Source organism: Trematomus bernacchii, unplaced genomic scaffold, assembly GCF_902827165.1.
Source record: "Trematomus bernacchii unplaced genomic scaffold, fTreBer1.1, whole genome shotgun sequence".
In the NCBI taxonomy this organism is placed as follows: domain Eukaryota; kingdom Metazoa; phylum Chordata; class Actinopteri; order Perciformes; family Nototheniidae; genus Trematomus; species Trematomus bernacchii.
In genome coordinates this window covers 433,618-577,796 of record NW_022987731.1, presented here as the reverse complement: position 1 = coordinate 577,796, position 144,179 = coordinate 433,618, and the positions used below count along the sequence as shown (strand labels likewise).

At 43.4% G+C, this 144,179-nt stretch overlaps 1 protein-coding gene across 1 annotated transcript; it reads right to left on the bottom strand.

Moving 5' to 3' along the window:
* Positions 1–52,704: 52,704 nt before the first annotated feature.
* On the bottom strand, positions 52,705–123,412 carry skia (v-ski avian sarcoma viral oncogene homolog a). Its single transcript, XM_034145641.1, has 7 exons — positions 122,053–123,412; positions 60,812–60,928; positions 60,027–60,142; positions 58,648–58,955; positions 57,833–58,161; positions 54,891–55,121; positions 52,705–52,926 (listed from the first exon to the last, which is right to left on the bottom strand). Exons 1-7 carry the CDS (start codon positions 122,956–122,958, stop codon positions 52,747–52,749), a joined length of 2,187 nt encoding a protein of 728 aa, XP_034001532.1. The 5' UTR covers positions 122,959–123,412; the 3' UTR covers positions 52,705–52,746.
* Positions 123,413–144,179: the final 20,767 nt, after the last annotated feature.

Below are 144,179 nucleotides of genomic sequence, written 5' to 3'. Positions count from 1 at the left end.
ATCATGCAAAATGCACTTTAGTACGTCTTTTATACATGAATATGTGTCCCCGGTGTTCCAGGGAACTCACCAAGTGTCAGAAAACACAACCCTCTCTATTTTCCTCCATACCCAAATCTCTAAAAAAGGGGCTGCAACGGATCTGATACAAACTGATCCAGACTATACAACCAGCACAGCCCTAGACCCCGCACAAAACAACACAGACTATAACACCTCTTGTTGATAAATACCAACTATGTGCAATATTTGCAATATGTGCAATATATATATGCCGTTAAAAACTGTGCAATATATACCTGGCTGCTAAATCCGCAGAACTGTTAGAGGGTGTGTATTATGTAAAATGTGTAACTTTAAAAAAATATATAATTTCTTTTTTTAATCTTTAATACTTTTTTTATGCATGCTTTAGGTAACATTAAGCTGTATTTGGCTCTTGTCTGCTGTAACAATGTAAATGTATCCCCTGTGGGACTAATAAAGGTATTCTGATTCTGATTCTGATCGCAAAAACCAAGCCAATACTATGCTGCGTTCATGGAGCTACGTGGAAGTGGGGAAGGACAACGCTTGATTGCGGATACGTAATTTCACATTCTCGCACAGTTTATTGCTCTTATACCTTGATTGTTGCCAACTACGATGCTCAACAGCTCGCTCAACGGAACTTTGACGCTGGTATCAGTTTTGTTTACCACCAATCACGGGAGTATTGTGTATAGAAAGTGTTGAGTTATATTTCTCACGCTACCTAACATCCATGAAGGCAACATGACAGAGGGAGGCCTGCCACTCAGGATGCCAAACTACTCTTTGGTAAGCCCCGCCCCCCAAGCAACATCAGGGCCAAAAGTTTGAAAGCGAAAAAAATAGATCTGAAAGCGAAAAAAAAAGATCTGAAGGTGAAAAACGATCTGAAGGTGAAAAGCAATGTGAAACCTGAAAAAAACAGATTTGAAACTGAAAAAATTATTGTTTTGAATCTGAAAAAGTAAAATCTGCAACTGAAAAAAATAAGGATTCAAATATCAAAATATGTATACAAGTGAAATCTGAAAATAAATATTTTATTTTAAAAGATTGCTGAACTGAATCAAAATAATATTCAACCTGAAAAATGATTTCAAATAGTTATTTTTGGTTTGAATACATCATTGTATTTTTCAAAGTTCAGGATAAAAACTTGAACTTTCAAATAAATTGTATTTTTTTGAATGATCAAAACTTATGACCCTGAAATAGCCCCATAGGTCTGCCCCCAAAAAAACGGTTTTAAGTCCTGAGAAAGTCAAATGTGTGTAAAATTGCAGCCAAAAAAAAGTAACCACTTTGATTTAACTAGGCCAGTAGGTAAGGGCATTCCACTGGATAGTAATACCCCTGCATTATAGCAATAACAACAATAATAATAATAATAATAATAATAGCAATAATAATTGGGAGGGGGGGCGCGGCTGTTCTTATGTTCTCTGAGTGGAGGCTCACCTTCCCACACTTTGAAAACCCCTGCTACTGGCGATTTTGTAATACATTTGATTGGAACAGGTTTTTTTAGTCCCAATAGAATTTGTATGAGAATAAATATTTGATTTTGAACTATCAAATCAAACTGACACATTTTCATGACATTTACTGAACACCGTTAAGTGGCCCGCTGGCCTTGTGAACGCAACGCTGGCATAATATGATGTGGCCTGCTGGCCTCTAATAAACACACAGGACTAAAATAATACGTGTTCAGCCCAGATGCAGTGACTGCAGGCCAAATCCATGAATGCGGCATATATTGACGGTGTCCAAAATAAAGTTGCACCGGTATGCAGGGGCGCCGCCAGGGATTTTGGGCCCCATGAAAAGATGTCACATTGGTTACTTAAATTTTTTTTTCTTAATGTTCTAAAATTGTTTGGGCCCCTGTCAGTCACGGGCCCTTAGACTCGTCCTAACTTTTCACCCCCTTACGGCGCCCCTGCCGGTATGAGGCGCAGTGAGAACCACGTACCTTTCAGAGTAGCGAATGGGCACATTTACATTTCAGGAGAATAATGAAGATGTGATTGGTTGTTCCACTCTCCGTTTCTCACGAGACCAGCGCGCTGCTGTTTACATTAGTGTGGACTGGACCGACTGAAACTGACGGCAACGTTAATTATTGTGGAAGGATGGACCCCCATCCTGCAAAAAAAAAGGAGGAAAGGTGGCGCAGAGAGGGAAAGGGAGAAAAATAAAAAGCACGCGAGGAGGAGGCAGCGAAATGTGCTAAAATCAATGATTTATTCAGAATCCCCCGTATGGTACAGAATGACGAAGCAGGAAGTAAGTTAGCGAACATTATGAGCCACATTTCTTTCTATATTGTAGCCTGATGTGCACATCGACTGTCAACAAAACAGTTGATCAGTCCAATGCTAAGTTAGTGGCAGGCCCTGTGTGGCTGGAGACTATAAGGCTACACAAAACCCAAACATGTCCTTAATGTTACTCAAGGCAAATATATGTAATATAACCGTTAGACTGCAGCTAACTGGGGCTACAAATCCCTCATACTGTGAGTGAATCACTTGAGATGTTGTCTGTGCAACAAAGGGGAGACAATAATACAGGGTCAACTAAGTGATAACATAAGTGTTGTATAATATATGTTCTTGAATAATGTTATTTCATAAATAGTTGTTAATATAATGATTACATTTTCTCCTTATTCAGTTCCACTATCAGATGATGCTGATGGTGATGACCCTGAGGGAGAGATGCAGGCAGAGCTCAGTGGACAGAACTGGCAGGTACAGAGGAATGTTTCAATAGGCTATGTCTATGAAACCACTGAACAAAACAAAAGAAATGTAATGACAACAGTATAAGCAAGCTAGCCTATGTTCATGTTCTCTCACTAAGTTGCTATATAGTTATTGATAAGAGTTTAATCCTTATGCTGGTTCTTATTCAGTACCAGCAGATGCTGAGGAGGTTGAAAAGACAAGTCAAGATTCAGGGTCCAGCACAAGGGAAATTGCAACTGAGGAGAAAGACAGCGAAAGAGACGCACAGGAAGTTGACACAGAGGCCTTTTCATTATTTTGCTCGCCCTCAGCCAACCACCCACAACAAACTTCCAAGAAAGCCATTCCCAAAGTATTCCACAGCAAGGTTGGGACAAATAGAAAATGGTTAACTTACTGTGAATCATCGCACTCTCTATATTGCTCGCTTTGTCTCATGTTTGCCTGGCCTGCCAGTGACAATGCTTTTGTTAAAGGAGGCATGCAGGCATGGAGCATGTTCACCAAAGAATTGAAGAGCATGGAAGAAGCGGGTTGCATCGAGATAGTGCAGATGCAGTAGCCTACTCAAAGTGCACCAGATTGATGCATTTAACTCCAAAATTTAAAAAAAAATCTTCCCGGGGGAGCATCCCCCCGGACCCCCCTATAGGATTTGAGGTCCACCCCCAAATAAAACATGTTCACATGGATAGGTTCCCAAATACATATGCACACTTTTTTTAACAATATCCTATGTCCATATGTTTCTATTTGGGTAGTAGATTCAAACTGTAGGGCTATCACTACGGGCAGCAACGTTGTAAATATTGACGATACATCCAGCAAAACGCCCCAAAAGAAACTGGTAGTGGCCAGGCTGGGTGTATAATTCCCGGCCTGACCTATGGTCCCAGTCCGGCCCTGCTGAACACCTTCATGCTCCTGAGAGGATTTCAACTTGATTTTCTTCTGTGAAGTGGAGGCAGATCTTTAATAACAGCTAATTCAACAACTAAAGGTACACCGGTCTGAATGGTTGCCCAATCCTTTATCTTAATGGTAATCTGTGATATTTCAGACATTCTCGTAGTGTGTATTTATTTTATTTTACATGAAAAATGTAATTGTCTCTATGCAGCACATAATTCTCTAATTAGCTTAGTGTTTTCTGGCCATGAGCTCTCATATCGCCTTCTTCTGCTCCATCTTTTCCCAATCCACCCTTTCTCAGGAGACCGTGGAGCTTCGACTGTGGCTCAACCCAGATCCACTGAGAGATGTCTTTGTTCACAAAAAGGATATCCTCTAAAATTAGACCCGGGAGTGATTACACCGCTGTGGTTTTTTGTGGTTAACATATTTTCTTTTGTCGTCCTTTTCATCAAAGGGGACAGCTATAGTTGTTTCAATGTGTCCACACTTCAACAAGCAATTTGTTTGCGTTTAGCAGCCAAATCCATAATGATGATGTGAATGTTTGACGAACAGGAAATCTTTTCTGGCTGTTGATGCAGTAACCTAACTGCACAATTGGCTTTATATCACAGCCTCTTTCATTGCCAAAGGCAGGTAAAGCAGCACAAACAATACATGTCTATGCTGCTGCCCGCTATCTGACAGCTGTGTAAACTCACGTGCATGAATACACATGCCTTACTACACACACACACACACAGACATGCGGGCAAATGCATACACAATGATAATTTGTTCCATCGCCCACACACACTAACACAATCTATTTTATATCACAAAAGCATTTCATCCATGAGAGCCTTCTATAAACAATCTCAGTGCGGCTTTTGTCAGGGCATGACTGCTGGTTTCAAAATATGCACAATGAGACGTGCATACTGTGCCGTTCTTTATCTACTGCAAACAATGATGGAGAGATGGTTTTCCATTTCAGATCGCAGGACCTTCGTTTTAGTCTATTTATGTCTCTGCTAAAGTGGGTCTATTGGTGAGATATAACATGGTATCTCAATAGATGAGATCTTTGAACGTTGAAAAAAATGATGAACAAAACTCAAGCAGCTCTGTCATATTTCAAGTGTACAAGTCTGAATTTGAAGTCTATCCAATTAAATCTGTAGGAGATTTCATTAAAATACAAAACCCAGAAATGGTCAAAAAACTGCATAAAATTAAAACTAGCCGACTTCCTCTTGGTTTTATGTCTCGCTCAAATGTACTTTTTTTGGTTATCTCATGTGTTACATATAACCACCGCATTTCATACCTGTAGAATATTGAAATATATAGGGGCTGCGTTCTAGGCGGTGCTGTTGAGCCATTTTGCCACACAAATATGCACAAACCCTATTTTACATACATTTAAACCAGGTTTGCATTTTTTTTAATTCAACGTTTTTGAACATATTCAGGCCCTCAAACCTGCAATTCTTTGGGGAATTTTTAATTTTTAATTATTTTGAGCTTCACAGTGGTACCAAGGTGAAAGGTCAGTGGTCAACATTAATCATCAGGCTTAGATATTGTTCAAACGACAGTAATGTTTCTAGGTATCATAGTCTGGGGACCACCATGAGGAATCATGGAACATTTCATGGAAGGTTTCTCAGCAATGTAAACAACTACAGATCATTTCATAGAAATCTCTGCAGACATTTTTGAGGTGTTGTAAAATGCTCTGCACCAACTGACATAACCATCTTTAGTAACAGAGCAGCAGTGACTAAAGGACTGCCACACTACAGTATGTGGGTGAAGGTGTGATGTTAAGTACCACTGGTGTAAAAGATCATTTGTATCACACATTAATCATAGCTATAAGTCCCTGCTGCACATGTGCTGAATGAATTACACATGAAACTGAGTTTTTTTTTTATACAAAATGAAATGATCCAATTGGTGTTTAAATATTATCATTTTGGTTAAATGGTCCTTGTGTTTACTTTCATGATCTCTTACCGCATATAAGCCCTCCCAAGACCCTTTACCTGTATGTTGGTGTGTGTGTGTGTGTGTGTGTGTGTGTGTGTGTGTGTGTGTGTGTGTGTGTGTGTGTGTGTGTGTGTGTGTGTGTGTGTGTGTGTGTGTGTGTGTGTGTTTATGAAGGAGGGGCTTAGGTCACACTGAGAGCTCAAGGTCTGTGTGAAGCCACAGGAGTTTTTTTTTCAAACGTCTCTATTTCCTGTTTACAGACAACTCACCTTGTGTGTGTTTAAATTCATACCAGACATAATCATGAATGTACGTTTTCATTTTTCTATTTTGTGATGATGAAACCCCTTTATTATTTTAGTTATAATGTTTTTGGGAGTAAACAATAATCAATTCAAAGACAGTATCACAGAGACAAAGGAGTAAATATAATACAAATATTCTGCAGCATTAACCACAGGCTGATAGATCACCTTGACAACAGGACAATAGAATTCATGTTCCAATCTGTTGTTTTTTTATACAAAATCTGCTCGGTTTATTCTTCTCTTAAAGGTGGGGTATGTAATTTATTTCAGAAACACTTTTTGTTATATTCCATGGAATGCTCTTAAAGGTGGGGTAGGTAAGTTTGAGAAACCGGCTGGAGATACACTTTTTGTTATATTCCATGGAATGCTCTTAACATCCCGATAGCAATGAATATCTGAAGTGCTTTGACAAAAAATCCATAAAAAAAAGTCATCTGTGGAAGCCGTAGTACTGTAAAAAGCACGACCAATCATCTGAGCCGGCCCGGCTAAAATAACTGGATGGCCTACCTGCCTGTCAGCCTTCCATCTGTGCACAAACTTATCTCGTGCCCTCATTGGTCATGTGCACGTTCGTGTGTGTTGGAGGAGGGGCTCTGTAAGGAAGTGGCAGATTTTTTCCAGTTGTGTATTTTCAAATTCTAGCGCACTCGAGCTGGTTTCTTCAAAATTACCTACCCCACCTTTAATTGATAAGAACCAATGTAATTTATTAACAATCTTTGCATAGAGCTACCGTTGTTAAAGGCAATTATATTTCCCAGGTACCTTATTTATTTCTGATGCGAAACAGCTCAAAGGTGACCGGTGACAGCTGAAAGTTATTGCTATTGATATGTGCACTGTTGCTATAACGCCCCAGAATGCACCGCAGTTCCCATCCTCTACATCCACAGAAAACATAACACAACTTCCCCATACAAGTTTCCCCAAGTGGCATATTCAATTCAATTCAAAATACTCCCTGAAGAAGCTATCGAATGTATATGGCAAATACATTATTTTAACAAAGAAATGTAACATGTACCTTCCATTGTTCTTACCTTCATATACCTACCCCCTCCTCTCTTCCTTCTTCCTCTCTCTATGTTTCCCTATCTCCTCCACCTCTGACACAGACTGACCCTGGTCCAGCCGGCCTTGTGGAGGCTCAGATAACACAGAGACGTCCTCTCAGTGTTTTCAGTGTTTATCTGCTTCAGCGCAGGCTAAGGACAAAGGGATGCTTATCTCCACCTCAGTGTTAACCTGAAGGACTCTGCTAGCCGGACACAAACTGTACAGTGTTAAACGCAGCTGAATCGTCTGTATTTTTTCACAGCCACAACACAAGTTAACAATAGACATGGTTTTATTTTATTTTCCTAACATAATCATTATGGGTCTTTCTTTTTCTTGACCCTGTGTGCATTTACAGTTATTTCAATCCAAATGTTCATATTAATAATGGGCCAAAAAGCCTTAAAGAATGTGAAAACTGTCATGCTATACCTCTTTAAACAACACTGCAGTTCCCCTCCAGAGCTTTTTATTCTGTTTTAGCTGATTGTTTTGGATTTGCTACCCACGTAATAACTATTTTGTTTATCTCTGCTCTCAACACTACTGTACCCAAAGGACACAGTCAGGGACTAGAGGGTGAATTTAGTGGAGCATTTAGCAGTTGAAGAGAATACAAAAATCACTCAAGAGTTGTTTGAGAACCTTCTATAAACAATTTCAGTGCGGCTTTTGTCAGGGCATAACTGCTGGTTTCTTTATATGCACAATGATACATGCATACTGTGTCATCTTTATCTTCTGCAAGCAGTGATGGAGGAATGGTTTTCCATTTCCGATCTCAGGATCTTCATTTTAGTCTCTGCAAAATGAGTTCTATTTTTGAAAAATAACTTGGCACAAAAATCATAGCTGAGATGTTGGAACATTTCTTTCATCGTTTGAACTAGGTGCAAGAAGCGTATTTGGGCGTCATGGTGAAACCAAGGGGAAAGTTCAGTGGGCACCAGTAATCAGTACCGGCCCATCGGGATTCGTCCCGAACGTCCCGATGGCCAGTCCGCCCCTGCAAACAACTGTGAATTATTATGTTTATTATCACCCAGAAATATAATATGTATTTCCACTATTTGCACAAAAAAAGGCTACTTAAAATGTCGCCTTGCCTTTTTGCCAGTTAGACAGCCTGTGAAGGCTGCAAGTGTCACACATGAATTTCCCCCGTGGAGTATCGAGAAAAAGTCACCCTGCAGGGGGGGGGCTCCATTCACAGGAGAGGAGGAGTGCAAGGCTCAACACAAGCTGAGATTCAGAGATCTAGACACACAGAAGTTACATGAGACGTATTTGAATCTGTATGTTGTATGTTGAACTAGACATGGAGAAGTTCAGTTATTATGCTCCAAATATCTGGAACACACTCCCAGAATCCTGCAGGTCTGCTGCAACTCTTACTACTTTTAAATCCAGGCTGAAGACTTTTCATTTTGCCGCTGCTTTTAATGGAACTATTCATATCTCACACTGCACTGTAACTTTCATTCATGTCATTTAAACCAGTATTATTCTACATTGCTTGTTTTATGTTTATTTGTATTGTCTTGCCTGTTTTTAGATGCCATTTTGTAATGTGCTGCACTATTTCTTAATGCTCTTAATGTCTTTCATTTTTGTAAAGCACTTTGAATTGCCTTGTGTTGAAAGGTGCTATATAAATAAACTTGCCTTGCCATGTGTTTCCATACTAAATAAAGGGGCCTCTCTTTCATGTGATTAAAAAAACATAGCTTTTGTGACTTCGTATCACTGGAATTCTTTGTATTCTCACCTTTTTTGTATAACAAAAAACTACGGTAACCATTTGAACAAAAAGCTAATAATGCAGTTGTTTCTCAGAGGACCGTGATTGTTCCACAACAATCGGTGATGGCGTTCTTCACGTTACTGTCAGCGTGCTCGGCTCTCATATCCTTCCCATGCTCCTTTGCCTGTTTACTGCCTTACTGACCTTTTACAGGTGAGTCCCTTTTCCTCTCTATCAGTGCTGCTCCGCCACACACTCAATAATCTCTCTCTCTTTACTAGCCCTCGTGAAGGTGGCCCTCTTTGAAGAGACTCGCTATTAACACATCTATTCCATCTACATGCAGCCTACAAGCACCACAGTGGCCTCTCTTTGAGACAGATGGGGAGGCCAGCTCCTATAAATCAGCATAGCTGAGATATTTGTGGCCAACTTGGGGGGAGATTTATGCCGACTGCCTATCAGAGAGCGTCTATCAGGCTCTCACAGAAGGGCTGGGGGGGCGGGGAGGCAGACAGGAGGAGGGTCATGGATGGAAGAAGGATCTTTTTCATCAAAGAAAGAAAAGGATTCTAAAGGAAGGAATACATACAATAAAAGAGAGAGGAAGACTTATAAAATGTAGTTTCTGATTTCTGATAGGGTCAGCTGAGATGTGAAGTGCCAGGGAGGAGAGATGGATGGGGGGAAGATGCAGAAGGGTAAAAAGGCGGTGCCAGGTTGTTACAGAGCCCTGAATTTACTGAGGCTGTCATATACAGATAACCTGAGAACGACCCCACACACATTATATTAGCTCATCCCAGAGATCTACAAGACATCACCAAACCTGGCTGCGCAGAAAAGAAGTGCTTGCAGGTGGTGTCAAGACCGTAAACAAAGGCGAGGGAAGATAATACAGCTAAGGGCTAGGCTAAAGCTAACTCCTAAAAGACAATCACTACACAGCATTTGTATCACCTTGACTCTTACCCCGACCCCGAAGTTAGCATTAAAATCCATGTGGTTTCAGTACAATGCAAAAAAAAAAATGTGTGGCCAACACACGTTTATGATACTTCACGTTTTGTTCAGCAGGATAATCTCCACATATTCACACCACTGTGATTTTTGAAGGGTAAATGCAATCTGTAGAAATATAATGTAATGCCATAAACAAACTACATCACGTCTGCTTGGCTGTGCTGTGCATCACCACTGATACGCTAAAGGTGGACTCCTGTCGGCGTGTTGAGGTTTAGTAGTTTATTAAGTCACTTATTAGCAACCACTGTTTTTATGACAGATGCTTTGGAGATTCACGAGTGGGGTAATAACGAGGGGTTACGTATGGTAACAATTGTTATATAAGCACAGGCGGAGCCCTCTACTGGACTCTATGGGTACTACCTTATCATGCAAGCATTCACCTACTGAGACTTCTATAGATGTAGCCGGTCCCGGGGCGGGCCTACCTGAATGCGCACGCATCTCACCGTATAAAAGGAGGCCTCGCCTCCTGACCGTCATCCTACACCTCTCTTCAGCGAGCGGTATAGGACAGACAGTGCCCCGAGTAGAGGGCTCCGCCTGTGCTTATATAACAAGGGTTACAATACGTAACCCCTCGTTATATCTCTCACAGGCCCCGATGTATACACACACTGTCGTCTAACGACACCGTTCCACCTCACTGTCCCTGACCGGCTTTAGCAGCCGCTGCGCCTCACTCACCTCTCCCTGGGTTGTAACCGTGGAGAAGTCCGGGCTGCGGCTGACTCCTGTTTTTCTCCTGAACTTCCCCACTCAATCTATTAAGACCCGAGCAGTTCTGTACAGAGATGGGGTCGTTACTAAAAAAAAGTAATATATTATATATTACATATTACTTTAAAAAAAAGTAATATATTACACTACTTCGTTACTCTCTACATAAAGTAACTCGTTACTTTACTCGTTACTTTACTCGCAGGGCCGGCCCGCCCCTCCCTACAGGCAGATCACGCAGACTGCTAAAGTTTCAAATGTTCTCTTTAGTTCAGTTTCCATTGTCGCATAAGACTGATCCAGATAGCTCTGACTATGGCTGTCCTCTGTCTCCTGCTATCTGTATTTTGCGCAGTATATCTCTGAACGATGCGATGGTGATTCCACTGTGCAAATGGGCAACATTTTCTCTACTATGAAGGATGCTACAAGCCTGTCCATCTCTGCTTTGGTTACCGGTCCTACAAATTCTAATTTGTGCTGCTTCGGAGTCGGCGGCGGCGACTCACAACATCCTCACTCTGGGTTCGGGGGTCCTTAGCTATTAGCTTCACCTTAGCATGTGTTCTTTGCAGGTGTTTGTTGAGGTTTGACGTGGTGTTTACAGCAGTGGATAACAGCTTCTGGCCTGGACACAGTTTGCACCTCACCGTTACATTCCTGTCTATTCTTCGGACGAACTCAAAATAATGGGCATACCTCCACCCCTCGAAAGTTATCGCTGACTCAGCCATGTTTATGCAGCATTGCACGTGGAGATGTGGACGCGCAAGTCGCGCAGATTACGTACATATAAACCTGCGGCGGAAACCCCTCTTGTCTGTCAGTGTGATTATGACTAATGTTATAAAAGTAACGAAGTAACGCGTGTTGGGGCAATGTTAGTAACTGTAGTGTGATTACTGAATTATAAAAGTAACGCGTTACACTACTCCGTTACCGACAAAAGTAATATTATTACGTCTACACAACTCTGGTTGTCCAAGGCTTAAGGCACGGGCCAGCGCATATCGCTCAAAGGAATCCCTGGCCATTTTAATCTTTGACCCTCGGAGATAGAGAGGCAGAACGTGTCTGCTCCCTTAGGATAGGTCTGAGAGACAGGGGTAGGAAGAGAGAAGTAAGAAACAGGAAGGGAGGCACAACGTGTCTACGTAAATGCACTCTCCTAAAATAGTTTGAGGGAAAGGGGTGAAGAAATACAAAGTGAGAACCTGAAATGAAAAGGCACCACATTGCGTACATGCTCCCCCTTAGAATAGGGATCCACCGTGGATCCAAAACCATTCGTCGGTCTGTCTCCGAGGACCGAGTCTAGCAAGTCAAAATGTGGACTTGTTTTCGGACGACCGCTGCCACTCCGTCCGAGGTCTTGCTTTTGGTCCCGATAATCCTTCTTGACTTTTTTCAATTTGTTGCCAATCTGTTCAACGGTACGGTCAAAACCAGCGGTTGCCATCTCTTGCTGCAATTGTTGTAGAATTGTTTTGGACCGCGTGCTCCCCTCCAGCTTCCTCTGTACCTCTTCGGAAGACCAGATTCCCAGGAGGTAGCTGGTCTCTTCAGTGGACCACTGCTGCTTGTTAAGTTTTAGGTTTTCCATCGTTGTGTACAAACTGGATAAAACGCGGGCTTTTTGTTGTTGTTAGAGGTTGATCCCGGCCCTGACCCTGCCTCCGCCTCCGACGTAAGCGTGATGTATGCGGTGCTTTCTAGACCGACAACTTTTTGGTGCTTGAAACGAACCGGATTCCGGAGCTTAGAAGCGGCTCCGCTGCGGTGTGAACAGGAAAAACTGGTGCTTTTCAAGCTCCAGCTCTGAACCGGACCTGGAACCGCGTTGGTGTGAAAGGGGCATTAGAGACCAGCGCCCACCTATAGCCCTCTTCAGGCAGGTCCCTCCCCATCCTGTTCTGGACGCGTCCGTGAACACTGTGATGTAGGAGGTTACCCGTCCCAGTGGAGACCCCCTCCGGAGGTGATCCGGGGACCCCCAGAAACGGAGGTTGCCCTCCACTGAGGGGGGGATGGTCACCAGACGTCGTTTGTGCCTCTTGGGATCCAAGCGCAGGCTGGAGAACCACCTCTGCAGGCGTCGCATATGCAGTAACCCGAGCGGAACCACAATGTGAGCAGCCGCCATGAGACCCAGAGTCTGCATGACAGTTAAAGCTGTCACTGTTCCCCCCTGTCGCAGCCTGCGAACCACCCGGAGAAGGGACGCACGTCTGCTCTCTGACAGGGTGGCGCGTAGCGCGCCTGCATCGAGCACCACTCCCAAATACAACGCCTGTTGGTGAGGTATGGGGGTGCTCTTTTTCCAATTGATCGCAAAGCCCAACTTGGTTAGGTGTGTGATCAATTGCGCTGTGCAAAGTATTGCCTGTTCCCTGGACCTGGCCATGACTATGAGATTGTCTAGGTAAAAGAAAACTCTCATGCCGTGGACGCGCAGCGGTTGGAGCGCAGGGGCCACACATTTGCTGAACGTGCGTGGGGATAGGGAGTAGCCGAACGGTAATCTGTTGTACTCATAGGCTATCCCCTGGAAGGCAAAACGCAGATACTTTCTGTGCTCTGGAGCAATTACCACATGAAAGTACGCGTCTTTCAGGTCGATGGTGGTGAACCAATCGCCTGAAGAGAAAGGGATGACGGTCAGGAGGCGAGGCCTCCTTTTATACGGTGAGATGCGCGCGCATTCAGGTAGGCCCGCCCCGTCTATAGAAGCCTCAGTAGGTGAATGCTTGCATGATAAGGTAGTACCCATAGAGTCCAGTAGAGGGCGGAGCCTGTGAGAGATATAACTGATGTATTTTATGTCGTAGAACCAAACGTGAAAATCTCCTAAGCTTGTGGGGGGCTGTGCTATTCTTTCAACAGAGCATTGTGCACGTACACTGCTACAACAGAAGAGATATTGCTCTGCTTGCCTGGAATATCTGAAGGTGAAGCTAGGAGACAGTTGTTCTCCTTGAGTGTGTCATTAGCAGTAGCCTGATACTGAAGATGTGAGGATCTTGTCATGCTGAATAATGTATTTTAAATAAGTAAATTTGACAGGCAGAGGTGCGCTTCAGCATTGATTGCATGAATACCAGGAAGTATTTTGTATTGGCAAGCAGCCACACAGCTGCAACACTCACAGGGAGTGTACTAAGTGGCACACATTAGGACAATTTACTTACACTCTGGTTCTGGGAAGATAGTCTGTGGATCAGGCTCTGAGGCATTGTTCCTGCAGTGCAGACATGGTACCTATCTTAGTTTTGCTAAATAAAATGCTACACCTGTCCTGTGGGCATTATGTCTGAGATAAGGTTTCAGGTGTCCAACAAAAATAAACACAATGCTGTGGAACAACTTTTATTCATCATGGTTTCAATCAAACAGCCAGAATAATATGTGTCACTTTCATCTAAGGGAAAGGGAGTGCAGCATTGAATACAAAATAATAAGAAGTGATTAATGGAGAACTCAAACTGCATGAGCAATAATATAGAAACTTTATTCCAATCCACAAACATTTAGCGTGGAGGAAGTGTGTGATACGTGTGACAGCTTGAGGAGGCAGCGAGGAACAGAAGAGGCCCCAAAATAATTATATTTTGGAATATCGAATTAAACTCCTTCTTTTAGCTGACCCCATATGTTTGACTTAATCTTTTTTGGAAGGAAATGAAAGTAAACAGCATTCACTGGAGAGCACACTCATCACTAGAGAACTAGTGTTTCCATATGCTGCTGCGCTTCATCTAATTACACTGCTGTGCCGAGGCGCGCTTAAATTCAATCCTATACGAGGCGTGAATAAATGCAATGAGGTCGTATGACAATGTGATGAATTTTGGAAAGAAGCACAAGGCAACAGTACACATTGTGCTGCCTAAAAAGACTGATACTGGTAGTTAGAAGCAAACAACGTCTGCACTGCTTGTCAGATTTAAAAAAGAATGTGACAAAAGTGCACATAGAAGTTGTCTGATCATATTCTTGCATCCGTAAAATTGTATGGAATTTGAAGCTCTTTAGGGCAGGAGAAAAGACTGCTGGTGTGTTTTGGTAAACAGTGACAAATGTATTAAATTATGTTTTTTATATTTTAAATGATTAACTGTATAGTTGTAGTATAACACATATATATTTGCTTTGTTTTACTATTATATGTGAGATCAGTAAGTGAAGCCCGACTCCATAAAATAACTGATTCACAACAGAACAACAACAAGGATGAACTCGTCTTTGCTCTACATTGATCTCAGCGTTAATAAAGTTATTGACAGTAAATGGCAACACCAATGTAGGACCTCAATAATCAATCAATCAATGAAAAATACTTTATCAGTCTCAAGGGGATTAATAAATGATAAGGTTAAATCAAATAAATCATATTTATATAAACCTAAGTTAAAATGTGCAATAAAAGTCAGATATTCTGTCTGACTCCTAGCTAACACCGTTAGCTTGTCCATTCCATTAGCCAGTGATCTTACGTTGCCCAGAATCTCTGTCTACAAGAAAACTTCGAGAGCACACAACTTAATGAGTTACTAATATAAGTTATTAACAGAAAAAGTAAGTAAAGTCAAATCAAATAAGAAAGCTCAAAGTCCTAACAGTACAAATCTAGCAGGAGCAACTACATCAGGCTCCACGGTTGGCCCATACACAACATTGCTTTCCTGTCAGGCAAAAGATCTTTTTTTTTTGCTCTTTTATAACATTCGTGTACTCAGAGCCTCAGAATTCTCTCTGTCAGACTGGTTGTATTTACACAGTAAACTCCTCCCCATATAGTTGCTGTATGAATAGCAAAGAGCCTACTATTTTTCAAACCTTTATTTATCCAGGTGTATCCCATTGAGATCATTGATCTCTTTTTCAAGGGAGACCTGCTCAAGTAGGTTCCACATGAAAAGTAGGTTCCACATGAAAAGTAGGTAACAGGGTTTGAGATTCTTAGCCTCCAGTGCTGTTGAGCAAGTTAACCTGGAACCGACCTGTAGTATAGAGCAAGACAGACAAAAGGAACAAGACAAATTGTCAGTGAGGGCTGTTGTGAAGGACGAGACAGGAAGAGAGGGCGCTTGGAGAAGGAATGGGGGAAATTGGGTGAAAGATAAGGGGAGGTTGACAGGCAGAGGAAGAAAAAGCAGATGGGGGTGGACAGAGAGCGAAACTCTCTCTTTGAACTTTTCAAGGTCAACTCCTTTCATCTCTGAATGGAGCCACGGCAGTAGGTTTGCACAGGTTCCAAACACTCACAACTCCTCCGGTCAAGCATGCAGTGAGGGGCCCAGTCCCAGTTTGGAAAGCGGGTCTGTTGATGCCTCCAGGCATAGAGTCTCCTTCACCAACGCCTCTAGCAGACAAGGGCCCTGCATTAATCATGTGCAATGTGATAGTCCCGCCCCTGCATGTTGGCCCCAAACAGACTGTGACAGCAGCTCAGCACACCTGTACTGCTGTGGGAGGAGAAGGGTTCAAACTGTGCATGTCCAACTGAAATACACACTAACATGCCAACACAGACTGAAAAAATGGAGAGCACAATGTGGTCTAGCCAATGGCTAGTCTTCTAGTTAGCTTAACTGACCTTCCAAGTTCAGACCAGCCATACTAGCCTGCAGCTATGCTAGCCTGATGACCTTCCAAGATCATGAATGAATAAGGGAAAAGCCTGTGGCCCTCACATGGTGCTCACACCCTATGGACCCTGTCTGCTGGAATCCTTTCTTAAAGGAATACTTCACTTACAAAAATCCTCATTTGTACCAATTACTCACACCCTTGAATTTGTAAAGACATTTTTATTTGCATGTCTCTACACTTAAAGAATCGAAAGCGGAGGAAGTTATTCATAAATTGTATTTAGATGTATGAGGTATATGTTTAAACACCATGCAGCAAAACTTTATTATAACATCTGTTAAAAAATGTTTAACTACTCTTGCAGTATAATCCTAGTTATCTCATTTATCCAGTTGCTCACTACATGTTACTTTTCATTCAAAACGCATTATTTAGTAGACTTTCACATAAACAGTCTCACCCTTGTGCAGGCCTGCTACTCAACCTCGGAGGCATCACAAATTCAGGATAACACAGAGTCAGTCATTGTTATACAAATGCTCATTATGGGGGGGAAAGATTGATTTAATCTTTAATGTACCTACTGACGAAGCAAATGTATGTTTAAAATAACTTGTGGTTTGTCATAATGAAGTTATTATTCCTTATTCTTTCCTTTTTTTACAATATGAGAAAAATAATTGACTTAGTGTCAAATGTCTCTAGCTACTGTATCTCTTAGAGAGGCTGTCTTCCCAGGGACATTAAGGACAAACATTGTAACAATGCTGTCTAGATGGAACAAAGACAGAAGTCAGGAGAAGTTCTTATAGAGCCACAAAGAGTGGGAGGAAGTTGGCAGAATGTGGGACTGTAACACCAGAGCATTAGTTTTAACCCGCCATTCACCGTTGGTTTAAACCATGACCGCGTCCCTCTCAAACATTAACAATATATCTATGAGAACAAAGTCCCCTAAACATGGTCGTTCCCTGACACAACTAAGTAGCTAACCCCAACCAAACCAAGTAAGATTGTGCATCTACATGAGTTTATCAAAACACATAGTGGTTATTGGAGCCATTAACAGCTTTTTGATTTCTGATTTAATTATTTAATAGATATATTTGAGTTAGAACGTTATTTATCAAGTATTATTTTAGAACTGTTGAGATATTTATGTCATCTAATATTTATATAATTCTGTTTTGATTACGGGCACCTTTTTTGTGAATGGACGAGGTCAGCCTCCACCTGTGATGGGACAGGCATTGCAATAGACGAGAAAATTGTGAGATGTTGGAAGGCCCACAGTTTTCCGACCACATTACTAAGTGCATTATTCTATAGTAGATCTAATTATTTGGCAAATTATGTTACGTATTTTTGGCACATTATTAACCTGTTAAGCCCGAGAGACCCCGGTACCGGGGTACTGCCGCAACATCTTGCAGGAAACAGTGTCTGAGGGCATATTTAATAAAACTATGAATGTTTTATATCCATGTAACGGGAAGAAACTCATCTAACTGATCATTTTTTTTTTTTTTTCAAAAGAAAACCCACAATGCTAACACTGAGCCTCTGAATTAGCAACGAGCGAAAAATGCTAACACCTTACTGCACCGAAAATCACTCACAAAACCTTATTATTTATCTTTTCACCACATCCAACACATCATTTCACATTGTGAGGTGACACAGAATCGATTGACACCGACATTACCACTGAATTATACGTATTTGCGACGTTATAAGCAAAAACGGACATCAAAACAGGTAACGCTAGGTAGCTAAAAAATGCTAACATTTTTACCTTGGCTCTGTAGTCCTCTCCAAAGTGGTCTTCAATGGCATTAAAAACGATAAAAAACGCTGCTGAAGTTAATCCATAGGTTAATCTAATGTGTCTGTGTCCCTAAGCATTAAAACTGCTTTTCCGTTTCCAGATGTCAAAGCTAGAGATAGGTTCACTCTGATGCTAAATTACATGCGTGAAGCCCCCACATTTTCTCTTCACAACATGTGTGTGTGGGGGACTCCCCCTTCGATTCTATTGGCTCTAACGGTCAGAAAGAGGGTGTCAACCATCAAAATCGAGCAAGGGGGGGCCAGAGATATGGAAAATCCACCCAAATGACCCCAGAAGTGGTTTCATTTGCTAAAGCTCCCTAAAAAGGTCAAATGTCACTTGTTTTGCATCAATCTTGATACAGGGTACTTATTATATGTTGTACTTTGGATTCCTAAAGCTTTTAGTCTACTAACCCATCATCCAAGGGTGGTTTTCACTATAAGTAAAAAATAATTTTTGGACGGACACTATAATTTACAGTTTTTTACTATGTAAAATCTGAATTTTCTTTAAAATAAAAAACATCTATATTGATTCTGACTTTTCTACATCCATCTCACAGGTTTATCATTACTTTGAGAAAAAAGATTATTAATTTAACCCTTTTAGAAGGGAAGATAATGGTCATTTGTTCTGGGAATGTCATTTTCGAGCCTGAGACCTGAAAAACAGGCTCAGGGCTTAACAGGTTAAGCAACATTATTTGACTCCAATATTTGCGACGATTGCCTGATCCCAATACTGACAGTTTTTATTTATTTATTTTTTCTGGAAAGTCAACCAGAGTTAATGTTTATTGTTTAATTAAATCATTGATTTCTCCAGTAGAATCTGCGTTTTGGGAAATGTTTGCACTTCAAAAAGTTAAGAACCAGGATTAGCCCTTCAGTGGTAGAAAGGCACTATCTGACCACTAATAGTGTGTCATATCTGAACAAATACATCAAGTTGAGTCATCACAGTGAAATGTATTTTGATAAGGTACTGCTCCTCCCCTGATGAACCTGTACGAGCTGTGATGTTCTCCCCACAGTGTGTGGATGAGCCTCAGTGTGGGAGTATGAGACTGTCCTCCTGCCCGTAACTTTAACTCATGACACACTCGGTGTGTGTTGAGCGGCTTCAGAGGAGGTGAGTGGGTGAGCCGACACGTGTCCACTGTTAGAGCCGCTCGACTCACCACTGACACTCTCCAACCCTCTTACTGCTCACTCTCCACCACCGATACTGCAGTGCCTACACACAGGTACCTACACACACACACACACACACACACCACACACACACACACACACACACACACACACACACACACACACACACACACACACACACCTACAACCTACACCTACACCTACACCTACACCTACACAGACTACACACACACACACCACACAACACACACACACACACACACACACACACACACATATGGATCAGATTTTGTGTCATTTGACTTCTTCAGTATCAAGCAAAAATAAGAGTTTGAGAGAAATAAAACTCAATGACGCAAAACAAGATCAGAATCACAGTCCGAGTTTATTACCAAGTACCTTTACACATACAAGAATTTGCTTTGGTGTCTGGTAGTGCAAAACAGTGTAACGATGATTAAAAGAAACTATTTTTGAGAAACTATTCAGCAATAAAAATATTTAAAAACCAGTATTTACACCACATTTTAATTTAAAAATACAATATAACCTAAGAAGCTTAAAAACTAAAAAACTTTGAATAGATTGACAAAATGTAATCTAAAAATAAAACATATGACTTGCCAATTTATCATTTATGTCCTCATGTAAGTCTAATCCAAAGTCTAATCAGTGAAAAAGAAGCAAAGGGAACTGCAAACTTAGAGATATGTTATACAAAATGAAAAGACTCATTGTTTAATTTTGAGATTACTCTTATTTTTGATTGATATTGAAGATGTTTTGACCGATCTTAATGGCACAAACCTGACACTCACACCATCCATGTGTGAGTGTCAGCACAGATTACAGCACATATTACTAATGAGTAGACAAGGAGACCATACAAGTTTGCACATTAATAATTCTCCACACAACAAAGCCAGAGGGCCCCCTATAACCCACCCCAAGGTCAGAGTCCAGTCTGAGTGTGTGTGTGTGTGTGTGTGTTTGCTACAGTATATATGTTCTCTGTACATCCATGCAGGATGTGTATCTGCAGCGGACACACACACACACACACACACACACACACACACACACACACACACACACACACACACACACACACACACACACACACACACACACACACACACACACACACACAACACACACCACTTTGTCCAAGACACGTGAGCTACTTATCAATGAGGTTGTCAGTGTAACCGGCCTTCTGAACCACATTATTGATCATAAAGTGAACAAAACAAGTCATATGTGTGGTGTAGTATTGCATGCAGTCATGTGTTTCACTGGGTGATACGGTGACCGAGCAATCTGAAGAACAAATGGCTCGTGTGTGCAACCTCCATCGAGGGTCAACAGTTTTTTCTGTCTTACCAATGATAATAATGACACTAATTATAATTGGCATTTGATTTTCAAATCGGAAACATTAATTTTGGAAGTTTGAGTCTCATTGCCCATCAGACCGTTAGCTGCTAGGTTCCATATTGACATTATATTTTAAAAAGGTAATTCTTTGCAGTTATCTGCTCTTCTGACTAAGTTAAAACAACCCTAATCAATAGTTTCTGTGTGAGAAAGAGTCACTTGTAATGACATCATCAGTCTCCGCACCATGGAGCTTTACTGCCTCTTATTGTTTTGGTTATTTATTTCCACAAACATAATTCATCAGATCAGAATCAGAAATCCTTTATTTGTCCCTCAATGGGGAAATATACGGCATTACAACAGTAAAGGAGGAGTGCAGATTAAAGTAAAAAGAGTAAACTTACATATTATATAAAAAGGCAGGCACCCTTTAATAATAATAAAAACACAGTAAGTAAAAACAGTTAACAACAATAGATTAAAAAAATAAGTAGCAGTAATATTTTTTTAGTAGCTGGAAATGTTTAGTAATTGTTAATACATTGAAAGAAAGAAAAATTGTTTAAAGGGGACCTATCATGCAAAATGCACTTTTGTACATCTTTTATACATGAATATGTAAAAAAACTCACCAAGTGTCAGAAAACACAACCCTCTCTATTTTCTCCATACCCAAATCTCTAAAAAAGGGGCTGCAACGGATCTGATACAGACTGATCCAGATTTGAACACTTCACTGACGTCACAGAAGTGGCGCTACGGCTATTGGGCCAACTCTCCACCTATCAGGGGAATGTGGGGTTGGGCCACGGCCGGCCATTGCCGCTCGAAAGCGCTGGAGACGCTGTAGTACATATGCCAGGCCTGTAAGTGGCGCTGTAGTCCTGCCACAAAAAGCAGCTAAGAAGACTTCCCCGCCCATAGTTACCATGGTTACCCTTCTGTTTATTCTCCACTGTGTCTTTTTTTCTCCCTCCCCGAGGCAAGCGTTTGCTCCTGCTGCTTTAATTCAATGCAATCCCTCCCGTCGAGGCAAGCACTGTAATTCTCTCCGGTTAGTCCCACCAGCAGATGACAAACACCCACCTCTCCGCCTCTTCCAAGGACGAGGGGACCGTGCGGCAGAGTTTTCAGTTTCAGTTACTTTCGCCGGTCCAAGATGTCCGTTAAAGTTTGAATCTTCCGGACAAAATTAGAAAAGTGCCGGTCAAAGGTCTTCTTGTTATTTATTGAGCTTTAAACAAATGAATAACGGACTCTATATAATAAAACACGGAGGACGGAGATCTCTTTTTCTACCCCTCTTCTGACAGCCCAGCAGCTGATCAGAGCACGTCTCCCCTCTCCTGCAGGGGGGCGTGGTCAGCAGAATCAGACCCGTAGACAGCAAACAACACATAGAGCGAAATGAGGCATGGCTAAAATGCATGATCTGTTTGGTATTTTGAAAACAGAAACGTATAAATATACCTTATATAGGTATGGCCCTACAATATATCATTTAAATATAGCATGATAGGTCCACTTTAAATTGCACATGAGTTTATTTTGCACATGAGCTGTGGTATTACACAAGGTTTTATAAATACAGTCATTGTTATTGCACATCAGAGATATTGCAGTCTTTGTGTGTGAGGGTCTACTGGAGGCCGTGGTGGTCCGACAGTCTGACCGCTGCATGAAGACCCTGCGGTATCTCTCTGTGAATTGTAATTTTTTTCACATTGCAACTTTGTCCGTCTAAATGAAGCAGTTCATCAGCATAGAGGATGATCCGTACAGTTTAAGGTAAGCTGAATCAAGGGACCATATTTAAAATCACTTAATAGAAGATAAATCATTTGTAAAATGTATAAATCCAGATGAAAAGCCCACAAGATATGTCTCACAGCATTATAGGTGTATATTTTTTAAATTGGAATACTGAATCTAAACTATGTTATTTGCAGAACCAAAGTAATTGTAATTGTTTTTGGTACACGCTGCATCAATCAGTCTCTCCATCTTAAATTATTTATATTTTATAGTGTGTGTGTGTGTGTGGTGTGTGTGTGTGTGTGTGTGTGTGTGTGTGTGTGTGTGTGTGTGTGTGTGTGTGTCTGTGTGTGTGTGTGTGTGTGTGTGTGTGTGTGTGTGTGTGTGTGTGTGTGTGTGTGTGTGTGCGCATGAGTGTGTGTGTGTGCTTGCAAGCGTGTGTGTGTCCTCATGATAATCACAGTATAAGGCTGCATGAAACTGGAAGGAATTGACGCAGATTGTGAAAAGCTGATAACCTGTAAACGCTGCAGTGTCACATGGAAGCTCCTTCGGCAGTTTGTAAGTAAATAAGCACTAAAATCAATGTCCCCACTGAGACATTACACAGGACAATGGCTGTCAGCTGTCCATTCACGCCACTTATTTACTGAGCTGTCAATATATTGTATCTGGAACTGATCACACAGTTGCAGAAAAACAGAAACAGAAGACAAAACCAATGCTATCATAAAGTGAGCTCCATCCTGTCTGCCTTACAGCAGTCATGGATATAATGAGAGTCCTCTGAGCGGAGCTAAAGTGGGAAGACGACGCAAATCTATGAATTGAATTTAATCCTATTTGTTTCAGTGTGAATCATCAGTGCAAACATACAGAAGGAATGTGAAAATATGAGCCATCCTTCTCATATTTAGGTCACTTTAGCTCTATGGACTGGGTCTGCCTATAGCTTTGCATGAAGTCCCATTATGAGAGAGGAGATTGCCTGACGGCCCATGTATCTCTCAATTATCAAATCAATTAGGCAGTGAGGTGTGTGACCTGTTAATGTTCCTGAGAGGACTTACTTAATGGCTCGGAACACACCGTGAGGAAATTAGTGTAACGATTGAAATGAAGCAGGTAATTATTCATGAAACGAGGGGTTACGTATTGTAACCCTAGTTATATAAGCACAGGCGGAGCCCTCTCTCATAATGGGACTTCATGTAAAGCTATAGGCAGACCCAGAGTGTGCATGAAAAATAGTGAGGAAGCCTTCCAGCCCTGCATGGGTCTCACTGCGCACCATGTTCCCCAGGTCCCTAAGGAGCATGGGAAAAACATAAGTGCATTATGTCCAGGGGGGGGGGGGGGGGGGGTCAGATACCTACTGACCCACAGCCCCTCCCCCCCTCACCAGTCCTGTGTTGCCCCAGCAAGCACAGACGATGAGAAGGAGCCAGACATATCCAAGAGATAAAACTCTATGAAGGGGCCTGGCGTGGACCAAGACGCCGCCGTGCATATGTCCTCCACACTCACGCCATTGAATAAGGCTGTTGGCACTTTCTGGGTGTATTTCTGGTGACCCAAGTGGTGCAGTTTGGACCTACGACATGTTTAATATTAGTAATAATTGAATAGAGAATAGTAAAGCAATTGTTGCTCCTGCTTTGCAGCAGCATAGTTACTGCACTAGTTGTCAAAAAGGTATTGTAAGCATATGTATGTACAGTATATACCGTATGTAAGTATTGTTTGCGGGGGAGCTTAATGCATTGGTTTTTGTCTGAAAAAAGTGACTCCGATGGTTGAAAGTATATTGTTATTATTATCTGTTATAACATAAAAAGCAGGAAAGCCCCCCCCCCACTCTGTGACAGGATCAGGCTGGACTCTGTCCCAGCAGCAGCTAATGTCCGGCTGACACAGACTCATTGATTTCTGCTGCAGGGCTCAGAGGGCCACTCAGGGGCCCCCGCTGCCACAGCCAACACTCAGGACCATCTGATCAAGTCTCCTGTCGCTTTAATTATGCAACCATTCACTCAGACACTCACTCAGTGTGTCCAGGGTTTACAGTTAGAGACCTGCACTGAGAGAACCTGAACACAACACCACAAAGGAAATGTAATCAGTCATGGTTATGCTTAGTTAAATATGTTGGCTCCTACGCACAACACTGATATTGGCACATATTGGTGTGTCCTCGGGCAAGATACTTAACACCAAGCTGCTAGCCAACGGTGTGTGAGTGTGAGTCTTCGGAGCAGGTGCACCTTGTATGGCAGCCTCTGTAGGAATGTGTGTGAATGTGTACCTGAATATGTAAAAGAGCTTTCAGGTGTCGCATAGATTCAAAAAAGTGATACATAAATGCAGTCCATTTACCATTTGTTTATTAGTATTGTTAGGGTGTTGCAGAGGTGGGAGCAGTACTCATATATTGTACTAAGTAGAAGTACCACAGTATAGTACGAATTTATGTACAGCAGTATAGACCCCTGAGTGGCCCCGGACTATCACTGTGCATCTGAAGGACAGGAGCCTCCTATGAGCCCTGCAGCAGAAATCAATGAGTCTGTGTCAGCCGGACATAAGCTGCTACTGGGACAGAGTCCAGCCTGATCCTGTCATTTCTGTCAAATTCTGATTCTGAGCATCCAACGTGTGGGACAGTAGGTGATAAAAGGTTGATTTAATCTTTCCTATTCGACAGGTGAAGACACATGTGGGGCAGACAGCCCAGATCCTCAGCACTAAATAGATCTGGGCTATCTGCCCCACATGTGTCTTACTTTCGTAAAATAGAATCAGAATTCAGCATTAGGATTTCTCCATTCGTCATACAGGGGAGAAATTAAATTGTTACAGCAAAGAGTGTACCGACAAAGATACAAATAAAACACTATTAAAGGTGGGGTAGGTAAGTTTGAGAAACCGGCTCGAGATACACTTTTTGTTATATTCCATGGAATGCTCTTAACATCCCGATAGCAATGAATATCTTAAGTGCTTTGACAAAAAATCCATACAAAAATGTCATCTGTGGAAGCCGTAGTACTGTAAAAAAGCACGACCAATCATTTTAGCCGGCCTCGGGCTAAAATACTGGATGGCCTCCCTGCCTGTCAGCCTTCCATCTGTGCACAAACTTATCTCGTGCCCTCATTGGTCATGTGCGCCTTCGTGTGTGTTGGAGGAGGGGCTCTGTAAGGAAGTGGCAGATTTTCTCCGGTTGTGTATTTTCAAATTCTAGCGATCTCGAGCTGGTTTCTCCAAAATTACCTACCCCACCTTTAAGTAAAGTGACAAGCGCAAATTCATAAATAAAGGAAAAAATCACATTAGTACACATTGAAAGAAACAAATAACGTAGCAGCATCATTCAAATTAAGGCGAACAAATGGAAACTAATGAAGTAGCTAGTAAATAGTAACATATACTATATTGCATGTTTTTTTTTTAAACAGTGCTGTTACAGTATTGGGTAGTGCAGAAAAAAAGAAAAAAGAAGAAGTAGCTGTCAGTAAAGAAGTAGCAACTGAACTTCCACAGACAACTATGACTATTAAATTAAACATGAATAATGTAATTTAAGAATTGGTAGTTTAGAATTCAAAATCAAGCAGTATGAATCTCCAACAATGAAAACAAATGTCACATTCACTGCAATGATGTGAACATAGTCCGTATTATCTTCATTTGCGCTGACCCCCACCACAAGTGCAAAAAACCAATAGAGTTTTAAAGATAAAAAAGTAAAATATTCTGCATAAAATAAAGCATTAGCATTCCTGGTGGAATCCTTTTTCTTTGATAGAAAGTGAAGGTACTACAGTATATACCTGTGTATATAAAAACACAAGGTGCACACAAACCATTACCATGATTCAAAGTGCATTTCACTTAAAAAGATCCAATTGAAGAACCGTTGTCTTTTCAGAGCAATGAATTTCTGATGTTTATACTCATGATGACTCACTGATGTCTGAATCATAGCTGAAGCACATTTTGGAATGCATCTCCCAAAAGTTTCATTGTGGTTTTGGAACAATTTGGCAGCCTTAAACACTACTAAGTGTTCAAAAAGCATTAATATTGAATAGAGGTTTTAATAATTATGGCAGTGTGCTGTCTTAACCAAAGATCATGCACCTCGAAAACACTGCAGTACACATACATACTTTGCTTATGTCATTGTCTCATACAAATGTAGTTTATTAAAACTAGAAATCTTCAGGAAAACCTGACCTTCCAGCTGTATTATGTGAATACAACCCACACTGTGTATTCCTCTGGACCTATAATGTATACTAAAGTACTTCACTTGTATGCCTGTCAGTAAAACTGGCTGGTGTTTCGCAGGGCAGAAGTTAAATTGTTGAGTTTTATTTTTCGTTGAGAAGAATGTACATTTTAACCAAATGTTCTGATACAATTTAATCTTCAGTGCCGTATTTCACATGTCACATTATTATGTATGATTCCATCGCTGTGTGTGATTGGTGTGTGTGTGTGTGTGTGTGTGTATGTGTGTGTGTGTGTTGTGTGTGTGTGTGTGTGTGTGTGTGTGTGTGTGTGTGTGTGTGTGTGTGTTGTGTGTGTGTGTGTGTGTGTGTGTGTGGGCTGATGGGAGCCTGATCCTGGATGTTGGCAGCGCTCCAGGTGGATGAGGCTGAGCGACGCCTCAGCAGCTGAAATATTGATTCAGAAAGCTGAAGCCACCGCGGGCCATCAGCCTGGACATGCAGGCAGAAAAACTACAATCTGTGTGCAGAGTCTTACACAGTGTTTACATCTGACTGAGGAAAAGAGTGGTCTTGTACTACTTTAAGACTGCTCTTACATAGCTGCTGCACATTGGCCTTTGACAAGAACGTTATGCTAGGCTAGGCTACGTCCTGATTCAAGCTTTTAACTACAGACATGAGAGTCCTACCAGTCCTCTCATCTTACTCTTAGGAAAACAAACACAAAAACTGAGATGTTGACTTTAATTAAATGTTTTATGTCAACAGATTTCACATAACTGTATTAGGTTAGTTGAAAGCAATAATATCAAGTTAAAATAAACATGTTTTATTTTAACTTGATATTATTGCTTTCAACTAACCTAACTAACAACTAAACATTTTCTTTTTTAAATCAACGGTTCAGTTTTTTTGGTGAATAAAGGATAATACTTATAATAATAATACCACAATGCTATTGCTTAAAGGGCCCGTTCCCCCACATGCAATGAGTCTAACATGGCATGTAGATAGAGTTATCGCTGACAATTTCCTCTCTTCGCTAATGGAGCTGTTTATTCCATGGCTCAAAAATGTGAAATATCTATCCTTGCTTAACTTTGATTTCGCCCTCTCTATTCAAATCTCTTAACTGTGTCCACAATAAAAAGAAAAGTGTGTGTGTGTGTGTGTGTGTGTGTGTGTGTGTGTGTGTGTGTGTGTGTGTGTGTGTGTGTGTGTGTGTGTGTGTGTGTGTGTGTGTGTGTGTGTGTGATGTACATGCATTTGAGTGGGGCCCAGTGATTGACACGCTATCACGAGGAGGGCTGTGAGCCGGGCTCTCTGTGTCTTTCAGCGGGTAAACCAGCGCGCCTTTGATTCATTTTTTAATACCCCCCCCTCTCAGCTCCAGCACCATGTTTCTCTGCCTGTTTTTTTTGTTGTGCCTCTCTCGTTCTCCATTGTGCCTGCCCCCTTCAAAGTCAATACATTACCACTCTCCTCCTCCTCCCCTTCCTTGTTTCTGCATGGTGTACTCTGTGGTCCTACAGGAGGTACTTTGCGCCCCATGTGAGATGTGTTTCAAACTGAATAGTGAGGTCCTCCAAGTGCTGCTCCTGAGCGCTGGTGCCTATTCCCCCCCCCCCGCAGGAGACACACTATGTAAATGACAAGAGCTCAGTGAAATATGGCAGCAGAGCACAACAGCTTCATCTGAAGGCAAGACTGAGACGGCGAGCCATGTTCCTCCATCTCCTCTGAGACCAGGAGGGAGGAGGAGGGGGGGGGGAGGAGGAGGGAGGGATGGCAGCCAATCGGGTCCCCACTCGGCCTACTTCTTCTTTCTGCATCAGAGGTCTGTGGACTCGGAGTGCCGTGGTGGTTCTTAGTTTTTTTTCAGTTTGTGGTACATATATGATGATTACATTATATTACATTTAGCTGACGCTTTTATTTCAAGGCGACTTACATTAAGTGCTTTCAAACCATGAAGAAACACACTCAAAAAGCAAGAATCCTTGCAGGTACAGTTCCTGTCTATAAACCCAACCATGATTAAGTGCTACTGCATTAGCTTCACTTAAAGGTAGGGTAGGTAATTCACTTCAGAAACACTTTTTGTTATAATTCCATGGAATGCTTCTTAAACATCCCGATAGCAATGAGTATCTTAAGTCTTTGACAAAAAAATCCATAACAAAATGTCATCTGTGGAAGCCGTAGTACTGTAAAAAAGCACGACCAATCATCTGAGCCGGCCGGCTAAAAATTAACTGGATGGCCTACCTGCCTTGTCAGCCTTCCATCTGTGCACAAACTTAATCTCGTGGTCCTCATTGGTCATGTGCGCGTTCGTGTGTGTTGGAGGAGGGGCTCTGTAAGGAAGTCTGAAGGAAGGGGCAGATTTTTTTCAGCTGCGTTCTTTCAGATTCTAGCGCACTCGAGCTGGTTCTCCATTCTTACCTACCCTACCTTTAAGCCAATCCTTTGTGGATGCTACGTACAGAAGATTACAAAAAAAGGTTTTTATCCAAGATGCAGTTGAAACAGGTGAGTTATCAGTCTGAATGTGTGTCGACTCTCTGATGTCCTGGTCTACGTACACTGGAGCTCATTCAACCATTTTGGAGCCAGGATAGCAAACAGGTGTGGTTTCTGAGGGGTACCAGTGGTCCCATTCGCGGTGAAGGGGTAGCATCAGAATGTCTCATTGGTCATACAGAGGGGGAAATTACATTGACAACTATGAAACTAAACATGAATGAAACATGTTATTTAAGTATGGTAATTTAGCATTCAAAATCAAGAAAGTATGTATCTCCAACAATTAACATATTCACATCTGCTGACTTGTAAATGACAAGAGCTCAAGTATGGCAGCAGAGCACAACAGCTTCATCTGAAGAAAAGACTCAGAAGCGAGCCATGTTCTTCCATCTCCTCTGAGACGAGAAGGAGGAGGAGGAGGAGGGAGGGGAGGAGGAGGAGGAGGCATCCAGCCCATCGCGTCCCGCTCGGCCTACTTCTTCTTGAGTCGTCCCTCCTCTCATCCAGGCCCGTGCACATATAGACCTCAAAGGGGGCTCCAGCTCCAGCCCTTTTGCCCTCCTATTAGAAAGGGCCATCTTACAATTTATTTTTTACAAATCATTACCATTATCTAACATATAACAAAACAAAAAAATAAACCTGTGCCTCATACACCTTATCTAAAGTGTATGTGTTTTTTTTTTATAGGTGTCTGCCTTAGTGTTATATGATATGTGAATTATATTAAACAAATTATTTGGCACATAGTAGTAGTATCTAGCCGTCTCTTGTTGCCACGGCATTGACTGAAGCTTTGTGCATTTATTGAGAAGGTGGTTAGAGAAATATGGAGGCGAGACAGGAAGTGCATCTCTGTAAGGAGCACAGAGCTCCTGTCAGTCAGAGGCTAACAGGGTAACATGTGAGGAGAATTGAGTGGAATATACCTACTATCTTTGCATCTCTGCTGTCTCTCTGTGCTGTCTCCTCTCTCTGGTGCTCTCTCCTTCTCTGCTGTCTCTCTCTCTCTGTGGCTCTCTCTCTCTGCTGTCCTCTCTCTCTCTGTGCTCTCCTCTCTCTCTGCTGCTGTCTCGTCTCTCTCTGTCGTGTCTCTCTCTGCTGTCCTCTCTCTGCTGTCTCTCTCTCTCTGTGCTGTCTCTCTCTCTCTGGTGCTCTCTCTCTCTGCTGTCCTCTCTCTCTCTGTGCTGTCCTCCTCTGCTGTCATCTCTCTGCTGTCTCTCTCTCTCTGTGCTGTCTCTCTCTCTGTGCTGTCTCTCTCTCTCTGTGGCCGTCTCTCTGTGCTGTCTCTCTCTGTGCTGTCCTCTCTCTGGCTGTCTCTCTCTGCTGTCTCTCTCTCTGCTTCTCTCTCTGCTGTCCTCTACGCTCTCTCTCTCTTCTCTGTCCTCTCTCTGCTGTCTCTCTCTCCTGTGCTGTCTCTCTCTGCTGTCTCTCTCTCTCTGTGCTGTCTCTCTCGCTGCTGTCTCTCTCTCTCTGTGCTCTCTCTCTTGCTGTCTCTCTCTCTCTCTGTGCTGTCTCTCTCTGTCGGTCTCTCTCTATGTGCTGTCTCTCTCTGCTGTCTCTCTCTCTCTGTGCTGTCTCTCTCTTGCTGTCTCTCTCTGCTGTCCTCTCCTGCTGTCTCTCCTCTGCTGTCTCTCTCTTCTGCTGTCCTTCTCTGCCTGTCTCTCTCTCTGCTGTCTCTCTCTGCTGTCCTCTCTCTCTCTGTGCTGTCTCTCTCTGCTGTCTCTCTCTCCTCTGCTGTCTCTCTGCTGTCTCTCTCTCTGCTGTCTCTCTCTGCTGTCTCTCTCTCTCTCTGCTGTCTCTCTCTGCTGTCTCTCTCTCTCTCTGCTGTCTCTCTCTCTGCTGTCTCTCTCTCTGCTGTCTCTCTCTCTGCTGTCTCTCTCTGCTGTCTCTCTCTCTCTCTCTGCTGTCTCTCTCTGCTGTCTCTTCTCTCTCTCTGCTGTCTCTCTCTCTGCTGTCTCTCTCTCTCTCTGCTGTCTCTCTCTGCTGTCTCTCTCTCTCTGTGCTGTCTCTCTCTCTGCGGTCTCTCTCTCTCTGTGCTCTCTCTCTCTGCTTCTCTCTCTCTCTCTGTGCTGTCTCTCTCTGTGCTGTCTCTCTCTATGTGCTGTCTCTCTCTGCTGTCTCTCTCTCTCTGTGCTCTCTCTCTCTGTGGTCTCTCTCTCTCTGTGCTGTCTCTCTCTGGCTGTCTCTCTCTCTCTGTGCTTCTCTCTCTCTGTCTCTCTCTGTCTTCTTTCTCTCTGCTGTCTCTCTCTCTCTGCTGTCTCTCTCTCTCTGTGCTCTCTCTCTCTCTGTGCTGTCTCTCTCTGTGCTCTTTCTCTCTGCTGTCTCTCTCTCTCTGTGCTGTCTCTCTCTGTGCTGTCTCTCTCTCTCTGTTGTCTCTCTCTCTCTGTGCTCTTTCTCTCTGCTGTCTCTCTCTCTCTGCTGTCTCTCTCTCTCTGTGCTCTCTCTCTCTCTGTGTGCTGTCTCTCTCTCTCTCTGCTGTCTCTCTCTCTCTGCTGTTCTCTCTCTCTCCGTGTCTCTCTCTCTCTGTGTGCTCTTTCTCTCTGCTTCTCTTCTCTCTCTCTCTGCTGTCTCTCTCTCTCCTGTGCTGTCTCTCTCTGTGCTCTCTCTCTCTCTGTGCTGTCTCTCTCTGCTGTCTCTCTCTCTCTGTGCTCTCTCTCTCTCTCTGTGCTCTTTCTCTCTGCTGTCTCTCTCTCTCTGCTGTCTCTCTCTCTCTGTGCTGTCTCTCTCTCTGCTGTCTCTCTCTCTCTGCTCTGCTCTCTCTGTGCTGTCTCTCTCTCTCTGTGCTCTCTCTCTCTGCTGTCTCTCTCTCTCTGCTGTCTCTCTGTGCTGTCTCTCTCTCTGGTGTCTCTCTCTCTCTGTGCTATCTCTCTCTGTGCTGTCTCTCTCTCTCTGTGCTGTCTCTCTCTGTGCTGTCTCTCTCTCTGTGCTGTCTCTCTCTCTCTATGTGCTGTCTCTCTCTGTGCTGTCTCTCTCTCTATGTGCTGTCTCTCTCTCTGCTGTCTCTCTCTCTGTGCTGTCTCTCTCTCTGCTGTCTCTCTCTCTGTGCTCTCTCTCTCTCTCTGTGCTGTCTCTCTCTCTCTGTGCTGTCTCTCTCTCTGTGCTGTCTCTCTCTCTCTGTGCTGTCTCTCTCTCTCTGTGCTGTCTCTCTCTCTATGTGCTGTCTCTCTCTGTGCTGTCTCTCTCTCTCTGTGCTGTCTCTCTCTGCTGTCTCTCTCTCTGTGCTGTCTCTCTCTCTGTGCTGTCTCTCTCTCTCTGTGCTGTCTCTCTCTCTCTGTGCTGTCTCTCTCTCTCTCTGCTGTCTCTCTCTGTGCTGTCTCTCTCTCTCTCTCTCTCTCTGCGCTGTCTCTCTCTCTCTCTGCTGTCTCTCAAATCAAATCAAATCAAATCAGGTTTTATTTATATAGCACATTTAAAAGCGATTTTTGGTCGAGCCAAAGTGCTGTACATGTAATAAAAAACACATTACTACAATCACAATAAACGACAATAAATTACAACAGATATATATAAAAAACAAAGTAAAAATAAACACACGGAAAAGTCAGGGAGTCGTGCTCCGCTCTAACTAGAAAGCCAGAGAGAAGAAGTGTGTTTTTAGTTTAGATTTAAAAACCCCTAGGGTCTGGGCCGACCTCACATGGAGGGGCAGAGTGTTCCAGAGCCTCGGGCCAGCTGCTGCGAAGGCTCGGTGCCCTCTGGTTTTAAGCCTGGTCTTGGGCACTACCAGCAACAGCTGGTCAGCAGACCTTAAAGCTCTGGCTGGGGTGTAGCGCTCGAGGAGTTCGGCTATATAGGCCGGAGCCAGCCCATTTAGGGCTTTAAAAACAAATAAAAGGATTTTAAAATCAATTCTGAACCGAACTGGAAGCCAGTGTAGTGAGGCCAGAATAGGGGTGATGTGGTTGCGCTTTTTTGTGGCCAGTCAGCAAACGTGCAGCAGCGTTTTGGACTAGCTGTAAGCGTTTGATTGAGGCCTGGTCCATACCCACATACAGAGCGTTGCAATAGTCAGTCTCGAGGTTACAAAGGCGTTAATAACCCTTTCTAAGTCTTTAAAAGATAAATACGACTTGGTTTTGGCCAATAGTCTTATTTTAAAAAAGCAGGATTTTACTACGGTGCTGACCTGCTTGTCGAATTTAAAAGTGCTGGTGAAGGTCACTCCAAGGTTCATGACCGAGGGGAGGATGTTTTTTTTGATAGAGCCCAGAATATCAACCGGAGAGGCTGGAGGTTGCGGTCCAAAAAAGATGACCTCGGTCTTGCTCTCGTTGAGGTGGAGGAAGTTTTTGCTCAGCCAGGATTTTATCTCTGCTAAGCAGTCCATCAGCTGCTGTAGTGAGTGTGTGACATCTGCTTTGAGAGGCAGATAGATCTGTACATCGTCGGCGTAGCAGTGGAAGGGAATGTTATGTTTTGTGAGTATTGAACCTAGGGGCAGTATGTATAGTAGAAAAAGGATGGGGCCCAGAATCGAGCCTTGGGGAACCCCACAGGTAAGAGGGGCTTTAGCAGAGGAGAAGGCACCTAGCTGTACCGAGAAGCTACGGTCTGTCAGGTAGGACCTGAACCATGCAAGGGCAGAGCCTGTGATGCCAGCGGACTGTTCAAGCCGTGACAACAGGATGCTATGGTCCACAGTGTCAAAGGCAGCTGTCAGGTCTAACAGCACCAAGACAGCTGGGCTACCTGAGTCGGCGGCTAGGAGCAGATCATTCAAAACTCTTAAAAGGGCTGTTTCAGTGCTGTGCATGGGTTTGAAGCCAGACTGGAACTTTTCATGGATTCCATGGATGGTTAAAAAAGACTGCAGCTGGGCGTAGACTACTCGCTCCAGGGCTTTTGATAAAAAAGGTAGCTGGGAGATGGGCCTAAAATTTGCGAGAATGGAGGGGTCGAGATTTTTCTTTTTAAGGAGTGGCTTAACCACGGCATGTTTGAAGGCAGCTGGGACACATCCTGAGGTAAGAGAGGTGTTTAAAAGTAATAAAATACTTGCTCCAACTGAATCAAAAAACATCTCTGAGAAGGCGAGAGGGAATGCTGTCTGAGGTGCAGTTGTCGGCCGCAGGTGCTTGACTACATCCGAGAGAGAAGAGAGGGATACAGGCTCAAAGTGGTCGAGGACAGCAGGGCACAGAAAAGGAGCAGGATCTGGGGTAGCACTAGTGTGGGCTAGCCTAAGAGCAGATACCTTTTCAATAAAAAATGTAAGAAACTTATCACAGAGAGTAGTCGATGGGACAATAGAAGAAACATCACAGGGATTAATGATAGAGTTGAGGACATTAAAAAGAACCTGAGGTTTATGGCTGTTTTGGAGATTAACAGAGAAATGTGCTCTGTTTTGGCTGCTTTGACTGCCGTCTGGTAGTCAGAAAGGCAAGCACGAAGGATTTCTAGGGAGACATGGAGTTTATCCTTTTTCCATTTTCTCTCTGCACGCCTGCAAGCGCGTCTGAGAGCACGAGTACAGTCATTGAGCCACGGCTCTGATAGAAACTTTGGTGCGTCTAAGCGTAAAAGGAGCAACAGAATCCAGTATTAGTGTGCATGTCGAGTCAAACATGGAGATAAGCTCATCAGCATTAAAAGCACAGTTCACATCTAATTTACAGATCGGAGAAGCATTAAAAACATCAGAGAACTGTCTCTCTCTGCTGTCTCTCTCTGTGCTGTCTCTCTCTCTGATGTCTCTCTCTCTGCTGTCTCTCTGTGCTGTCTCTCTGTGCTGTCTCTCTCTCTCTCTGTGCTGTCTCTCTCTCTCTGCTGTCTCTCTGTGCTGTCTCTCTCTCTCTCTGTGCTGTCTCTCTCTCTCTCTCTGTGCTGTCTCTCTCTCTCTCTCTGCTGTCTCTCTCTCTGCTGTCTCTCTGTGCTGTCTCTCTGTGCTGTCTCTCTCTCTCTCTGTGCTGTCTCTCTCTCTCTGCTGTCTCTCTGTGCTGTCTCTCTCTCTCTCTGTGCTGTCTCTCTCTCTCTCTCTGCTGTCTCTCTCTCTCTCTCTGCTGTCTCTCTCTCTCTCTGCTGTCTCTCTCTCTCTCTGCTGTCTCTCTCTGTGCTGTCTCTCTCTCTGTGCTGTCTCTCTCTCTCTGCGCTGTCTCTCTCTCTCTCTGCTGTCTCTCTCTCTGCTGTCTCTCTCTCTGCTGTCTCTCTGTGCTGTCTCTCTCTGCTGTCTCTCTCTGTGCTGTCTCTCTCTGTGCTGTCTCTCTCTGTGCTGTCTCTCTCTCTCTGTGCTGTCTCTCTCTCTGCTGTCTCTCTCTGTGCTGTCTCTCTCTCTCTCTCTGCTGTCTCTCTCTCTGCTGTCTCTCTCTGTGCTGTCTCTCTCTCTGCTGTCTCTCTGTGCTGTCTCTCTCTGCTGTCTCTCTGTGCTGTCTCTCTCTGTGCTGTCTCTCTCTGTGCTGTCTCTCTGTGCTGTCTCTCTCTGCTGTCTCTCTCTCTGCTGTCTCTCTCTCTGCTGTCTCTCTCTCTGCTGTCTCTCTCTCTGCTGTCTCTCTGTGCTGTCTCTCTGTGCTGTCTCTCTCTGCTGTCTCTCTCTGCTGTCTCTCTCTGCTGTCTCTCTCTGCTGTCTCTCTCTCTGCTGTCTCTCTGTGCTGTCTCTCTGTGCTGTCTCTCTCTGCTGTCTCTCTGCATGTAAACAAACAGAAACATCCAGAGCCCCTAACAGAGCGTCCTGTGTCCCCGCTGAGCAGCCGCCGCTGACGGGCCCGTCACGCCAGCTCGGCCTCATCACAGTGACACTGACGTCCCAGCCCCTCCCTCATCTACTGTCAATTACAACCCCCACCCTGCACCTTCTGGAGGCTATGTGGCACCCAGCAGGCCTGCCCCCCCCCCCCCCCCCCCCCCCCCCCCCCCCCCCCCCCCCCCCCCCCCCCTCCCCCTGCCTGGCTGGCTGGGGCGCCACTTTGTTAGAAAAAGTGGTGGGGACAGTTTTTTCCCCGATTTAAAAAAACACTAATGCATTAAGCTCCCCCGCAAACAATACTTCCATATATACTGTACATATGCTTACAATACTGTTTTGAGAACTAGTGCAGTAACTACGCTGCTGCAAAGCAAGAGCAACAACTGCTTTACTATTCTCCATTCAATTATTACTAATATTAAACGTGTCTCAGGTCCAAACTGCATCACTTGGGTCACCAGAAATATACCCAGGAAGTGTGAACAGTCCTCAGGATTGGACATGTGCAAATAAACCAAAGTATACAATTATTTGTGCACGCTATTTTCAGAACATTTTAACAAATGATCCTGCAAATTGGTGGGGACCCCAGCGTCCCCAGTATAAAAGAAACGTTATGGTGTGTAGTCATATTGCCTTTGAGACTGGAGACGCTCCAACACTCGTTTAGGAATTACGTTATGAACTCTTTTCGCAGGAAGACTTTTTTCCGTTTTTGGTCCTTTTGACAGGGCTTACTCGGATAACTGGAATGCCCTTCAGATTATAACAAAAAAACTGTGCTTCACTGCATTGCTTTAAAAAAATACCTACAAAATTATTTGACTAATTTATGATGCCTGGTTTTCATATTCACAATAGTGTTATTTTATTTACATTGGAAGTATGGCAGACTTGGAGTACTTGAGTCCTGGACTCGGACTCGAGTGCAGATTTTCGGGACTTGTGACTCGACTCGGTCTCGCGCAGTGATGGACTCGAAATCGGACTCGTGAATTATCGCGCATGACTGGGACTCGGACTCAAACAAGTTTTGTCTAAAGTCCGGATGTACTCAGATGTGCCCCAGGGTTGTGCAGCTTCCAGGCGAGTTCCGTACCGCGCGCGTGGGGCATCATCAATATTTAGAGTCATTGCACGCCTATTTCAACCTAATGTCATACAGAAAACACGATCAGTGTATGTAAGACAATGACAGTATTACAATTTCAAATAGAAGTTCTTTGATGTTCTATTAATAAAGTGAGGTCCAGCTGAATCTTTAAAACAGTTGGTAGATATTGCTACTTTTTACTTATGTACTTTTCAAAGACCATACTTCTTTACTTTTACTTGAGTGCTGATTTGGCATAAATGAGGTTTAACTTTATATTGTTATTGGTCATTTGATTTATGGTGCATCCAGTGGCGTAACTATCGACGGTGCAGCCGGTGCAACGCACCGGGGCCCAGAGCCAGCAAGGGGCCCATGCAAAAAAAAAAAAAAAAGGTTTATATATATTTTTTAAATATTTTTTTATTGGGGCCCAAATGGCATTGACCGGTTGACGCAGTCTTCAAAGTAACCAAGCAACCTAAATTAATTTGTAATTTGTCTGTCCAATGACCTTGCTCCCTTTCATGTTATACCTTGCGTGACGAGCAAACCGTTTAATCAACCTGTACTGTACTGTAGCTAGCAGCAGCAAGTTCGGCAGCATTATAAAAAAAGTAATAGCTTGCATTCATAATGTACCAGCGATGTGCAGTCAGTGGAGGCAGGGGAGGCAGAGCCAATACTCCAATGTAACGGAAAAACAATTAAAGAAAAACTAAATAATAATAGTAATAAAATGTCTCCACTGATCTTGTGTAAATGTGATTTCTGTATGATTCCAATCGCATTTTATAGTCAAAATCAGCAAATTTGCCGAGCTCCGCTACGGGAGCGATGAGAAGTGAGGCAGGCACGAGCACTACCTCACGTAAGCCCACAGTAACTTGCTGGAGCGCGGGCACTAATTTAGCGCGGCCACTTATTTTGTGAGCGCGCTCAAGCCATTTACTGTGGGGTGAGGTGAGGCACAGAGGAGCTCTGCCTCACTTCAGAATGCGTCACCCCACAGAAACTAGCTGGAAAGCGGGCCCTAAGCGCATGCCTGTTACCATCTCACTGTAGGTCACCAATGTAATGTTTGTAGATCCCTTTATTACATTTATCCTCGCCATCCATAGTCTCTAAATAACTTATTTCACGTATATATGATATTTAGGCTCGCTGGTCTCATCATACAACGGCAATGAAAAAAGCACCAGGAGAGGCAGCCATAACCTCTGCCGCACTGAAGTTCTTGTTGCTACTGTTATTCTACCGCAAACAACAAACTAGACTTTTGAAACTACAGGAAGATAAGGAGGACTTTTACAAAACAGTAATAGAGATTGTTGTCCAGAAGGATAGCATGGACTTATATTCATCTTCAAGTCAAGGTAAGACCACAACTGTAATGAAAATGGGATCTTACTTAGAAAGAACAATCCAATATTAGATTTTGGGTATCCTTTTGTTGATCGGTCTGTTTAAAATTAATCATAGCATCAGACTAAAAAAGCTTTTGAAAATAACAGAATATTTCGATTAAGGTCAAAATAGGCTATAATATTTGTAAATCTGACTCTGAAATAGTCAGTGCCTCACCAGCCATGAACCTCACCGCACGTCACTGTAATGTACAGCAAACCAAAGCACAAGAGCAGCGCTCAAAAGAGAAAGGACAAGAGAGAACAAGGAGATGTAACAGCTAAATTGACAAAATTTGAAAAAAAAATGTGTCATACATCGTCCTCGAAATCGAGCACTAACGTTAGCAATGTTGACGTGCAGCGGCAGCCGGAACCAGAGGCTAACGATAGCTCACCTGCCTCACCACCATCATTGCCATCTAGCTCCACAAGTGAAGCTGTATCCGTGGCCGTGGCTGTGCAACCTTCTTCTGAGTGGTTGTGTATGTCCGTGCGTGTGTGAGCGCATCAGCGTTAGAGATGGGCGAGTCCTGATTCATCCGGATCCTAGAAATGAGCTGGTCGTGACGAGTCTCCCCTCTCCATTAACCCGAGTCCTTGAGTCCCACACTTGGTGTGACGTACAAATTAAAACTATAAATTGCGTCACTCGCTACTCTCTTTATAACATGTAAAATCACATTACAACGTACCCCAGTCCATCTGCCTACCCTTTAGCAAGTATACAGGATAGCTGCCAGAAGTGATCGTTTGGCTCAGGGGAGGGGACGCGGATCAGTGAAACTTCCTGCAGACTCGTGGGGACTCAGAGGAGCCGACGGCTCCTAACCGTAATAGCATAGCAGATCCAGCGATCCATACTCGTCATGTGCACGAGCATAGCCCCTCTTCCAGCACCCGGCTCCCGCGGCTATATTATGCACGAGTCAACAGCAGACTCGCAGATTCGCAGATTCGCAAATCCTGACTCGCTGCAACACACAGCAGAGCAGACTCGTGCGGACTCGGAGCCGTAACCATATAGCAGCAGATCCAGCAGACTCGTCGTCATGTACGAGTCAACAGCAGACTCAGATTCGCAAATCCTGACTCACTGTGCAACACACAGCAGAGCAGACTCGTGCGGACTCGGAGCCGTATATAGCAGCAGATCCAGAGATCCAGCAGACTCGTCCTCATGCACGAGTCAACAGCAGACTCAGATTTGCCAAATCGCAAAATAACCCTTTTTTTTTGTGATCAACATTTTTTATTAAAGCAAAATACACTGTGTAGCGGAGGTTAATATAACGTCAGTTTAATAGATAGATAGATAGATAGTACTTTATTGATCTCAAATTGGGAAATTGTTGTTGTTACAGCAGCATAAGGCATTTTACAATAAAACAAAACTACAAAATATACAAGAATAGAAAGAAAAATAAATAAAATATAAAATATAAATATACATGTCGAAATAGAAAATATACATGCAGATATTATATATATATATATATACAAATATATATATATATTCAAAATATATGGAATAATAATATGCTCGTGAAATGCAACAACTTTTCGGTTTCACCAATAGGATTTCTACGGTCTTGGTGATGCTGACTCATATGACTCAAATGACTCGTATGATCCGGATCTCTTCAATGACTGACTCAGAAGACCCTGAGTCCGTAAAATGATCCGGATTTGCCATCTCTAATCAGCGTGCGCTTATGTTTGGGGCGATGGGGGGGGGGCCCCAAAACAATATTTGCACCCGGGGCCAATCACAACCTTGTTACGCCACTGGGTGCATCTCAGGTGATGTTACAGAGTAATCCAAAAGTAATGTAACTAGTAGTGTAACTAATTACTTTCAGCAGCAAACATTTTATTAAAGTAATGCATTACTTTTTTTGAGTAACTACCCGAACACTGAGAAGAAGGGGGCTCTTGGAGTGGTCTGCTTGTACGTTGACTAACCGCAGTGAGAAACATTTACACTTCTCTGCCTCAGACCAGCAGAAAGGCCTGCATGAGTCACCCACAGGTGCCCACAGTCTTTATGAAATCATGCCCACACAGGCCTTGATGAAAGCTGCCCACACAGGCCTTGATGAAAGCTGCCCACTCCCGGAGGCTTCTATTCACTGTGTCATGTTCTGTGTTGTGTCAAACACAGACCTTATTTCCAGCTATTTTCCACATTCCTATGGAGAAATCCCATTGACTCTGAGACGAGGGAACCCGTAGTGGTAAAATGCTAACTCACTTCCGGATTTTAGGACTCGTCACTGCACCACTCTATAAGCTAAAGTTGTGAGTAGTCACATCATGCTAAAAGAACAATTATGTATAGAAAATCTACATTTTAATTATTTTATAATCCTATTAGCCCTCTGAATCGTATTTGATTGTGAAGTGTCCTTTCTATACGGTCAATGGAACAAAGTTGAAGCTCACTGATAGACATGTTGTAACTTGTTTTTATCAGTATAATATATCAAGTGCTTCTATGCTGGGTTCCTGGCTATGCCGTAGGTTCTCCAAATTACTTTTTTAAGCAACCTATGGCATGAGCACAGGTTTTGGTTTTTGTCTGTAGACACTGAATGGAACTTTACAACCTCACTGTAGGACAACAGACTACAGGAAGCTGAATAGTTATCTGTACCCAAAATAATTCCAGCACATACTTTCCCCACAAAAACAGAATTTGTTGGTTTTACATTTCTGTTTTTTGTAGTTTTCAAACAACCAGAATGGTATCTTCAATCCAGGAATTACACTGTTGACAAAGTAAGGTGGCCTTGCACTGATTTATTGGCCAACCTTGAAATACTGCTTTCTTATCACTCCCTGTTATCACATCCTATACCAATGCAGTGGGTGTGCAGCACGTTTTGTCTGAGGTGGAGCTGTCTGCAGTCCAACAGCATTTGGTATAACTCGAAAAACCCAATGATAACATCAAATTGTGATATGATTGCTATAAATCCAAACGCACTACTGTAAAGAGTTGATTTCTGCCACCAGACAGTGAAGTGCCATTGACAACAGCGTTGAGTTTGAGCAAAGCAGAGCACACTTTCTTTTGTCCAAATGAATAACATATTATGTCCATTCATCTGAGAAGGTGCCATCAAGGCTATACTCAAGGACTTGAATATGGACAACACTTCTGTGGCAATATTTTTGCACGGACACTGTGTGGGGCTGGGGGGTGGTCTTACACTGAATCACCAATTTTCACTTGACCTTGCGAGCTAACTGCCAATGCCACCCATGAGTAAATGTGTGAGTCACTTTCATGAAGCGTGCTTTCAGCGGACAGCCGAGAGTTGTTCCCTCCGTGTTAAACTGACAGCTGCATGTCAGCAGCGCCGCTCACCTGCAAGAACACATAGCAGCGATGGTTAAAGTACACATATCCTTCACTCAAGAAGAAGTACAGATACCTGTGTTTAAAAGTTAAAGAACTGAATAAACTCTTTACTCAAGTAAAAGTAAAGAAGTATGGACTTTGAAATGTACTTAAAGTGCACCTATCATGCTATTTTTAGGCAATAGCATAGGTCTCAGATATATACAAATATATAAAAAACATGTCTATGAAGTGTTTTGCTCAAAATACCAAGCAGATCACTCTATTTCACTTCCTGTTTCAATCTGATTTGGGTATAAAGCTTTAAAAAAAAAAAATGTATTAAAAAAAAAGGAAAAGTTGCTTGCCCACTTTTGGCTGTCTGTGGAGACCGAGTCCCCCCACCTCACCAAAAAGGTTGTAAAAGTGCTCATTCCCTTCACCTCCGCCTACCTGTGTGAGTGCGGGTTTTCCGCATTGACTTTGATCAAAAGCAAGTACCGGTCAAGCAGGGGCGGATCTACCGGGGTGGCATGGGGTGGCAACTGCCACCCTAAAAATAGCCTTGCCACCCCAGCTGCCACCCCAGTTGGCAGCTTTGTTTTGAAATAAAAGTTGTGGCTCATCTGACATTTATGAGAGAAAATCCCTAATGTCCGAGTGCAAGTGAATGCAGCACAAGACGCGAGTCTTGTAACCCCCCTGGCGCGAGTGAGGAAATGTGATTTGCGGCGATTTCATTTGAACGGGACGGCGCAAAACGAGAACCATTCGGACCCAAGTACTGAAGGAATAAGGTATTTGCGGTCTACAATGACAGACAAGAGACTGTCAAGTTTGGCTGTACTCAGCATTGAATCAAAACGCACTAAAGCTGTTGATCTTAATAAGTTTGTGAGGCGTTTTGCTGAACAACATGGTAATCGCCGCATTCAGCTGTTATAGGCATGCCAACTTGATGCTCTGCTCACGGATGAGTCGATGAGCATACAAAACTGTTAAGATGATGACCTTACGTGTGTAAATATTCTTTTTTCTTTGTGGGGGTCTGCCCCCAAAAACAGTTTTAAGTCCTGAGAAAGTCAAATAAGACGGTGTGTAAAACTACACTGCCCAGCCAAAAAGAAGTAACCACTTTGATTTAACTAGGCCAGTAGGTAAGGCCTTTCCACTGGATAATAATACCCCTGCATTATAGCAACAACAACAATAATAATAATAATAATAATAATTAATAATAATAATAATAATAATAATAATAATAATAATAATAATAATAATAATAATAATAATAATAATAATAATAATAATAGCAATAATAATTGGGAGGGGGGGCGCGGCTGTTCTTATGTTCTCTGAGGAGAGGCTCACCTTCCCACACTTTGAAAACCCCTGAGGCCTGTACTACGAAGCCGGATTTTCGCTTAGCCGGCTGACTTCAGGGAAAACTCGGGCTTTCCGGTCCTACGACGCTGGTTCTCTTTTTAGCGGGCTAGATCTCCATGGTAACTTATGCTGAGCGGCTAACCTCCTCGGGAGGCTAAGAGATCAACTCAGTGAAAGCACCGCCTGCTGACCAATCAGAGCTCCGTGTGCGGAGTTTAAAGCTATCAAGTCATATTACAGGATAGAGGAAATACAGAAAAACTGCCGTTGCAGGAAAGACGGCCGGCAAAAATCAACTGACTGTGTGAACGTGAAAATGTATAGAATATCCCCTCCTATCTTCAGAGCAATCTGACTATTATAACATTAGCGTTAAGAAAGCTTACTTAAATATCTGCCACGACATAAGTAACCGGATCAGAGTAACATTAAGTACAGTCCGCGGCACTGTGAGTGCAGACGTCGATGTGTCCCATTATCATTCATATCATATCACATCATAATGTATCATATATTTCCTTATTTGAGTCAGCTTCTTGAGCCGTATCTGGCCGTGCAACACTCACAGTGTCACATACTGTATGCAGAAGTATTATTTTAAGCAACACATTAAGTTGACGAAACACTCGAGTCAAATGTAATTAAAGTCAGATTGTGTCTTAACGGGGCAGTGATATCATAAACCTGTTAATGTACGCATTCAAACACTTTTTCTTTTACCAGCTGTATTCACCTTGCAGGTGCAGCTATGTGGCTTTTATCCTGGATAAAGTGTTTAAGTCATGGATGTTTAAAGTTTAACTTCTTCATATTTGACTAATATTAAAGTTCACTTTTCATTCAGGAAGTATGACGCTGCGCTGTCAGTACGCTTGTCCATGTTTGAGATTGGTCGAATGCTCCAAATACCACCCCTTTCATGTGAACGCGCACCTAACTAGATAGGACACGGCTGGCTTGAGCGATCCACTTGATAACCAGCGTCGTAGGACCGCTTAGCGAGAGCGCGTATGTTTTGGATTAGGCCAACCGGCTAACTCAAACATATCCAGGTTATGTTGAAGCGGCTTCGTAGTACAGGCCTCTGGTCTAAACTAAATACTGCCGTGATGAAACGCCATATCACACACATGCTCTCCAGTACAGGTTAGCTCTGAGTGTTAGCGATTACATATAATTGTAACGCAATACATGATTGTCGCTAAAAGCCTTGTCTCTACATTACAATAAAATATAAAATTATTATAAAATTATATAATCAATTATAATTGATTAATTAATTTGAATACAAATTAAAGTTAGTAGCTATTAAAGGCATAAAAAGACAGAAATGTATAATTTTTTCTTTAATAGAAATGTTTCTTCTGCCCGTAAAGTGTCCAAACCAGGCTTGTCTGGATTAGCGCATTTTTAAAACGTAGTCATTGTCCATGCCGGTTTCAATTGGATTATTTGTCACTGTTGCTCCGATCAGATCGGTCTCCTCCATTTTGTAGATTATTTACGACTTTTGAATCCACATAAACACATCGGCAAAATCCGGCTTACTTTGAGCATGTGTTTTAAACAGTTTAATCCCTTTGTGAATTGTTTCCACTTGCGCCATACATTCATACAGCGGGAATCCAAATGAATTAATCCTGAGTCCAATAACCATCACCATCAAAGTCACTCCAATAGTGCTCCTTAATTACGCTTTCATCCTCCTTTAACAAAATACTTCACATTCATTTGTGACAGTAGTTGTAGAATTTTGAGACTTTTAAACTTGAATTGCCCACAGCAACTGAGGTCTAAGCTGAAAATTAAGAGGCGTGCACTCCACCATGGGTAGCTTCCTGGTAGTTGGAAGCGCTACAAACTCTGTTCTTCCCATCTGAAAATGAGGCAAAGCCAGAGAAGAGTGGTCGCTTTAGTGAATATACATTATCTTTATGCCTTCCTTCTTCGGCTCATTCTGTTAAATGTTCAAAATGGCTGATGATACAGCTCGCTTTAAAAAAACAAATAAATAACAGCTCAATAGATCCCATAAAGAGTGGCGCAGTCATGACGTATTTTTGTTGTTAGCATCGGGGCTCCCTCGACAAAAGGCGGCTAATATTTGGCGTGATAGCGTTTAGTAGTCTTATTTATACACTTGTTAGCAACTGCTGTTATGGAAGATTCAGACATTCGAGGTATTTGCTGACTTGAATCTTATATTGTAGAAATAAATGCTAAAATCTTAAATTTATGTTAACCACAGATTATGTTTCAGGTATCTAATCAATAACAAGTTTAAAAATCATTGACTTCAAGATGAGGGAACAGGAAGTGATCAAATACTAACAGTTTTAGGACTCATTCCTGCACCACTAATCAGACTGTCAGTGTTTTTCAATGAAATATTCAACTTGTGTTCAAACTAGCAAAGACTGTAATAGAGCTTTACATTGGTTCTATTTATCCCCCCTGCTGATGTCAGGCTGGAGCAGATTTGGTTCTGGATCTAGACTGATGTACCCTTGGCTGGGGAAGCGCAGTTTATTGGCCCTCTCTCAGTGACACCCTGGTGGCTCATCACAGTGACATCCTGCCGGGCGGACTGACAGCGGATAGATTGACAGGAAGAGTGCCTGAGATGCTGATCATTTTTGTCAAGCTGAGACAGTAAGATGCTGCAGCGACCCATAAATATTGAACCTGCCCAGAGGCCAATGACCTGTACCGGCTGAGAGTGGCCTTTCTGGCAAGGCGGAAGGATGTGTGGTGTGTGTGTGTGTGTGTGTGTGTGTGTGTGTGTGTGTGTGTGTGTGTGCGTGTGTGTGTGTGTGTGTGTGTGTGTGTGTGTGTGTGTGTGTGTGTGTGTGTGTTGTGTGTGTGGTGTGTGTGTGTGTGTGTGTGTGTCCGTCTAGAGGAGAAAGGGGGCAAGTTCAAGTGTGTTGTGTTTGTTTTCTAGGTGGAAATATGTAATGGTAAACAGCATTGCTTCACATTGCCATAACAAAAAGCATTACAAAACAGATGCAAAACTACTGACAGCTTACAGCCACTTAATTGTAAGTGTGTATCATGGAGTGTATCATGGAGTTTGCATTTTAATTACAGTTTAAATATTTCATTTTTAATAGTTCAAAGATTCTAGGTGCTAGCTGCCAATAAAATCTATTCATAGGATGAAAGCCTATAGATTATCTATGGAGACCCTCCCCAGGGAGTAATAGAAAGGGCTTCTCACTGCTGATGGTTTGATGGTGAAGGGGTGAAGTGGCTTTTACTGCAACGGCGGCATATACACAAAAGGTGTAAGTTATTTTAGGATACGTCATCATTCGAATTTTCTCCCTGAGTACATGTGATATTACCTGCAACAGAGACCAGCTTGGAGTGTTTCCTGAAGTGTCTGTAATACACGCATACTAGCTTTACGTGGCTGTGTGAATAAACATTGTGTATGTGTCATGACAGAGTGAAGACTGACAGCTCCTCCTCCCCAGTTGTTACATTAGCTAACGGGTTTATTGGCGCCTGAGTGACAATTAAACAAATATAAATCTCGTTTTAGGCAGATTTACCGTCACTTTTTCAAGAACTCACTGTTTCAGCTTCAGTAAAAAGCTGATATAAAATGATTCAGGGATTAGATTATAATATAACTGTTGGTCCCTTTTGGACCCTTTTTTTCCCACTCTGTTAAATGTACCACGTTGTCTTTAAAGAGATTGTTTGAAGTGGGGGTTTATACTAAGTTAGTTTATCAAGTATGTTCGATGGCCATCACACACCCACCAGTTTGGAGAAACAGAATGCTAAAAAGGTGACATATTTTAGCAGCGGCTCCCTTGACAAAAAGCAGATTGTATTTTTCCATTGGATTTCAGAATATTGCACAAAATAAGCTCTGGGGCCAACAGACGTTTATAATACTTCACATATTCTGTGCAGCAGGATAATCTCCACATATTAACACCACTATATGACTTTTGAAGCACCAATGTAATCGCCAAGACGTAAAGGTGTACCAGCAGGATGCTAAGTGATGTACAGCTATAGACAGGGGCAGCAGCAACACCTATTTGAGATATCTAAAAAACAATCAATATTTGGAAAAGTGTCAGCAAAATGTCACCACTTTCCCTTTCCGTCAGAGGGTGCTTTCCTTTTAGTGAAGTAAGATAGTTTGATAGTAATAGATCAATGCAATTTTGGTTTAGCCTATGTATTTAATGGTGGAGATTCAGCTCCATTGTAAACATTGCAGCCATTTGTTATGTTGTTGTTTGATCACATTATACTGAGGGCATCTTCTTTTTTGTCCATCTGTCACACATAACATGTATATTTCTAGCTTCCAAACATGCTGGTCTGTACGACATGCCAGCGTATGAATACCCCTTCCCACCGTTCATAAACAAATCTGGAAAATGTTCTAAATGAATTAAACATGACTTGGTAATTGACTGTACATTATGAAACAGCAGGAGACAGGAGGCAGAGTGAGACTGAGAGAGCAGCAGAGAGACTCCAGAGACTAATGAGCTAACTGTGGGGTGTTCTTCCTCATGTGACTGCTGTAATTGGGTCAGTCAATAGCCCTGCGTGGTGCTGCTGCTGGTGGAGAGGAGCCCAGAGCCATCATCTGACATCACGGCCCACACAGCGCTGCCGATGTGGGCCACAGCAGCAGCCAGAGAGCCGCCTCAACCAGCCACTGTCTGCTCTCCTACTGTACCAGACCCATAATAACACTACATCTCATGTGTTCTTGGCACTGTTTAGTTGTACATTTTGGGTCATGTTTGCCTTTACATCTGCACAAGATCAGTACATGAAATGCTCGTGGTAGCACTTATTTTAAACATTTTGTTGGCAAAGCTATCTAATCTGTCTCTATGATGTATTCGGGGACTTTATTTGACACAGTTATCTTTTAATTAAGTTACAAAAAACAATCTTTCAATCGTCTCTGCCTGCAGAACGGAAATTATGAAGGCTGTGTTGGTGGGTACTTTGCTAGCTAGCTAGCAGCTACATACTGTAGCAGTCTGCCAACCAGCCCCGTCAATTTGTTGCAAAAAGCGTATCGTTCTGGTCAAGGCTCTAACCAGGTGTCATCCCTCAACTTAACCAAACTGAATATTTCCTGTTAGCTGGACAATTACGTCAAGACATAACTTTAAATTGTTGCATAATTCGGTTCATGACCAAAAACGTGCTAAACTAATTTCCATCAGCCTCGCCTGTAGCCTAGTCTGTGTGTATTGCTAAATAGCAAATGCTAAACATGCTAAACTAAGATGGGGAACAAGGCAGGTCTGGTAAACATCACATGTTAGCATTTTTATTGTGAGCATGTTAGCATTTAGCTCGTAGCACCACAGTGTTTTCTGAAGGTACAGCCTCTCTCTTGTATTGAGGTAGCCTAAGACTGGTGTATAGCAGACAATAGTTTTATTTATTTATAGTTTACAAATCCTTAAAAGCACAGTCCATGTCAGCTTCTAACACCAAATGTCACTAACCACACCAAAACACAACTTAACTTGTTTCTCTCCCTGCACTGGATCTGAGGAGCTAACAGCTAAGCTAATGTGCATTCACAACTGTGTAACCTGACTGTTTGTGCACGCTAATGAATGTTTTCATCAGATTCTGTCTCTGAGTGGGCGTTTACCTGCTGCACATTCCTCTCTAGTTAAGTGTTTGCAGCTCGTCTTTTCCGTTTAAAGGTTTTCACAGTAATTATGGAGGTTTCTCCAGCGGCTGCCGTCAAACCATATCTGTGTACATAAAGTGGATGAGAGGGTGGAACAAGAAGAATGTTTAGTGTTGTTTTGGTATGCTGAAAAGTGGCCTCTGCACAGAAACAACTCCACTTTATTTCAGCTGAAAGGGGTCGTATATCTTTCTGTTATGATCTTTATGTTCACATTTAATGTATCTTTTCATCCTGTTTTCCTTTCTGTGTTCAGCTGCCTTTAATGCTGTTTTTCTTCTCTCAGATTTGTAATTAGAGATTCCATCCTGTGAGGCGGAAACCAACTTGTTTGAGATGTGTTTCTGTTGTCTTTTCAGCCATGAATACTCATATTTATATTTTCAAAATCCCCTCAAATAAAAATAGTGTTACTTGTTGTAATAATACATCCTGAATTGTCTGATCATGAATATTTTATTCTCTTAGAGTTCCTGGCTCTAAGGGAATCCACACCAAACACCAACATTTGCTCTTTTTGAAAGAAAATAACCCGGGTGATGATAATGTCTTTTGAAGACATGGAGTTTAAAAAAGGGTTTAATATAGGTTAAGTTGCATTAGATAGAATAAAGTCAATTATTTGAAGGTCTAAATTGTGTTCCTCTGCTACTAAATTCATCAGTGAAATTAATTAAAATGAAAAAAAGCACAGATAAAATAGGCTTTACATTGTTTATGCAACATGCAGCAAAAAAATATGAAAACTGGGTCATTCAATCTGGACAAACAACTTTATTTCTGGTAATGCATCTATACACTGTACATTCAGTCACTGTAGTATATAAGCATAGCTATTTTCAAACATAATCTCATAAAGTCCTTTACTTTACAATATAGTCCGTGTCGTGAGAGAAGGGAAGGGTCGTTGGAGGAGGAATGAGGAAAAAGGCGTGAAAAAATTAGGGAAACAAGGAAGATAGATGAATAAGCCAAGCTTTTTTTCACACTGTATATGTGGCATTAATGATGGGAAAGCTTACATTTACCTCTTACATAAAAATATTTCTAGAATTGTAAGGTTTATATAGAATTAGCAGCAGCACAGGGCTAAAAGGATACATGAGGATGAGGGGAAACAATCTGCAAGGTGGCGTAGTTATGTGCATGTGTGTGTGTGTGTGTGTGTGTGTGTGTGTGTATGTGTGTGTCACCCATACGCTAGGTCTGCTATCTGATACTGAACATACTGTTAAAAATATATATGAACTGGTGAAAAAAGTCATTCAATATAAAGACTCTACAGTAAAAAAAAATGAGAAGAAAGTGATTAAATGTTTATGTAGGGAATATTCTCTTACGCACTGCTTTTTTTGAAACATTTCAGTTAAAACACAAATTCAAAAAAAAGACAGCTATTGTAAGAAAAGATTTCTTTTTGAAAAAGGAAACACCATGTACATATATTATACAATATCGTAAATGAAAAAAATATTTACATTTGTAAATTCTTATTCAAATCCTCACACTGGCTAGTATTTGTCTATTAATATGGACTGTTATTGCTGCGTTACTGTCCATTATTTAGCAAAATGATTCTCCTTTAGAAAACAATACGCTGTTGAACGGCTTTTTCTTTTTGCGCGGGAAAGTGAAGAGCCAATGTCGTTATTTTCTCCCTTCTTTTGTAGAAAACCATGAGTAAAGTAAACTACGCATAGGCTATCAACTCTTTGAGTGTAAAAACAACTACAAAATGTACCAATTTTAGGTCTGCCAAAGTAGCAGACGCCGCGATGTTCTCTGAGCAACATCAGTAATGTTAGATAAGAAAAGGGCTTCTAACATAATGCCCTCTGTGTTATCCTCAACAAGCTGCGAATAAACAGTCTTTATATACAACCCAAAGTAACATTTCATCGAAGCAAGTGGCTTTTCAAGATCTTCTATAAAAATTGTTTGAACATGCATATCATTGATTTCAAAAGAAGGAAAAAGCACTCATTCAGAAAAAAAAAGCCTGAAGCGTCTAGCATTTGTTCAATTACTCTCAGCACTGAAAAAGGAACAAAGTTTGTAAACTGGTTGGTCTTAAGAATACTGTTAAGAAGAGCTGCTGAACGAGGGAGGGGCTTTTGATTTGAAACCTGCAAACAGGAAGGTGATGAGAGGCCACGCCCCCAGCAGCGTCATCATCAGTTTTCCTTCTCTGGAAACCCTTCGCCCGCGTCCAGGCACTTGAGGTTGTCCAGCATTGCATTTTTTTTTTCTTGTCTTTCATTTTTTTTTGCAAGAGTGGAGTTTTGTTTCCTTAAGAACAATATACTGTGTTGTTTTTGTATTACTTTTTCCTCTTCTAAATAAGACAATTTGCTTTATATTGCATAACACAATAAAACCTTTACATGTACAGTATCAATGCCCAATAACTGACTATATGTATGGCAAACTCAAATTTCATGCATAAAGAAAATATGAGTTTTCAATTGAAAAAAGTGAACATAACAGACAAGCAATAATAAAATATCTCCACGTTTAAAACAACAACAACCAAAGGAAAAATAGCATTAACACAATGTACATTCTGATTGCATTGTACCCACTGTGTGACGGATGCTGCCTTTTGAATAAAATTACATTTTATTCCTCCAACATGAGAATTTAGTTCAGGCTCCAATAACAATCACCTCCCATGCTGTTAATGATGTTTGTCGGAGTTGTAACCGGGTGCGATATTTGTGTCAATTATTTTACAAAAGCGGGAGAGTGCTTAGCCCAAAATTGTCCAACAATCCCAGACTGCATCAGCAAGCAAGAGGTTCTTTCTTTCCATTTATTTACAAGACTTTGCCTTTAGAAAACAGAACAACAGTATTTATTGGAGATGCATATAATCAACATAATGCTTACTGGATTTATATGGTAGCAGTCATGTATACGATGGTGTTTTTCAAAGTAAGATTGAAGACAATAGTGGGAGTACAATGCATTATAACAGTATTTTGTTATGACAAAGTGCGATTCATTATTGTAAAGTCAAAAAAAACAAAAACATACATTTATATTTACATACCTTAATTTAATTCAAATGAACATTTTGTGGTTCTTGTCACCATATCCAGCCCACCATGATGTCACAGGTGATGCTTCTGATGTCATTTGGAGTAAAAACATACCGGCTCTCATCACTCGAGTGTTACAAGACAATAAAACCACACTCACATCTGGAGGATTTATCTTTACAAGATACACACTTCAGGGTTTTGTTAAAATAACAGAAGGCGACAGAGTGTGGCTTATTGGCAGCAACACTGAGATGTTGGATGTTGGTATTGACCATCCAGAAAGTGCTCACTAAAAGGTGCCTTTAACACGGCATGTTTTTATTCCCAACTCCCAATCCAGGGTGTGATCCACAGAGAGGAGGGTCTACCCAAAGGCAAGCCCACTCACCACTTGGAGAAATTAGAAATACATGATTTTATAAAGCAACAATGGGAGGAAAAGAACTTTGAACTGGATGCTTTTCCCCTCAGTGGACTGCGATGGCTTCCTGAAAAACCGACAAAACCCCGGTGGCACTGTGGGAAGTTCATTTGCTTGTTATGTTCATCTTCTGATTTATTTGTATCTTTTTTATATTTTTAAACTTCAATAGCACAGAGAGAAACAGAAACCGTCTCATGTTTTCTTTACATTTTGCTATGTAGTCTCTTAAATAGCTCAGAATGCCCTCCATCTTCGTCATGGCGAGGGGACGTTTGGAGGAGATTATTCCGGTCTGTTAAGTGTGACCCCCTCCTCTCTACAGCTGCATTACTCTAATATAACATGATCGTCTCTCAGCACTAGCATCACAGACGCCTGTCCCTGGGTCTCCCCTCAAATCTGCTTTTATTCTTGTGATCCTGGTTTTCAGTTCTGTGAGTTTGGAAGTCAGTGTTTGATTTAGTAACACATGTTTCCATGTTGCAGTGTTTCCAGTCTTTCTCCATGAAAGCACTCACTTGATTTTTCATGGGTGTTTCTTCTCTCTGTGTCTGCTCGGAGAGTCTTTCATTTGTGAGTGGTGGGGGGCAGAAGATGGGGATCATGGCGGGCGATTGGGGGGTGGGGGGGGGGGGGGGTTGGCTGCTGGGTTAGTTTTCAGCGAGTGTGTCCTGAGGCGCCCCCTCCTTGTCGCTGGGCCAGAGTTGCTGCTGCAGCTCCTTCACCACCCTCTCCAGGTGCTCCCGGGCCTCCCGCTCCAGCAGCAGGTCGGCTCGGAGCTGCTCGCGGTCGGCCTCGGCGTGCTGCAGCTTCATCTGGAGGTCCTCGATCTGCGGAACACATGGCAGGAAGCAGATGTGACTAAAGGACGACTGAGCTGTGTACACAGAGTTATTCATATTCATGTTAACTCAAAGGATATTTTCATACAGTCTTGCTTGACTGGCAGATTGGCTTCATCATTTCAACAACTTGTGATTTACATAACTGATTTATGTCAATATAAGTTCTTACAGAAACAAGGTCATAGAAAAGTTTCTAGATTTGAGCATATATTTGAAGAGACAGTCTCAATGCAATGTGGGAGGTTTAGTAAAAAGTTCCCTATGGTGTGTGTTCCACTATCAGTTCATAGATCTCTGTTAATGACAGCCTTCTAGAGCGGCTGCAGTCTCTGAGGGGGGGTTCACAGACCCAGCTTGAGAGCATAACCTCCCTCTTGTTTTGTCTAATCTGCATTTCCCATGGTGCCTGAAGGAAGCCAACGTCTCTTCCTGTTTCCCTTCGGAGCGGGACTTATCCCACGTCTGTGCACTCGGGGCTACACCCATTTATTTTTGACTGTGGAAGAGGAAATGTGGCTTTTTTTACTTGCCTTCTCCTGTGCTGACCTTGAGAGTATTTGAGACAGTGAAACTCTGCAATTACTGAGAGGGTGTTGACATTATGGTCTAGACTCTCTACCATCACATTTGTACACATTGCACTGTTAGTGTCTGTCTGCATGCCGGGCCACGCTTGGCTTCATTTAAACGCTCCCCATGTTACTCAAGTATCACTGAGAGATTAAGAAACGTTTCATGGACACAACCAACCTTTATAGTGTACTTGCCAGCAATGGGAAACCGGAAAGGTTGTGTACCCCAACCCCAATGTGAATACATTTCTGGCATTTTTAAGGGGGGGGGGAAAAATATTTTTGAGTCCCCTTAAACTAAAAACAACAAAACAAAAGTGACTCTTTCTGGTTAAAAATGATTAATAATTCCTCTTGTAAATATCAGGAATTTATTTAACATCCTCATTAACCTCCAAAACCACACCAAAATGTTCCAAGTCGGCCCTGCCTTTTTTCAGCTATTGTCTGCATATTTAATGCTTAATAACGCAACTTATGACAATTGTGCAAATTGCCCAACATATGCAAGTTAGCATCCAGCAGTTTCTATGAGCTGGAGACCCATATTATACATTTATAACATACAACTTTGGGGTACTCTAACCCTAACGCTAACCCAGAGCTGGCACACACTATAACCCTAACCCAGGGGTCGGCAACCCGCGGCTCTCGGGCCACATGCGGCTCTTTAAGCCCTCTACTATGGCTCCCTTGATCTTAGACAAAAATAAGAAGGAAATACAATAAAAATATTTATATTTTGTTGCACGGTTGAAAATGTTTCGTATCTTGTATTTTGAGGTGATGAGACAAACAAATAAAAAAAACGGTTTTAATTAGGTCAACTAAAATATGCGTCACATCCTGTTACGGTCCCGCACCAGCGCCTTTTCTTACAGACGAATAACCTGCAGCTTTACGTATTGGAGGGAAAACACGGAAGAGGAAGACAGATGATGACCTTCAGTCATAATTCAATCACCTAACTCTCTTTAGGGTGCAGCTGTTTGATTTATTTCAAAGTGGGCCCATTTGAATTATATTCATTTTCTTCAAATGTGCAGAGGACTCCCAAAGTGCTGTGTTGATTTATTTTAAAGTAGGCCTGTGTATTTTTTTTAATTCTCCTTATAAGAATTCTTTGTTTATTATTAGAGGTAAACAGTTTTCTATAATGTAATAAATAATAAATGCAAAAAAACTGTAGTTTTTGTCTATGATGTAACAATATATACAACTTCATAAGCTATCAAGCTATCAAATATGTTTTGCGGCTCCAGACAAAAAAAATGTGTGGAAAAGGGGGCAAAATGGCTCTTTTGGTCAAAAAGGTTGCAGCCCCCTGCCCTAACCCTAAGCGATTGAAAAGCTACGTTAGCGTGCAGGCTAACTCACCTGTGCAGAGTACTTGGCGCGGAGCCTCCCGGCCTCGCAGCCTTTGTCACACACTCTCAGCTGCCGCGCCTGCTCCAGCTCCCGCTTCAGACGGATCCGCGACTCGTTGGCTTCCTTCATCTTCTTCTCGCTCTCGGCTCGCAGGCGCTCGATTTCCTTCCTCAGGTTTCGCTTCGCCTCGGTCGCCTCCCGCAGCTTTTCCTTTTTCGCCACCCGCAAGAACTCCAACTCCTGGAAAAAAGACATGCAGAACTTAGTCAAAAAGAGGGAGTTTCTCATAGAGGGATTGTGTGTCTCGAGGTGCTTATGTAACTTTTGTTAATGTCGGGGATGTATCTGTCACATGGCTGTTTTGCTATGTTCCTGAGGCGCTGACACCTGAGAGCAGAGCCTGTTACCGTGTCCATGTTTACATCCAGCCCAGTCAGGGTTAGGGCAAAGGGTGTGTGTGTGTGTGTGTGTGTGTGTGTGTGTGTGTGTGTGTGTGTGTGTGTGTGTGTGTGTGTGTGTGTGTGTGTGTGTGTGTGTGTGTGTGCGCGCGCGCGCGTGTGTGTGTGTGTGTGTGTGTGTGTGTGTGTGTGTGTGTGTGTTGTGTGTGTGTGTGTGTGTGTGTGTGTGTGTGTGTGTGTGCAGCAGTTAAGACAAACTTGTCAAGCTTTGTTGGCTCCTACAGAACAGTGAAATCCCCATCACACCCTTTACTCCTCAGATAGAACTCTTTCCCCACCGTCACTAAACACAGCAGGAATGAACCGGCGGCTGTTTTTAAGTCAGGCCCCACATTTCATTAAGTTGTCGGTTGGTTGGATTGATGTTGCCTTCCACAGCTCCTGTGAACTCTGATGGAGAGTGAAAGTGGAATGCTGTCAGGCTGGACTAGCTTTTCTCACTCAGGATGTGTTCAGTGCTGCTCTCCCACTCAGACTCCTTCGTCGGCATTTTCTTGTTCTCAGTCCAAGGCCAGAAATAAAGATGGAAGTCTGGCCTTTCCCTTCGCTGCAATATCCGCTCTCATTGTTATTACTTGCCAACTCATGCTAAGCTTTGCTGACAGTCATCATGGATTCTAATCCACTTCTACATTTTGATGCCTGAGCTCAAGTCATTTCCTCAGTGAGCCAACTTTGATAACTTTCTGTCTGCTCTGATTTCAAGAACATACAGAGAGGCTTAATGTGAGCCGCTAGGGCTTGGAAATGACATTCTCTCAGCCAACAGTCGAACACACCATGCTGCAATCACTAACATGACTTCATATTCCTTGTATATATAGCATATCCGTGTTAGAATAGACACTTAATAAACAGGGTTGCACATTTCAATAATTACGGCTGATCTTGTTATATCAGGCCGTTTGTCATGGTGTGTAGGTTTCTCCATATTTGATTGCGTAACAGTGACTTATTTGACTGGTTGGTGGCCTTGAATGGCACAGAGGTTAGTTTAGGTAAAGCCCTTTGCTCATATGTGTGGTATGGAGATTAATATACATTGCAAACAACTTTGGCAGAGCTGTATTAAAAACATCTGTGGCAAGATGAAGTAGGAAGGGTTGAAGCTAGTCTTGAATCCAAGCAAAGTCTCATTCAATGAAGAAGTCCAGGTAAAGTCACACATTTATGAGTTGAGATGTAGGTACTATTAAGTGACATACTTTTACATTTTGATCAATGAAAACTGAATAAATATAGTTTTTCTTATTTTTGTTGATGCACGGATGTCTCTGAATACAATAACAAGTAAGAAATGTTTTCATTCAAATCTCAAGTAGGGCCATGTTGTAACATAGTAATGTCTCTCAGAGTTTGTGATGTGTGTATATAAGTCACTCTGAATGAAGCTGGGCTCACAGTTTCCCTCTGCCTCCTGTCTGTGTGCTAACTGCTATCCTAAACACACCTCGGACCTAATCGTGTAAACAACGCACATATATGCAACATGTATCAATTAGTGTTAATTTCGTTGACTAAAACTATGACAAAATATGTTCGTCAACGATCTTTTTTTCCATGACTAAAACGAGACGATGACGAGACGGCACCGACGGCAGTAAACAATAACTGTAACAAAATCAACATGCAATATCGTTGACGAAAAGTGACGAGACGAAAATGTAGTTTACTAAATAAAAACTATGCCAAAATCTCTCTTTACTTTCGTTGACGAAAAAGGAGGAGACGAAATATTATCAAAGATAACGTTACATCTCTGATAGTCAGTTTTTCTCCCAGCAGTTCCATTTCCGGTGCTGCGGCTGGGTGCAGCAGCTGTGTGTCTGTGCTGCGGCTGGGTGCAGCAGCTGTGTGTCTGTGCTGCGGCTGGGTGCAGCAGCTGTGTGTCTGTGCTGCGGCTGGGTGCAGCAGCTGTGTGTCTGTGCTGCGGCTGGGTGCAGCAGCTGTGTGTCTGTGCTGCGGCTGGGTGCAGCAGCTGTGTGTCTGTGCTGCGGCTGGGTGCAGCAGCTGTGTGTCTGTGCTGCGCGCGGCAGTACATTTGAATTACACCGGGCAGCGGCACAATACGAACTGTCAGGAAGACTCGGGTCTAACTCATGGTCTAACTAACCTTATTTAACAGAAAATAAAATGGCAACAACAGGGCTTGGGAGCAGTGGTCGCACTCGCGTTAACCGAATACCCCCCCGTCAGCGCGAGTGAGTGACGAGTTGTGTACAGACCGACAAAAGGTAGACTAAAATAATTAGTTTTCTTTGACTAAAATAAGACTAAAATGGTCAGACTTTTAGTCGACTAAAACTTGACTAAATAAAAACAGGATGAAGGTGACTAAATATGACTAAAACTAAAAAGGACATTTAACACAGGACTAAGACTAAAACTAAATAAAAAAATAGCTGACGAAATGAACACTAGTATCAATGTTCTCATCGGGAAGGGAAAGTACATTACAAATGGGTTACTGTTGATAACACAAACGGCCCCCACCTGCTGGAGGCTGCGTTTGGCCTGCAGGGCGGACCCCAGCTTCTCCTCCTGCTTCACCCTCATCTTCACGATCTCATGCAGGAACTTCTCCTTGGACTCTTTGGAGTCCAGTCCGCTGTCCAGCGCCTGCCTCAGACTCTCCAGCTCCGACTCTAGCCCCCCCTCTGAGGGGGCCACAGGGGCTGCAGCGGGTGTGGGTGTGGGAGGGGGGCCCTCAGCCGACGTGACGGTGCAGACGGGCCCCTGGGCCCCCGGCGAGCTCAGGTCCTTGGCTGAGCTGCTGGACGAGGTGAAGGATGGCGACGACAGGGAGGACAGGGAGGATGTGACTGTGGGGGGAGACCAGGACACGGGGGTGAGGTTTGTGTAAAATACTCTGGTGGAAACTAAGTTTACAGGTGTATCAGCCTCGTATCAATGTACACATGTAACACATTCTACCTCTGCGCCTTCACAACTTCATATCATTCATCTGTTTGCATCTCACGTATTTATCTATTATAACAATAAGCAGTATTATTTCACCGTACAGCATTACAGTTTACATTCTATTTAAAGCTCATCTTATTTGACTTGTATGTAGTTAAACTCTCCTGCATTACTTGCTAATTAGTCTTGCAACATTCTCTTGCACTATTTGATTTCTCTTCAGTTTCTTCTTGCACTATTTGTATTGGTTTATGTCTGATACAGTATATTTATGTTGCATTGTTGCAGGACCCTGGATGGTCACTGCATGTTTACACTGCAGCTGTGCATATGACAGTACATTATTTGAACCTGAACATTTCTAGTTTCTTAAGTGTTTTGCTTACATTCATCGCGGCTCTCCACTTCGATCTCCACCTCAGATTCCTTGTCGTCCTGAGGGGGGGGCAGCGGCAGCTTGCTGGCGGCGGCTGCGGGCGGGGGGCAGGGGGGCTCCGGCTCTGGGGTCTGGAGCTCCTCTGTGGCTCTTCTCTTGCGGGGCCTGGAGCTGGCGCCCTCGCCCGGGGGCTCACCTCCGCTCGGGTGGGAGGTGCTGGGTACCGACAGGGACATTGGACCTACCTTCCCCAGGGGCAGCGGTGTGAGGGCCACATTGGGGGCCACCGCTTTCTCTATACTCTTGTAGTTGTAGAAGCTTTGAGAAAAGAAAAAAAAGACAATTTAGATTTAATTTAGGGCTGCACCATTAGGAAAAAGTAAACAATTGCAATATTTAGAAATTGTGATATGATTGGAGGTTTTGAAAATAATTTAATCATACATTTCATTACCATTGAAAAATATAGTAAATGATCAGAGTGTGATTATATAAGAGGATCTGTATTCAACAAATATGTTCTATTAAGTATTAATTTGAAGGCTGGGATATCTCTGCAAATCAACAATATTTATTTAAAAATTATATTTTAACACATATTTAGTCTTCTCCAACTATTGTGCCTCCTGAGATTTGAATATTGCACAAGTCCAAAATGCAATTTCAATAAAATTGTGATTAATTGTGCAGCTCAAATGTATGTACAAAACGTTAAAGGTTACTTCATAACCAGGAGCTGAGTTGTGCATGCATGCAAACACAGTAGCATACTGTATGGTCAGATTGAAGCGTTCAGCTAAGTGCCTGCAGCTCTCTCCTCCCACTTTAGGAGAAACTGGGCACTGTGATATGGTGCAGCCTGCTCTGGCAGCGCCATGCCAAGTGGGTGCCCACAGTGTGAGTGTGTGTCAAATGTGTGTAAGTGGAGGAGTGTGGGAGGCTGTGGTGGAGTCAGACTTGACCCTCTGACACCAGCCCACCCAGACAAGCGAGAGCAGCTCATCAGATCCAACCCAACAAAATGGCCGAACTCTGCTGCAGTAAGAGCTCCCTAAAGTCTAGATATTAGTTCTGCAGGGATGAGTTTTAATGGATTATATTTCTAAAGGTCTGTGGTAAACAGATTGTGTTCTGTCACATAAAGTCCAGTGGTGATGACGTTACAGTAAACAATGGTTTAGTTTGTTTTAGCCAAAAGTTAGCCTCTGATTCTGGCGCTTGTGTGTATCTTCTGCAGGAATCCAGAATCCAATAAAAAAAACACATTGGCTTCTTGTCGAGGGAACCAGCGCAATGCTAACTTCAAAAGTATTTCCTCTCTGAAGCACCCTATTGCTGTCATGTTCTTCTGTCATGTGAGTGAGGTGTGTTGGTGCTGTGCTGCCTCACCTGTCTCTCAGCAGGGCCAGGGGGTGACTGGAGGGCTCCTTCTCTCCAGCAGAGATGTGGGGGGACCAGGGTCTGAAAGCTGAGGGTCTCTGCCTGGGCTGGATGCAGTTAAGCCCCTGAAAAAAGACAAACATAAACCTGTTATTCTACAAGTAACAAAAGTGACTACCAAAAAATACTGTTGCATTTGGAGGACATTTTTTCAATGCTGACGAGCAGTGCTAGACATTTTGATATGCTAAGGACACACTTACGGAAACATAGCATTTATGTTTGATACACAGGCTTATTGTAGCTGGCCTGACAACAAGTTTGAGGACGGAATACACTGGTTCTAGGACTCCAATTCTCTGCAACTTTAGACTGTATTATTTCTCTGTGTGATATATTTATCAGTGTAACAGTGCTATAGCTTGCAGTCAATGTGATCAGCTGTACTCAGTCCTTTGAATGTGAATGTGTAATTGTAAGAAATTGTGCAACCAATGAATTGTTGAAGACATTCTAACCGTATCCTCATAGTGGATTTTTTTGGGAATATTGATCTTCACAGGGGACATTCATCATTATTTTGTGGTTATATTGTGTTACACTGCGCTGCCTCTCAGTAAGTGAATCTGGGGGGGCTCATGGCGGCTACAGTTACCCCCTCTGTGAGCACCGCGTGCCAAATCTAAATTTAAGCGCTACCCTCATCCGAAAACTTCTGTAGCCTATAATATTACACCACATCTCATCTCATGCGTCACCACCAACATCTCCCCCCTGAGCTCAGCAACACGGACCTTATTGGCGGCGGACAGGGACTGGAGCCAGTCGTGCTGCTTCTCTTTGTCCGACTGCAGGGCCGGCGAGGGGAAGTCTTCATGTTTGGACCGTTTGATAGGGACGGGGTCAGATGCCTGGAGGAACAGAAAGACATTTGATTTAAGTTTTAAATAATTTGATCTAGCTGTATTTCAATAGGCAGTATTTTTTACAAAGACATAATGGGCTCATGTAATATGGAAGAGGATTAGGGGCTACAAGAGGAAAGATCTTTGGGACGTGACCAAAAGTACAAAATAAATTGGAGTTGTCACTTTTCTGAGATTAAAGTCAGAATTCTGAGATTTTCAACAAAAAGAGAAAGAGAGAAACATTATTTTCTTATCATAATAAAAATAAATCTGATATAACATTTTGAATTCTGAGAATAAAAAAAAAAAAAGTTTGGTCACATAAAAAAATACCGTTTCCCACAATCCCGAATACAATAACAAAGATATATAAAAATGAGTATATACCTATATATATACACAATGAGCAGACACATTTATAGATATAAACACAAAGTGAAAACAGTATCTGTGCTGCTTGAAAAGGGCTCACACATGTGCGCTGGGTGGATTACTGCTCCCTCGTGATGTGACTGCACAGGTTGGCAGCTGGCTAAGAGCTGTCACACTATAATGTCAGTGAACTGAGAGTGCACCCAATAGTGTCAGACAGACAAATAAGTGTGTGTGTGTGTGGGTGTGTATGCGCAAGTGCCAGCAGAGGTGTCTGATAGCTGGAAGTGTGTTTAAATGTAGGTGTGGTGTTGACTCTGTCACACACAATCCAATACAGCTTGGTGTGTTTGCTCATGGGCAGCCAAGAGAGGAGGCTAGAGGTGACTGGGGCAGTGTGTGTCTGTAAGTGTGTGTGTGTGTGTGTGTGTGTGTGTGTGTGTGTGTGTGTGTGTGTGTGTGTGTGTGTGTGTGTGTGTGTGTGTGTGTGTGTGTGTCTGTCTGTCACACACAGATACACCCATACAGAAAAAAAACAAGCAGGGGTTTGTTTCTCTTCCTCTGTTAGGCTTCGTGGCTATGACCTCAGTCTCTCCAAGCTGTGGCTGTCACTAGCTGCCACACACACACACACACACACACACACACACACACACACACACACACACACACACACACACACACACACACACACACACACACACACACACACACACACACACACACACACACACACACACACACACACACACACACACACACACACACACACACTAACAGCAATGCATAATTGATTGAACACAGTGTGTGCTGCAGGAAATGAATAATCCAAATCCCTAAAAAAAATTGTGAGTGTTATGTAATACAAATAATATGAAATAACTTAAGAAATGTACCACTTATATGTAGTTTTAAAACAATTAAGTGGATTCAAACATTATGATCGACCTATTCCACAAATGTGAAATATTGTGAAGTGTATTATAATAGCATTGAACTTGCATGTGCTCTGAGATTTGTTACTAACTGTAAAGCACTAACTCATCACTGTACCCTGTATGCCAGAGCAGGTCTGCCTTCACTAACTGTATACGGAGGCTCAGTCATTGGTACATGTTCATCTATAAAGCTATGTTGGGTAAACTACCAACTTATATCTGCTCTCTGATCACACAGAGAGTGGCAAGTAGCTATTGCCTGAGATCCCAGGATGTGTTCTTATTACATGTGCCAAGTGCTAGGACTGTTTTAGGTACAACAACTTTTATGTGCACTGCTCCTCTAGCTTGGAACACTATGCAAAACAAATTGAATATGAGCATTTTGGTTCCCCTGCATCATTTTAAAACTTGGATAGATTAAATGTTATTTGATACCTGTCATTGTGAATAGGTTGTAATTTGTACCCCTGTAATTATGTTGTATGATGTCCTTTTTGTTTTCTGTTGTTTTTATGTGTAACCAATGTGCTGCAGGTCTCCCTTGAAAAAGAGATCGTTGATCTCAATGGGATTTTTAACCTGGTTAAATAAAGGCTACAAACAAACAAACAAAAAACAAATCTTTTTTAGACTGTTAAATCTCCATGATTCTTCCTGACAGCTGAAATGAAAGTCTTTCAGCTGTCAGTGTGTAGTTGTGGAATTACCTTCGACAAGCGTTTTGTTCTGACTCAGTGTTTAAAGGTTGTGTGTTAAAGTGGAGGTCACACATGCAATGCTGGCTCTGTCAAACCAACAATATTTATAGAGGGGATGTTTTCCCTCATCATACACTCTCTCTTGTGCTCTCACTCTTATTTTGAGGAGTGCGGCCAACATCAGTGCGCACACACACACACACACACACACACACACACACACACACACACACACACACACCCCTCCTGCGTGGTGTCAACAGGTGGTCATTTGTAATGGGGTTAGATACTCTCTCTCTCTGGCAGTGTGTCATGCTGTGCCACATGTCTGTGTAATCAGAGCTGCTCTCACAGGAAAGTAGCGTGGCTAGACGAGGTCTGCCGATGTGACAGCTGCCCTCTGTCCACTGACGTGCAGCTCCATGACTTTCAATGACTTTCCATAACGCCATCGGTTTCCCTGACCAACAACGCTCTTTTCTGTCTGCAGTACATATTTGTTAAAGAGGGCATAGTGTGCTGATGTTCAGGTGTATATCAGTATGTAGTGTCTCTACTTTAAAGAGTCCTCTCCTGCTGATGTTCAGGTGTATATCAGTATGTAGTGTCTCTACTTTAAAGAGTCCTCTCCTGCTGATGTTCAGGTGTATATCAGTATGTAGTGTCTCTACTTTAAAGAGTCCTCTCCTGCTGATGTTCAGGTGTATATCAGTATGTAGTGTCTCTACTTTAAAGAGTCCTCTCCTGCTGATGTTCAGGTGTATATCAGTATGTAGTGTCTCTACTTTAAAGAGTCCTCTCCTGCTGATGTTCAGGTGTATATCAGTATGTAGTGTCTCTACTTTAAAGAGTCCTCTCCTGCTGATGTTCAGGTGTATATCAGTATGTAGTGTCTCTACTTTAAAGAGTCCTCTCCTGCTGATGTTCAGGTGTATATCAGTATGTAGTGTATCTACTTTAAAGAGTCCTCTCCTGCTGATGTTCAGGTGTATATCAGTATGTAGTGTCTCTACTTTTAAAGAGTCCTCTCCTGCTGATGTTCAGGTGTATATCAGTATGTAGTGTCTCTACTTTAAAGAGTCCTCTCCTGCTGATATTCAGGTGTATATCAGTATGTAGTGTCTCTACTTTAAAGAGTCCTCTCCTGCTGATGTTCAGGTGTATATCAGTATGTAATGTCTCTACTTTAAAGAGTCCTCTCCTGCTGATGTTCAGGTGTATATCAGTATGTAGTGTCTCTACTTTAAAGAGTCCTCTCCTGCTGATGTTCAGGTGTATATCAGTATGTAGTGTCTCTACTTTAAAGAGTCCTCTCCTGCTGATGTTCAGGTGTATATCAGTATGTAGTGTCTCTACTTTAAAGAGTCCTCTCCTGCTGATGTTCAGGTGTATATCAGTATGTAGTGTCTCTACTTTAAAGAGTCCTCTCCTGCTGATGTTCAGGTGTATATCAGTATGTAGTGTCTCTACTTTAAAGAGTCCTCTCCTGCTGATGTTCAGGTGTATATCAGTATGTAGTGTCTCTATTTTAAAGAGTCCTCTCCTGCTGATGTTCAGGTGTATATCAGTATGTAGTGTCTCTACTTTAAAGAGTCCTCTCCTGCTGATGTTCAGGTGTATATCAGTATGTAGTGTCTCTACTTTAAAGAGTCCTCTCCTGCTGATGTTCAGGTGTATATCAGTATGTAGTGTATCTAATTTAAAGAGTCCTCTCCTGCTGATGTTCAGGTGTATATCAGTATGTAGTGTCTCTACTTTAAAGAGTCCTCTCCTGCTGATGTTCAGGTGTATATCAGTATGTAGTGTATCTACTTTAAAGAGTCCTCTCCTGCTGATGTTCAGGTGTATATCAGTATGTAGTGTCTCTACTTTAAAGAGTCCTCTCCTGCTGATGTTCAGGTGTATATCAGTATGTAGTGTCTCTACTTTAAAGAGTCATCTCCTGCTGATGTTCAGGTGTATATCAGTATGTAGTGTCTCTACTTTAAAGAGTCCTCTCCTGCTGATGTTCAGGTGTATATCAGTATGTAGTGTCTCTACTTTAAAGAGTCCTCTCCTGCTGATGTTCAGGTGTATATCAGTATGTAGTGTCTCTACTTAAAGAGTCCTCTCCTGCTGATGTTCAGGTGTATATCAGTATGTAGTGTCTCTACTTTAAAGAGTCCTCTCCTGCTGATGTTCAGGTGTATATCAGTATGTAGTGTCTCTACTTTAAAGAGTCCTCTCCTGCTGATGTTCAGGTGTATATCAGTATGTAGTGTCTCTACTGGGACATGTCTCCATGCTGTTCAGAAAGCTCTTTATTCTACTCATACTGCCTGTGCTGCAGCACCTCTTTTCACCCTCTGTCTGAAACCAGAGCCCTGTCTGCTCTGATTGCTTAGCTGGTCTGCTCTGTTGTGATTGGTCAACCACTTAGAGATTTCCCGCCCCTTAGCCTATCACGTTCAATGTGTTGGAGTGCTAGCCAATAGGAGGGCGAGTGTCACATAGTGATGTCATTATGTTACTGAAGTAAACAAAGGAGTCCAATGGAGGCGGTTCTTCATTCATTGTAATAGTATGTTATATGTTTGTTTTCTTGTATTCTCTTGTCCTTTTTGATGTTGTAAATAGAGCTGCTGGTTTGCGAGAAAAACTATGCAGACTTGATCCTAAAATAAAGTATCATCGTATAGTGTAGTATTTACCGGGTCAAAAGCCTTTCTTGATCTAAAGAAGATAGATTTCATTATTTGTTTCTAGTAGAAAGACACTACATAATACAGAGGAGTGTGTGTTATCAAGATATGAAGAGACATGTCCTATAAATCAGGGCGGACAATCAAGGCAAGAGGCTAGTGCCTGCAGTTCATTGGACTCTCACACACACACACACACCACACACACACACACACACACACACACACACACACACACACACACACACACACACACACACACACACACACACACACACACACACACACACACACACACACCCACACACACCACACCACACACACACACACACACACACACACACACACACACACACATCCTCTTGCAAAGTCTCTGTGCCACGTGCCAGTCCTCGTCTCGTGGATTACCGGTTGCCAGCAGCTTTCCATCAGGGCGAGATCCGGCCCGGTAATCTTGGACGGAGGAGAGCGTCGGGGGTCAACAATTGGCAGCGGAGTTTATGGGGCCGCCGGTGGGGGGGGGGGCGGAGGGAGAAATCTGCATGTCTAGATTACTGAACAGTGGGACTGTGCGACACGGAGCACAGACAGCCGGGTGGGAATCCCTGTTTCAGAAGGCGGCTTGGTGATGTCAGAGGCTTTGGGCTGTTTGCAGAGTGAGGAGTCATTTACATTTCATTTGATTCATGTGAAATTATACCATTAGTGATATCTTCCTAAGAGGGTCCCTCGGATAAAAAATTAACAAATGCGGCTCTGTGGCGGAGGGTGTGTGAGATGAAAACATGAGAAACCCTGCGCTGATACACACACGTTCAGACACACACACTCAGACCCTGACTGGAGGTGAATGAGACCCTTTACACTGCTCTGCTGATAAGCGTGCGATTTACAGCTGCAAATGATAGCGCAGGGCTAACCTTCAGAGACACACACTATAATGTGAGTGGGTGTGTGAGTGTGTGCATATACCCGTGCACTTTGCAGCCCATCCCCTTTATGATCCGGTGTGGATTACACAGCATAGACAGGATGTCACACTTCTAAAATAAGGCTTTCAGATTAGCAGAGGTGTGTGTTAGACGTGCTCAGACAGCAGCTCACACACCTCACAGTGAGAGCATGACACCTCGTAATATGGAGCATTACCCTGGTATCAGGGCGCTGACGTTAGCCTTTTATTAAAAGTTAGATTCACTTCATTATCATCATTCATGATTCCAAGGAGTCCCAGTGCTGTGTGCTCTAAAAGCTCGTTTTTTAGGAAGGATATTGGCCAAGAATTGACACAAAATATCAATATTGGATGTTTGAAGCACATATCTGTGAAATGCTAATTTACAGTCCCTTACTTTACACATGGTAGCTTGGAATAGCCCCTGCATGAGGAACTCACAAAGCCTCAAGTCATGGGGAAGCATGTGTGGAAATAGTGAGAGTGGCAGCCCCGTCTCAGCTGCCAGAGGGGGGCCACAGGGGGGGCTCATGTGTGAGCACGTGTCTGGGCGAGTGGATGTGGGTGTACATATCTCTTAGTATGGCTGTGTGGTGGGTGTGTGTGTGTGTGTGTGTGTGTGTGTGTGTGTGTGTGTGTGTGTGTGGTGTGTGTGTGTGTGAGTGTGTGTGTGTGTGAGTGTGTGTGTGGGTGTGTGTGTGTGGTGTGTGTGTGTGTGTGTGTGTGTGTGTGAGTGTGTGTGTGTGTGTGAGTGTGTTGTGTGTGTGTTGTGTTGTGTGTGTTTGTGTGTGTGTTTTGTGCGTGTGTGTGTGTGTGAGTGTGTGTGTGTGTGTGTGTGTGTGTGTGTGTGTGGGTGTGTGTGTGTGGTGTGTGTGTGTGTGTGTGTGTGTGTGTGTGTGTGTGTGTGTGTCAGAGACAGGATGGGGTGGGGTGATACCACGCTTCTCGGTTGAGACGCTCTTTTGAAACTCTGCTTCAGAACACTTCCTCTGTCTGCAGACTACTGATGTTGTCATTGTGAGACTAAACACATGAAGAGCATTTTTCGAAGATATTATAGTAAACAATCTCTTTAAAAATGTACCTAGCGAAACCATTTCTGCTCGTGTTGATATTTCTGAAAGGTGCTATGTGTGTTGTTACTCTAATGCCTCTGCAGTACACAATTATGCAGAAAAGAACTTGATGTTTCAATTTCTCATTGAAACATGCGAGGGACATTGAATGGATGCGCATCAGAGACCAAATGTAGAGATCCCATCTTGGGGGATCTGCAGATATATGCAGTTTAGAGAAATAAATACATAACAGTAGAAACACAACTGTGGAAGTGAAACTTGTTCTACTTTCTCTAATCTGCAGACATCTTTATAAAGCTCTGAGAGATCCTTAAATAGATACATGAAATGTTCCTGGGATCTTTACCCTGTTGTTCCTTCTCTAATGAATCAAAATGGTTGTTTGTGTCAGCAGGTTAACTGCCAAAGTCACACTTTTGAGAGTTTTGATCAGCTGATCAGACTGTATTGAGGGAGTTGGTGGAAATAGAAATCCTAGATGTAGCTTCCTGACAACTCCCATTAATAAGTTCTCTGACCAACGTATCCATATATCTTTTCTGTTTCAAGTTGGAATTAGAGTTAGCCGCAGTGAAGAAAGCAACACATTTGGAGGAAAGGCTATTATTGTTGGACTGCTGGAAAGAAGCCAGAAGGGGCCTTCAGGGTTGCTCAGAGACTTCTGTAATGACCGCCCTCTGAAAACTCCATCTCCCTGGGATCCCAGCTGATGTGAAACCTGCCCTGTGAGCTAAAAAACAGGACCACCAAATGAAAGCGCCTTGGAATAACGCCGCTCTTGAGCCACAATTATTTTTTTCAGAAAGTCTGTAATTCTATCTTTACCCGTGTCCTTGTTTCATTTTTCTGCAACTCCCTCCTCTCGCTGTCCATCCCCTCAGAATCCCCACCCCGCCCTGTTCGTCTATCTGTCTGAGAGCGTTTCCTGTGTCATAGATTACAGGATGTCCTCTACAAACAAGCAAGATTCCAGTCGCAGAGAAAGAAAGCAAGCTGAATCATTTGCAAAAGCACAGCTAAATGAAGTACCCGGGGCTAAAAAAGCTTCCAGTGCGGTCTCGAGGACCAGATGACTGTCATAAACTAAACCCCCAACTACCCTTAATGATATAACTGCAAAATCTGTCAATTGATGGTCAATACATTACTACATAAAAGAAGGTAACTATCTTTCACGTGTAGATTTGGCATACTAGAAATCCATTAAGGAGCTATCAGGTTAGTCAAATATCAACTTTTAGAATTATTTGACTAATTCCTTCAAAGAAAAAGTATATAATTGCTCAGTAATGAATGATGAATTGAAACAAAGTCCTATCTTACTTGCTATTTGTGTAGCTTCTATTGGATTTTCATGGACTGCCTTAACAGATGCAGTTTCATAATGTGAGTCAGTGTCAGGCCTGCATAGCTGAGACAGACAGCGTGTAGTGACATGGTGCCTAACAGGTTTCCGAAGCAACTTCCCAGAGACTCTGCTCAGATGAAAGGCCAAACAATGTTTTCTTTGCTCTTTCTTCACTCAGAAGGGCGAGCGAGCCGCACCCTGCCTGTGACCTGACTTTGGCCTCCCTGCATGTCTCGCTGAGGGGCCCACAGTAGTGTGAAGGGAGCCCCCCCCGGAGGCAGAGCTTGGCTCACCTCGTACAGAACAGGCAACGCAAATCCCACATATGGCGGGTAACAAACAGGTGTTGGACAACATGTCGTTCCAGAATTGAAGCAGGAACAGGGCTGACCTGCAGCTCTCAGGTTCCAGGATGAATTCATTAACTGTTGAGGAAACAAGCCAGCTGTATGCAGGACTCTTTCCAAAGAGCAATAATGTAAAAAAATAATAATAACAAAAAAAACAAAGACTGTGACACCACTGTTGTGCAATATGTACCTAGTTAAATTATTACTTCATTCCTTCATGTCACACTTAATTTATTTCATAAATGATGCTGCTAATTTTTTACCCGAATGTGTATTTGTAGATTTTAATAACCTTTAATTTTTATCTTTAATATGATGTGCTTGCCCTTGTGTGTCTCTATCTTCACTTTTTCTGTTACGATGTAAATGTCCCCTCTGTAGGACGAATCAAGGGATTGTGCTTCCCCACCTCTCGATGCTAATTCCTCAGTGTGTGCAGTTCAACACCCAGAGCAACATGCAGGATAAAAATACAGCGAGCGCCGTGGCTGCTCAGCCGAGTGAGATTCCTCGACTGTATGTTTGTGGGTTACACACACACGCAGAGCTCCAATTTTGGCAACTAGTTCATCCCACCGTCGTCTCCTTGGCTGAGGAGTCACAGAGAACAATAGGGTCTCTGTCTTCAGCGAAGTAAATAGCAAAAACACTTTACATAGTTACAGTCAAACTATTGCAGCGCTGCTCTGCGAAGGATCACATTAATCTCATTACCCCGGACTCTGCTGAGGCGCAGTTCCGACTTCAAGATGAACTGGTTTGCTGACTACACTTGATATTACCTCATCTATTATTCACTTTGATACAGCGCGGAGTCATTTCTCCTGCGCTCAGCACATAAGTAACTGTGTTTATTTAAGTTATAAAGAGCGAGTTCCAACTTGTTTAGCTAGTTGGAGAACCGTGTGAGGACTTGAAAGGAAAGACACCTGCCAGGGGAAGAAACACAGGACTGTGTGCACGTGCATGTGTGTGTGTGTGTGTGTACAGACAAATAGCAGATGTTCAGACTATCAGGTAGCTGTATATAGAGCGGAGGCCCCAGCAGTACCTGCCTGTACCACCGCTCCCCACATAAGCCATCATGTATCTTATTAGCAGGGAAGCTTCTCCTGCTTTCCCCTGCTACTTGAAAGAAAAACAAAAAGACACTTTGTTTCCACAGCCCTCGCCAAAAACAGCTTGTATTGATACTGCCTCCGAGTAAAAGGTGCTAGCTCTCCTGTCGCCTCCCAGCGTTTTCCTGGAGGGACAGCTAGAAATCTGACATTTCAATTCCTTCTTATTGCACAATTTATATTTGAGAATCCCCCCAGAAAATGTAGTGGAATGAATTACAATGCATTCTATACTTCCAGGAAGAGTCCAGAGAGGCTCGTAGACGAAACAGATGCCCCTTTCACACCAACGCGGTTCCCGTTCTAGCTCCGTGCTTGCGCTCTTCTGGTTCCGAACCGGTTTTTCATTTCAGCCCCCGTTTTTGTTCACACCGCCCAGAGCCCGACTGTTGCTGCCGCTGCTGCGTCATGACGTCACCGTTTACGTCGCTGATTTTCTCCCCAACGGCGCCGGGGCGATGATCGTGTTGCTTTTAATCATATGAAGCCAGATTAAATTAAATAACTACTTCTCAACCCTTGTACTTTTCTCCAGAGTGCCGTGGTTCATTGTTTATTAATGTGTTTCAGCGGAATTTACCGACCGCTGCAGTGCTGCCGTGGTTTGGCATCACAACGCTGTTATGAACGTTTCTCTGGTATAAAATGGGTGATGTTAGCATAGCAACCGAAGCTAAACTGACTATCTTGACTACTTGTTGCTATCCTATTGTGGCATAAGCCGTTTTCTTTATCAGGCTCTCGCACCGAACCGGCCCTGGAACCGCGTTGGTGTGAAAGGGGCAAGAGAAACCTCCCAAAGCTCCTGTTGCTAGCTAGGCCTACGGTTCAATACTTGTAGCAACCATTTAAAACAACTGCTGGATAAAGAAACCCTTTAAATATGCAGGGAAATGAATAAAGTGTTTCTTCACAGAGGCTCAATCAGTTACTATTCCTAAGGGGAAGAAAGGGCTGACATGTCCAATCACATCAGAAAAAACAGAGGAGGGAGTACAGTATGGCAAAGAATGGAAGAAACAAACAAGGGTTGGAAAAGAAAGAGAAGCGTAAACAGTTTGTGGCAAGGGATCAAGTCTGAGCAGAGAGCAACAACAGATGATTTGCAGGATAAAACTCAGCTAATCCAAAAAGCCATAAAAACAATCAGACTCATAACGTGCTAGACCACCAAAACTCTCTGTAACAGCCCACACTCCCTGAAGGACTGTGTAGAATCTCCAACTGAACCTAGAGCATGGAGGTCACCAACATTACCAGTTGCATATGACAACAGTAATATGCATGGAAAAGAACAGAGAAAGAATAATAAGAGGGAAGGCAACAGCGAGCCCTCCCTCTGCTCCACGAAGGCCATGCAGGACAGCTCTGAATGAACACGGAAAAAGGGGAAGGAAAGGGAAGAGATTGGGAGGTTTGGGAAGGCAGCAGGGTCTTCATTTCCTCTCGCCAAATTTGCTTTGGCAACTCTTTCCGTGGGAATGGTTAGAGACTGGCTCTTCTCAGCCGGAGAGAGCCAGGGATCGGCCCACCGAGGAGACGGAAAGCTCAGAAGCGTAACATGGAGACGGGGGGTGGGTGGCTAAGTAAATACAGCTGGACTTTTCCATGGCTTTCCTTTTCCATCCCTTGCTTGGCTGATGCTGTTTTTAAAAGGATCAAATGCTAACATTAACATGCTAGACAGATAGGCTGGATGTGTACAGTGAGTGTCATTAACCTTGTGAAGTTAGTGTTGAAGACAAATGTCATTATTCATTTGATATCTGACCTCTAATACTTGGCCACCAATGTGCAACATCGACCATTATTTGCAGCCAATACTGGGTATTGAGGCAAATGCTTAGGGGTTGAAAATCTGATTATATTTTTAATATATTTTATAATATTATTTTGGATAAGAAATCATAGTTTCTTGCACATTGTGACTAAGATGTGTACATTACATTGTAAACTTAGCAGATAAACTGTAATCACAGAAGAATATTGACCTGCTAGAAATATGATTCAATTATTCCCAACAAATATATTTATGTGTGTTTATCTATTAAGAAATAGCAGTTCATGCTAATATGGGCTTGTAAATGTATTGGCATTTTACATTTCCAATGTACAGTGCCAAAAAAACAGTCAGCCAGCTAAATCACAACTTGTGTTTAAGAAAAGCACCCTTTTAAAATGTTATACAAAAATAAAATGAAAAATGAACAGTGTGCTCTCATCATTACAGTAGATTGAATATCAATCAGTCCTAATTACATTCATCATTCTGACGGTGGATGACACTGATGGGAAGACATAAACAAACCCTGGTTATGGAGTTCATGTCTGCTGCTTTGCTATTAGATAGCCGAATAAAGCCAGAACATTAATTTAATGTCCCTTTTATGATCTTAGGCAGCATAATGTTTAAGAGCCATCTAAAAGCTGGATAATTGAATTTGCTCCATTTTTAAAGTTGTTCTTATCCCTGCATGCACACTACTGGATTCACCAATTGATCTGGCTGTGTGAGTGTGTGCAACTACTTCTGATTGTGTGTCATATATAAAGTGTTAATGCTTACTAGAACATAATAGTAGATGACAACCTTTCAAATGTTATACAGTATTTCTGATTAAAGGCCTGCAGTTTAGTTGAAACACTTCTTATTTGCCTAGTTCTGGTTGGAAGAAGCTTGGCGGCTTGAGTGCAGAGGAATCTGCTGATGGCTCTTTTCCTTGCACCGGTGCAAAAAGCTGCTATGTTTCAAAGGAGGCCAGATGTGAATCACGGGTGGAGAGGGGAGGAGTGTGCCTGTGTGCAGGATGGGGAAATGCAGGGCCTGGGGCATACTTCTGCTTGGCGTGTAACGTGCCCTAAGGTTGAGGTTGCTTGTGAAAGGGTTAAGTCGCATGGCTGAGCAAATACATAAATAGCACTGGGAGGAGGGGGGGGGGGGGGGTGCTGCTGGCCTGCAGGCGCAGAGGGAGCACGCACACACACACACCACACACACACACACACACACACACACCACACACACCACACACACACACACACACACACACACACACACACACACACACACACACACACACGTATGTTTGCAACAGAAACATGCCATAATTGTGAATATCATCCCCACGCCTAACAAACTCTCAACCCTCCTTGTACATGACATGTCATTTAGAGACTTACAAACACTTCAGTACTGCAGACTGCAGCGGTAACTGCGGTGAAGTATCTTGCCCAAGGACACTTCAACATGTTGACAGCAGAGGCTGGGTATCAAAGCACTGACCATCTGATTGGAAGACACCCATTTATCACAGCATCCCTCTTAACTACACTTAGATTGGTAGCATAAAATAAACCCCCTCCCTGCTTCAGACAGGAAGTTTTCACTGATCGAGTATCAGAATATAATATAGAACATTTGAAATACAAAATGAATTGTGTTCGTAACTATTAATCATTCTTATTTATTGCATTTAATGGGCTAAAAGGTCTGCTAGACTTTCTAAAATGGGCCCGGAGTGGCTAATAATGGTTTGCCTTTCTGAGAGTGTCCTTGCACTTTCAGTTTGCTGCATGGATCCTCCTGAGCAGGAAGAGGGGGATTTGAGTGAGGGTGGGGGCTTTCATTCAAATCCCCTCTCATCTTACAGACATCATTACGCCTGCTAAAGCCTGGTCCCTGGAGCCCTCCACTACCAGGGGCAGGGTTGGACCACCAATTACAGTCTTAAACCTCCAATCCTGCTTCCCTGTCTCTCTCTCACTGACACCTCCAGCTGGAGCAGCTTTAGAGAGATGCCTCCTCATGAGACCCTGGGAGCTGCCACCATTACAGACACTGGTGGGTTGGAGTGAGAGAATGTTTCCACTGCATAGAGGGTTCACCACCACAGTTTAACTATGGCTACAATGCATCATAAATAATGCACATTCTATTATGTTGTCTTAAACTTTTAATATAAAGCTGTATTAAGTGACGCACAACTAAAGAAACAACATATATTGAACAAGATATAACAAAATGATGTTGCTGTTGTATCGTCCAGGGCCTTTTGTACTATATATTATCATAATAATATTTTGTTAATAAAGCCAGAAAGTCCGATTTATTTACTGTTTTGGTCGTGAGGTTTTATTTTTCATCGTATCCAAGTGCATATTTTCAAGAATTCAAAGTTTTTTGCTCTTTAAAAAGGGTGTACTTGTATTATTATGCTATTATATTATCATTTTATCAGCAGCATAAAAAGTGACAATAATACAGATTATCGCAATTATGTTTGGCACAATAAATCATGCGAGAAACGTTGTTGTGGTGACAGGCCTTTGTAGAACTTTTTGTATTCAAACATGTCTCGGTTCAGAACAGATTGCTCTTCTTAGAATTCTAATCATAAGCAAAAGATAGCACGTTAAGACTGTAACATTTAAAACTGTACTGAGTGATACATAGAATATCACACTCTCACTCTGTATGAACAATAATGAAAGGGCACTGTTTTCTATTTTTAGGTCATGACTTGTTCTTAAGCTTGTTCGACCTTGTTCTTGTCCTAGAATCATCCCCCATGTGAACTAGCATGGCATAGAACATTAACAAGAGCTTAAGCAGCCGTTCAGGATGCTACTTGATCCAGAACATGTTATTCCTCAGTATTCAAAAACCCTTTATGGAATGCCTGAATACTCCACTTTAAAACCCAAAGGCCCTCAATTATCAGGGGCCCACCCAAACAGGTATTCAGGGCTGTAATATCAACTGAATATTGAGTATATAAAAAAGAACCTTGTGAAGGAGAAAGCAAGAGCAATAAGCTCCCATCTAATAAACGGAATAATATGCATTGGATTTGTAAGGCTTGACTTCCAGTTCAGTTAACGTTGCAGTGTACAGAGAAAAGGCTCATGGGATGATATCTGGCAGATGGAGGGGTGAATGGTTGATAACATAAACAAGCCTGCAGCAGTGGAAGCGAAGGTGACATGACGGCTTAGAGGATAGTGGAAGGTGTGAATCTAACAATGTGTGAGACTGTAGTGTTCCTCTTGTTGCCACATCCCACCCCCCTCACAGCAGCACCTGGAGGAGTAATGAGCCATAGTAAACAAGGTAGGTCATTGGCTCAGCGTGAATGAATAAATATGTGTGTTGATTACCCAGCTCAACTGTGTGCCTGTGTTAACTGTAAACAGTGAATGGGTGTAGCACAGAATTCTAGAGAAAATGATGTAGTATTTCTAATTTAGGAAAAAGAATTGTTTTAGCACTGTTGCTTAAAAAACCTCTGCATGACTGCGAGACTGACAGTTGAGCACCAGCTACAGAAAGAAAATCCACTTCTTTCCCTTCACGTATTTGCACAGGGCGCATTATGCCCAGAGCATGATCCAGTGAGACGCGTGGGATCCAGCGGTTGGGGAAGGATGAGATGGGATTAGGACTGTTTGAGGAATTGAGACCAGAGGGGGTCAGCAATGATGGTTAAATCCTCCAGCCGCTGTCTGCTCAATCCCCTTGATTCAAATCCCAGGATCCCCCCTAATAGCAGACAAGAATCTGACGCATCAGAGTGAGAAACTAGTGATCTCGACATGTGTGGGGTTCAAGCTTCGGACAAATGTAATGTAGTTGGAAAACACTAGGTGAAAGTGCTTGTGAAACACTAAGAAGGGCGATTGTTTGAGCGTTGGTCTCTGCATTTGATTAGTTTTTCTGAAAGGTCTACCAATGAATGAAATGTCCAAATGATAGTCTTTATCTTTATCCTGGCTTCAACCTTAAAAATCTAACATTGTGGGGGAAATTCAGGTTTCTCTTAGAAAAATAAATCTGTCCAAAATATATCTTCTAGCAAGCTTCTATTAAAAAAGAACAGATAATATGAGTCAAATGTGAGATAAGCTTACAAGCTCCCCTTAAGCCATGCTGTTTCTGAGTAAATGTCTAACCCCTCGCTTGACACAAAACTACGAGTCGAAAAGGTTGAAAGAGCAGCTCACATGGCCAGAGGCTTCACTCCTTTTCCTTCCTGTCTGCGGGGCGGGATTAGGTCAGCTGTTTCAGACACCGTGACCAGCCACTGCCTCTCTCCTGACCAACCCTCGTCTGGCTGCTTTTAGACAAACCACTCAACACACTGGGTCCTTATGTGCTGCATACAAAAGCAGCTGTATCTATTGATGGCCATGTTTGTTGTAGTTGGGCATTAAGTGGGCCAAGCACAGCCGCACTAATGCATTTGCAGACATGGTGGGTCAATTAGAGCTCCACGCTGAGCCCATCATCCAAAATGGAGGAACAATCTCTTACACATGAGGGCTGCTGAGATGCAAGCTGTGGTCTTTGAGTGTTTTTATGTGCGGAGAAGCACGGGAAAACAAGCGGAAGGGGGGTCAAATGAAAGAGGTGTGCTGTGTCAAATGTGTTGTACTGATTTGATGGTAGCTACATATATAATGCAGGCTTCAGAAAATGTCTCCCAGGAACAGTGGAGGCTAATAATTCTGTTTGATAGAGAACTCTTAACATACCTCTAATGTATTTCTTGCTTTTTACAACACACTGAAGTAGACCTTCCATGCCTGGTAAACAACATCTAAAATATCAACTCTAAAATCCACTCCAAGATAAGATACAATATATTGAAAAAAAACAGGTCAATTTTTCTCAAACTTGCCAAAGTTCCCCCAGACCCACAGAAGCAGTTTTGTATAATTGTACAAACTGGACAACACTTAATGACATAAAGCAGAAAAGGGATACATTAGCTTTCTTATATTCCCCATAAAATATATCACACAGAAATTCCATCCGCAGCACAAAACGCTGTGAAAGTAAAGTATATTAGGGTTGAAGACCCCTGCTGAGAGTGGCAGCAGTGATACTCCCGCACAGACAGCCTTCCACTTAACTTCACATTTAGAGCACAACACAGTCAAGCAGATGCCTGAGCAGCCAATCCCCACTACTGCCTGTGATAAGCATCTCTCCCACAGTAAACACTGTAGTATCATCAGAGCAGGGCAGGACCTCAGAGAGCAGAAGCATCAGGATTAGCAATAGCACGTTTTTCCATCAGCTTCGCAATTACAGTAGCTATCTGTCAAGTGAACACACCTGAGCCTGCCTTTCACTCAGACAGTCTGATGGTATGGAGATGAGAGGTGTTTGCTTTTCACGTTCCGGCTGGTCCACTCACATTTGCCTTTAAGCTGTGTTGTTTAAACAGCATTTCACATCTCCAAGCCAATCAAAAAACAGAGAGACTGAATGTGTAAATGGTAGTCTGTCCGACAGGAAGTTACCAATCCCAAATTGACAAAGAGAAATGTTCCAGCCAGAGAACATGTCAAACGTGTCTCGGTTCAATACAGATGGCTCTTCTCAGAGTTGTAATCATAAGCAAATAATAGTACGTTTAGACAACATTTAAAACTGTCGTAAGTGATGTCGCAAGTCACAGTTGACTTTCACTAGAATGAACCATATTGAACGGGCACTGTTTTGAATTTAGGTCATGACTTGTTCTCAAGCTTGTTTGAACTTTTTCTTGAGAATGAACCTCGATTTGAACTAGCGTAATGTAGAAAATTAACCAGGGCTACTAGGGCTGCATGGATGCTATGTTATCCAGAACATGTTCAGTACTCATGAAAAACAATATTAAATGTGTAGAAGGTAGTCTGTCGGACAGGAAGTTAGCAATCCCAAATTGACAAAGAGAAGTGTTCCAGCCAGAGATGAGGTCATGTCCTCCTCAGGCTAAGTGGTGTGTCCCGGGACCTTTACGAAAAGAGACATGTTCCTGTAACGCTGCAGCTGGAAAATTACAGGTCATTAACCAGCAAACTGGAATTCAGGCTAACACTTGAAATAGGAATCCCTGGGGGGACAGAGCAGAGAGCACCCCCCTCCTCTGCTTCCATAAAGGTATTTGAAGAGAACAACTGTCCAGGCAGAGTCCCAAACTGTCACATACATTTCCTGGGGTGAGAGACTCTCCATTGAGGTGAGAGAAAATGGGTGCCACTGCACATGTTGAGCATGTACCAGAGTCACATATCAGTGTCTGCACGCCTCTGTCTGCCGGCTCCCTCAGAGTGGAGGGAATAATGGTCTGGGTTGTTAGCGAGCACTCCAGTTGCGCTGTGATGGGAATGTTTTTGACAGCTTTCAGACACTTGGCACTAATGATGTTCTGCATGACCTATAGCCAGCTGGGAGTTTTTTTCTCCATCAAATCAGTGAGTTGAAAAATTTTTCTCAAAAAGTTTACAAAAAAGCGCTGTTATCAACCGGTATTGCTAAAGCTGTAAACAAGAAGAACTACTTTCATGAGGGCGTCCGTCTTTTTCCGGCTTGTGCTACTGGAACGCTGTCAACTCGGGTGTGACATCACTCCCAGTTCTGACCGCCAACTACCATTGTAAATGGAACGTAGCATTACTGGTGATGGTGTTTGGGACTGTGTGGATGTTGCTTACACTGGCCATTGCTGGACATACCCAGGACTACCTTCAACGGTGCATCTTTACTGAGAAAGGCCTACCACACACAGGTATTAAATCAAAATCTATCTGTTCAGGTGGCAGTCCTTAAGCAGATGACTCCTCTAAAATCCAGCAGTAAATCAAATCCCTGTCATGTAGAAGTATAGTAGCCCGTGATAGGTGAAAGCCTATAGTTACAGCCAGTCGGACAGAGCAGAAAGAATGAACCAATCAATGAGCACCAGAGGCTCCCTAAGGGCCAGCGTGGAGCAGCGGAGGGTTATTGTAAATCAATTGTCTGCCAATTCATTTCCATTGATAGCATCAGAATAATGACATGCGTAATAAAATGGTAATCAGGGCCTTTGGCTGCCAGCGGTGAAGAGTCGTTTGACAATCTGAGCTGCAGGGGAAGTGGCAGTGGCCCACATTCTCCACTCATGCATTGCTGAACATGTGTGCACTTATTCATGTGTGTACATCGGCAGTGTTTGCTCGATAGAACCTGCCTTTGTCGATGTGTTGTTGTTGTGGCCGGATTAGTGCGTGCGCGTCTCACTGTGTGTGTGTGTGTGTGTTTGCACGAGGAACATCTCACGTGCTACACAGCCTCTGATTTAATCCCCGAGATATGCAGCCCAACGACAGCGGCAGATGGCTCGCTGAGCAGATTACAATCTCAACAGCTAACCTCGCTCCAACCCAAACAGACACAATTTAAGTAAGTAAGAGGAGCTCAGACAATACAGCACCATTTGCATCAGAGCCAGGGGGAAGGAGGAGAAGACAGAGATGATGTTTGGATGATTCTGTTTGGCTCTTGAGGAACCACAGACACCCTAAACCCACTCCCAATCAATGGCAGAGGGAAGCGATATTAAAACCATGGGTCACCGCTGAGGTCAAACCTCATGAATCAGCATAATTGGATAAGATATGGGTGTTATGACGGAGCCAGGGAAGACAGTAATAAGCTGGGTATCTTGTTTGCTCAGTGTGTGGGTGGCAAGGCCAACAACTGCTTTAGCTGTGCTTTATTGTCGCGGTGGTAATAAAATGTGGGGCAGATTACGGTGAAGCCAGCTGACTAATGGCTCTTTCCACTGCAGGAACTTTACAAGCCATAACCAAGACTTCCCATAAGCTCACCTGAGGCTTTTGTACTGGAGGTCCTTCCTTTCCACAGTAGTCAAAAGGTGAAGGATATGTGCCGTCAAAAAGGCATAGGATGCACTGATTACAGCTTTCTTATGCCAGGTGTAGTAGGAAAGTGAAGTTAGCGACAATAACAGATGTAGTTGCTCCAGTGCTGATTTTCTTTGAAAATTATCTGCAACATTTGGTGAAATCCTTGCAGTTAGGAAAGAGTTTTAGTTGCTCTCCTCCTTGGAAAACAAGCTAAGTCACCCTTACCCAATAAAAAAAAATACTCTTTAGGTCAGAAATGCTGTTATCTCAGTTTCAGTTTTTCACTTTGGTTTTTTCATGTGGCAGCGTATAACTCTCTTCAATCTGTTACAGTGTATCATTTTGTCTCCAACCACACATACACACCACTCAAACACACTTTGGTCTGCTTTGGAGTGCTACTCTTTCCCTAACTCACAAAAAGTACTGCGAGAAGGTTTCTTTAAGAGTGAGTAATGGCATAACCTCTAAATGGTGCAGTGGAGCAGGGCCAGGGATCCACATTGGACCATCACCATGAATCTGGAGAATTCATAATGTCGATGATTTGCATCTGCACAGACTGACTGCTGACTGAAGCACATTGAAAAGCTTGCTGTGTGTGTGTGTGTGGGCCTGCCTCCAGCTCCTGTCTAAGGGGGCTGGAACGTCTGACGAATGATGGGATCGACCAATCAGGTACATAGTCAAAGCAGACCCAGGTGGGACTGATTCTCTGTAACAAGTCCCCACACACACACACACACACACACACACACACACACACACACACACACACACACACACACACACACACACACACACACACACACACACACACACACACACACACACACACACACACACACACACACACACACACACACACACACACACACACACACACACACACACACACACACACACACAGATCACTGTGACCTGCCAGAATCAAGCTGTACACTGTTGTTGTTTTTTTCGGTCAGAGTGACATCTGTTTGCCAGTGGAACTTGCAAGATGTACGGTGTGTGTGCATGTGTTTGTGTGAAAATGTGTGTGTGACTGCATGAGCAGGAGACACACACCCCCCCCCCCCCACACACACACACACACACACACACACCAATAGCACGAGTAGAAGGGCAAACAGACTGCCAGTGACTCACCTCGCCTGTTTGCAGACAGACACCACTAGCCATGAGAGGCGTGAATATGTGTGTATGTGTGTGTGTGTGTGTGTGTGTGTGTGTGTGTGTGTGTGTGTGTGTGTGTGTGTGTGTGTGTGCGTGTGTGAGTGGGCCAACATACAGTTCTGTCTCTATGTGCCAATATGTGCTGACTACCTTATTTCTGGACTCAGTAGCTGTGTCTCCACTGTGCCAACACACACACGCACACACACACACACACACACACACACACACACACACACACACACACACACACGTGTGTTGGCACAGTTTGTGTGTGGGAGTTTTACTGCAGGTGAGCTGCATACCACAAGTTAAGCTTTAGATAGATGGACTGATAACAGACAAGGCGGTACGGGCATGACACACACACACACACACACACACACACACACACACACACACACACACACACACACACACACACACACACACACACACACACACACACACACACACACACACACACACACACACACACACACACACACACACACACACACACACACACACACACAGATGTGGAATGATGAACAAAGAGCCATTCGATGCAGCTGCATATACAGCAGAGTGAAACAAAAAACAAGAGCGCTTTGATTTAGTCTAAACATTCGTTTTCACACACCTGCAGACCCCCCCCCCCCCCCCCCACACACACACACACACACACACCAATCAAGGAAATGGCACACTCACAGCTGACCTTATACTCACTTCAATCTGTTAAATAAAATGCACCCCATCAATCCGGCTTTGACACTGAGAACATACCTCATCTCTCATGCACACACACACACATAGACAGACACACACTATCAATCACATGTCAGCATGTGCTAATGCACCTCATCTTTCATTCATGGGGTGGAAACGGCATGAATAAGCTACATTTGGTTCCATGCAGAAGTGTGGGATTAGCACTGTTAACTGAAGTGAACCTCGCGCTGCATCTGAATGGATCCACTCAGCGTGTGTTAACTCTCTGTGCTTCTTCTGCTACTCTTTTCCCTTGGTTCCCCAGAGTTATTGAGCTTTTAAATAAAGTCTAAACTTAGGTTGGTTAAAGGCAGAGCAAGAACAATTAGAACAAAGACAGAATACTATTTTCATGATCAATATTTTGTAATGAAAAATGTCAAGTGTATGTTGTTTGAAAATGTAAAAGTTGGGTTTTGGATTCAGAATCAGGTTCATTGCCAGATAGGTTTACACAAGGAATTTGCCTTTGCGTCTCATGCTGCATACATAAACACAATTAAAAAAAAGAATAAATAATAATAACATCGAAATATTTTAAACGCTATTTTGTGTTTATGGGAGGGGTTAGGAGTCAGTGAAGGTCCCTGACTGAAAAATAAACAGATTTGTTTACTTTTTTAACATTTGACTTTCAATCGTTTCATCTAAATGTTGATCAAAATGATAAGCATCTAGCTTACCCACTCCATAAGGTGAATAATTATAATATAGCGATCAAACTTGAAGTGATTCTACTACTATTGCTGTTTGTTCTGATACCAGATATTGGCAGCAATTTTATTTGTGGGCCTTTTGAAACGCTTCTCTGTTAAACCCTCTTTCTTTTGTTGTTTTAGAAAATGTTCAACTTGAGAGACAGGACGTTCTATCGGCTCAGTTTATTCAGTGAGTGCTGAAAGATGCTGCTCTGTCTTTGCTTCAGTGTTTCGCTCTACTGCACATATTCTTCCTTTCTACTGTGTCTTGCTCTGTGATTCCACACCCTCCAAATTCTTGGAATTGAGTCTCCCTTGTTCGCCCCCCTTCCCCGTCTCTGCACATGTTTTTAGTTTTTTTTATTCCTTGTACTAGTCAAGTCTGGCATAGTCTGTGTTATTCACCATAGAAACCGACATAACAGACCGACCCAGCCAAACTCAGGCTCAGCAAACAGAGACCAAATAAAATCCATCATTCGGTCGGTGTGTGCGAAAGCCTTTTTTCTCTTCCCCTCTCTCCTCCAGGCATTCACGCCTTATTTTAGAGTAGTTCCAGCAGGATGAGGAGGGTGGGGGGGCTCCAACAGCGTTTTGAACATAGACGTCATTCAGCAAAGTGGCCTGCTGAAGGCAATAAGCATTTCAACGTGCAAGAGTAATAATCCAAAACCCACAAAGAAACTGCTAATGTAATGCCAGACAACACAATAACAGATTCTGATCATTCTGTAATAAATGTGTTTTTTTATTTTGTTATTAATGGCCAACTGGTAAGACATTAAATCGTGCAAACTCGCTTTTAATCTGCAGGGCTGCAACCCCAATGTACATAAACACAACTAAAACCTAACAATTTGATCCTATTCTATGATGTAATCCCCCAAAATGTCGGATATTTGTTTTAGTTATGTAAGCCCTCGGCCCCTCCACTGGGTCTGCCAGATGGAACAAATGACGAATCTCAGACATTTGGCGTTTCCTGGCCAGAGAAGCAGGGGGGGGGGGGGCTTCCAAGTCGCTTCCTAAGACGCAAACTGTTCAATGAAACCCACACAAATCAGAGAGATTCTGTGGAAAACAACAGCAGATAAAAGAGGCTCTGCCTTCTCTTCCTCACTGTAAGAGGGGAAGCACATGTCATAATGGCAGTGTAACCATCAAATGACTGCAGATTATTGTAAACTGCCAGAAGCTTTGTAGCTGCAGGTTTCCCAAAGCCAACTGTAAGACTTTAAAAGACCCCATTAATGCTACATGGGATAGAATTTAAGACCAATTTCAGAAATAGTTGGAAGAAATACTTTCTGGCATTGACAAATGTATTTCCAAACCAACAGAATGAGTAGCTGCTGGTCACTAAGAAGTGTGTACAAAGAAACATATCATTACATGCAGAAAATAACCATTTACCAGTTTGGAACCCTGAATACTTTAGAGATTTCAAGTATTTACTGCCACTTTCAGGGCTTTGGGATGCTCTGGCAATGCTGTCCATGAGTAATGTGCTTTTCTTTCTACCAAATGCACATATTCCTCAGGAGGGGGCATACATCATGTACACAGACACAGTCACTGTCAGCTGACACTGGCCAGCGCCGCCCCAATCGGCCAGCCGTCTGCTGCTTTGGACAATCAGCCCGCTGCCCTTAGTCAACCCCACGGCCCTCTGGGATATCTGGACTGTGAGAGAGGGAGCTGAGAAAGGGAAAGGGAGGGAGGGCGAGCGTCGATGGTGGCTGTAGGAAAAGTGTACGTGACACACAGACAAGAGCCAGAAAGACAGACTCTGTCAAAAGAAGTCCCAGACTTTGTATCAGCTGTCTCTGGACTCTGTCAGCTGTCCGTCTTTCTCTCTGCCTTTACATATCCTTTAACCTCTGTTGCTCAAGTGCCATTTGTCCTGTCTGTCCCTGTCAATTTAAACCCCAAACTGTGACAAAGACCTTGCAGCTAATATTAGTTTTATATATTATTATTATATTCCATTTAACCCTTAGATGCATAAGTGGGTCTTTTTTGACCCGGTGAGGTGGTTTTCTAAGAGTATCTTTGTAATTACATTTTTGTATCATTTCATATTCCAGCTATTCCTCAAAAAACATGTTTTGGATATCATGCCATTCACATTTTAAATGTATACATTTTAAGAAATTGTAGTTTTTGTATTACTACCCCAAGCCCCAAAATTACCCGCATGCATTTTCTATGGAATTTCGTTTTTTTTTTTCAAAAATTATAAATAGTGAAAAATTAAATATTAAATATTTCTAGTGTGAACCAAAATATAATACAAAATATTATACAAGTGATTTTTCTTAACCAAAATGACAAAAATGGCATAAAAACACATATTATTCTAATACGGGTCCTTTTTGACCCACTTATGGAAGAGTGTAGGGTCCAGTCACTCATGCATCTAAGGGTTAAGTCAGAGGTATCGTTAACCGATTATTTTTCGTCTATGACGGATTTTTTTTAACAATGACGGAAAAATCTGAAAGCAGTCCGTAATTTTGACAGATTAGAACAAACTCGGAACAGCGCCAAAGTTTCTCCGCAGCGAGGCTTCGGTGCGGGGTTATGCATTCCCCCCAAAAAGGAAATGATACCGTTTCCAAACCTAACTTTGCCGAACAAATCATTGAAATGTCTGTGAGTTTTGGCTTTACGCTGTGCGCGCTCCCCCGAGGTGCAGTGGGCATGCATAACGCTAACAGTTGACGAGCGTGACCCCCCCCCCCACGTCAGAGTTGTATAAAGGCCGACGGGTAATACTTGATTTTGACGGAAATGTTAGGATCCTGTCCGTCAAAATGACGGGCAGCGAAAAAGTCTAGCGCAACCTGTGATTTAAGCATACATCAAATGCTCCTCAATAATCCAAGGTTTTCTCTCTTGTAAAGATGCTGCCTTCCTCCTCTTATTGCTGTCCTTTGCAACCGTGACACCGTTACATAATTGCATTTGGTAAACTATGTGACACCTCCCCCCTTCCCTCCCTCCGCAAGACTCCCTCCAATCTCACATCACACTCATCGTTCTGTCTGAGGCAGAGGAGACGAGATTCCCTGGAAAGACTTTTGCTTGAATGCTGAGAAACTCCAGATAAGGTGGCCTGGCTGTAATCTCCAGTTAAGCACAATAGTGCACAATGACTTGAACTGTGTGTATGTGTGTTTGTGTGAAGCCTCTAATGCCCCTTTCACACCGGCGCTTTTTCAGCTCCGGCTCGGAGCTGGAGCCTGAAAAGTACCGTTTTTTCCTGTTCACACCGCAGCGGCGCCGCCTCATAGCTCCGGAATGCGGTTCACTTCCAGCTCCAAAAAATTGTCGGTCTAGAGGCAAGAGCTTCGGAGCTAGAGGCGGCGTCGCTTACGTCTCTCTTACGTCGAGGCGTGCAGGAAACTAAACCCACCTCCCCTGAACATGGGTCGACTGAAGAGTCTCGTCATGCCTGCCTACAAGCAGTAGCGCTGAGCAAAGTGACTAGAAGGCAACCACACACTTGTAAAAAAAAAACACACTTTATAAAGTCAGGCAACACTAACCAGGCTTCGTGTGATTCTGTTTATTTGTACCTTACTTTGACCATCCGTTCGCTGTTATTGATCATTGTGGAGAGCAGGCAGACGTTTTGTTTGTTATTATAGCAGCTATCGGATGGAATCAATACATGGGCTGCACAGGTTGTCATGTCCGACTATCACAAGTAGAATCATAATGAAAAATACGCCGGTAAAATGTGCCTGTAGAAAACGGCTTAGCAAGTAGTCAGTTTAGCTTCGGTTGCTATGCTAACATCACCCATGTTATACCAGAGAAACTTTCATAACAGCGTTGTGATGCCAAACAGCGTCAATTCAGACTGACACACATTCACTTAAGGGGAACTGGGGATATGTATCAGCTGCTTGTGTGACAGTCAGACAGTGAATACTTTAGAGCCGTGTGAGCTAACCCGGAGCTAACGGGAGAATAAACTCCCGTGGAAGAGCAGCCAGCACTGCAGCGGTCGGTAAATGCCGCTGAAACACATTAATAAACAATGAACCACGGCACTCTGGAGAAAAGTATAAGGTTGGAGAAGTCGTTATTTAATTTAATCTGGCTTTGTATGATTAAAAGCAACACGATCATCGACCCGACGCAGTCCCCCCCCCGTTGTTGTTGTTGTTGTGAGCTCCGTTGGGGAGAAAATCAGCGATGTAAACGGTGACGTCATGACGCAGCAGCGGCAGCTCTGGGCGGTGTGAACAGAGCGGGAGCAGAAAAGGGAAACCGGAGCTGAACCAGAAAAGCTCTCGCTAGGAGCTAGAAAGGGAAAAGCGCTGGTGTGAAAGCCGCATCAGTGAGCTTGTTGTTTTCGGCTTGGGACTCGGCTGGCCTTCGGCTGTGGGTACAAACGCTAATGCCTATGTCCGTGACACAATTCAGGACTTTGCATCATTGGATAGAAGCGCCTCACCAACCAAGATGTCCCACTTGAAGACCGGGTGGATTCAATAAGATACAATACAGTTTTCTTGAGGGCCAGAATCTAAAAGCTATTGGGGGGACGGCTAGCTTAGTTTAGACTTTACATTCCATGGTGGTGCTGCGGAAAGGGTTGTTATTCATATACATTTTTTGACACTTGCAATGTGCAGCGTTCACGCAGGCCAATGGCATAATAGGTTGTGAGTGACCAATCATTAGTCCACTTTAGCCCCTAGGCAGTGGATTTAAGTTGGTCGGTATAGACATTACATTACATGTCATTTGTTAGACGCTTTTATCCAAAGCGACTTACATACATTCAGTACTGTGGGCAATCCCCACAGGAGCAAAGTGGGGTGAAGTGTCTTGCCCAGGGACACAACGACATGCTGACTGCAGCGGGGATTGAACCAGTGCTCCACTGATCCGGAGATCCCCGCACTATCCCACTGAGTCACATCCTCCCAACATGTCCGATGCAGCCACTCTTGGCTCTATTACTACCACTGTACCCTCAGGCAAACTGTTTTTTAGGCCTTTCTTAAAAGCTGTTCCAAACCCCTTTTGTTTAGTTCAACATACTTTTTTTTAATAGTGGCGCCAAAAATTCAAGCTAGGGGGGCTAATTCTCCAGTGGGAAATCTCGAAAGGTCCCGAAAAGAGAGGAAAGTTGGAGAGCAGAAAGACAAAACATCTGTCTTTCTCTTAGAGGACAAGGGAAATAAAAGTGTTCACAATGTACCATTTGGAACTGGCAGACCTGGAGATTTTCCACAAGCTGTGCTTCCCTGAGAGGTCTCCCTATTTCCTCTCTACCACTCTCCCAAACTCTCCTTTCTCTTCACAGTACAGTCTCATCACTGTGTCTTTCCCAAGACAACACATGACAAACCCTGACATATACACTGACCAAAACTAAATATTGAGAGAGGGGAAAGACAATGGGTTTTATGAAGCTGATGTGTATGATGAAACAAAAAGAAAGGAAATGGCCATTTCCTCCACTTCCCCTTTCCTTATTTATTTTCCTGTCAAGGGGACATGAGACAACAGTTCCATTAGAGAAAGTAGAAAAGTAGGAGGATAAGAAAAAACAAAGGCAGAAAATATCACAACGCAAATGAAAAAGGGCGAAGGGAAAATAAATGTATCAAGAGCTGAGGCAGGCAGGAAGCAGCCTTTGGGTCTAAGAGCGGGTAAATCACAACTGTCTTCAGCTCGACTTCTACTGCCACAAACAAGGGCCAGACTCTCCCCATCTTCTCTACGACCTTTAATAATATAAATGTACATTTACATTACGGTTTGAACATCACAAAGACTACATAAATACAAGTTGACCTGCATGGAGCAGCAAGAAATGTAAGCGGTAAGCATGCTCACGACAGCAGATAAGCCCATTGGACTGCAAATAGATGTAGTGAATTAGAAGGAAGCTGAGGTGCTAATGACCCAGGACTAATAAAGGCACTTAAGTCAATTAGTGTGAGTATCATCCCTCAACTGGCTCCATCCCTCCATTTGTTTTATGTTCAGCCCATGCAAAGCCAATAGCTCTTAGTTATTTAACTAGATTAGTCATAAAGAATGCACAGTGTGTAGAACTTAGTTTCAGCGATAAAGAATGAACTGAGTGTGTGATCGTATCACTAAAGCTGCCATCACAATGCAATCATTCTATATTTGTCACTGTGCTCGCATATAACCACATGCACTGAACATAGGTTTGTGCAACTACAGTAAGCTGCAAAAGAGAATTGGTGTGTGTGTGACAAAGTCCCCCAATGTGGTCTGACACAATCCCTCCCAGGCACTTGGGGGGGCTTAAGTATGCAACCCAACACTGTAGAGTCTGCACTGTCCGTAGTGAGCAGGGACTCCGATCGATTTCACTGCGTAGATTAGATTTGGGGAGTGCACTAGGATGGAGCTGATGGTGATTTGAGTGGAGGGGGGGCAATCATCAGGCGCCTAGTTGGTCTTCTGGAGTCTGCTGGAGCCAACGCTAACACGCTCACACACAAAGGCCGTGGGGGGGTGATATCAAGGCTGGCTGGTGGTGCAGTTAGGCAGCTGTTAGCGTTTCAGAAAAAATTAGCACCAGGTTCAACTGTAAACAATGAGCTCATTCTCTCTGCTAGCGCCGTGCAACACACCACATCTGTTTTGGAACAAGCAGTCTTATTCAAGGCCCACACTGAGGTAATACACACCCCCTTGTAAAATCAAACTTGGTAAAGCACTGGACAGGACCTGAAACTCATGTAGTTGCAACGCTTTGAATGATGTTTTAAATCTGCTTGACTAGCATTTACACTTCTTATTATTAATATAGAGTATGTGTGGAATGACTTCCTGTTTACTTTGAGGAGGTAGGATGATTGGACTGTAGGCTCACTCAACTTCAGAAAAACAAACCTTTCAACCTATAGATACTTTGTGTAGAAAGCTGATTTTACCTTCACTGTATGAGTATATAAAAGAACCCAGCTTTCACTAGAGTACCAAGCCTGTATGACAAAGCCTTGGAGGGAGACAGTGGGTGAGTCAGAGACAACAGGCACATATAGCTAGCTACTGTATATAGGTCAACCTTTACGTCTCCTATGGCTGTACAGAGCATGTGTGGAGCATGCAGTGAAGACAGCTGCAGCAACCACTGGGCATCAACGGGGGCTAATCCAGACAGTAGTAAAGACAGGAAATGTGGTTGTTAAATGTGTCTTACTTTGCAACAATGTGGGTCTACAAATATGTTTTGTCTTGAGTGTATAACTTTGAACTTTTAAATTAAAACAACAGAAGGAGAAATGAGAATGAGGATAGAAAATGAGTGTCAAATCTATTTCTTTTCTTTTTGTATACAGTTCTTAGCTATGTGGTCCTGTATGTGTGTGGCTGGCAAGAGGGTCAAACAGACAGAGTAGCAGGTGGCACTCAGGTGGGTGCTGCCGGGTTGGTGGGAGAGGGTGGGTGGGCGCTGCCCTTTTCCTGATCCACGAGCCATCTGCCTCAACCGGCAGTGACAGCGACCCAGTGACGAAGAGGAAGCAGAGAGCTGGAGGAGGAACACTGAACTGCCATGTTAGAAACCTACAGATTGTTTGCTCATTTTCACCACCATCCTCCACCTTGTTCTTACTGCACAAACCCCTCTGACAGTCTAGGCTACAGTTCCCACAGTATGGTTATATTGGTGCCAGCATGGCCTGTATCAATGGTGAAAATAACGCTTGACTTGAGTTTCAACCTACACAAACCTGTATGTCCTACATCCGTGTTGCAGCATGGGGTTAAGAAGAGGGATTGGTCTCCATAGAGACTTGATGTCACACTCTGGCAATTTCATTTGGCAAACCAATTTATGGAATAGTTAATTGCAACACTGCTCTATTTAACAGTCAAATGAGCTCTGGAAGATGTCCTCGGTCTTGTGACCTTAGAAATGTCATATTTGAATCAGAGCTATAGTCTACTGTGTGCACTGTCCTGTTGGATAGAGCTGTATTTTGTGTAGAGTTTGGATAAACCCATTTTTTTCTGCGCGCCCACTTCTGCAGCTTCACAACTTCTGCATCAAACAGGATCAATAAGGGGTCAAGATGTCTACAATCTGCTGGCGGCTCATGTTTATGAGGGTCTGCTACACCTGGCTTTTTAATTATAAAAAGGGGAGACTGGCAGAAATAAAATGAGGGCTTGTTGCGGTGCTTAAATCCGTCTCAGCTTTCTCTATCTTCCTCCCATCGGAACGAGAGGGGGGGAAAAAGTCGTATGAGCTATTTACGAGGAAGGTCACACTGAGAGGGCATGGCAAGGAGCCAGCCGTCTCTCTACTTCTCCTCCTCCCTCCCATGTCTCTTTTGTATCCTCTCCACTCTGCTTCTCCTCTTCTAACTCTTGCAATGTTCAAATTGTCACTTTTATTTTGGGATCGAACCTGAAATAAAAGGATATTGCGCAGCATAATTCATGAATTTCCAATGTGGCAATCATCATAAGTAATAAATAAAAAACGTTTAAATTGGAACAGCACAAGTTGATATTCTAGATATACCTATACTTTCGTCAACAAGGTTGCAAAGTGCTTTAAAGGAAAATACAGCAGATACAAAACCAAAATATTACAATTAAAAAACCCAGGGGAAATAATAAAAGTAAAAATATAGAAAAATATATAGAAAATAGCAAGAGAGCATTATAAAACCCAGCAACGTATTAAATATTCATGACACTTTCCTATAAAGGAATGTTTAAGGGGATTTAAAGACACTAATGATGTGGGCTGTTTGATCTCAATGAGCAGGATGTGTTACAGTCTGGGGGCTCAAACAGCATTACAGGCCGGGATCAAGGAACAACCATCATTGAACTCATGTGTTCGTATTGTGAGCGTCAAAACACAGATCTACAATAGTATTACACCAATATATCCAGCAACCTGCTCCTTATTTGTAATCAGGGGGAAAACTCTTTGTTAGCCAAGTTGGTAGAGTTTGTTGGCTCAGAATTCATTTATGTTACATTTCTAAAGTTTAGTTACACTCTGCATTTGACATAATAGAGGACGTTAATACAGTTATCTAGGCTTCTGGAGGTACTGGACTGGAGATGAACATATAGCTGTGGTAGGGCTGTGCAATTAATCGTATTTTAATCTCGATTACGATTTTGGCTTGCAACGATTACGAAAACAATGTAATCGAAATAAAACGATTATTATTTTAATTTAAAAAAATTAATTGTATTGGTTTCTGTTGAATTATACTTAAAGTTCAGGGTAATCAACTGTTAAAAACATACTGTTCAAATTTTTTTTTTCAATATATGGATGTTTTCAAAGTAAATGGATAATCGTTTTTAATAATCGTGATATCAATTATTGATTATTGATCGTGATTATGATTTTTGCCATAATCGCACAGCCCTAAGCTGTGGGTAATATGCATTACAGTGGTGGGAGACACTATGCTTTTGAAGGATCTGGCTGATAGGAAGCATGAAGAAAACAACAATGGCCCACACATGGAGCCTTGAGGAACCGCTAAATTAGAATGAGCAACTGGAAATCGTTTTTGGCCTTGATCCAATAGTAACCTATGGAAAGCTTGTTCAAAATCAATTGCACAAATTAATTTTCAAGCAAAACAGCCAAAAATAAATAGACGCAAGAACCTGGGTCCCCTGTCTATACACCCACTCAACCAGATCAACCTTGTTTCTGACTCTCGCTTCCAAATGAAATTAATTATATAATCAAATCTGGACGAACAGACCATTTAAAGTTGTCACGTTGAATATTGATACAAGTATTAATCAACAGTTTAACTTACACCCTGATGTGTTCTTTCCCTTGTACCTCCAGCCCCAGCAGCACCCATCCCTACTCGCCCCAACTCACACACTCGAAAAACTCAAGAGAGCACTCCATCAGGAGCAGGCAGCCGCAGAGCAGAAGAGGGTTAGATTAGGTGTGACAACAAGGAAAAAGCTCTGTGGCATCGCTGGCGGAGTGGGCGAGCGAGAGCACCTAGTGGAAGGCTGTCCCTTTGATGTTTAATTTAGAGAGAGGAGAGGGAGGGGGAGGCTGAAAGGATGGGGAGGGGATGGAGGGAGAGATGGTGGTAGTGTGCTGAAACTCCACTGTTTTCCATCAAAGGCTCTGGGTTTCCTCTCCTTTTCATTTATTCACCAACAATGATAAAGGAGAGTACGTGCTGGAATACGGCAGTGGAGAGAAAAGGCAAGGGGACTGTAATGAGGAAAGAGGAGAGGAGCATGGGAGGAAGTGGGAGGAAAAGCAGGGAGAAAGTGAAAAGAGGTTCTTGAAGGAAGTTGTGGTGGAGAATTGAACCCGTTTTCTCAACCGTGTCCTCTCTTGTCCTCTCTTCCTCTGGTTCCCCCTCTATCATTTATCTGTCCTCCTTCTCCCCCATCCCTCACTCTTACTCTTTCCCTTCTCCTCCCCCACTCCATCTCTCCTTCCCCTCTCCTCTGCTTGGGAGTCCTTCCTCCTCCTTTCTGCTCACTGAGTGAAAAGTGGAGCTGTGTGCCAGGCGGAGGAAGCAATTAAACATTTATGGAAGCTGAGTGATAGAGAAACCTGCAAGGGCGTGCCGCCCGCCCGCCCGCCCGCCACACACACACACACACACACACACACACACACACACACACACACACACACACACACACACACACACACACACACACACACACACACACACACACACACACACACACACACACACACACACACACACAGATTCCGTCCTCTTTTCCTGTGCTCTCAGTCTCTCTCTTCCTCAGTCTCTTTTCACCTCTCTCAGTGTGCCAGCCGTGGCGGGGTGAGATGGAAGCAGGAACACAGCTGAAGCCAAACCCGGACACACACTGTCTGACTGAGAATGCAGTATGCATTCTTTAAAGAATTTGATAAAAAGTGACAAGAAGTTTCATATAATGTCTGATTTTGTCCTGACACATGTGGCCAGCTTTTAGTTTGTGTTTTCAAAGTTGTTGTTTTTTGCACTGATCTTAACGTGTAGACAAAACAAAATCAACTGCGCTGCTACAAACTAAATGGTGGGTTTGCAGTCAAAACATTGGGTTGCATCTGGTTTGGATCGTGGATTGCCGACTTGAACTTTGAACATTAACCGCTCCTTAAAACACAACGCTGCCCAGTTGGCCTGCAGCTGCTCCACAGTTTCTGGCTGCCTTTTAGCATGTCATTGGGTGTGTTTCTTACATAGTCAACAAATACTTCTGGACCCACAGCAACGTACAGGCTTCATCTGGTACCGACGCAATATTTGAAATGACAGTGAGTATGCTGGAAATTACGCACAGCAAAAAATTGAAAATTGGACTTCATTTGAATATCGTCTTAACTTTACCATATGTTTCATGAGAAGGCACCAATATACTAGCCTCAGACCCAGAGAGCTGATCGGCCTATAGTTCTGTAGAAGGCATTGAGATTGCAGGTAACTAATCATGCCAACCCAAGAAGTGTAATTGAATGTTAAGGCATCATCCCTTTTCCTGCAGTAAATGCAATTTAAGTGTCAGTTAAGTCACTCAAATAGCTTAGCTTAATCAACTTAATTGATCTTAAGATATTTGTTAGGGTTTTTGTGTATGACGTTATACTGTAGTCGTGTCAACTTTAGTAACTGTTTGTTACTAACCAGCCATTCCTGCTTGTCTTCTATGACAGGGTTGCTGTTCAATACCTGTTAGTTGGGACGCTCAAAGATGACATGAACATCAATAGTGCTGAGCTGGTTGTCACTTCATTCTCAACGGAAATGGGTCCCTCTCTCTCGTCCTGTTAGGCGTCAGCGAAGGACATGACCTTTAACCTCTGTCCTGTGACACCCCACCCCCCGTCATCCAAACACACACGCTGGAAGCCCTCAGGGTGCAGCTATCAGAGCACATTTGCATAGCATTTGCAGAGGGGAATGTAGACCACACCATGCCGCACACACACATAGAGCCACCCTGACCCTTGACCTCCTCCCCTCACCCCGACGCCCCCCATGCCCCACAGAGGAGTTGAGGCATTATTCCCCAGAGGTGGACGGCTGGGCCTTTGTTCTCAGAGGAGCTGGACATCCACCTATTTTTGGTCCAGGATTTTAGCTTAAAGAAGTCTGTACAACATTCTTGCTCTGTCAAAATAACACACAGAGGAGGTGACTTCAGCAACCTCCTCCCACAGATCAGAAAATCCACTGCAGTAGAAGAGCAGCATTAGTTTTTCCTCTCATTGTAGGTATCTGAATTTAAGTTAACCAAACATTAACACATCCACTGTACACTTATACAAGACACTTCACTGATTCTGAACTTCAAGATCAGTCATGAGCAGTACTAATGTCTGCTGGATTTAAATAATTGCAGTTGAGTTAACGGATTCTTAATTCATATGCATCACATGAAGGCAACGGCACAAGGTTTGAGTCCGGTAAGCCTTCTGGTTTCAGTTGTTATCCAAGTAGTATTGCCCAATCAGGTCTGAGCAGGCTTTAGTTTACTGCATGTAAACACTCCCTGTAAAGGGGCTGAACCAATTATTGAATATAAAAATGGTTGGAAGAGAATTGCACTTATGTATCAGCTTTAACTGAGCCTGTTAGCTGGCTACTTGTGGGATTTGAATAGTTGGAAAGCATTGTGTACAGTGCTTACAGAACTCTGCAAAGCTCCGTGGCTTTGAACAGCAGGTGGATTCAAACTGAAAGTTGTAAAAAAAAAGTTGCAAGACATGGGGTTTCGCTGTGCACACAGTTAAAAGCAGTAGCATGCACTGCTGCTACGTGGAAGATAGCACAAGCATGTGGTTACAACCTACTCCATCTCACTGAGGCCTGTGGTGGGCGGCCATTTTGGTTAGACCCAAGTCGGTCTGTGCTGGGGGTTTCAGTACCGCACCCTTCCTCCCCAAGCGGCAGCTCCTCCTCCCTACAACTACCAGAGAGTTTACAACGTCTGAACGCAGGGCGCATGTGGGCGAGCGGAGCTCCTGTGGCCGCCGTGAATGTACAGTTCTGCAGCTGGTGTCACATGACTAACCCGGACTGACTGTGCTTTACGGCAGCTCCAGTGGAGGATATCATGTGAAAGGCAGCAGTGTTTCTGCAGGCCTTGTGCAGTGTGTTATCAAGGTGAAAATAGACAGCCGCTGCTACATCTGACATGGTGTTGTGACTGCAGCTATGGAAACAAAAGAGAGCAGCCCTAACAAAACGTAGGAAGAAGAACAGACACTTACCTATAGATGAAACAGGAGCAGGAGGCAACCGCAGACATGCAAGAGAAGAAAGAAAGAGAAAGGTTAGGCAAATCACCTTCAGGCAGTCAGCACAAAATCATAGAAAACTAATTGCACAATAAAACCTAGCTTCACAAATTGGTCATTAAGGGGGCTCCAGCAACATGAGGAATAGCTTCATTTGACTTTAATTGAAATGCTCCTCGTTAGAGCATGTGTAAGACGAACTGCGCATACCATTAGTTTCACTCTCATCATTTGTATTTCCCCACAGAAAGTCGAGACTCCTAACATATTGGGCCTCTTCAGGGCTGGGGCCCCAATGTGTGACTGCTAAGACATTCAGGGCATGAAAAATGTTTCTTGTAAAGCAATAAAAATACCATCATTTACTATGTTATGGGTTTTCTGTGTTCTGGTGACGGAGCTGCTTTATTTGAGTTCCTGTTGATCGGTGCACATGTGAACACACTTTCTCTCATTCCTCTCTTTTATTCCACCATCTCAAGATGGGCGGCTGCCGCTCTCAGCAGTGGTTTTATATTTGTCCTGCACTTGGCTTAAGTGACACGGCAGAGGGGGCCAGTGAAATTCCAGACAGCCTCATTAAAGCGCAGTAATTGCTTTGAGAACAGCAGCTCATAAAAAGGCCCCACTGCCCCATCTCTTCCTATAAAAGGCAAGGAGGTAGAGGGGTATTGAGGTGCAGCACAAGGGGGGACCCCAACTGTGGATGTGTTGGTGGAGGGGATGGGGGTGTGTGTTTCAGGCAATGATGCCTCAAATGACATTCCCTCCGTCTTTTAAAGCCACAACATGCTGAGGTCCGAGCCTTTCATCGTTTGATCATTATGGCCGGTCTGATCGTGTCATGTTTGGGAAGCCCTTATGTTAAAGAAATATCAGAATGGGTTTCCGTGTCACCAGGCTTGGGGAGTAACGGGTTACATGTAACGGGATTAGGTCATCAGGAAACCAACAAAAAGGTTACTGTATTCCCTCATTTACATAAAATAAAATGTGTAATCAGATTACTGGGATATATTTCTTTAAAGGGGATTACTAGCAGGATTACAATGTAACAATACATTTAAAATAAAGATAGATATAACATGTAGCATGCATTTTCATTCGTTGATTAAACAAAAAGTGTTTGTTGGTTTTTAATGCATGTGTTAAACTAAAACAGCAATTTCAAACTTTACTATTCTGTAGGCATGTACTATAATTTAAGAGGACACATCTTTTATCCTACATAATGTTTGTTTTGTCTTTTCTAAGGTTACATTGTTCTGTTGTCTTAAATAATACATACTATTTATTTGCATTGCATTTCATATTGAGGTAAAGAAAGTAATCAGGCTACATCACTGTTACATTGTGATACTTAGATTAGGTTACTGATGACATTTTGTTTACAGGTAACTAGCAATTGTAACGGAATACATTTTGGAAGTAACCCTCCCAACCTTTCTTAACACCCTTTTAACACACATATACCCACACTAATGATTATTCATGCATACACCATGCAGGCGTCCAAACAGATTAGCTGCTAACACACACACACACACACACACCACTAAATGTGCCATGACTTTATCTTCTCTGCAGAGAGGTGGTGACCCCCCGGCGTAATATTCCCCACTTCTTTCTCTCATATTTTCTGGATTCTGTCTGGCAGAGCCCCGCTGACATCGCTCTCTCAGCACATAGCCAGAGGCCTGTAGGCAGAGAGAAGTCTTCTCCTTCATTGCACCACCTAATGAGGTAATAAGGGTGAAGCTTCACCAAATGTGTTTGTTTTTCACACACGGGCCCTGCTAAATGCCTCCTCCACATAATGATGCTCCTCCTATGCTAACGACGAGGCCATGTCAAAGTTATGTCAGCAACTTTTAGCAAATCCTATTTTCCTCTTGAAGTTATTTAAAGTCTTGTTAAGTTGTGTGTGTGTGTGTGTGTGTGTGTGTGTGCGTGCGTGCGTGTGTGTGTGTGTGTGTGTGGGTTGGTTTGTGATAAGAGTTATGTGGGTAGCTGGTGGGGGGGGGGGGGGGGGGGGGGGGGGTTTGTTTGCTTTTCTTGTTTTGCAAGTAGGAGTGGGGATGCAATATTATTTGATGACAACCATTGTTCATCAACATAATTGTTCTTAAATTAATGTATTTATCATTTTTTCATATATATATTTTATGTATGTTCATTTTATTTTTATTTTATCAATTTCGAGGGAGGAAGTGAAATTTGTTAAGAATGCAGTGTATTCAAACCCCTCATTCAGTAGGAGAAAAAGTGATTTGACGTCATTATACTGACTGGAAAAAGGTTTCTCACCTTCTTTTGCTGTGAGTCAAAATGCAATGACCTGAGTGTGTACCACGGTGAAGGCTGAGTGAAGACTGCAATTCATCAACTTTGATTGAATGTGTTTACAGAGACAAACAATAGCACACTGAGGGTCGCTCAAATTTTGAGGTGAAAAAATCCCACAGTAGGTTTCACTTTCACATGGTGATTAATCACTTAAGAAGATTGCCCCCCCCCCCCTCCCGTCCCCAGAGCTGATGCTCATAACAGGATTGGTCTGGCTAATGTCTCTCCACTTAACACATTTCAAGCCGCAGCTAAAAGCGCCATGTTTTCATCTGAAAAGGCAGATGACTCGCAAAGACAAAAGACAGATGATAGTTCTTGACTTTCTCCTCTCTCGATGGGGGGCTGCAGGGTTTGGCCTCCCCCTCATTTACTTAGCTTTCCTCTACACACTGGGTAGTCAGAGCGAGCTAGCAGGGGGTCCCCACTTTCTCTCCAACTAAGGGGATTAGCTGTAATTGGGACAAAAGTAGTGTCCTTAAGCTTTTTTTCTCCCTGGGCCTCCCTCTTTAGCAGCTAACTACTGTCAGCGCCTCTGCCGGCATTTATCAGTTCTGACTCGTCACGTTTGTGCTGCCGGGACCACTTTTGAATTTCAGTTGCAAAACAAAAATGATCTCCAAGAAGCTCGTATTAAGAGACTGGGGTTTTGAGGTTAAGAATACATGCTGGACTGTGGAAGCATTTCAATTATCTGTAACCTTTCCACTCCCGGCTGTTTTTTTCTGCCTTGTCTAGTTCTGGTGGCGCTGAGAATGCTCACATGTTTCCTTTCTCACTCTCTTATCTGACATGTCTGCGGGGCCTCGCCGCCGAGCAGAGTGATGTCACTGAGAATGTAGTAGAAGGCTGTGGAAGCGTCAGAAAAGCAGGGGATGCAAGTTAGCGACTGTTTCTGCATGTTATCTATTTTAAGTCCCATAAAGCTTCACTGTAGTCAGCTGTTTTGAAACTGGATGCGTATTGAATACTGCAGCAACATCCTCCATGTAACCTTCAGCAAGCTGCAAGGAATCAATAAATTATGAAGAAGTGCTGGCCATTTGGCAGGTTACTAGATTTGTCATGATGACAACCCACTGACACAGTTGTTACAGGTCTTAAAGCTCCTTGCTGCAATACCATAACCCCCATCATATGAACAGAAAGAAAAAGTGCAATTGAGACAAACCCAACAGCAAATCTTCTGACCTTAGCCTGCTCTAATGACGGATTAGAGTGCAGTCTTAAAGTGAGGAGCAATGGGCAGACCCACCTAACCTCACCCCCAGAGAGCCCCATTAAACAGTACAAAAGTCAGGCTTACTGGGCTGACTTTATGGCTACCAGATGGCATGAGAGGGGCCTGTGCTGCCGGTGAACTAGCCTCCACCCCTGTAAAACAGTGACCAGTTGACCCTGGAGCCATATAAACCTGGCGTCTAAGACAACAAGGCTCCAACCAACGAGACGCGTCACTCCGGTCAAGTCACCTGAGGAGGCCGGACTGTTGTTTAAACTTGCCCCCCGCCTCTCTACAGAGGTCATATTATGTGGGTGAAAGAGGCTGCTCATCTATTCATAAGAACAAACCAGGCTAAACATTACATTATAAATAAATAATCAGGTACTCTTAGAATTTGTTGGTGTAGCAAGTGTGAAATATTTCCAAACAGTGGACATGTTTGTTGTTAGCTTCCACAGCTATGCGTTTCTTGAGGTACGGCTGGCGAAAGACACGTGAAATCAGACGTAACCATATAATTGAATTAAATAGATCAGCCCAATTGTCACCGATACTGAATCCAGACATCAGTTTTGGCCAAATATCTGATCTTAGCATCGCTGCTTAACTTCCTACTCTATTGTCAAGTAGCCCATATCACCCTGTAGTTATATTGAACAATAGAGTTGGGTTTGCACCTAACTAGGGGCTCTAATCACACCAACTGATACAAATGTGTATTTGACACAGACTTGCCTCTGAAGGCTCAGTCCGAGGTGTCACAGAAGGTTCACGACCCTTCCTGACCTCACCATGGAGCAGCCAAAGCCACCTCTTGACTGACTTTATGGTCTGGCCCACTGTAAAAATAGAACAAAAAGGAAAGGGGGTGGTGCTGGGGGTGATTGCGTCTGGCCTTTAGAAATGCAGGCTCACTCTACAAACACTATCTTGAGAAGTAATCAAGGGAGGGACACTTAAAGGCTTAATTGCGCCAAATGCCCTTTAATGACCAGAAGTCACAGCCCTTCTTTACGTCCTCACTTTTAACGGCCAGAGAGCCCGGGAGAGGTCAGGGAGGGGTCAGGTTGAATAACAGGCCAACAGAAAGTTTGGGATGCATCCACAGCGACTAACAGCGGTACTACCCACTTGAGTAGGGCTGGGAGGTGGAATCTGAGGACCTTAGAAAGAAGCTGTTGTGGCTTCTGGGAAGAGGAGGTGTGGAGGCTACAATATTCAAGGCCAAGGGTACATCAAGGGAAACAACTAATAGCAGTGTGTACAAAATGGACTCCATTGAAGAGTGAGCAAATGAGGAAATTGTGGTGAGAGGGTTGTGTCAGGCCCTGCTGTTGGGTAAGAGATGTTCTGGCTACATTGGGTTTGGATTCAAGAAGGGTGACACCTTCAATCTGGGAAAAACTACTGCCACAAATTCTACGATTCTCTAAGTCCGTTTGAGTTTGTCCCTCCTGTACTCCTCATTTCCCTCCTTTTCTCTCACATCTGGAAAGCAGGACTGGTTTCTCTGCCATCCCCCCCCCCCCCCCCCCCCCCCCCCACACACACACACACACACACACACACACACACACACACACACACACACCACACACACACACACACACACACACACACACACACACACACTGACGTCATGTAGATCGCTCTGCCTGATGGGAAGCATATGAGCTGAGAAAGGAACATTGGAGGTGGGGGGGGGGGGGGGGGGGGGGGTGTTGTCCCCAGAACACACAAGTTATCTGCCAGAACCCTACTGAAACTCAGTTTTTCCAAGACTTATTTCTTAATCACACAAGGCTGCTGCTTTAAGACCGCCGGACATTAGATTATTCTGTTGCTGATTGCGATGTAATTCCAGTCTCTAAACAAGGTACATGCAAGTGTTTCTACACAGCGGTAGGTGACAATAATTGTAGTTTATGGACTATAGCATTTAGGAACAAGGCTGGCTGGCTTTACATGTGGACTTTTCAGACCAGGACTGTTCTGCACTCTTGCAAAACAGTGCAGAGGGATGTTGGAGAACTCTTCTTGGCTCTGGCAGAGTAATTGTTGCCTACCTCCCCACTATTCATTAGCTAACTCTTTCCATGGCTGCACCAATCTCTGAGCCAAAACAAACCCACTTTGCTGCTCCAGCCCCCCCCACCACTACTTGCAACACGAAATGTGGATAGAAGTAGCTGCATCAGATCTTTTATTGAATTGTTTATTATCCTGTTGCTACTAAAAAACGATTTGACTTCTAAGATGTTATCTCCTATCCATCATTTCATCTAGATATTTACTCAGATCCCATTGGAACTCATATATTGTTTTTGTTGATGAAAAAGACAGTATTATAGAAATGCACCATGACAAAAGTGAATCTGAACACCTTTGTTGCACTATTCAAAAGTTTGCTCTGGCATGTTTAGTTGACGCTCAGCCCTGTAACACCATATTGGTGCCACCTGTCACCAGGAAAAAGCTGAGAAGGCTTGAATTGATCAGTCACGCAAACACACACTGCCTAGCACACACTCTTAAATACAGCAACCATAAGCATAAGTGCTTTGCATCCAAACAAGAAGGAGTGGTAAACAACAACACCTACTCGCATAATAGTGAGAACAAAACAGCAAAAACAAGAATCCGATTAAAGTCGTGAGCAGGGCGAGGTGGCGCTGGAAGTGACTTGTGCGTACTTTGCAGTTGGTATATAAGCCCTTTCGTGCTGAGGGGCGATTACCTCGTTTGCAGCGCTGGTAAGCTGAAAAGCAGCTTGGGGAGAGTTTTAAAGACGCAGCAGTGGTGGCAGCCTGTCCTCTCCCCCCCCTCACCCGCATGGGCCGGCCTCAATACACTGCTTAAAACAACCACATATGAGGGGCAACACCACATTTACAGACCCAATCGGGGGCGATACGTTTTCTCAGGGATGGATAGTACTTGTACTTAAGTACCTTTTTGACATATTTTGGCTTTACTTAAGTATTTCCATTCAAAGCTATACTTTATACTTCGCTACATTTCAGAGGTGAATATTATACTTTTTAAACCACTACATTTATTGTAACACTCACAGCTACTTAGTAAACAACAACACTACAATGCTCTTACATTTATAAAAACAGGATGAAATAATAACCATAATAATAGAATACTGAGTACTTTCACTGTTCACTTGGAGTTGCTAATACTTCTGTTGTATATATATTATTTTTAAATAGGCCATTGTGCAGAACGGATACTTTTACCTTTTGTACTTGTACCTAAGTACATTTTGTATCCTATTACTTTTGTACGGTTACTTAAGTCGAATTTTGAGATCACGAGTCACGACTTTGACTTGTCGTGGAGCATTTTAGGACCCAAGTATTTGTACTTTTACTTAAGTAAATGGCGTAATCACTAAAAGGGCATCAGTAAAGGGAAACAGATATAATATAATGAACTTGATTGTAACCGTGCAGACAGCACCAAATCACTATTCTGACTCGGAGAAAAGAGCAGCGCTGCTCTATTTTGGAGGCTGCTGACCTTTGTCTTGGGTACAGACTGTAAAATGATACTGGACTCTGGTTAAGCTGCCAAGGAGAACTAACCTATCATTTGAATTTAAAAAAAAGAACTTATTTCAATCCCACGCCTTTTGGATGTCCATTTGAAGGGCCTAAAAGTTTTAAAAGTAAAATATCCCTCTTATACGTCTATTTATGTTGGCTACCAAAAAACCAGCAGCATTATACTGCACACATAATGTATATGCCTTCATACTCTTACATAAGGCTCTCAGACAATGGTGTTGCTTGCCTTGACATCCTTTCGTGTACTAACTCGAAGAATAGGCAGGAAAAAAGAGAAAGAGAAAGGGGGGATTAGTAGGAGGGCTGGAGGCAGAGGCCCACATCTGGGTAATTGGGGTTGACAGGCCTTGGATCATCCCCCCCGACAACAGAACCTCTGAAACATGGAGGGGTGTGTGGGTGTGTAAGGGTTGCCCGAACCCTATGGAGGTTATAATGAGTCACAGTGTAGTGGCAGCACGGTACAATAGCAGCTACAGGACGGTTCAGATGTTTTGATGTGCTTTAAATCGTCTTGCAGGACTTGTGATATTTGGACCTTTTTGTTTTTACAAGTTACGTTATGAGCATGTGAAGAAGATCAAATGAAATAAAGGGCCAAAAAAGAGAGGCTGGGGTTACATGGCTCAACAAGAAGGGTTGTCTCGTAGCCAGGTGCAAGTCAAATGATGCGCTGAGCTAATAAATATAGCACTGAAAATAACAAATTGAATTGAAAAGGAGTGAATCATCTCACTTCTCTATTGAGACAGTACTAATTGGTCACTTGCAAAAAATGGCGGCAAGTAAAGACAAAATGTATGAACTAAAGCACAAGCATGCATTTAACATGGCATCGCTTCATCATATAACACTTCTGTGGTCTTGTTGAGAGTGTATGTGTGCGCATTAACGCTGTCTTCCCACCTGCCCAGTGAAACATCAAATGCAGCAGAGATGCCCTCTGCTCTCCCTGGCACACATCCAGCAGCAGGATGGCCAGTTCAACTCTCACGACCACACTCATATGGTTTTGCATCCAGCCATGCACATTCTCCTTCCTAGAATGTTCTTTCTTAAAAAGCCAATAATATAACATCCAAAATACAAAATAAAAATCCTAAATACTGCCCCAGATATGATAGTTTCTGTTCCTGCCAGCATGGAGGCAGACAGTAAAGCCGCTGTGAAATTGTTCAGTTCAGCTCCACTGAGGTAAGCATTCTGGGAGCTTGTGGGACCCAGTGTGTGTATGAAAGAGTGTTCAAGTGAACTGTGCAGCATGAGCGGTGAGGCACACTGTAATGCGGGGGGGAAAGGAGAGCGAAAAAGAGAGCAAGAGAAGAATGGATGAGAGAGATAGAGAGAGAGTGGCAGTGGGTGAGGGGGCGAGCGAAGGATGGATGGATGGATGGGAAAGAGAAAGAGAACAGAGAGACGCTCTGGTCAGGCACGCGATGCTTGGCTGGAATCAGGTCAGGCCCACATGAGGCCTTCCTCGCTAACACACTCGACAGAAAGGCTTCCACACAGCAGCAGGGAACACTTGTAGTAGCTGTTCCACATTCTATTCTGCTGGATAGAAGAACAGCCCAGCATTTCAGAACATCGTCAGATAGGATGGTGCTGGAATAGGGATGGAATCACACTTCAAAGATGACAGAGAAAAATTGTAAAAAAACAGCTAATCAATATGTTTCAAAAGCTGAGCATGACAAATGTTTAGCATTTTATCTTGATAAGCACTTGACAAGATTACACAAAATACTTATGATTAAAATAATATTATAAGTATTTGATCTGTTCAGCACTACTTGGCTATTCCCTGATATGTCTTAAAGTATGTGTCCCAAAGAATATATATTAATAATTGATAAGTGACCCAATTCATCATGAACATTCTTATTTTCTATGTTTTATATTGTTATAGATCATAATACTTGGTTAAATAATAAAATTCAAGTTATTTTTGCCATTTTTTGAAAATTCTAATCAAGACATTTCTTCCATTTTTTTTCTCAGTGTTGTCCACAATGTGGTGCTCCACTGTTCACTTGCCTCAATGTTTACATATCAGCTTTATATAGAATACACACACAGATCGGCCATATCCTCCAGAACTGACTCTGTTGTGTCTAAGCTGAATAGGAAAATGGAATAAAAATAACTTTATTGCTATTGAAAATGATCCACAGTGTCCATTGTTTTGGGGTGTTTACACAGAAAGTGTGCTCCATGAATTAGAGTAAGACATACTCAGCAGTCAGTGGAGTAGCTTTGACGTAAGGTGAGGAAATGTGACACTGTGAGTGTGAAGCTAAAAGTAGATGACATCCTGCTCTCTCGCACAAACCCATACACATATATAGACAGTACTACTACCCCATGATGTTTGAAAGTGGAACCCTGCGCGTACCTTGGGGCGCTCCACATAACCACCTCCTGACTTCTGGACGGGCTAATTGCCGACCCCGCTCTTAGCTCGACTGACAAGAATGTGTTGTGGTGACCGCTAACCGAACTGGCTACTGCTTTAATTGAAGCCGCCTTCAAGTAGTGAACCCCACAGCCCCTCCCAGAGTAGCACCTCCATCTCTTTCTTTGACGGATGGGTGACCCCGATCTTCCTTCTCACCTTACCGGAAACACGAGCTGTTAGCCGGCGGGCTCACAAGCAACCAGAGAGCGGTTTAGACCAGACTCCTCAGCACAACACTATCTGACTTTGTACTGTGTAGAAAATATTTTCAGAATTATAAAACACAGCTTAAACAATTAGTCAAGCAGGTTGCATATTAACAATATCTCAACTTTTTGGATTTCGTATTTTGGTTGATATTAGTTGAAATGTAGCGTAAGTAAGATTTGTTTTCTTTCCGAAGTTACAGTGGCCTGCAAGTATTGGTAAAAACAGTGAATCTATTAAATGAGTTATAGATAATTAAGTATTTTAATATCTGATTATTGATGACATCCACCATGCGCTAATGAACATGTGCTTCTTAAATTGGTAAGTAGTTATGTAATCTGAAGTTTCTTTACTTTTTTTTTATTTTTAAATAGTTGTCAAGAAAGTAAAGCTAGACTAATCATAATGAGTATTTACGCTGTAAATCAAAAATCGTGATATATCTTACTTAAGTAAGATGTGTTAAAGTAACTCCCACTGCTTACTTTCGGCTATAGAAATGTCACTAGTGGCCTTCAAATACACGCACAAGTTTCTTTTGTTGCATCATGTGAAGCCCTTTGTAGTGGCCCACCACTATTCTCTGATATGTGTTACTCATAATTAGTCATCATTTTATCACCCTGAGCCACTAATACCACAGACCGTTGGAAAGTCCAACTATCACTGGGTGGAATTTCACTGACTGCTTTTTTATCAAGCGAAAAGACAAAAGCCAATGACTCAGTTTATGAGGTGTGATAAAAAATGATTACAGCTCTGAGAAATTAACGAGTAGTCGGATCATGATTTGATTTTGATCCAGAGGACAAACACAGGTGGACTAATCAAAGCTACTTTCTAAGGTGCGCCTGGTGCTGGAGTTGAACACACGCTGCCATGTGTGTGTGTGTCTCTGTGCGTGAGTCATGTAAGCACAGCACCCAGGCCCGGCCCACTAGCAGCCAGCCAGGAAGCAGTCTTGCCCAGTCCGATTTAGTCCAAGAAAACTGCATTTGCTTAGCAACCACATTACCGCTCCAATCACAGCGGCAGCATTTGGGATAATGTAGAGCCAGAGCGCTGTGCTGTGTGTGGAGGCGGTGCATTAGACACACACACACCCTAGTCTGATGCCTCCCTCACTTAATGCTGCAGCTCTCTCCAAGCATGAAAGGAAGAGGGAGAGGAGGTTTTTTTATCACTCAAGACCGCCTTAATGCTCGAGCGCCAGCGTAGCCCACTCTGAGAGAGAGAGAGAGAGAGAGAGAGAGAGAGAGAGAGAGAGAGAGAGAGACACTGTCTGGCACCTTGAAACACACACTAAAGTAAATCCATTATTGCTTTTCCCCTCCCTCTCTCTACTCGAAAGAGGTGTCTGACAGTCTGCGGCCCCATCGAACTAATAGACTGAAATAGACATTTCCGTGGTAGCGGGTGCTGCTGTGCCCTGCATCAGCGACCGACACACGCAACACACACACACACACTGGACACATTTTAAGCCATCCACTCTAGGACTTCAGAGCTATTTCTGTAATGAACTGCGGGTCGCTGAACTGCAGGTTAGCCTAATTAACACTCTGAATGGGACTTTGTACGACGCGCCCTGCACGCAGCCAGCAGTCAACACTCACCGTGTGTGAGGCAGGTATATCTGATGCCGTAAGGCTGTGAAGCTGGAATACTCAGGTCCCCGCAGCGGTTGGCCGCATTATCAAGGGCAGAAAACAACATTCATGCGGCTGCCGGCTGGGTTTCTACTATCAGGCTCAAAGGTCATTAGCACTACTGTATGGAAACACACTCACGCTGCGCAAATAACGCCCCGTCAAAGCGGGGTTAATGGAGATGTAGCAGCCTGCAGATTGCGTCTGGCTATCTGTTTATGGCTGTCAGAGCCGCTGATAGTCATGAGTTTGTTATTTATTTTTAAATGCTATCCCTGTTTGTCACCGTCTGGTCTTTAAACCTTATTTGCTCTTGAGTACAATTACCACATGTGACAGAGGAATTTCACTACACACTCTCTCAGAATAGAAACAAAATCTCTGTTTCAACCTAAATCCCGTTACTTGTGGATTGATACTCTTACTTACAAAGAGGAACATTTGTACAGCCAAGATGTCTTAGCACATGAGGAATCTGAACTGGCGGAGCATTTTCAGCTTCAAAGGAAAACTTCCTTCCTCTGAATCCCTCTGTCTTTTCCACCAGGTTTTATTTGAAACCTCCGATTTTGGCAGCTCCTCCACTTGGACCCTGCGTCGGGCTGCAGGCCGGCCCCCCTGGCCGGGACACTGCTGTTGGTTTTTGTTTTAGGGCGTGGTTTTTTGCTGCTCGGGGTACATCTTTGTGAGCGCAGAGCACAAAGAGGCCCTTTGGTTCACTGCAGGGTGCTGGGCAGCCTCAAAGTTGAGCCGGCTGGCCAGAACATACTGGCACTTTCCACTCAGGAGCCGGACATTTTGTTCCACTGTTGGATTCTGGGAGAGGCTGAACCAGTGAAAGAGAGAAGTAGGGAGAAAGAGAGAGTGAGAGGCTTCACTCTGGAGCCAAAACACATGCGTTCCAGCGGTGAGGGGGGGAGGGTCTGAAGTTTGGTTTGACACATTTAGGTTTTGGAAGGCAGAAGATTCCTTTGGCCAGTATTATATAATATTTAATATATTTCTATTTAGACTTGGGTTTAGTTTTGTAGTTGTTTCCCATGTTTGTCAGTTATGCTAACAATATATTCCACGTACTGTTGGCCTTTGTTTCCTTTAAATAAGTTGAACTAATCTAATTGTAGCCCATCTGGCCTTTTGTAGCAGTCTAGAGACTCCACAATAGGAATGATTGCCAAAGTTTGGACAAGTTGTATAAAACTAGATCTATCCTTTAAAAGCAAACAAGTAACGCCTGACTGTCCTTTAAGCTTTCCCAGAGCAATTACAAGTTTGAGGACGAATGTCAACCAAATAGTCTGAGGTCTTAGTAGACACAGACTGACATTGTGACAGACTGTTTTGGTCAAGAAAATGTAGACAATTGGGACGGTTGCGTAATGAGCGCTGAAGACACTTCCGACTGCAGGGCGGAGGCGCCACAGGAAGTTGGTGTGGTGTCAAAACCAGAAGTCTAAGTCGCTGCTCTGCGGTGCGGGTTCAGACTGAGTCAGTCTGCAGGGTTGTTGTGGCTGACAGCCGACACGTTGCCATACTCAGAAAAAGGGAAGTGGGAGGGATGCAGTGCAGCAGGTTACCATGTGACACTGGACGGGTTCACTTGTTCAGTTTTGTCCATATATGCTGTGTTTTCATTTTGTACAAAAAGGCCCATCCCTATGCTTCTGGCTGTTGTCCACTGACAGTCACCCCATACAGGTCAGATGATGATGGGGGAGGGGGCTTCCATTGGAGTAAGCTCTGGTATCAGCGACCTCCCTGATCCCAGGGATGAACTGTGGGCCAGGCAGGACACAACCGGATCCCCTCAGTGAAAAACATTTACACCTCTACAGAGATCAGCCCTTACAGAGGGAGATGATTCTGCAAGAGTTTGACCAATATATGAGTGGAGGGTTTTATTAAAGGGGACCTATCATGCAAAATGCACTTTTGTATGTCTTTTATACATAAACATGTGTATCCTCTGTGTAAAAACATTCTGAAAGTTTCAGGAAAAAAGATTATCTCACTTTTTGTCCTGAACCATTTATATCTGAAAATGAGCTGATCAGATTTTGGCCACTTTATGATGTCATAACGATTCTTTGGCTTCCCCCCCCCCCCCCCCCCCCCCCGACCTTATCACCTGAATCTCCTCCTATTTTCTTTGAATTTACAATCTGAAAACAGTAACAGACACTTTTTTATATGAGCATATTCTGCTGGTGTACTTATCTGTTATTTGTGTTTACCTTATATATATTATTAATAACGTGTGCCTACTATTTTATTTAATGTCCGAGTCGATTCGTTTTGACTTTATCCACACTTCTGCTGTTCCCCTTTGCTGGGAATTCTGATTCAGATTATCTTCCAGGTCATTCCTAATGTATTATGTTTTGTATTCAAGTTTATATCAAAAAAGCTATTTAATATCAGATTCACATCATCAATTTGTAAAATGGCAAGCTTTATCAAAAATAGTCTTTTGCTTACAAAAAATATATATCATTTTCTCATTAATTAAGATCATAAAAGAAGGTGATCTCAGACACAATGACCATTAAATGGAGTTGTGTCAGAGCAGTAGGTCGAGAGGAGAAAGGGTAGAACTTGTGTCATTTCCTGTCCTCCATCTCATTCCTCTCCCAGCCATGCAGGCTGGTTCCTCCTCTGGCGGACGGGAAGACTAATGGACACATTACCCGCCGGCTTGTCCCTCCGCGGCGATTATGTGGCTGTGAGGTCATCCCTTCACTTCTACTCCCATCCACATCAGGGATCTATCATTTCATTACTGCAGTTGGGGAGGAGGAGGAGGAATGGCTGAGGCATCCGTCCATCTATACATCTCCGTGTTCCCTGTACTCTGCAACTCAGAGGCGACTGGTCCTGCCGCCACTCAATCCAAACCGTTTCCTGTGCGCTTCCTCGCTCGTAGAATGAGTTAGGTATGGTTGACTGCTTATTAAGTAGCTTAATATTTGACCACATTGATGGTTCCAATGTGTGTGTGTGTGTGTGTGTGTGTGTGTGTGCGTGCGTGCGTGCGTGCGTGCGTGTGTGTGTGCGTGCGTGCGTGCGTGCGTGCGTGCGTGCGTGTGTGTTAAAGTACATTTTGCTCTGCGTTCTTAGCCCTGGGTATGTGTCTGCAGGACCTGAGATGTATCGATTGCTGCAGGAAGTGGAATCTGATGTTTCACAGCACTTCCCGAGCTCGATGGCTTCACCACGGACGGTGAGAGTGTGGGTGGAAGGGGGGTTCTGGCAGGATGGAGGACGGGGTTTGACACAGGGGAAGTTACCAGTTCAAGAAACATGGTGAGAGAGAAAATAACACCTCTGGCTCTGTCCTTTGGCCGAGACTAAACACTGCCTCCTCTCTCGGCTTCGTCTCAGAGCAAACACCGACTCTGGAAAATCAAGCAAAGCCTCTGCGTGTCCTCTGTCTCAGGCCTGGTGTCTTGTATCAGGATACGTCCAGATAGTGTCTAGATCTAGATAAGAGGGACCACAGTACACACCTCAACCTGGCTTTAGAACAACAAATGCATCTGGGCCAACCACCGGTGATCGGATCTAACCTCCTTGCTTGCATTTGATTATATCTATGAGAAATGAAACCACTTCTGAAGGGCGGAAATACAGTTTTACCTGTGGCCATGCTGTGTGAACAAACATTATTTTCAGTTAAATGTTATGGAGCTGAGTACAGTAGCTGTTTTGGTCCTGACAGTGCAGTACAATTGAATGAAATGGTTTAATAAACAAACATTAGGTGTGCACTATACTTAGAAACATACAATAGTGAAAGTCCATTGTTGCATGGAGCTTTCCAAAATGTTTTAGTGCTTTTGCATTGTTCATGGGAAAACATGGGAAGCTTTTTGGTTGTTGCCATAATGCCAAAGCTCGGAATGTCCTTTATGTGTATGCTGCAATGTTGAATATCATTGCAATGAGGATGCATTTGTGTTTGACTAGGTGCAACACTCAGTAAAAACAACTGTCTTGGTGTTAATCATAATCAAATGTATATTATTGGAGACGTCTTATGGTGTATACCTTGAGGCAGCCCCAGCCCCAGAAAGTGGGAGACGTGCATCGTTGTTGCGATAGCGCTGGTGAGACAAGTGTGACAGCTTTGCAAACCACAAGAGCTGTCACACACAGACGCACACACAGCGCAGACATATATAAATGGCAGTGGGTTTTATATAAACAGATGTCCTACCGCTCAAGATAGCCTTGGCGCTGTTTCTCTAAAGGAACACTGTCTGAATAATGTCTTTGAGCTCACTGTGGGTCAGAGGCGGTTACACACACCATACATTACACTGTCCTAGAGATCTACAATTACATTCATTATAAGCCAAGGCCTTCAAGAGGTCTATTGTCTGCTCTGTGCCAGTGTAATAAGTGTGTGTGTGCATGTGTGTGTGTAGAGATGCCTGGAAAGCCAAGTGTATGTGCAGGAATTTGTTTAGATCTTTTCTATGTCTGCACGTGTGTGTGTGCTTAACAATAAGAAATGAATGGTGTGGGCGATGGGGGAAGGGCGTGGGACGTGAAATCAATGATTTGAGTTGAATGGGGGGGTTGGTTAAAGCAGAGGAGCGAGTCTGGACCTGGTGGAGGCTTCCTGAACCTGAGAAGTAGGCATCCATGCCAGGAGGAGGGATCTCCTTTCAGCATATTGTTTTATTTAGCATCTGCATGGTCGCCTCATTTGCCAGAGTGCGGCTGGGATGGATTAATTCAAGACGTTGATGGTGACTTGCAGGGGAGGAATGGTTGGCCAGTCTGGGGGAAGGATGTTAACCACATCATACGCCTTTGTTTGCAACACTTTAATCCAGAGGAGTAAACTGAGCCTACTGAGCGCTTCAACCAAGAGGCCCTAGCTTGCTCAAACCCACACACACACCTTCCACCTTGATTTCCTGACAAGCTGCAGCTGAGGTGTGGCTACGACTTTGTTTCTGTTTCTGCCCAGACAGCCTAAATGAAAGCTCTGCCAGTCTAAACTGTTCTCCCCTGGCTGGGTTTAACCCTCAGCGACAGGAACCAGTCTAAACCTGTCCTTCACTGCTTCTCTTCAAACCTGGTGATCTCACTCGCTCAAAGTCTCTTGTGTTACACTGCTCTAACATCTACTTTCAGTTGTGTCTTTTCGTCGTGGCAATCCTGGCCTTAAAAAAACTGTTGTGAGAAAGACTGCAATGGTCTGTCAAAGTTCAAGACAAATGAGCTTTGTTGGAACAATGGGGCAGGTTGGTCCACTCCCTGATTAATCCTGTATGAGATGAACCCATACGGCCGCCTCAACGTAACCAAGAGCGGCTAGACGCGACTGTGAGTCAGAGCAGACTAAACAAAGGTAGAGATCAGAGGTGTGTCCACTGTACTGCCAGGAGCGTGCACTTTTTTTAACACAACTTCTAATCCGTTTCAAATGGCCATTCTCAAATAGGAAGCGGCATTTTCTTTGTAGAAAATGGAAAATAGCAGATCAATCTCAGACAATGTATCTAATAGAAAATGGATAGTTAATCCAAAGATAGCCCAAGAAGCTGTTTGAGGACGAAGAACTACAGCTTTGGAGAGAAATTTCTCTTGGCTCATTTCTCATCTTCACACACCAATCCATTAAGTCTGGATTCTGATGGTTTGATTCAAAAAGTGAAAGTTATCTTGATAGTAAGTGTTGTATGATTAATACCATAAGAGATGGTTAGTACACGTAAATAAAATGGAGACTTGTGCTACATGTCCACCTCACCTCTTTGTGCTGGACAGCAGCAGCCATGATGCTTTCAGTAAAGATGAGCAAACAGACGCAAGGGGGGAGGATGGAGGAGGGGGAGGCAAACAATGAGCACTGGTCCATGACTCAGGCGCTTTGGGAGCACTGATCATCCAATAGAGGAGGGAGTGGGGGTGGGTTATCGCCTCTATCAGTCCCACAATCAAAGATCCACAGCTGAAACCAACCACAAAGGAGGTGACAATGGCTAGCCAGCGCACAGCGACCCCCCACCCCCACCCCCTCCTCTTACAATTTCACCTCACAGAGCTCCTGGGAGCTGCCCTTCCACATGGCTAAGGCCAAGCAATCGTGACCCCCCCCCACCCCCACCTTGCAGTGTCAAAGCAAAAACAGAAAAGCACAACAAAGAGGTTTCACAGGACATATACCTAGAGTCCTTTCAGGTTCCTCTCAGGGTCTGCCTTTGGACTGGCCGCCAAATGTTTGTTCCGGGAGCTGACGCACCATCTTTTTCAAAAGGGGGTGTGGAAAATTCAAAGCCCCCCTCGCCACAACATTCAGGCTCAGAAGAAAAAGATCTGTGATCATGTTTTGTGCTCACTTCAATGTGGATGGACATGCACAGAGAAATAAACCTGAGAACTTGCTCAATAATGTGGTGAAGCAAAAAGGGTTAGTTGATCCAGATGTGGAGTGTAAAGTTGGTCACTGAATTCCCTTGATTTCTGCTGTACCATGACGGCAAAGGCAAGCCAGATGGTGAAATCACTGTAGGACAATGTTGGCTAAAGTGAATCCTCTTTCTTTGTAGCCGTGGAGATGAAACACTACATAGCTGTTACTGTGCTGAATTGTAGTGTACACACTGGGAATAACATTGAATGGTCTGTGCTCTACATTCTTCACAAAACCCCTATTACTGTGAGCAGAATGGACAGATCATAAATTCCAATGTTTCCCCGCCATGGGTTTCCCAAAGCAGATTGTTGGGATGATGAGCAAAAGGATATATAACGAGAAAAGCTTTTTGTATTCAGCACCGGCGAATCAAATGCTGCTCTGCTTCTTTCAAATAAAAAAAGATTTCCCTAGTATCGCCAGCCTATCCACTTGACAGAGATCTTTCAAGGCTGCTGAGTTGACTTTGCAGCTTCCTCCTCAGAGGAATCGTGCCAGTTTAATCAGAAGCAAGATTAGCACCGCTTATTATTAGCCTGAAAATCTCCCTGTATCTGTGTACTCTGTCTCTACCTCCTGTCCTCTCCAGACTTTGAGACGATTAGGGAGAAGCTTTGCAGAGAGAACAGGCTGACCGTCAATTGTTGACCCAACAGTATAAGACAGGCCACTGGCTTCTGACATGACACTATGAGAGGATATTCTAGGCCATGCCTGGTGGATTTACACACTGCCAGTGCAGCTAACAAGTGTGTGTGTGTGTGTGTGTGTGTGCACGTGATTCTGTCTGCTTCTGTATTCATTATAAGACTAGGGAGGCATTGCGGGGGTGGGATCTGGATGATGTGTGGATGTCTGTGCTCATGTGTGTGTGTATTTTGTATAGTGTGTGTGTGTGTGTGTGTGTGTGTGTGTGTGTGTGTGTGTGTGTGTCAGTGTGGTTGGGGGTGAGGGGAAGCATCACTGTGGGAGACAGGCAGATGGGGATGGAAATGAGTAGGCAGTGAGCTCATGCTAATCTCCTCCTACAGATGATGCAGGCACACACACACACACACACACACACACACACACACACACACACACACACACACACACGAACTATTGCAAATCCTGTTCTCAACCAGCCCCATGCACGATCACACACCAAATGAGGCAGAGGATGCCTTTGCTATTCGAATGTTATCATGTGTCTAACATGTTTTGTGCAAGCCCAACATCTTTTAAGGAGATCTGAAACACATTTGAGTGCACCTCTCATCACGCAAACATGCATTTCATTACATCGTGGTACCGGTGAGTGTTCATTTGTTGGATAGTCGTGTGTGAGTCTAGCTGCTTCCGTCACACACCCATCTGCCCCGTGGGAGTTTCTCAGCAGCACGCAATTGGCCGGTTGCGTTCCAAGCAGGCGAGGGGTGAGGTGGGTCACCTCTTTATTTGGGGAGGGAAAGGTCGCGTGGTGCTGGCTGCTCCTCCAAACATATGGGTGCACAGGGGGGAAATGGATGGGGGGTGGTGCGACTCCAGAGACCAGCACTGCTGTCACATACAAAGAGTGCTCCTAGACTGACGCAGCACAAAGTAAACCCCCACCCCACCATTCTTTCACGCAATGAAAGCTGCCCCAGCGGTGTTTGAATCCTCACATCCTCCTGCTGTCCCCAAACCTGCATGTCTTTTTAATGATAAGGTGTTGATGGTAGATTTAAAAGAAATACAGTTAGATGATAGGAAGACTTTCCTAAGCAAAGCATGTCCTGTATGGATATCAGATGTGATGCCTCTCAAGCATCACCACAGCTGGACGCTGTAGCCCACACATAAGGCGTGGGAAAAACATCTGGAATCACACTTTTAGCGCCTTGAGGCAGGCAATACTATAAACACAAACGCTCATCCTAACTCAGATATGACTTGTTTATCATGTGTGGGATCCATATACAAGAGGTGGAGGAGCAGCCCACCCAGAACCTCACGGCTTGCAGGTGAAAAGACATTCATTGGTTTAGGAGTTTTATACCCAAAACCTTGTATGAGTAGCATTTTGAATAAAACTGCAAATGAAATTGCCTTAACATTTCATTTGTTCAACCTGTAAACTGTGAGAACTTTGTTGTGTCTGACAGGGAAAGTGTGTGTAGCTTGAAGCTTGTTGCCACTTGGCAGACGCAGAAATGCTAATGCTGCCTGCCTGATGCTCCCCGCTGCAGCAGCCCGGGGCAGGTAAGGAGGCGAAAGGTTAGCCGATGGTGCTTAGGGATGTGTAGTCAGGACAATAGTTGGGCTTACAGTGCCATGTATGTTGATGAATATTTCAAAGAGCCTCACATTAAATAAACATGCAGGACCTCGCCGCCTACGGAAACCCACCATCAATATTGAATGCCCACAAAAAAATGGACACAATTCTGTTCACAAGCCAACGCTCAGGTCACACATCGCATAGCACCATTTGACTGAGGAAGAGCTTCTTTACCACGCAACACCTAGAGGAGGTCACCAGGTTCTTTCTTCAGTGCCACACTTAAGATAATGAGACACTCTTAAGGTTCTTCGGAGAATTAAGCATAGCCACTGCAAGCTGAGTGTTAGTTTCCCGCTTTATCAGAGGGCTATGAACATTCTGAGAAGGGGTATTACTAAGTGGGAGGAAATATTACTATAATATAATATCTACGTGTGATCATGGCTTCTCATTTGCTCTGAGTTTTGAATGCACAACTTTTTTTAGTAACACTTCTTTGGAAGTCCTAGTTCCCTCCATCTCTTTTGGATGAAGACAGGGAGGTGGGAGGTGGGAGGTGGGAGGCGGCGCCTTGTTTGGCTTACCCCTGCCCTGATGTACTCTTCCGCACAAAGACTGAATAAGCCAGCCAGTTCTTCATAAAGTAATTGGCTGGCCGCTCTGTCCGTTTGTCACATGGAGACGATCCTGATGTAGGACTCGGTGGGCCAGGATGGGAGTGCAGCAGAGGGGGTGAAGGGCAATGAGGGCTTGAACTTCTCCTTTTCTTAGTCACTACTGTCTCTTTCTGAACAAGACTTTTGCTATTTGTCAAAGATAGCTACAATATCAAGGTTTTTGAACTAACTTAGCAAATGGAAAAATGTTCATATATGTAGTGGGTGACTCGAGAGCACTACGTAAATGTAATACCACCTAAATAATGCTTTGGAAGTAGAATTTGTCCTACATGCTTTCAACATACAAGATGGATCAAACTCTTTGTATCGCTAGGCATTGTGCCAATATGATACCTGAGATTTGGTAACACAAGAACTATCGATTTCTTAATTTCAGAAAAACCCAATCATTTTTTTTCTTTAAAAAAGTCATGAAAGATTGAAACGAACACGCAGAACTAGAAATGTTGCTCAAACGTCTTAAAACGAGAACCAGCTTTACATAATAAGGACGTATCTTATAAGAATGCCAACACTTATGCTATAATTACATTTCTTCAAAGGTTTGATACTGAGCCCTAATTACAGGGTCCAACCATTCATCTCTTTGCATTGTTTAAAAAGTCTGGCGTCATTGGTTGGAATAGAAAAATCAGAGTTATCATGGGAACTTTTGAATGCTAAGATAAACACACACAAGGTGGTCATGTAAGTCAAGTGACAGTAGTCTGAATCCTACAACAACCCCCCCCCCCCCCCCAACACATACTGATTAAGTATGTGTTGTAAGCACTTCGAGATTTGTCTTGGCAGATGAGAAGCGCTATATAAATTAAATGTATTATTATTATTATTATTAAGATACTTGTGCACAATCGAGCAGCTACTGGGAAATCCCCCTTTTGTTGGCAGAAATCGAACCACTCTGAAAGAAACAGCGTCTGGCAGGGAGACATGGCATATGAAAAGAATCCCTGCATAGCTCATTTTCCGCTCATACTCCTATGGCAGCCTTTTGACAATGTTTCCAGACAACACAACATGCTATATAACCTGTGATGCTCTGCCACCCTCTCCCACTTCCTCACACACCTGGAAACACTGACCGAACCTTTTAATGCACATCAAAATCATCGTGCAGACCTGTCATCTTTCGACATACATTTGACTTAAAGTTTGTGTCGAGGAGTCTAAATAAGCACAATAAGTGTGCTTTAGAATGTTACTGTGTAAATGGAAAGGCTTTGAGAAAGCCACGGCATATGTGGAAATGAATACAACAAAAAAACGAGCACACAAACTAAATGACTAATTAAACACCCTCTTTTTAATTGACTTCATTTGCATAACATTCAGGCAATGAGCAATTGCAGTCCAAATCATTTAAAAGAAGCCTTTTTTTATCTCACCAGTGAACTCTCCTTCTGTGTTGGTTTGGTTTCATTGAGCTGGAGAAGTGATGGAGTTTTCAATCACATTTGACACGAAGACACTTGAATGTCAATTTGGCATTGATCTCTGTGATCCTCAGTCATGCCTCACAGCATGGACTGACTGTCTCCCATTAGAGACCCAGCCTGGCAGCCTGGCCCGGCAACAGAACTCATTATACAGGCCTAATTGAATTGGTGGTTTCCTCCTTTTCCGAGCACAGAGCACCCATTTTAAATGATGCTATTTAACAGGCAAAAAAAGAGAACAAAATAACAGAAAATGCAGCATTGAATATCTTAAAAACACTTTTCCCCACAAACACAACGACCACGACAAATTGTCTTTAGACTTTTGCAACTGCCACGTTTTGCCAAACAGCCATAAAATGAGAATGGAAATGTTCCCTGAGCAGCCATTGAAATGTGCAGCTCCCAGCTGTTGTCCTGTCCACCGTGTGGACATGGCTGGCTGTCAGCAGGCTAAGCCAACACTGCGCCTTGCATATGAAACAGGACATGGGCCTATATCCCCTTGGGGAGTTCACTTCCTCTGGGCCCCCACCACCACCACCACCACCGCCCAACCTCCCTCCTGAAACAAGCGGCCCCTTCAGCTGGAGGCCAGATATCCCAAGCAGCAGTGGGGGCTTCTCAGGGTTGGGGGTTGTTGGAAGTAAAAGGGGAAGTTTTAGGTCCTGCACATTAGAGAATGGCAGCCAGATATTAGAATGCAATGCCTTAGAGGCAAATATTCAAAGCTCACAAATGACAAACGTTTTGTTTCCTTTTGCTGTTTTCAGGCCTTTATAGCTCTGTGCTACCGAACAGTCGGTTCAGTTAGCTTTTATTACAATGAGCCACAGGATAAAGCTTGGAAACAGCCTGCAGGTATGAGTTCGGTGTCATTACAGTTACTTAATGGAGCAGCACAGAATCATTGGACAGATTCTGACTACTCCTTTGTCTCTAAACACATCGCTACAGAATCAAAATGAGTCGCTGGATTAGGAGGAAATCTGGATTGAAGCATCCAGGTCAGGGTTAATATGTTTAATGAAAGCCAAGTAAAGAGTGTTTTCAGATAACATCAGGTAACATGCTTCACCTCACAAAAGGAGTAGCAGCTCTGGAATGATACGCACTGACTGCCGGAACAGGATCCTCACAAAAATTGAATCTCTGACATATACTTGCTGGTTTTGAACCAAGCATGAGTCAAGCTTGAGCTGGCTCAACAGCAAACAACCCCCCAGCCCCTCAATTCTCTTGCTCATATCTCGCTTAAACAGACGGATTTTGTAGAAATCACATCATCTTGAGGGCAAATTATAAAGTTCACAACATACTAAATCTGAAGCCGCAACCCTTATCTAAACATCCTGATGCGGAAAGCCACTGATTATGTGTGCCACCCACATGTATACCAGCCAGAAACCAAAGGACTCGCAGCCAGGGGCTGGCATCAACCACCCGGAGAACGGCTCCACACCCAGCTTATAAACTCATTTCAACAATTCAATAGTCCGCTGCATTAGCTGTTTACAATCAGAGTCGCGGCTCATATCCTCTAAGACTGGAACAGAGAATGCACTCTTACTGCGAACCCAAGCTCCTTCCTTCACTTCCACAAATGCAAGTACGTTGCAAAAAGTGAAAAGCTGTTTACACTCAAACGGTGTGATTCAGAGATATGCATGTCTCAGAAGGAATCTCTGAAAAGAGCATCTGCAAGGAGGGAAGTGCGACAATATAACTTCCTGTGTCTGTCTGCATGCGAGACTGCTGCTAACACTTTTGAAACAGCCTCATTAATATTCACAGAGCTGCCCGGTTACTCCGCTGACAGCACGCAGATGATGGCATTTTCTCGTGCGCTAGGTAGCAGGCAGCACGACACAGTCTAGCACTCTGCCTCACATCCTGCAAGAGCGTTTTCAAAGTGCCTTGGCTGTGCTGAAATGTGCTGACAAAGGGGAGCTCTGTAGTCATAAGTTAAGCAATATTCCTCAACTCCTACCCAGCATGTATTCCCTCATTAGCATTTCTTAAAGCAAGGTACTTGCGAGAGAAGTAGGAGGCTACAAATTAAAAAGCGGGGTAGAGGCTCAAATGAGCCTTGGGCTTAACACTTGGGTGCCCCGTCGGCACTTATAAAAATAGAAGAGGCCCCTGAAAGTGGGGCTCCTTGAGGTGTGCCCACTTGAGTTTGAATGAAAGTGTGTGCCAAGAGTGGGTATTCACCATGCATGGCAGGGCTTTGGCACTCTCTAGGACTTCAATGGTCTCCCTGATTTCTCTTTCTTTGGCAGATCCCTCTGAAAGAAGCCTCAGTAGAGAACTGGATGGGAGCTTCTTGTAAACACTTTTGCTTTCTGTGCCTCATCAACAAGTCTGCAGCACAGAAGTCCACTCTGGTTTCAATCAGATTGAAGTAAAAAGTAGGTAAGAGGGGGAGGGGAGTATGGGTGCGTGTATGTCAGAGGTGGGTGGCTGGCCTGGGGTAGGTGGATGTTTGGGAGGAGGGTCCGATGTTTGCTGAATGCTCTCCTTTGTTGGGATCATATTATGTTTCCACCACAATACTTCTAAACCCTGCTCCATCAACTCCATTCATGTGTAACAGCTCATGCAAATGGCTGCACTAGCCTTTTTTCTAGGGGTGGGTTGGGGGTGGGATTCCTTTTATCAGTCTACCACCCAACTACTCTCTCTGAAAACTCCTGCCGGGACACCAAAGCACAGATTATAATCCCTTCACACACCTCTACAGTCAGTCAGCCCAAAGAGCAGAGCAGCAGGAACATGGAAAAAAGATTCAGATGTCTCAACTACTTCATTGGTCGGAAGCCTCGTATCTGATCACCTAGACCACAGGAAACATGCAGAGCCAAAACCTGCATATATGCGCTAATTTAGATGATTCAAACATTTTAGAACTATCTCATAATATCGCTGATTATACCCACAGGAAGCCAGGCACATGACAACCAGACATATAGTACAATTCATGTGACACATAAGGCTCTCGCACACACACACCTTGTTGTAAGAAGAGTAATCCCAATGCTTTGGCAGTGCATCCCTCCCCATGGGAACACACGTGCAGTGAAAGAAATCTACACTGTGGAAGGATATCCCACTGGATAAAGGAATAATTATTTCCTCACTTGGATCCATGTTTAATCGACACACTCCCCCTAACTGTTGTTTACCATTTCCCATTGAGCCATTTGTTAGTAAATGAGATTGTATTTACAGTACAGGCCAATAAAAGTGATCCTGAGAGGTGTTTCACAGGCAAATAATGGCTTTATTGACACCAGAGGCGTTTTGTTGTCATTGCTGGATGAGGCCCAATTAGTCACAATATGTCAAAGATGGCCAAATAGGTTGACACATATTACACAGCAGGACATCAATACGATCCCAGGTTATTTTTGTAGGTGTGTAAGTGGCTCAGAATAACTGTGTTCATGCATTATTTGAGAGGGACAAGTTTCAAGGGAACCCTCTCAAGGGATTCCCACGAGGGACATTTGAGGGGACCCTCCATCCCGTTATTAAAAGTCACAAGTTACCAAGCTGTTAGATATTAATGCATTATAAGGTGTATATCAAACTGTAAACTCAGTACTGTGCAGGAACATTTAAGAAAAAACAACTACTGCATAAACTCGGATCAGAAAGAGCAAACCAAAACCCACAGTGCAACACAGAATTTAGAGCCCGTGGGGGAGTAGTGTGGTATGAGGACCAACTCACCCTGGACGATGCTTTCCTCTTGTACTTGTTGGCGAAGTCAAATTTCTCCTTGATCTCGTCCAGGAGCTGCTCCATACGGGCCTTCTCCTCTTTCCCCGAGTAATCCTGGCCCAGGAGAATGTACGCCCTCCAGTTGGCCGAGTCGAAGCCCCAGTGGCAAGTCCTGTTCTCCTGTGCCTTGTGACTGTGCACCACGAACTTATGGGTAGGGTACATGAGTCTGCAGTCCATGCACTGGATGCACGCTGCGTTGGGGTTGGTGTACAGCTCCGGCACGAACAACCCCTTGCACTTGCCGAAACACTCGTGGTAGACTTTGAAGCTCCTCTCGGTGAGCTCCAGCTCCAGGGAGCCTCCGCTCAGCTCCTTCTTGCAGCGCGGAGGGTAGGCGCCTCCGTAGATCAGGGCGTTGCAGAGCCGCTCGGAGTCCGTCTTGGTGATGAGACCGCAGGACGGTGCAGAGAAGGGCAGGATCCCCATGACTTTGAGGATCTCCAGCTGGTCCGCCGTGCACCGAGAGCAGTAGATGTGCAGATCATCGCAAACTGAGTTGATCTGCTGCAGGGTGAAGTCCCGCAGCACCGTGTTGAGGATCTGCGGCAGACACAGTCGCTTCTCCCCGCCGACCACGAAGCAGGAGATGGTCTCGCTCTCCAGCACAGTCTCGCACCTCTCAGTGGAGCGGTCCGACGGAATAAACAGCGGGCCCGGCATCACCGGGGGCGGCAGATGCTGCAGAGCCGGCTCGGGCTCCTTTCCGTCCTTCTTGAACAGGAGCTCATGTTGCCACCGGGCAGAGAAAGCCGCCGGTCCGCCCAAAGAGATCATAGAGCTGAGGTGAAACTGCTTGAGAGTTTGTTGCAGTCCCGGGTGAGGCTGGAAGCTCTGCCGATTTACAGTCTCCATGTTTTTCCTTCAACTTTAGAAGCGTAAATCCTTCTGGTCGTCGACAGTGAGTCACGAATATCTATCCGTTTCCGAACCTGGTAAATCCACGGTGTCCCAGAACTGACCAAAAATGCGAAACGCTTCATGAAACATCCAGTCAAAAAAAACCCAGAAGGCGAGTTCACAGTTTTATTCCCAAGTCTACTGAGGGTACACCGGCCAGTCGCTCCCTGCAGCGGGTCGCCGACTGTCCATATCTGAAAAAAGGCTCTCCAAACTCAAGAGAAGTTCCGTTTGTCGAGTTCCAAAACAAACAGGCGAAAATAACACAAAAGCGGGGCTGTGAGTCGAAACAGCTCAATAAAAAAATCCTTATTTGAGGCTCTTTCCGCTGTCGGTGACTGCAGAAATCCACTCCGCGTGCCCCCGCAGTTCACTCTGACTGTATTGAGAGAAGTCTGCGAGGCAGCCTGCTCGCGCTCCCTCGCTCCCTCTCTCTCTCTCTCTCTCTCTCTCTCTCTCTCTCTCTCTCTCATCTCTCTCTCTCTCTCTCTCTCTCTCTCTCTCTCTCTCTCTCTCTCTCTCTCTCTCTCTCTCTCTCTCTCTCTCTCTCTCAGTCTATGGCTCTCTCTCTCTCACACTCACGCGCGCCCCCTCCCTCTGTGTTTGTGTGTCTGGCTCAGTCATTGAATCCCAGCCAGGAATGTGAGTGACTCTGCAGGCAGGCTCGGCTCTTCCAGGAACTAGCAGTCACCCCCCACTGCCCTGCAGAGTGGATGAGAGGAGGAAGAAGCGAAGGGAGAGAAGGGAAGACAGTGCTGCGTTCATGTAATGTGGGAAAAGTAGAAAACGTCCACTTTAAACTACGGTAAAAGTAAGCCAGCATATGCTTAATGTTTCTTAGTAGCCTATACCATTTCACCCTACTTCTTCTTCTATATAAGGATACTTGTATTCTATTATGTTTACTTTGACAACTAGTTGCAGATTTAAATTGTGCATAAAACCAAGATGCTACACTTAATGTTAATGCATTAATGTTAATAACACAATATGCTACTTTTGCACATATTGCACAGTAATAATAATAAATCTATTGCCAATAATTAAAGTAGACAAATATTTCTGTAGGCTGGATGTTTTAGGCACATTGGGATGCAATTCTTTTTTACAAATAAAGCTACTTCTTAAATGTACCTATATTTCATTTTAGGAATATTTGTGTTACTTTTGATTTTGTGTAAATAAACGAGCAAATACTTGCTAAATGTTTCCGTACTTAAGTGATCCATTTTGTACGCTGCTTGTACCATGTTTAATTTGACAGCTAGTGGCAGATAAAAAATGGGCCAACAACCAAGGTGCTACACTTAAAGGTAGGGTAGGTAAGTTTGAGAAACCGGCTCGACATCGCTAGAATTTGAAAATACACAACCGGAGAAAATCTGCCACCTCCTCCAACACACACGAACGCGCACATGACCAATGAGGGCACGAGATAAGTTTGTGCACAGATGGAAGGCTGACAGGCAGGTAGGCCATCCAGTTATTTTAGCCGGGCCAGCTAAAATGATTGGTCGTGCTTTTTACAGTACTACGGCTTCCACAGATGACATTTTTGTATGGATTTTTTGTCAAAGCACTTAAGATATTCATTGCTATCGGGATGTTAAGAGCATTCCATGGAATATAACAAAAAGTGTATCTCGAGCCGGTTTCTCAAACTTACCTACCCTACCTTTAAACGTTAATGCATCAATAATAATAACACAGTAGGCGACTTAATCATATAATAATAATAATAATAATAATAATAACAATGGCATATAAGAAGACAGTTTAACTATTTTAAATAAATTAGCCTAGAGTTCTGAAGGCTGTGTCTATATAAAATGTATTACTGTCGGGTTTTTTTCTCAAAAAGCCCTACATGACTTTGATTTGCAGTCTTGTTAAAAATGTTTTACATTCTAGTTGTTCTATTTGCTCTTTTACTACATGAATAGATCATTTTGTAGTTTTTCCATCACTGAGGTCTTGAGAAAGTGAGTGTCCGGTGCTGAAACAGAAGACTATCTCAATTAAAATCAATAAAGCTTTGACTAATGCTGCGTTCATATCATATGTTGGTTTAAGTCATGTCTTGCAGTCTTGTAATAGCCTACTATTTTACCAGTTGTTGACTGTGTTTGGATTTAACATGCCGTTTTATGACTGCCGACTTTTTGGCCTCAACGTCAGTGTGGCCATAGAGTGGTGCAGGAATGAGTCCTTAAACGTGGGAATGAGTTTGTTTGTTTGTTTGTAGCCTTTACAGTATTTAACCAGGTAAAATCCCATTGAGATCAACGATCTCTTTTTCAAGGGAGACCTGCAGCACATTGGTTACACATAAAAACAACAGAAAACAAAAAGGACATCATACAACATAATTACAGGGGTACAAATTACAACCTATTCACAATGACAGGTATCAAATAACATTTAATCTATCCAAGTTTTAAAATGATGCAGGGGAACCAAAATGCTCATATTCAATTTGTTTTGCATAGTGTTCCAAGCTAGAGGAGCAGTGCACATAAAAGTTGTTGTACCTAAAACAGTCCTAGCACTTGGCACATGTAATAAGAACACATCCTGGGATCTCAGGCAATAGCTACTTGCCACTCTCTGTGTGATCAGAGAGCAGATATAAGTTGGTAGTTTACCCAACATAGCTTTATAGATGAACATGTACCAATGACTGAGCCTCCGTATACAGTTAGTGAAGGCAAACCTGCTCTGGCATACAGGGTACAGTGATGAGTAAGTGCTTTACAGTTAGTAACAAATCTCAGCGCACTGTGATAGGTGGCATCTAACTTGATCAGGTAATGGGCAGGTGCATTCATATAGATGAAATCACCATAGTCCAGCACAGGTAAAAAGGTCACAGTGACTAGCCTTTTCCTGGCTTCAAATGAGAAACAGGACTTGTTTCTAAAAAAGAAACCTAGCTTCACCCTCAGTGAGTTAGCATTTCACCAATTCCGGTTCCCTCGTCTTGAAGTCAAACACTTTATAGATGCCTATTTAACACAAGCTGAAGAGATGTTCACGTTTTGGCCTACGACATAAAATACGTAATTAAATACACCACTGGTGAATGTCTGAAGGTTCAATGCGTCATAAAAAGTGAATAAATGAGACTATACTGAACATCAAACTGCCTTCACTGAAAAAAATGAAACGTTGGCTTTAATTAAATGTATTATGTCGAAAGATTTCACATAACTGTATTGTTGCTTTCAACTAACCTAATACAGTTATGTGAATTTTGCGGAAATAATACATTTAATTTAAGTCAACGCTTCAGTTTTTTCAGTGTTTAGTGATGTCATTTGTTTATTTCATGGATGTTTACTTCATAGACGTGGCTTTAATAAATAGAGATTATCCTGCTGAACAAAACGTGAAAGTAACATAAACATTAGTTTGCCAAATATCTTATTGTCTGCACATTTAAATACATCTTGTTGAGGGAGCCCTTGAGATGCTTACTTTAGGGTCCACCTAAAAAAAACTGCACCACTCCATTCACCAGCTCAAACAATCCTGAGGTGAGCAGGATTTGCATACAAGAAGCTCATATTTACCATTTTTCCCATGGGCCCTGAATGTAGCAGAAGAATAGAGTGTTTCTGTGAATCAGTCGGTTGAGGGCTGCAGAGAGGAGCCTGCAGAGGATGGGGATGGGTGGGGGTGGGGGGGGGGGGGGGGGGGGGGGGGGGGGGGGGGGGGGGGCTGCTCTGTGAGACAGGACACTTTTAGCTTTGGAAGGGGAAATACAAACTGCACCACTTCTTCCTGAATGTGTGAGAACCGTTTGGCAAGAAGCGTAAAATAAACACTTTTCATGTGTTGGCAACTGCGAGAGACAATCTTTTGAATGAAGGGAAGATTTTTTATATTTTTCACAGATTAGCTAATAGAAACCGTTCAGTGGCAGTCAAAACATAACCACAGTCACACTATTCTTTCCATTCCATTTATTTGTACTTTTACCCTTAGAAATGACATTCTCTTCTCGTTTAATCACAATATTTAACATAGTTTCACATCTATACAACACATTTTCAGTTAGCATTGGATTAGATTTATATAAACATCAATATGCTTCTTGAGTAATCATTTGCAAGGATAAGTAGGTGATTTGGGTTTTGGAGGGCACATTATGTATAAAATAACATTTATTCTTTAATTATCCTGAGGACTTGTTTCTTTCTTACATTGTGTTTTAGAGCACCATACCTCTAAAGCATGTTACAGGAAGTGGAGGAGGTACAGTGAATGAGAAGTAATGTATTACGAATGAATGCTTAGAACATCAGGAGGTCATGTGTCATCCCCAGTTGTTTATCTCCAGCCCTGATGGAGCAGTTTGGTGTTCCTGTGACATCCCCTAGCCAAACATCGCTGATACTGCAACATGATGTGGGGGGGGGGGGGGTGACATCAGCACTGCAGCACAGCAGCTTCTGAGGGGGATTCTATATTTAAACATTTTGAAGTACATTTGGAATTTGTTGTACTCCTTATAACATTTTGCACATTTCAGCACAGGCCTCCACCATAACACACTGCAGTTTGTCATCTTAAAGTTTTGTGGGTAACACTGATGTAACACTGTCACCAGTAACTGGTTTATGGCGGTCCCTGATGTGTTTTTTTATAAGGGGGGAATCTTAACCATGTCACCAGGTCGTTGTCCTGTAGGGGGCGTTTGAGAGTCAATGGTGCCATAGTTTGCCACCGTTGCTTCTTGAATTTTAGAGTTATAGAGGATTAGTCCTTGAATGTGTTGTGCAGTTGTGGGGATGTCAGTGTCTGAGTGTGTTTTATTATTTTGGTTGCCAGGAAGAGATGGTTGCAAGCCATGCAATAATGCCAAGTCAAGTACATTTGATCTATATTGCCCAATGGGATAAATGTGGAGGCTTTACAATCTGTACAGGGACAAAATTCAGGAAAAACATCAATAAGACAACCAGAAAGGGATCCCTTTCCCAGGTTGGATATACATGCAAGTATGTTGTACCATGATAATACAAAATACAACATAAACAAGTCATATGACTAATTCAGAAGTGAACATAAAACAGCTATAAGACGTTTAGCAGCTTCCTTCTGTCGCCAAACAACCTCCTCTCCACCATGTGACCTTGAAGAGGACAGGCAACACATTCCCACACGAAGCAAAACTGAAGCACATCATCCACAAAGACAGGAGAATGACATACAAATAGTTTGAGTGATTGATTATTTTCATTGTTAGGACCAGGTTTAAATAATTTAGACCAGTGGTTCTCAACTGGTGGGTCGCGGACCGTTTCGAGTGGGTCGCAGATGTGTGAGTGAATAAAAGTCAAACTTTTTTATACATCCATGGGTACAACTTCAGATAAAAATGAACACATAATGAAATATGACCCCCGGTTTGATGATTGACAGGTCACAGAACAATCTGTCCTTACTCACAATTTAAAGTAATTCACACAGACTCTCTCCTCTTTACTCTTCTCTCTGTGTGGAGCACCAAGTTCAGCTGTCAGAACAAAGTGAAAAACAAACAAACAATGGCATCAAATATTATTAATATGTCGGGTAGTAATAGATTTATTTATTTTCTTCTCAGAGTGTACCAGAATGCGTAGTATATTTAGTATTTCAAAAAATCTCCTGGGGGACAATCCCCCCAGACCCCCTTCTGGGGTTGGGTTTTCAGCATGTCACATTTTTCACGTGTGATGAATTTGCAGGATTGGCTACAAGTCTGCCTTTTTATTGAGTACAATACAAGTGTGCCTTTTTATGTTATAGAGTTCAGCTTTGATTCTAGAAACTTGATGACCATCATCTCATTAAACCTTTTTTAAAAGCATACTTTAGTTCTGTGAAGGGATATAAGGGATATATGCACTGTACTTCACTTTAATTGATATTGTGTGCTGAAAAGCATATATATTACAGCACGATTTTTTGTTGAATAGATTTGAGTGGTTCAAAATTTCGGGTCGCGATTTATTGAAAAAGGAGAAAAGTGGGTCCCGAGGCCTGACCAGTTGAGAACCACTGATTTAGACCACATAGGGCCTACCAACTACATGAAAGTGAAGTCTATTTATGATGTAATTAAAAAATAGACTTTTTTTTAAGACTTAAAGACTTCTACAGAATCAAAAATGTTCATGTTCTAGCTACAGCTGCAATTAGTTGTTCATTTAGGAGTGTAATGCTCTTTTCAATGATTTTAAATCATTTTTTAAAGTATTTTGTTGCCATGGCAGCACTCTTGGAATGTCACACTCCTGCCCTTGGACTCAACAAGATTTACTCTAGTTTACAATATAATTATAACCCCATTCACCAAAGGTCTAAGCCTTATTGTTCTAACCAAATAAATGTATTCCCAATAAAGATGCTAGCGTCTGGATGTGGTTAGCCAAATTTGAGCTTTTCACATTTGATCTAATGTGTGTAACAGTGACAGTTTGTGGGTTTGGGGAGTAACATGCTGGAAGTTGTTGGTGAACAACAGTCAGGTGCTGTGACTGTGTGCAGCCGCCTGTGAGGTCATCATGATACCTTGGTGTCTAAAAAGACACTAAAACTGAGCTCAATGACACTCTCTGACCATTAAGCCGTGGAAGATGCATAGAAGTACTTGGCACTGGCTGCAGATGGATAAACTATTCAAAAAAACACCTTACTCCTTTTCCCCCCACAAATGTAATAAAACAAGATTAAAGAGATTAGAGATGGTAGCAGCTTTAGAACACAAACAAAACAAAGTCACTACCCAAAAATATGTTTGAAAATTAAAATACTTTGACACACATATCCAATACAGAAATATAAACCTATTAATATAACTTCAAAGTTATTTCATGGCTCCAGAGATGTAAACTAGGTTTATTTATTTTTTATTTTGACAGGGCCAGGCTAACCACATCCTGCTCCCACCATGTACACAGTGATCTGAAACTGACATTACTCTTCTCAACTCACTGTCAGAAATGTTGAACTATTCAGCACCGGAGTCCCTCAGGGCAGCGTGCTCAGCCCTCTCCTGTTCCATGATCCCACACGTCTTCAGGCCACCCACGGTACAACCCCAAAATAAAGTTTAGTGACGACAGAACCATCATCGGCCCAAACACCGACGGCCATGAGGCGGCCTGCAGAGAGGAAGTCAGAAACACCACAGAGATTAGATAAATGTGTTTTAGATGTGGTGTAAAAGAGGGATTACTTATGCATTGCACCTGATCATTTACATAACTTAATCCAAAATTAAAATGTATATATTTTAAGAAATAGCTCATTTTTGTACTGTGGTGTCTATTTTTAAACTATCTCTAACCCTTATTGTCTGTTAGTATGGTACGCACCTCAGCACATTGAATTACATTTGGCAGCAAAGATCATCTACCTATAACTAATAGTTGTATCCCACTCTTAAAGATTTCAAATACTGTCAGATCAATGAATAATACAACCTTTTCTTTTAAATCCTTTCCTATGCGTATATCTGATGTGATATACAAATGTTTTCCAGATTTGATACACCATTAGTGGAGATACACCATTAGTGGAGAACTAAATAGTTATTTACCACCTAAAAATGCCCACATTTTTTCCTCACTCATGTTCATTACTTGCTTTAAAAAAAACAAGTAAATACTGATTTGTCATTATAAGATAGTATTAAGTGACACCAACCACTGAAATAAAGAAAACATTTTAGAAATGATATGAACAGCCCATGATGGACTATTCTAATAAAATCCTAGAAATGATGGAATATTGGCCCCATACAGGGCGTGACTACAGCAGAACAAATGCTTTGTTGACAGTCAATTATGAATAATAGTTGTTGACATATAACGTCTGCTCTAAATTATACAGTCAATGCACTATACCCATTATGCTGGGCAAATTACAGTAACTATCTGTAAAGATGTTTGTAGTGGTTTTTTTGTGCATTTTGTGGTATTTAAATCAAAAAGTGATTTTATCCAAAGTGACTTACAATACAAGTACATTTGCTTCAAATAAAACAAACCAGTGTACAGTAAGTGCAGGTGCATTAGTCTCAGTTGACCCGAATGTTTTAATAACTATTTTAGGTTAGGTTTATTGGCCAAGGTGCAGCAGAATCAGCTGGGTTCAGTCTGCGACGGAAAGTGTGTAGACTTTCATTAGTCCTGATATCAGCCAACCATTTTGGAGCCAGGATAGCCAACAGTCGTGTTTATGTTAGGTGAAAGACACATAAAAGATGAGATTTCTCTGATATCTGTGCAGCATATTACCCACAGTGCACTGATAGTGACTCAGTAAGCAGTGTGCTGTCAGGGGTCAGATGGCTGCAGGTCTCAGGACAGGCTGATCAGTGCAGGCATGAAGCCATTCCTCCAGCAGTACTGCATCACTCTATGTGTGTGTACATTAAGTGGTAATGGATACAAAGCTTGTGCTTCCATCAGCCTTCTCACTCTATCGAGGCCAGAGCTGCTAGACAGTATCGAGTGTGTGCCAAGCCGTTTTCAATGATTCATAACGCTGCCAGCATGCAGAGCTTGTCCTCTTGCTCTCCTTTTTTCATCTGTGCGCATCATTTACCCGCACACTTTTATCTGCTGCCCTTCCCTCTCCTTGCACATTATCTGCGAACATTAGGGTCTTGCTGGATGTGATGGCCATGACTCCAGGTCTTCTCTTGTTTTCCATCCAAGCAAAAGCTGCGTTGCATAATGTTTTTAGCAGAGTTACTTTGTTATTGCATAGCAATGGATTTGCAAGTATGAATTGTTTGGCAAACTCCTGTTGCTGTTTTCGGGGACACTCTGACAACAGTCACAGTCACAGTCACATGGGCTGTTATTCAGGCCTGCTGCCTGCTTCCACACCTCCACACACCCGGCTCATCGCTGTTTAAAGTGGGCGGGATTGTCAACATTTCTGTTTTGGAGAGTTACTCAAATTCTGGGATGCCTTTATGCTAAACCAAACTAACCACATCTTGACTCACACAGACTTGAGATCCTCTCATCTCACAGTGAAGAAACTTCTAAAGTTGTGAGTCATTTGTCTTCCCTAATTTAATTACAGCAATAACTAAGTATTCAAATAAGAATTCTTTTTTTTTTTAAATAACTAATGCCTCTTACCTAATGTCTTCTTGGTTCGGCTAAAGCCCTGCGACCCTTAAAAAGGAGAAGTGGTCAGCTGATGGATGGATGTCAAATGGGCAGAATCCTATGGTTCTATGGATAAGAAAGGACATTGGGACACAGATGACACAAAGTACAGAATATAATTTTAAAGTCTTCTTCTTGCCATTAAAACCCTTAATGGTTAGACAGCATCCTATCTTAAAGAGCTCAGGGCATTGTGTTTTCAGAATGCTGTTATTAGTGAAAGCCTATCCAGCTCCTCTTCTGTGCAGTGGCAACTCGTCATTAGGGTCAGGTACAGCCCCACCTAGTGTCAGCAGAAGAGTGTAATGCAAATAATAATTCCAAAAATATGCAAAAAGAATATATGTTAAAATATATTTTAAGATCATGTTTAGTCATCTGATTCTGTACATTGCTGTTTTAGTCTGCGTTCTTCCAATTAGTGTCCACAGTGTGCCTATTGAGCCGTGTTGAGCGATGTGGGGCAAGCCCCTCTCTCTGCTGTAGAAATGAATGGGTGCTGTAAAAACTACACTGCGCATGCTCAGAGTATTTTTCTATTCAATGTGTGCGGCAAAGAAATAATCACCGTAGGGGCACTGTGCTGACATACCTACCAAACGTCATCTCATAATTCAGAGAGCTGATTGGCTGTAAGTACGTGTGCCGCGAAAAGTGTAGATGTGAAGAGGAGACGAGAGAGAGCAGCGTATAGCGATTCAAATCAGTAAAACGGAAAGAAAATGAATGAAGTTGACCATCTACTGCAGCTTTGGTAAGTTCATGTTATGTCATATCTTTTGTTGATCTTCTGTGTTTTGCCTATAGGCTATTGCTCTGCTGGATCGATTGATATTGTGACCTCGGTGATGAGTGTCTGTGTTTTCCTTATATCCCCCCCCCCTCTCTCTATCGGAACCATGGATAGCCTACAGCTATTTGTTTACGTGTTTAAAAAAGCAACAGAAGCTTATATATACACATCTAAGTTGTTCGTGCCCCACCACTTTTGTACATATAAAAACGCCACTGCTTCTGCCTCCAGTTTGTGTTCGGGAGGCAGAAACCCTCTCCACATTTAAGAGCAGGCTTACGGCCCGTCCACACAGCAGCGTTAAAAAAATCTTGGAGGTGGGCGTATCTGAAGCTTGGGGATTTTTTGCGAGCAAGGCACCAACAACCAATCACATGAATCTCCCGCCCCCGACATACGAAGCAAAAAAGCCCGAAGTAAACTGGATATAAACTCCCCAAACAGGCGAAAACCTACCACTGTCTCTGCCACCTCCCTCCATGCCTGGCTCCTCCGGTTTATATCCCGGTAGGTAAATAGGGACTGGTCATAAAGCACCGGGTGATTCCCTACCGCTAATTTCTCCTCCATTTTTTGGAATATGAGGAAATGACCTGCGGTATGTCTCTCCCAGCATACACGCGGTTTGATTGGCTAGCGCTTGAACTGTCAGATTTGCATACACGGGATTTGATTGGCTGACGCTTCCACCTCAGTTTCAAAAGTTGAACATTGTTCAACTTTGAATCCTGAAAATCCTGAAAATCTCCGCTCTGCTGCCCACAATGCAGTTCGGCGAAAAGTGAGGCAAAGTGACGTCACCCCATTCAAAGTGAATGGGCAGAAGCGTTCCAAGATTTTTTTAACGCTGCGTCACTTTGCCTCACTTTTCGCCGAACTGCATTGTGGGCAGCAGAGCGGAGATTTTCAGGATTTTCAGGATTCAAAGTTGAGCAATGTTCAACTTTTGAATCTGAGGTGGAAGCGTCAGCCAATCAAATCCCGTGTATGCAAATCTGACAGTTCAAGCGCTAGCCAATCAAACGGCGTGTATGCTGGGAGAGACATACCGCAGGTCATTTCCTCATATTCCAAAAAATGGAGGAGAAATTAGCGGTAGGGAATCACCCGGTGCTTTATGACCAGTCCCTAATTACCTACCGGGATATAAACCGGAGGAGCCAGGCATGGAGGGAGGTGGCAGAGACAGTGGTAGGTTTTCGCCTGTTTGGGGAGTTTATATCCAGTTTACTTCGGGCTTTTTTGCTTCGTATGTCGGGGGCGGGAGATTCATGTGATTGGTTGTTGGTGCCTTGCTCGCAAAAAATCCCCAAGCTTCAGATACGCCCACCTCCAAGATTTTTTTAACGCTGCTGTGTGGACGGGCCGTTAATCAGGGCTGCCCCTGGCCAACTTGTGGCCCCACGCAAAGGTGTTTCATGACGCCCCCCTTATGTATTGCGAGCGTTGACGGGGGGGGGGAGGTGTATGCTAGTGGAGCACGCTCGTGAACTGTTATTTGCGCATAAGATGAGGCCCCCTCCGCAAGAGTTGAGGCCCCACGCAGTCTGCGTGATCTGCGTGTAGGGAGGGGAGGCCCTGGGCTTAATCATTTCCTTTTTGATAAATGCTGCGGCCGCAAGGCATTGTGGGGCAGCATTTTCTCCTTTCTTTTTGTAAAGGAAGATCCAGTGTTTCCTAAGCTAAAGGAGGTTAAAAAGGAAGTTTCAAACCTCCTTTCCTATCATCTAGAATTCGAACGGCAAATAAAGTAAATAAATAACTAGTTTGAGTCATATATAGCAACTTTTTCAATATGTTGCTTATGCACGTGCATGGTTTTGTGTTCTTCTTATTCCATGGAGAAGTTGCTGTTGTTGTAACCTCCCAAACACTCACGTGTATTTCTTTAACTTAAACAGTCAAGGCTGCTGCCTCACTTTTATTCCCCTCATCATTTTTGCCGTCACCATGGCAGCGGAGCACAACACAGCATCACGTGAAACGGATGACATAAGGTTTCTTTCCAGGCGCCGGACTGCTTTTTCCCAGAGTAGCGCTGTGTACCACAGGCCTGGCCCGCTGCTCTGCTTTTGTGTTTCTTCCCCTCTGTGGTCGAGGTAAAAAAAACCTGATTGGCCAATGTCAGCAGTTCAGCAGCAGTCCTTCTGGAATACTCATCTTGTGGCACTGCTTCCAGAAAATGCTCTCACCTTATTTCAAAGTGGCAGGTTTTCCCATAGTGGTGTTTTCCATTCTTTTAAATAATGCCCGCCTCTCCGCTTTCCTTCCGCTCAGTCCAGCTTTCCCTTGTCTTTTTCCATTGCATAATTGTAGCCACTCTCCGTTGGTCCCTCTCTTCTGGCCAAAAGCTTTAAAGGCTCAGAAAATCCCAACATTACTATGACTTCACTTTGCAGAGAAAGTATGATCGTTACAGTTAGTGTGCTTGTATGATCCTCCTTCAGTGTGCAATGAGTATAAATCTCTGTGCAAGAGTGACATATATTTTTGCATCTTGTATTATTGGCTCTTCATCATGTTGTTTCATCCTGAATGTCATACATCATACACTTTGATGAGCTCTTTCCATTTTGCACCGCTTGTTCAGGACTGGGTGGAGGAGGCAGCAGGGTTAGCAAGATAATCCAGATGTTTGTTTCCACAGCAACGTCTTTAAAACAATACATTTAATTAAAGATTTAAGATGTCTTTCTTCTTCTTTCTTGTGTATTTTTGGGGGGTTTTCGGCTAATCTAAATTGCCACCTTAACAGCAACTCAATCTATAATAAAAATACTTTGAAATGGTTCTATACGATAACATGATATTATGCAATAATATAAAACACTTTAACAACATATCACTTCAGCTGTGCAGATAGGGCTATGGTTAATGTATTGTTTTTCTTTGCAGTGATTTTATTTAATGACTTGACTTAATGATTGATATCAGCCGATACTCACTCTCTCCCGATCGCATGACGTAAAATACATGACACTTTTCTCTGTGCGCGGCAAAACAAGCTCGCCAAAATGGCTTCACCAGTCTGGCAGTATTTTAAGGTGTCCGAAAATGACAATAAAATAGCGGCCGGTATGCAACGTGTGTGAAGCAGAAATCCTGCAGCTCCACCCGCTGTGACAGACCGGTGAGCGGAGCGAAACACACACGAATGGCGCATTTCCACTACAGGGCCTCGCTCGGCCTTGCTCGGTATGGCTAGGCCTCGTTAGGCCTTGTTAGGACTGGCTCACTTTATGCTGCGTTTCCATTACAGTTCAGTAGCTGGGGCAGTAACTATAGTAACGCAGTGTAGGCGGAGCCGTGACGTCATCTTCAATGAGAACCACAGAAAAACAACATCAGCCGTTAGCTGTTAGCACTCAGAGCTCACAGCTCCTCATATCTGTTCAGAAACTAGACAAAAGTGAAACAAGTACAAACCACAGACTGCCTGTGTCATGGTGAATACAGTCGCTGGTTTATTTATGTCTGTATAGGCCGTTGTTGTGAGTGTGGATGGTCGGAGCATATACTGCGTTAGCTTAGCCGATTTCCATTTAGAAAACACGCATTTTAAAAGTTTTTTTGCCTGCCGTCTGTCTGCAGACTTGTCAAAGCATTAATTCATGGTTTTTACTAACCAGTATCAGTATGTTGTTCCTTCGGCATAATTTTGAAACGTGTATTACAATTAAATCACGGTCAAATATGTTCATCTTGTTGTAGTTGTAGCCCCCTTGCCAGCGATTCTCTCTCTAGTTTAGCATACTCAGCACGACTCAGCCTGGTTGTTGGCCCGGAAAGAACCTCGATTTTATGGGGCCAGAAAAACTGTGAAATAGTACCCGCTAGCCGGAACTACGCCTTGTGGAAACGCAACCAAAAACGGGCCGGGCATGGCACGGCACGCTTAAAGCGAGCTCCGCGATGTAGTGGAAATTGTATCTACCTCTGGAACAAGCTAAACTAGTGATAGATATATTTATTCTTCACTGTCGGGTCACTCATTACTGGATCAGCGAGCTGCATGAGATACTGACAGGCTGTCAGGAGAGAGAGAGAGAGGGGAAAAGAGAGCGCTTCCGCTCATTTCTCCCGTGTTATTATCCAAAGTTAATAACACGAAATAAACTTGAATAATGTACTTCATTTGAATGTAATAATGATGTTGTTTGTTGTTTGTGGAAGCGCCAGTGAATGAGTAGAGTAGCATGAAGCTGCAGCGTCGGAGACTGCAGTTGCAGGACCGCAGTCCTGGGACCGCACTCCTAGACCCTAGTTTTTCGTGACACTGCCACCTAGCGAGTAGGAGACATGAATATGAACGACAACGCACAGTGTGAGTAATGTGAAGTCCTTTTAAAGTTTTATTTGTTTAACGTAGAAACGTAAGCAGTATCAAATTGATAAACTAAATATTATTGACTTACAAATTATATATATATAAACAAATGATCTACCTAATTACACATCCGAAAAGGCGTGGGAAGGAGTTTACACGTATTTAATCCCACCCCTTCTCCCAAAAACAAAATTAACATATTTTGTTTTCTTTTATCAAAATATACATCTAAATGTATGTCTACATACAATATACATTTACAATTATAAATAGATTATATCATCCTTACTACAATATATATATATATATATATATATATATATATATATATATATATTTACGTTGTATGTCTCAAATTTGATAAGACAAACAAATTGTTGTTAATAATAATAATTTAATTTCTGTAAGAAAAACATATTTTCATGCATTTTTAGATCGTTAATAACAAGCATTACAATGTCTAAAGAGACTCGCTGTGTATGAGACTCAATACTCGCTGGTTGTACTTTTGCGGGCATCTAATTCCCTAGGTGGCGATGTTGCAAAACAACTAGGGTCCTAGGAGTGCGGTCCTGAAACTGCAGTCTCCGACGCTGCAGCTTCATACTATTGCAGTGAATGAGCCCCATCAACTGAGTTGTAAACATCACTTTAAATGGAAGATCACCATAGGCCCCGCCCATTCGATCGGTATCGGCCGATACTGATTCCGGCGATCGGCCCCAAAATTGGCGATCGGAGCATCCCTACTTTAAATGTTCTGCACATTATGAAGTTTATTCTGCATGTTTACTAATCTGCAGCTTAATTCCAAACTCTGCTTAAGGCCACACAAACATTTGCAGAATCGTCATAAAAAGTCAAAGTCAGGCTTTACCGTTTCCCGCAGTCCCACAGTGTGACATATATACATAAAACAAAACAAAAGGGCCTAGATAAACGGGGTAAACAATTTAAAATGTTAATAATATATTTTAAATGTTCAAAGTACAGTTTCAGTGCAGTAGCAGCGGAGATGGGCAGGAAAGTGACTGGTGCTGGATGAGGGAAGGTTGTGTGTGTGTGTGTGTGGGGGGGGGGGTTAAAGTCCAGGACCATTTGGGGCAGGGGGGAAAGGTGGGAGGCAGGGTGGAGAGTTCAGGGGAGAGATGTCAGAGAGGGGGAGAGAGGGAGGGAGGGAGGGAGGGGAGAGAGTTCAGCATCCTGACCGCCTGGTGGAGGAAGCTGTTCCTCAGCCTGGTGGAGCTCGAGCGGAGGCTGAGGAACCTTCTTCCTGAAGGCAGGAGGCTGAAGAGGCTGTTGGAGGGGTGGGTGGAGTCACCCACAATGCTGAGTGCTTTGCGGGTGAGGCGGGTGTTATATATGTCCTGTAGTGATGGGAGTGAGGCACCGATGATCCTCTGGGCAGAGTTCACTATGCGCTGCAGGCTTTTGCGGTCGGCGGCGGTGCAGCTTCCAAACCACAGCGTGATACAGTTGCTGAGGATGCTCTCAGTGGCGCCTCGGTAAAAAGACAGCATGATGGGGGGTGATGCTCCGGCTCGCTTGAGCTTCCGGATGAAGTACAGGCGCTGCTGGGCTTTCCTCGCTAGAGCGGTGGTGTTGTTTTTCCAGGTGAGGTCATTAGTGATGGTCACACCAAGGAATTTGGTGCTGGTCACCTGCTCCACAGCAGCGCCGTTGATGGTCAGGGGGAGTGGGGGTCGACGGTGGGTTCTCCTGAAGTCAACAACTATCTCCTTTGTTTTCTCCAGGTTGAGGAAGAGGTTGTTGTTTTGGCACCACAGGGCCAGCTGGTTCACTTCCTTCCTGTAGTTAGTCTCATCGTTGTTGCTGATGAGACCCACCACAGTAGTGTCGTCTGCAAACTTCACGATGTGGTTGGAGCTGAAGTTGGGTTTGCAGTCGTGGGTCAGCAGAGTGAAGAGAAGGGGGCTGAGCACACATCCTTGGGGGGCCCCCGTACTCAGCATGAGGGTGTTTGAGGTGTTGTTGTTGACCCGTACAGCTTGTGGTCTCTCTGTGAGGAAGTCCAGCAACCAGTTGCAGAGAGAGGTGCTGAGGCCCAGGTCTGTAAGTTTTTGTACAAGCTGCTGGGGGATGATAATGTTGAATGCTGAGCTGAAGTCTATGAATAGCATTCTAACATATGAGTCCTTAGTGTCCAGGTGTGTGAGGGCTGGGTGGAGAGCGGAGGAGATTGCATCCTCTGTGGACCGTTTAGCTCGGTAGGCAAACTGAAATGGGTCCAGTGATGGGGGGAGGGTGGATTTGATCTGCTTCATGACCAGCCTTTCGAAGCACTTCATGATGGTAGAAGTTAGTGCGACGGGGCGGTAGTCGTTGAAGCAGGATGGAGATGACTTATTTGGCACTGGAATGATGGTGGTTTCCTTGAAGCACGAGGGAACAACAGCCTGGCTCAGGGAGATGTTAAAAATGTCTGTGAGGACATCTGTGAGCTCTTCTGTGCAGTCCCTCAGCACACGACCAGGAATGTTGTCAGGTCCTGCAGCCTTGAGGGGGTTAATCCTCAGCAGTGTGCTCCTCACACTGGCTGGTGAAAGACGCAAAGTCTGGTCGTCGGTGGGGGGGGGTGGTTTTCTGCGCAGGTGTGTTGTTCTGTGCTTCAAAGCGTGCAAAGAAGCCGTTGAGCTTGTTGAGCAGGGAGGTGTGACTGTCACAGGTCTGTGGCGGTAGTTTGTAGTCCGTTAGGGTCCTTATGCCCTGCCACAGGCTCCGTGAGTCCCCGCTATCCTTGAGAAGTCCTGTCATTTTTCGGGTGTATTCTTGTTTTGCTTTCCTGATGCCACGGGACAGGTCAGCCCTGGCTGCTTTCAGCCCAGCTGGATCTCCAGCTCTGAAGGCGATGTTGCGGGCCTTCAGCAGCGTGTGGACCTCCCCTGTCAGCCATGGCTTCTGGTTAGCCCGGAGGGTGATGGCTCTGTTTTGTGTCACATCGTCAATGCATTTGGTGATGTAGCCCGTGACTGTCTCTGTGTATTCTTGTATGTTGGTGTGATGGTTGTATGTGGCTGCCTGCTTGAACATGTCCCAGTCTGTAGTGTCAAAGCTATCTCAGATACCCCATTCACACCAACGGTGTTTCAGGGCCGGTTCAGAGCTGGAGCTTGAAAAGCACCGGGTTTTCCTGTTCACACCGCAGCGGAGCAGCCTCTAAGCTCCGGAATCCGGTTCGTTTCGAGCACCAAAAAGTTGTCCGTCTAGAAGCAAGAACCGCATACGTCACGCTTACGTCGGAGGGGGGCGAGATTAACCTGAGCTAACAGTTAAGGCGAGTACGGCAAATAAAAGTTGTAACAAGCAGTAGTGCTGAGCAAAGTGACTAGAACGCAACCACACACTTGTACAAAAAAAAACACGCTTTATAAAGTCAGGCAACACTAACCAGGCTTCGTGTGATTCTGTTTATTTGTACCTTACTTTGACCATCCGTTCGCTGTTATTGATCATTGTGGAGAGCAGGCAGACGTTTTGTTTGTTATTATAGCAGCTATCAGATGGAATCAATACATGGGCTGTACAGGTTGTCATGTCCGACTATCACAAGTAGAATCATAATGAAAAATACGCCGGTAAAAAGTGCCTGTAGAAAACGGCTTAGCAAGTAGTCAGTTTAGCTTCGGTTGCTATGCTAACATCACCCATGTTATACCAGAGAAACTTTCATAACAGCGTTGTGATGCCAAACAGCGTCAATTCAGACTGACACACATTCACTTAAGGGGAACTGGGGATATGTATCAGCTGCTTGTGTGACAGTCAGACAGTGAATACTTTAGAGCCGTGTGAGCTAACCCGGAGCTAACGGGAGAATACACTCCCGTGGAAGAGCAGCCAGCACTGCAGCGGTCGGTAAATGCCGCTGAAACACATTAATAAACAATGAACCACGGCACTCTGGAGAAAAGTATAAGGTTGGAGAAGTCGTTATTTAATTTAATCTGGCTTCGTATGATTAAAAGCAACACGATCATCGACCCGACGCAGTCCCCGGCCCGTTGTTGTTGTGAGGTGAGCTCCGTTGGGGAGAAAATCAGCGACGTAAACTGTGACGTCATGACGCAGCAGCGGCAGCACCAGTCGGGCTCTGAGCGGTGTGAAAAGAGCCGGAGCTAAACCGAAGTACCGGTTCTGAACCAGAAAAGCTCTAGCACGGAGTTTGAACCGGAGTTGCGTTGGTGTGAAAGGGGCATGAGTGCAGCTGTGCTGTCCTCTGACCACACCCGTACCTGTTTTGAAACCGGTTTGGTGGCTTTTACCCTGGGTCTGTAGGCCGGTTCCAGCAGAACAGTGAGGTGGTCAGAGAGGCCGATGTGGGGGAGGGGGGATGCCTTGTATGCTCCCTTGATGGTGGTATAGACCAGGTCTAATGTGTTGTTTTCCCTGGTTGGAAAATCAACATGCTGATATATTTTAGGCAGCACAGTTTTTAAGTTAGCGTGGTTGAAGTCTCCAGCTACGATGAGTAGGCCGTCTGGGTGTGCTGTCTCTTGCTCACTGATGGCTCGGTACAGTTCACTGAGTGCCTCCTCTCTACCCTTGTTGCTGGGGTTAGGGGGGATATAAACAGCCACCACAAGAATCGCTGTAAACTCCCTCGGCAGGTAAAAAGGACGGCACTTTAGAAGCATAAACTCCACCAGTGGCGAACAGTGTTGGCTAACAACAACAGTGTCTCGACACCAAGCGTCACTGATGTACACACACACACCGCCGCCGCGAGTCTTCTTCCCCCCGCTATCTTTGTTTCTTTCTGCTCGGTAGCATGTTAGCTTGTCTAGCTGAATAGCGGAGTCCGGGATGGTGTTGTGGAGCCATGTTTCCGTGAACACGTAAACACAGCAGTCCCTCACCTTACGCTGGGTTGATCGTAGTAGACGTATGTTGTCCATCTTGTTGTCCAGTGAACGGACATTTGCCATAAGTAGTGTTGGAATTGCCGGCTTGTGTGGGCTAGCCGCTAGCCTAGCCCGGATACCTCCACGTTTCCCCCTCTTCTGCCTCCTCTCACACTGCTTGCGGCGTCTCCTTTCCGGGTGGGGCTCGGCACGAGACGGGGAGCAGAGGAGCCCCAGGCAGCTGAGTTCCACGGCGAGTTTAGCTTCCAAACTGAAGAAAGTTGATATTTTTCCAAGAAGAAACTCACGGCTGTATTGTTGTCCTTTACGATATAAGTCAGACGGACATGACGAACAAAGTGACAAACTCGACAGACTTAACGAACAAGACGAAAACACCGTTTTTTCCAGACCGCGAGGGGCCGCTGCGACCGATCGCGCCGCCATCTCAGATCTTCAAATCACATAATAAGGCAGGAAAGAGAAAGCTTGCATGGTGAAGTGAGAGGCTGATATTATGGGATGTTCCGCCCTCCTGACAGCAGGAAGCAATAAGGCTCATTTGAGATGAGCGAGACCGAGGGTGTTTCTCAATGTCAAGGAAGGATGCTCCAGAGCCACTATTTCAAGGATGCTACGTCATCGAGTCCCGCCGAAAGACTGTTCCAATGTCCAGGCTCCTTGGAATTCTACCGAGCCTGGCGTCCTTCGTAGCGAGAAATTTCGAGGCTGACCATGTGTATCCTCCGCGGTCTTAAAATCCCCACAATGCTTTGCTCACGGACCAATTTCCCCAAATCTGTGGCGGAAAATTGAAGCCGGGGCCTCTCATATGACGCACATCTGCACACTTGCTCGCCTGTTCCACTCTTCGTTTTCCGAATGCCAGGAAGGATTGTTGCCTAGCTTCTGAATGAAGTGATTCGGAAGACATGTCCTACCAAGGAAGCGTCCTCAACATTGAGAAACACCCCGACGCAGACCTGTGCAATTGCGACCGCCGTCTTGCTAGTGCGTTGCATGATGGTTAGTAATTTTGTCCGACTTGCTCTGGAGGCTCGACTGCATGAGACGTTGAAATCTCGCGGGACAAAGACGCCGGCAGCCTTGAGAGCAAGGAGGAGCAGTTTCTCTCCATGAGCTGCTGAAGCGAAATGCTTGATGGGAAACGACTCGCTGGTATATCGAGCTGAGCGCTCATTGGTGGTTTTTACCCCGTGCTGGTGATGAAACTCTCCAATTGGTTCCGCAAAAGTTTGTTGTTGTTTTGTGTCAGTTTTACGTCGCCACTTCCATTCACATTTTTCATAATTGTTCCACAATCATCATGAAATGAATATCTATATATTTTATACTATACTTGCACTGCTTACCGTTTTCATACTTTATATATTTTAGCATATTCATACACACTGTTAATACTGTTCATATAGGCTACTGTGTATATCTAGTGTATTCATACCCCTCACTGTTTATTCATCATTCAATTCATTCTATATTTTATTCTGTAGATTGTGTACATTACTTTTCACTTTACTGCTTTTTGCACTCCTGGTTAGAAGCTAAACTGCTTTTCTCAGTACCTGTAATCTGTGCAATAACAATAAAGTTGAATCTAATCTTGAGCAGGAACAAATGTATTTACTTAGTACATATCTGACATTAACGATTAAACACATTTGTGCATTCTTTATAAATGCAAACCGAGTCAAGCAGCAGGCGGTTAGAGTATTGAGAAATCCTCTCCTCTGAGTGGTATTTACTTTTAATTCATTCACAGTGCGGTATAATGAGACAATAACAGGCTACAGATGCGGACATATACACAGACATATATTTATATAAATATATACAATTTCAGAATCAAACAAGTATGAGAGCACTCTCATAATAACGTAACACATTCAGAGACTGGATATATCCCCCCCCCCCCCCCTCTCTGGTCACTGAAATGGGGAATTGAAATTACGGGCCAAAAGTTTTATTTACAAGTATTAGTGTGTATTTTATTATGT

Coding starts and splice junctions, on each gene's coding strand:
- skia (XM_034145641.1), bottom strand. CDS start 122,958: ATGGAGACTGTAAATCGGCAGAGCTTCCAGCCTCACCCGGGACTGCAA. Junction 60,143..60,811: donor CCCTGTCCGCCGCCAATAAG/GTCCGTGTTGCT, acceptor GTCTTTTTTCAG/GGGCTTAACTGCATCCAGCC. Junction 52,927..54,890: donor GCGCCAAGTACTCTGCACAG/GTGAGTTAGCCT, acceptor TGTGTTCCGCAG/ATCGAGGACCTCCAGATGAA.